General features: G+C 40.2%; 1 protein-coding gene and 1 pseudogene across 5 annotated transcripts; both read left to right on the top strand.

Annotated features, from left to right (window-relative positions):
• The first annotated feature begins 15,581 nt into the window (after positions 1-15,581).
• On the top strand, positions 15,582-113,194 carry ARMC3 (armadillo repeat containing 3). 5 transcript variants are annotated; one of them, XM_070408247.1, is made up of 19 exons: positions 15,582-15,660; positions 19,038-19,086; positions 34,741-34,858; positions 39,355-39,480; positions 49,424-49,492; positions 49,732-49,907; positions 52,512-52,706; positions 55,158-55,341; positions 77,411-77,563; positions 77,664-77,769; positions 90,336-90,585; positions 91,980-92,116; positions 92,912-93,080; positions 95,742-95,839; positions 96,507-96,608; positions 97,022-97,138; positions 103,937-104,137; positions 106,459-106,621; positions 112,449-113,194. In XM_070408247.1, exons 2-19 carry the CDS (start codon positions 19,039-19,041, stop codon positions 112,656-112,658), a joined length of 2,622 nt encoding a protein of 873 aa, XP_070264348.1. In that variant the 5' UTR covers positions 15,582-15,660; position 19,038; the 3' UTR covers positions 112,659-113,194. The 5 variants fall into 5 exon arrangements, with proteins under 5 accessions (XP_070264348.1, XP_070264354.1, XP_070264377.1 ...); XM_070408253.1 differs by having other exon boundaries at positions 97,043-97,138; XM_070408276.1 differs by lacking the exon at positions 52,512-52,706.
• Positions 113,195-118,074: 4,880 nt separating this feature from the next.
• Positions 118,075-118,319, top strand: LOC139005944 (V-type proton ATPase subunit e 1 pseudogene; annotated as a pseudogene).
• The last annotated feature ends 25,860 nt before the right edge of the window (positions 118,320-144,179 follow it).

Below are 144,179 nucleotides of genomic sequence, written 5' to 3' on the forward strand. Positions count from 1 at the left end.
ACAGAATATTTACCTCCCTCTTTTCCCTAAATAGGTAGAAATTCTTTCATGTCTCCTTTTTAGAATATGTGAAAGTTTTTTTTACTTCTAATATAATATCAACTTACCTATCAGGAATTTTGAGATGCAGAGAGTTATGCCCTCAACATTTGTTCCTTTATAATTTCTATATTTGAACTTTTTACAAATTTATACTCATCATACTAATGAGGCTTAGCTAGAATGATAATATTTTCCTTAGTCTTTTAAAAACTTGTTCCAGATATTTTATTTTAAAAAAAAAAACTAAAGGAATTGGGGTCACAATAGCAGATTGAACTCACACAGAAGCCTTATACCTCTCAAGCCCTAGAAAAAAAGAGAAAATGAATAAAATAAACTGCTCTAGAAAACAAGGGGAGAAGTTGAAGAGCAAAACTATGAGGAATGTGTCAACTGTGGACAGCAGACAGGTTCAAAATTTAAAAACCATAGTTGGAAATGTAAGAACTGAAATAAAAGATCTTTTCCGAATTAACTAGAGGCCCGGTGCACAAAATTCATGCATGGGGTGGGGGAGTCCCTCAGTACCCTCTTCAATCCAGGACCCCTCGGGGGATGTCTGACTCCCGGTTTAGGTCTGATCCCCGCAGGCACCCGGGACCGTGGGTGGCTTTACCTGGGCCAGCTTCGTCAGGAAGGACATCTGGAAGACGCCCGGTCTAATTAGCATATTACCCTTTTATTAGTATAGATCAGTGGTTCTCAACCTTCCTAATGCCTCGACCCTTTAATACAGTTCCTCATGTTGTGGTGACTCCCAATTTCATTGTTACAAATTGAACATAATTAAAGCATAGTGATTAATCACAAAAACAATATGTAATTATATATGTGTTTTCTGATGGTCTTAGGTGACCCCTGTGAAAGGGTCATTCGACCCCCAAAGGGGGTCACCACCACATGAGGAACTGTATTAAAGGGTCGCAGCATTAGGAAGGTTGAGAACCACTGCTCTAAAGAGTCTTGAATATTGTTATGACTAGTAGGGAAGTTATTTGTGGATCAGCTTGGTGCTTACTTATAAGCTTGGTTAAGGAGAGTGTACAGTAGCCTTTAGCCTATGCTACATAATGCTCCCCTTTTTTAGTATTACCTTTCCATTATAGCTAGTTAGAAAATCAAACACCTTTCAATCTCCTGTGAGCTCTGGGATTTTTCATTTTACAGCTCCTTCGCAGGGCCTCCGGAAGTTCTTTTGCACTGCACACGTGCAACTCAGCATTCAGCCAAACATTCAACAGTCTGTTGTGCAGATTTACAGATCTCTGGAGCTCTAGCTCTGCCCAGTTTTCTTTTCCTCAGTCTTATGCCTTGCAAATTTCCTTCACCTTGGCATTCCCACATTCATATTCTTATCTCTTAACTCAGCTAAACCACTGTGGTCTGCTTGGCTCCCCCTCTCTGTGTTGCAATCTGGGAAGTGCATCTAGGCAGAAGCCAGAGGTGATTGATTATTAGTTTCACATTATTTGTTTCATTTTTCTAAAGTATTACAGTCCCGACTATTTACAACATCTAAAAACTCTTGTTTCAGACATTTTTGTTCAACTTTTAGTTGTTTATGGCTAGTTCGATATCAGTTGTTATATCATGCTGAAAAAAGAGATCTTCTCCATTTTCTGTTGGTTATATCATTAAGCCTATGAGTCACATGAAAAATGACCTATACTGCTGGACTTTCAGATACATGAACCAATAAATTTCCTTTTTATTTTAAGACAGTATGAATTGGGTTTTTCTGCTGCCAGCTCCCAAAATTTGTATCCTATGTGAAACACTATATTCAGAGTTGTATTCACAGCCAAAAACTGAAATATTTACATAGTATTCTATATTTCCTCCTGCATTTTCCCAAGTTCATTTTTAGCAGAGCAAACATTTTTTTTTCTAATTCAGTTCAGTTACCCTCTATATACATTTATTAATTACCTGAATATAAGTCAGATGTTATGCTAAACTCTAAGAGTGTAATGATAAAGTTCCTGCTCTCAAGAAGCTAATAGTCTGCTAAGGGAAATTTACATAGAGGCAAATAAGGACAGTACAGTTTGCTGTGGATTTAAATTGTGTCCCCCCAAAATATATGTAACAATCCTAACTGTGAAGGTGGTTTTATTTGGAAATAGAGTCTTTGAAGAGGTAATTAAATTAAAATGATGTCATGCTGAATGAGAATGGGATCTAATCCAATGGCTGATGTCTTTATAAAAAGTAGGAAATTTGGACACAAATACACAAGGAAGAGAATGCTATGTGAAAACAGAAACACAGAGACATAGGGGAGAAGGCCACTAAAAGACTGAAAGTAAAAATAAATAAATAAATAAATAAATAAATAAATTCTATATAATAAAGAGCTAATATGTTAATTAGACTGAACAGCAAAACAACCATCTGGACGACCTTCCAGAGGAAGCTGGGGCTGCAAGGGCCGAGCCCCTTGCATGAATTTCGCGCATTGGGCCTCTAGTAGATAAATAAATAAATAAATAAATAAATGAATAAATAGTTGCGGTAAGATATACCATGCACTCATCAAAAAAGCCTAGATTAGATATTAATAAAAAAAGTAAATTTGAGGAGGGATATTTCATAATGATAAAAGGATTGATTTGATAGGAAAACATAAAAATCCTAATTTTGTATGCTGCTAATATCATAGTTTGAAAATATATAAAACAAAATTTGAAAATACAATAGAAAAAACTAACAAATCACCATTATAGTTAGAGATTCACAAACCTTTCTCAGTCACTAGGAGGGAAAGTAGGCAAAACATCAGTAAGGATAAAAGATGTGAATAGTGCAATTAACAAACAACTACAGAATACACATTCATTTTAAGTATACATGGACATTTATCAAAACAGAGTATAACCTAGTTCATAACAAAGCTAGTCTTATCAAATTTCAAAAGACAACAATTATAGTGTGTATTTTGATCAAGGTGAAAATAGACTAGAAATCAACAAAAAATACCTAAAAATGTTTGAAATGTTTGGAAATTAAGCATGATGCCTTTAAGTAAACCATAGTTTAAAGAAGAAAACACAGAAAATATTGGAAAATACTTTTAATTGAATGATGTGTCAAAAGTTTTAGGATACAGTTAAAGCAGTGTTTTTTTGTTTGTTTGTTTGTTTTTAAGATTAGAGAGAGAGAGGAGGAAGAGGAAGAGAGAGAGAGAAACATCAATGAAAGAGTGAGACATTGATTGGCTGCCTCCTGCACGCCACCTATCAGGGATTGAGCCTGCAATCTAGTCATGTGCCCTGACTGGGAATCCAACCGGCAACATTTTGATACAAGGGATGATGCCCAACCAACAGAGCCACACTGGTCAGGGCAAGCAGTGTGCTCTTAATGCATATATTAGAAATATTTATTTATAATGGTCTCATTCTAGAAACTACCAAAATATTTATCAACAATAGGAAGAATACATAAAATGGAATAATTATATCAATGAAACAAATTGAACTACTGCTATAAGCAACAACGTGGATGAATCTCACAGACATAACGCTTAGTGAAAAAAAGCTATACATAAAACAGTAGATGTCAAACAGATCCAGACACAGAGAAGCATCGATCAGATGCTCAAACCTCAGAGGGAAGGTAGGGGAAGTTGGGGATAAGGGGGAGAGATCAACCAAAGAACTTGTATGCACTCATATAAGCATAACCAATGGACACAGACACCAGGGGGATGAGGGCATGAATGGGAGTGGGGTGGGGGGGCAATGGGGGATAAGGACACATATGTAATACCTTAATCAATAAAGAAAAAAACAACAACATAAGATAAAGCATTGTCACACCTAAAAAAATTTAAAAAACAAACAAAACAGTAGATGTCATGTGATGCTGTTTATATGAAATTCAAAAATAGTCAAAATTGTTCATGATGTTACAGATCAAAATAAGGGTTTCCTTTGGAATGTATTGACTGGGAGGGCTACTAGGGAAACTTCTGCAGTGCTAAAAATGTTCTGGCTTGATGTGGGTGGTTGTTACATAGGCATATGTATGTTAAAATTTATCGAATTACATGTTGCTGTATTTTACTGTGTGTAATTTGTATTTCAATAAATAAGTAAAAAAAATCTCATAAAGTTAATCCAACTTCACTATTCTCTTTGAAATTCTCCTGGCCATTCTTGCTTTTTTATTTTGCCATCATTAAAATTTTAGAATCATGGCGGTGGCTGCGGCAATGTATTACTCAGATTTCCTTTCAAGAGAAGCTGCAGTGAAAAGGTAAGTAAGTGTTGCTTTCATGCTGTCCTGGGCCCCTCCTGGCCTTTGATGGGGACACCGTGGAGATAGTGAGCCAGGGCAGTGTTTGCTTTGGGGATCCCTATCAGTCTGCCGGGGACTTTCTCAGAGCTGCACTGCAGTCTCAGGCTCTCCCTACGCAATTCTTTCCACCCCCCTCTTCTTTCACAGGTTCAGTCCCGCCTGGTGGCCCACCTACTCCTGTTTCCTCTCTGCTTTATCACTCCCAAGTGTTTCCCCAGTAAATCTCTTGCACATCTAATTCTGTTCTGACAGCAACAAGATCGGAAAGGTGGGGCCTCTAGTTTTTTTCTCCTAAATAAACAATTCAGCCATTCCTCTCTGGTTCTAGCAGCTTCCCGTGGCACTGACAGGGAGCAGAGCTTGGGTCTTCGTTGTCTAAGATCCACAGACATCTCATCTTCCACCAGTCTGAAGGAGACCCCCTCTCATTTGAGAGAAGGCATATGTTGTCTCACCACATCTGTGATCACTCTTTTTCTTCAAGTGGGATGCACACTGATTTCTCTTAAACCTCACGACCTCTAGCAAACTGGTGAATATCTCAATAGTGCAGTTACAGAAGCCGAGTTCAGAGTCGAAGATGTAAAAACTAGACTAACAACTAAATGACAGCTACTTATGGACCCAGTCCACTAAGTTAAGCTGATTTTAAAGGCCCATGAGTCAAGTGCACAATGAGCATTGTTTACTTTGAAACTCTATCCTTCAGGCTAGTAATGATCTTTTCTGTAGTGTGGCTGCCTTTATGTGAGGGGATCCTACTTTTCACAGTGGGTGCTTAGTAGTATTACCCTTTTGAATAGTCTACAGGGCTCCCCACTGTTTCATGACCATTTGCAGAACAGTGTCCGTCTCTGGGGCCCTTCATTTTTTTCTCCTCGGTACAAGACAAATGCACTGAAATTGTGCCAACATTTTGCTTCAACTAGAGCATCAGATAAAGAGGATTTACAGGCAAAGAACTCCCTTGAACAACAGCCAAAAAAGCAGATAACTTTTAAATAACAGTGTGGTAGAAGAAACTGCCTGTGGCAATCCACTGTTGAGAAAAAGAGCAAGCATTTACAGCACATGTTGGCAAAGTATATATGCTTAAGCTCTAGAAAAGGTGAAAGTTTACCATGCTGTTTATGGGTTTTCTTACATTGCTGAGACTGTAATCAATGTTATAAACAAAAGTTTTACAATTTTATTATTTATCTTCAACCAATTTCAATTGATTTATGACACTCAACTACATGACTAATTCAAATGGAATAAAAAGAATGTATCATGATAAATTACCTAATATTACACATATGTACCCCCTCACTTTAAGCAATGTTAGATTTATAAAATAGATAACTAATAGATAATTGCTTTCTTTTACTGAAGGACTCTTCTTTCTCTATATAAAGTGATGCATCTTCAGATTTCTCTAAATGTTCTTTAAGCATAATAAGATTTCAAAAATTATTTTCAAAATCATATTTTCTGGAATATATCTGCTGAATCAAATGAAGTTCGTTATGCTAAAGACTCTCAAGTTGTTAACATGGGAGACATGATAGTATTATGAGGTTAATTGGCTTCCAAAACCACAGCGGTGGTTTTTTGTTTGTTTGTTTGTTTGTTTGTTTGTTTTACCGCTGTGGGTGGTGCATGAGGTGACAGTACCTAAGGACACCGATTTTAAAACATGCTTAATTTGAGGAGACAGAAGATCTCTTAGCCACAGAAATAACTACTTAGGTTGGAACAGAGTCCAGGGGAGAAATGCTGAGTCTGAAGGTCAATAATAATCCAGATGTCTGTGGTGGGGTAGAAACATCCATCAGATTTCTCATTCTCCTAGTTCATATTCACCAACAATATTCAGATAGCTAATTTGCTGCTCAAGTACCTTAATACCAGGAAAGAAAGTACACTGATTTAGGGGAAGTGGGAATAGCTCTCATAAATTGTTTAATAGGTGTTTGATGATCTCTCCGTGTATGGGTAATGACAAGTTACTGGATGGGACTGTTGGAGACAAAATCCTATAGACCCACAACAGAACTTCTAGTGGTCCACAAGACTTCAGATGAGTGGCTTTCAAACATTTTCACACATGGCAAATTCAGAAAATGATAACATTTATAAATCACACTGAGATAAAATGGAGATTTGTGGGAGTCAGAATGGGACTAGGTGAAAAAAGTATTACATTTTCTTTATAGTACACATGATAAAGGAAAATTAGTAGAGATGTTAAATATTGAGTTTGTAAAAATTTATAAATAAATTAGTCTTACATTTCTATTTTTTTAATTTTTATTTTAAAAATTATATTTATTGTTGAAAGTATTACAGATGTCTCTTTGTTTTTATTCCCCCCAGGAACCCCCTTCACCCTGCAACTGCCCCTCTGAGACCTTCACCACACTATTGTCTGTGTCTATGGGCTATGCATATATGCATGTAAGTTCCCCAGTTAATTTCTCTCCTTCCCATCCCCTGTATTCCCTCTGAATTTCATCAGTCTGTTCCATGCTTCTATGTCTCTGGGTTTATTTTGTTGATTGGTTTGTTTTGTTTATTAGATTCCACATATGAGTGAGATCATGTGATACTTTTTCTCTGACTGGCTTATTTTGCATAGCATATTACTCTCCAGGTCCATCCATGCTGTTACAAATGGTAAGAGTTCTTTCTTTTTTGCTGCTTCAGAGTATGCCATGGTGTAGATGTACCACAGCTTTTTTATCCACTCATCTGCTGATGGGCACTTGGGCTGTTTCCAAATAGTCTTACATTTTTAAATGAAAACGTTGAGTTTGCTTCTGTGAATATTTTACACACACACACACACACACACACACACACACACACACACACCTGATTTACAGCTCAAAATTGTTACTTGTAATTACTGGTCAAAACCTTTCATATTCTTCATAGTCACTTTGGTCAGAATTATATTTACATAGTAGAGGTGGCAAATAGCAGATTATCACTTTTTTTTTTCAATGAATGAAACCTGCTTTCTTGACTTTTATCAGATAATTTATCTTTAAAAATTTTACTTATTAGTAGCATGGCTGCCTTTCATGTTTATTTGCTTAACCCCAAAATAAATGTACTGCTATTTCAGAATTGTTAAACTTTGTAAATCCCTGTGAGGAACAACCTTACCAAGTAGAATACGCTATTTATATATAGTTCTTTTGTTTTCAGTCAAAACACAATTTTCCAAAGTTATTTAGGTCAGCTCTATTTTCCCTCACCCCTTTCATTGAGGTTATGCCATGCATTTTTAATACAGTTAAATTATTTTATCATAGTCTGCATTAAATACTAGTACCTTTCAACCTCCTGATTAATTTTGCTTAACTTGCATACAATCCATTAAAGTTCCCTCTTTGTACTATAAAGTTTTATGGGCCTTGACAAATACATGGTATCATGTATCTACCACTACAGTACCATATTAGTTCCATCACTCTAAAAATTCCCTATGCTTTCCCTAGTCAAATACTCTCCTCTCCAAAAAGCCCTGGCAACCACTAACCTGTTTTTATCCCCATAGTTTCGCCTTTTCCAGAATATATAATGAATGGGACATATTCTAGCCTTTTTGGGTCATCTTCTTTTACTGAGCAAGATAAATTTAAGATTCATCAATTTTGTTGTGAAAATTAATAGTTGATTCTTTTTATCCCTGAATAAAATTCCATTGTAAAATATTTTTTCTCACCTGAGGATATGTTTTTTTTGATTTAGAGAGAAAGAGGGAGAGAGAGAGAAACATGAATGTGAGAGAGTGGCATCAATCAACTGCCTCTCATACGTACCCTGACTGGGGATCTAACCTGCAACCTAGGTATGTGCCCTGACTGGGAACTGAATTCACAACCTTTTGGTGTATGGGACGATGCTCCAACCAACTGACCTACCCAGCAAGGGCCCATTGTAAGAATATTTGATATACTTTTTATTCAATCATCTATTGAAAGACTTCTTAGTTGCTTCCAAGATTACAAATAAAACTGCTATCAACTTTCATGTGCAGGTTTTTGTATGAATATATCATTTTAAATCAATTTCAAAGTAGCAACATCAATAATGAAAGAGGGAACATCACTATAGATACTAAAACATTAAAACAATAAGAAATATTATGAAAAATTTATATTAATAAATATGGCAAACTATTTATAGTGGACAAATTCCTTTAATTACAAATACTACCAAAAGCCACCCAAAAGTAATAGATAACCTAAATAGTTGTGCATCTGTTTTTTAAAAGAGCTCATAATTTAAAACCTTTCCACAGAAAATATTCCTGGCTTAGATAGCTTCAGTGATAAATTCTAAGGGAGTAATCTTACCAATTCTGCATAAACACGTCCAGAAAATTGAAAAAGAAGAAACACTCCCCAATTTATTTTATGAGGCCAGCATCATTCAGATACCAAGACCAGACAAAGACATTACAATAAAAGAAAACTACAGACTAATATTCCTCACAAACATAGATGCAAAATCCTTAAGGGAATGTTATCAAATCAATTCAGTTTTATGTACAATGATAATATATAATGACCAAATAGAGTGTATATCAGGAATTCAAGGTTAGTTCATAATTTGAAAAGAATTTCATGTAATGCCTTCATATTAATAGACAAAAAGAACCATATGACCATCTAAATAATCAGAGAAAAACATGAAAGAATTAAATTTTATTTATGAGAGAAAACCACCAGCAAACTAGGAGTAAAAGGAAGCTTTCTCAACATGACAAAGGGCATTTACAAAAAAACTTACAGTTCATGGTAAAGACTAAATGCTTTTCCCCTAAGATTTGGCATAAGGCAAAAATGTCTGCTTATACCACTTCTATTCAATATTGTACTGGAGATTTTACCTAGTGCAGTGGGCAAGAGCAAAGGAAAGACTTTCAGACTGGAAAGAATGAAGTAAAAATGTATTTATAGATTACATGAGTATCTATTTCAAAAGTGCTAAGGAATCTATCCAACTGGTGTGGCTCAGTGGTTGAGTGTCACCCTATGAACTAGGAGGCCACAGTTTGATTCTGGTCAGGGCACATGCCCAGGTTATAGGCTTAATCCCCCGATTGTGGTATTAGTATAAGGATATATGTATTAATCAGGGGAACAGAATAGAGTCCAGACATAGACATGGATATAAAGGGTAAATTTATTTTTGACAAAGATGCCAAAGTAATTCAAAATAGAAAGAGAAGTGTTTTTTTTTTTCAAATGGAATTGAAACATTTGGACATCCATATGTAAAATTGTTACCCTCAGCCTCCATCTTGTACCACTTACAAAATTTAACTTGAAATAGATCACAGATTTAAATGTAAGAGTCAAAATAATAAGACTCTTACATTTTGTTTTCTAAAACAAAACATAAGGAAAGCTTTTTTATTTTATATTTTTGACGGTGGTTAGGCAAAAATTTCTTAGGGCAAAAACAAAACAAAAAGTCCTAACCTTAAAAAAAATGAATAAATTGAACTTTATCAAAATTGAAAGCTTCTGGTCTATGAAGACAATTTTAAGAAATAAAATAAGGCATATACTTCAGAAAATATTTCCAAATTACATTAATATGATAAATGACCTATACCCAGAATATTTAGAGAACTCTTACAATTCAACAGTAGTAAGATAAATAACTCAATCAAAAGTAGAAAAGATACTTGAATAGAGACTTCATACAAAAAAAAGGATACAGAAATGGTTAACGAGTATAGAGAATGAGTACAGAGAATGAGTTTATCACTAGTCACAAAGAAAATGCAAATTAAAACCAGATGGAGATACCACCACACACCCACTAGGATGGCTAAAATTAAAAGGACTGACAATATCAAGTGCTGTAGAGCAAATGAAGCAATTGGATCTCTCACTTATTGCTGGTGGGAGTGCAAATACTAGTATAATATAATTCCTTTGGAAAACAGTTTGGCAAGTTCTCATACACATGGCATAAGACCCAGAATTTCCACTCTTGGGTATTTTCCTGAGAAGGGAGAAGCATATGTTTACACAAAAGCCGGCATATAAATGTTTAGAGCAGATTTATTTATAACAGTCCAAAATTGGAAAAAAACCAAATGCCCATCAACCAGTGAATGGATGTTGTGCATCCATGTAGTGTATTCCTACTCGCAATCAGGAGACAGGCAACACCATGGACAAATCTCACAAGCATTATGCTAAATTAAAGAAGCAGACACAAAGGCAGCATATTGTGTGGTTCCATGTATAAGACATTCTAGAAAAGGCAAAATTATAGTGTGTGTGTGTTGGGGGTGGGGGGGGCGACCCAGATCAGTTGTTCCCAGGGTAGTGGGGTGGAGGGAGAGGTTTGACTTCAAAGGGGCAGGAAGGAAATTTGGGACGATGGAAATGTTCTGTATCTTCACTGTGGTAGTGGTTACACAACCATAAACATTTGTCAAAAGTCATCCAACTGTGTACAGTAAAATAAACAGGACCAAAAAAAAATAGACATTTGTCGTAAAGACTAAACCTGTGGGAAAAAATTAAAACAGCAGTGTTAATGATTTCATGAAAACTCTTTACACTTTGTTATCACATTGTGTTGGTTCAGAACTTGGCTATAAGGGTCAAGCTGACCTTGGTTCAAGTCTTGCCTCTGCCAGTCGCCAGGAGAGAGAACTTGCGCCAATTATTTCATTCATCCCTCATTAGGTTATTGTGGGGATTTAATGATGCACTTTAACCACTTTATAATCGCCTCATAATGAGAATTCAATAAATATTAGTTATTTGAAGAACATTTAGAAACAGCTTAATTAGGGAGACATATAGAAGCAAATAAATTACAGTATCATGTGAAATCAGCAGTAATAGAGCAAGGGTAAAATACAGTGATGGCATAAAATGAGAAATGTTTTGTTATGTCTAGAGAAGTCAATGAAGACTTTCTGGAGAAAATCATGACTGAAAATTTGAAAGATCAATAGATGGTTTTCAGGCCAATTAGGAGAATGAAGGGCATAAAATGCCATGGTATACTTGGAGAATTACAAGCAATTTGCTTTTGTGTGTGTGTGTGTGTGTGTGTGTGTGTGTGTGTGTGATTAGAGAAGCTATTGCAATAGTGTGCAGTCAGCCAGAACAAGGCCTTGAATGCCAATTTAAGAATCTTGTTACACCATGGAATACTATGCAGCAGTAAAAAAAAGGGATCTCTTAGCCTTTGAGACAGCAGAGGGACCTGGAAAGTATTATGCTAAGTGAAATAAGCCAGTCAGAGAAAGACAAGTATCACATGATCTCACTCATATGTGGAAAAAAAGAACAAAATAAAGTGATGAACAAAATAGATTCAGAGACAGAGAAGCATGGAACAGACTAATGAATCTCAGAGGGAAGGCTCCAGGGATAGGTGGGTGGATGGGAAGAGATTAACCGAAGAACTTACATGCATAACCCATGGACACAGACAATAGTGTGGTGAAGGCCTGGAGTAGGAGTGCGGGTGCAGGCTAGAAAAGATGAATGGGGAAAAACAGGGACATCTGTAATACTTTCAGCAATAAAGATTTAGAAAAAAAGAATCTTGCTGCATTTCATCATATATGTGGTGGAGCAATTGGGAGCCAGAAAAGAGAGAGGCATATCTATACTAATAAAAGAGTAATATGCTAATTAGACCGGGAGACCTTCCGGAGACCTTCTGGACATCCTTCTGGACAAAGCTGGGGGCTTGGCTGGCCTGAAAACTACCCTTAAACAGCCCTCAACTCCTCACCCAGGCCGGCCACACCCCCCAGCGGAGACACCCCCCACCCTGATAGGGGCGTGGCCAGCCTGCAAACTGCCCCAGGCCCCTTGCCCAGGCCAGGCCCACCCCCCAAGGGGACCCCCATCCTGATCCAGGACTCCCTTCAGGGCAGACTAGCTGGTCCCCACCCATGCACCAGGCCTCTATCTATACTAATAAAAGGGTAATATGCTAATTAGACTGGACGTCCTTCTGGACAAAGCCATGGTGGCAGGGCCAAGGCAGAGGCAGTTAGGGTTGATCAGGCCAGCAGGGGAGAGCAGTTAGGGGGATCAGGCCGGCAGGCAGGTGAGTGGTTAGGAACCAGAGGTCCTGGATAGCAAGAGGGATGTCCAACTGCTGGCAGTCAGACATCCCCCGAGGGGTCCTGGATTAGAGAGGGTGCAGGCTGGGCTGAGGGACATCCCTCCTCCTGTGCACGAATTTCATGCACCAGGCCCTAGTTATAATATAAAGATAACTGATAATCCTGAGAAGATGGATTGAAATTCGGATGAAGCTAGAAGATGGAAGACCTGTCAGAAGGCTTGTTAGATGAATCCAGTAAGGGATGGTGACATTCTGTAGTTGGGCTATGGAAATGGAAAAGTCAGAATAAATTCAAGGGACTTTGGGGAAATCCAATAACTAACTGTTTATGAAGAATAATAATTCTAGGATAAGTGTTAGACTTCTTGTTGGGTATTTAGGTAGATGGTATTACCCTTGATAAATAGAAAAAAACTGTTTATATTGAGAAAATTATGAGTTTAGGTGGATTAATGTTGATATTGGAGGTGCCTGTGAACATGCAGATGGAGGCATCCAGTAAGAGGACTGGATAAGCCTAAAGCTCAGTATTGGAGTCTGATTTGGAGCTATATATCTGGCAGTAAAGTCACAAATATGTAAAAGATCACCCTGGAAATGCATATAGTATGAGAAGAGAGTCAGGAACAGATCCCTGGGAAATATCAACATTTTAGACCCTATAAAAAAGACCTTAAATAGTAGTCATGAAAATAAGAGGTCAAGAGCAAATAGTATCAAGGAAACCAAAGATGGTATTTCAAAAATGAGGTATCATCAAGAGGGTTATATGCAGCAGTGAGGTCAAGGAAGATGAAGACTAAGAAACAGCCAATAAATTTTGATAGTTTCTGTGGTGGGACCAAACCAGATGACTATAGTTTGAAAAGTGAATGAGAGGTTAAAAATATGGAAGTATCAAATGCAGGCTACTTTTTTGGAAAGTCATGGTCAAGAAGAGAAAGAGAAAAATATAATGATAGCTAGAAGGAGATACAGGACCAAAGGAGGTTTTTTAAATTTTTATTTATTACTATCATTATTATTATTTTGCATAAGGCATAGGAGAGACTTCACATATACTGAAGGGCAAAGGCCTGGAAGCAAAGGAGAAGCTGAAGTTCTAGGGGTGTAATATTCAAGGTCCAATCAGAAGACAGAAATTAAGTGTTATTTGACCACAGAAAATTTAATATAAAGAAGCATGTAACAGATTGAGGATCCTCAGAGGGAATGGGGGCAGGGTGGGAGGGAAGAGATCAACCAAAAACTTATATGCTTATATGAATAACCCATGGACACAGACAATAGTGGGTTGAAGGCCTGGGGAGAGGAAGAGAGTGGGCAGGAAAAAGGTCCATGGTGAGGGGGTGGGGGGATATGGGACATCTGTAATAATAAAGGCAGATTTTTAAAAAAGAATTGCTAAGAGAGAGGAGAAAAAAAGGGATGTGAAAGTTGCAACTGTAAAAAGCACTCAGGGTTGGGGGACCAACAGGAGCAGGTAGAAGATGGAGTGCACAAGGGGGACTCCAGGGAGGGGCAGATTTTTTGCCAAAATCAATCAAAGAGTATTTTATGAAGCTATCCCTTGAACAGCGCTTAAATAGGAAAGAAAGAATATTCCAAAAGTTGCATATAATCTGGCAAATAGTAATCGCTCAATAAATATTTATTGAATAGATGATGAAGTAACAGAGTGAGCAAAAATCTAGAGGAGAAATAGGGAAAAATTTGGGGGGACGAGTAAGCTTGGTTGGGGCTTGTATGATGGGAAAGTGGTGGGAAATAGACTGTCCCGAAAGATTAGGGATAAGGCCGTCAGCTCTGAACACCAGGTTGAAGAGTGTAGACTTTATTTTGGGAAGCCAGTGAGCTTTGAGTAGGGGAGTGACACAACTAGAGCAATGATTTCTGGAAGTTGATCTGTCTGCTGTATGTACAAAGAACTGGGAGGAGAGAGAAAGCACAGTCATCAGTTAGGAGGCCCTGGATTGGGTGACAGTATGTAGAGGGGGCAAAACAGGGGCCAAAATAGAGATGGCTAATTGGCTCAGCTGCTGATTGGAGCTGGCAGCGGAAGAGGATGAGGGGAGCGGGAGGTTCTAGAGCAGTGGTTCTCAACCTTCCTAATGCCGCGACCCTTTAATACAGTTCCTCATGTTGTGGTGACCCCCAACCATAACAGTATTTTCTTTTTTTAAAAAAAAATATATTTTATTGATTTTTTACAGAGAGGAAGGGAGAGGGATAGAGAGTTAGAAACATCGATGAGAGAGAAGCATCGATTAGCTGCCTCCTGCACACCCCTTACTGGGGATGTGCCTGCAACCAAGGTACATGCCCTTGACCAGAATCAAACCTGGGACCCTTCAGTCCACAGGCCCACGCTCTATCCACTGAGCCAAACCAGTTAGGGCCATAACATTATTTTTGTTGCTACTTCATAACTGTAATTTTGCTACTGTTATGAATCGTAATGTAAATATCTGATATGCAGGATGTATTTTAATGGTTACAAATTGAACATAATTAAAGCATAGTGATTAATCACAAAAACAATATGTAATTATATATGTGTTTTCCGATGGTTTTAGGCGACCGGGTGAGTCGTTCAACCCCCAAAGGAGTCGCGACGCACAGGTTGAGAACCGCTGTAGACCTTTGGGAGGAATGCAGAAAGAGGAAAGAAATGAGGGTTTCGAAGAGGCAGGTAAGTTCTGCGGGGAACTGGATGCTCCGTGCATGGGGAGCTGGCAGTGCGCGTCTGCAGCCCAGCGAAGCCCTGGCAGGACGTGGCGATTTGTAGGCTGTCCGCACGGATTCTGACGGAGGCCGGTCCTTGGGAGCACCTGGGCGCGGTGAACCCAGAGCCAGTCCGCTGGGCAGCATTTGCGGCTGCACCGCGTCCCGATGTAGTTTTCACCTGGACGGGCACTCAACAGCTAGACGAGGAGGATTCCAGGGTCTATCCTGTCCCCAAACCAGGGACTCTGGGAACTGAGAACGAACGTGGCCCCCTGGGTAGCGACCGCTATTCCCCCGGGACAAAGGGCGCGCAGGACCCCGGAGCGCGCTTCCAGGACAGGACGTGGGTTCCCGTGCGCAGGCGCGGCCCGGCGTCGCCTAGCAACCGGGGACAACCTTGGACTAGGAGTATAGCCTTGGCGTGTGTGGTTCTCTGGGTCTGGGGAGCAGCTGCTCGCGGGGATCTCCTGGCAGGTAACGGGAGGGGGCGGCTGCACGGCTACCACGCGGTTTGGAGAGGCCCAGGGCAGAAGTCCCAGCAAAACTTGGGGACTGGAGCAGCTGCCGCGCGGGAAGGGGGTGGGGGTGGGGGTGGGGACATCAGGGACAACCTTTGTGAGAGGTGGTGGGTCCCTAGCCTACACCCGCAGTGTTAGGCTGGGCTAGGAGTGGGTTTCATAAGCAGCCTGATCACCTCCCCTTTAACAGACAACAAAACTGAGACCCCGAGAAGAGATCTGAGAGTTTCAGATTCCCTTACTTGACTCAGGGAGTGGATCTCGAATTGCTCTAGACCTCCTCCTCCCCTTCAAGTCTTCTCAAAATAAATCTCCCCACTGGAAAATAATTAAGGTCGCCTAGACTTGAAAGTTCACGAAGGAGAAATGTGAATGATCAATAAACTAAAAAAAAATAAAAATAAAAAACAAAAAGCTGCAAAATTAAAGCCGACTTGTTTTCATACCCAATGCGTTGAGTATGAGGTTCATACCTTTTCATCTAGCTCTTCTGCAGCTAGGGATTTATTCTAAAGAAACAGTTGAGGATGTGGATGAAAATTTTATATCTATGGATTCATTCATTTATGTCTAAAGTTCATTGTTGCCTTGCCCATAGTTCCATAAAATTGGAAACAAATGCTCAATAGTAGGAGACTAGCTAGATATATAGTGGCTTTTTAAGTATTATTTTAAATGACACATGTTGATTCATTGGATATGATTGGAACAATAAATTGAGGCAGAGATTTCAAAACCTGCTCATTAATTTAAGAATTTAGTGGGAAATGGTCCCAGGAAAGGAAGTTGAGAATAAGGGATAGAAATCCAATTAGGATGGTAAAGTCACTATAGAAAACACACACACAAAAAGAACTATATTAAAATAGTGTTACCTCAAAGAGCTGATTTATGAGTGATTTTTATTTTATTCCATGTGGCCTTCTTGGTTTTACAGATTATTTTTTTTTAAATATATTTTATTGATTTTTTACAGAGAGGAAGGGAGACAGATAGAGAGTTAGAAACATCGATGAGAGAGAAACATCGACCAGCTGCCTCCTGCACATCTCCTACTGGGGATGTGCCCGCAACCCAGGCACATGCCCTTGACCGGAATCGAACCCGGGACCTTTCAGTCCCCAGGCCGACGCTCTATCCACTGAGCCAAACCGGTTTTGGCTTTACAGATTCTTTATAGTGAAATGTATTACCTTTATAAGTGGTATACTCAAAAATGGTTAAAATGGTAAATTTTATGTGTTTCAGTACAATAAAAGAAATCTATGGGCAGGTGGTAAAATAGTTAAGGGAAACAGGTTTAGTTTGCTTCAAAAAGTCAAAGGGATTTATTTTTGTAATTCAACATCTCTGTAGCTTTAAAGGAAAACAAATCTTCAAAGAATAAAATAATATAAGGTAATATAATTGTATCATGTTGATGTTAAGTGAAATAAGTTTACAAAGTTTTTTTTTTTTTAAATTTAGGATCATCTCTGAGGCTCCTTGTCTGTGACCTATGTCAGCTTTATACATTCTCCCCCATTAACCACTACACACAATATTATAACAAAAACACAAACTAAACACTTCCTACTTCACAATAGTGCCTAGACCAGCTTCATTTGTAATTCTGTATGTTTAGGCTCTCTCAGCCTCTGTACTCTTCAATATGCAGTTACTCAAAACCTGAAATAGGAAAAATAAGTTCCTGAGTGAAAATCAGATGACTTAAAGCAACTTTATGCTGGTGTAATTTAGTTACTTCTCAAATATTCATAATTTTGCGTAATTTTGTTAAATATAAGACTGCTATATTTCAGAATTGATTATAAAGAGCTATGAAATCTCATTTTGTAGAGGTTAATCATTGCATAGATTTTTATTTATCCAGAATAGTTTCATGAAACATTTTAAGCACAAAGTCTAGGGCCTGTGTGCTTTTTAAGTATCTATGAAAGGTGTTTGAGATTTGGGAAAAATGGCCCTAAAATGTGAAGACAAGGGAAAATTAATTTTAAATTAAATGTTTTGCATTAATATTAAATTTTTATTACATTTTAAAATAATTAATTTTGCAAGAATTTCCAAGTGCACAAACTGATTGCTGAGTGATTTCAACTGCAAAATTTTAAAACAGTTTATGATGAAAATTATATATATAATGGGTGATGTGGGTGTATTTTAACATTTTAATATATCGGCTATCGTGTGAGGAAGTGCATACAGAATAAGCTTGTCCAGGCCATCAAAGGTCTTGAAATTTATGTGAACTGAAGTTAGGGACTTGGAGTAGATGTCTTTCAAAAGTCCCTATGAGTTTCTAGGAACATGTGGTTTTTAACATATGTGATAAATTCTGGCCAGTCTCTCTCATGCTAGGAGCTGCTTTTCTCCCTTGACAAGCTATCTGAACTAACACTGACATCGTAGATTCTCTCCAAGGATTTTCTACTTCTCAGGATATCTTTGGAGACCGTAGTAATTTTCTTAAAACTAGAATATACCCTCTGAGTGAGATTGCCTAATGCTAAACATAATCCCACGAACTCTCATTGGAGAAAATTTGGAAGATTTCTAGAGTTATTCTAATAGTCACCAACATCTTGAACTTTTCTGTACCCAGGTGGAGTTAATCCTCTGTGGTATATCAACTATATCTACAATTCCTTTTACTTTTTCCACACAGGCATGGATACATGAGGGCAGGTAGAAAAGGGTTTTGCAAGGAGTAATCCTTATTTTTCCAAGAATACATTTCTTTATATTCTCAATTAGTTTTTATTGAGACTTGGATTACACCAGATACAATTTTGTTATTTGGGAAAATGACACAAATGTTCATCTGGGATTGATAGATCTTGGATATAATTCACAAAACCATTACTCCCAGGAAAACAGAGTTAATTATTTTTATAAATGCTGAATATCTACTCTGTGCCAGACACTGTTCTAGGTGCTTGGGATAGATCCATGCAAGAAAGCAGACGAAAATCCCTCTTTTTGTGGCAAAACGTTCTTGCAGATCTCAAAAGTAACTTGGACTTTATCTCTCAAGCCCTTCGTGGTAAACTAAAAAGTGAATATTGTCACTAATATATTCTCTTCCTTTCCAAATTGGAAACCAGGACTAATTCCCAACAATCTTATCATTCAGTTCCTTTAAAATCATGGTTTTAATAGGGATGTAGGTAACATATTTGTACGTCTGCAGTCATTTCTACACGTATCTCATTGTCACTTTTTAGGTAAAATGTAAAGGAAATAGACCTCATAAAGATATAGATAACTGAGAAATTTTTACATATATAATATGTAAACAACACTTAAACCATCTATTGCATCTTTTCCCAGAATGGGTAAAAAGATAAAGAAGGAAGCAGAACCTCCTCCGAAGGATGTGGTAAGTTTCTGATTTGAATACTAGTAGCACGTCAACAACCAGTTTTAAAAAGAAATTGTTCAAACGGTTTGGCATGTACCAGTATATACTTGCGTACATGGTGGCAGAAGTCCAAATTCTGACTAATGATAAGATTAGTCAGAGAAATCTAATATTATATAAACAAACATTTACAACATTGTCATTACCTAATTAGCACAATTAGAGAGTAATTATTAGCTTTTAGTATGTGGATGGCATCTTTATAAGCCAAGTTAATGAATAAATAGTTTTGGTTTGTTCTTTTAAATACTTTACCTTTGCCAGTCTCTCATTAATGTTAATTATCCAAGTGAATTTTCACAATTAACTGGGAATTATGCTACAGCTATTATATATGCATATAAGGTTGTCAGAGGATGACCTTTTGGACGTCAGAAGACTTGTATTTTCCAATTCTGTGGAGAGAGAAGTCTGGATTCATCATCAATTTCTATTCCGAATGCTTAAGTAATACATTCCTTATAACACAAAGCTCTGTTTCTGTTTTTAAAAGCATGTTTTTATCTTCTATCTTTACATTTTTTGAATTACTGAAAAATGGTGTTTAAAATAGAAAATGACCCTGGACAATTTTTAGTTTAGAAATTTATTTTGAAAGATACTTGGTATGATTTTCTTCAAATAAAACATGAATGGAAAAAAATAAGCATGTATAGTCAATTCACAGGATTTTATAGTTTGAAAGAAATGGAATTTAGTGCACTGGAGCATCAAGGTTACAAATGCAAGCTTGGTCCCTATTCTGCCTCTTACAAACAGGGTGTGTGTGTGTGTGTGTGTGTGTGTGTGTGTGTGTGTGTTTTATGAAGTTGCCAAATTTGAACAAGTTATTTCAGTTTTTCATCTCTTCAATGGGAATTGTAACGACTGACTCATTTCAGTTGTATGAATGAAAATGAAATAAAATGTATAAAGTTCTCATTACCTGGCACATAGTTAATACTAATAAAATTTAAATCATGGGCATCCTTTAGACTCTGACACACACACACACACACACACACACACACACACACACACACACTTCAATACAGTTGGGAACAGAGGCGATGGAAGCACCTATCTGCCCAGGTTTAAGAAAGCTTTGCATTGTGGTCTCCTGATGTATTTTCATCAATCTGACTGCTCTCTGTAGGACATACTTTTAAAACATAACAAATTCTCTTAGTTTTCATTACATTCTATGTTTTCATTACCTCTCCTTTTGTTGAAAAAGAGCATTATTGACATTTTATTGCTAGAAAGTGAACTCATGAACATAGTACTTGATGACAAACACTTTGGATTAAAATGAGAATTAAGGGACTATTGATGGAACTATTAGTCTGACTCATTCTGTAATTTTGTCATGTATTTCTAGTATTGTTCTCTCTATCCCAACACTTGGATGTCAAGACGTGAGAAACCAAGCCAACCCTAGCTTTAACAGAAGTCTAGCTCCTGCTTTCTAAGTTCATAACAGCCTCGGGGGCAGCCAGAGGCATGTGCCACAATTACCAGTGGTCTCTGACCACTGATTGCCCTAAGTCCTTCCATCTTTCCCCTTCTCTGACTTTATGCTAAAAAGTTGATAGATTAATATTAAAATATCTAACTACTTTTCTGGCTTGTAAATTCTAATACTTTAAACAGTATACTACAATTTAAGGCATCTGAACTTAGAATTTGTTGCAAGGCATTCTTCAAAGGCTAGGCAAGGTTTGATGTACAAGTTATAAATAAAAACCAGTTTTAAAAGAGGGATACATAACTGCCTGAGAAAATAAACTTTTCTGTGTCAACTAATAGTAGTTTTTCTTTTTATGTGTTTCCTAAAACCATTGTTTCCAAAGATATTCTTTTTTCCCCCAATTGTTAAAGTTTTTATTGAAGCATAATATACATACAGAAAAGTGCACAGAAAGATACAATTCAATTAATTTTTACACAATGAACACACCCATGTAACCAGCACCCAGATAAAAAACAAAACAAAACATGACCAGTCTCCCAGAAATCCCCCATGCCCGCCAAGGACTCTAACATCACCGAATAGTGTGACCTGTATTTGAAATATATAAATGGAGCCATAAAGTATATTCTCTTTTGTCTGACTTCTGTTTAATAGTGCATTTTTGAGATTTATCTATACTATTGCATATAATTGTGATTTTTTTCTTATTGCTATATGACATCTCATTGTATGACTATACCTCAATTTACCTATCGATTCTAGCATTGATAGGCGCTTTTAGTAGTTTCCCATTTGGGGTGTTATAAATTGTGTACGCATGAACATTCTAGTGCATGTCAATACATTTTATTTTCACTAGTCTTTCAACTACTAGTTAAAATGGGTAATAGGGACAGAGAGGCGAGGAGTGCTTAGTGATCTGGTTAAAACAAAAAACTCCTTTTGCTTTTCTTAATATTCTTCTTGACAAAACATACATTCATATGTGCATATATGGTTTATTGACCTCCATCCCTCCTCATAAAAGGGAACACTAGCTAAGAAGATGCCTAGAAGTTGGAAGATGTGGCTTGAACAAACAATACAACTACTAGTATATTCTGCTCCCCCAAATTATTTCCATGTTTGGTTGAAAGGTTGTTAGTGATGCTATAATAAAAGGCAAACTTACTGTGGAATGATTGCATAAAATAATTACTAATAGAAATGACCTTAGTGGGAAATATTTATTATAAGGCAAGATATTCAGCAGCTAAGAGTAAGGTTCTGGAGTTAAAATACCTGAACCATCACTCCATCACCCACCATCCATGATCTGGGGCAAATTTCCCAACCTCTATATGCCTCGGTGAGGATATAGTGATATCCACTTCACAGGACATCCACTTAATATCTACTCATAGAGGCAAGGTTAGATCAATGTAAGATGTTTAGAACAGTGCCTGGCACTAGTTAAGAGCTTAATAAATGCTGTTGTTATTAATGACATAGTTGAGGGTACTGTTCATTATTCTATAGCATTGTAGAAGTTTGAACTGTCCAAGGAGGCAGGTGATCAGCTGTGGAAGACCAGCTGGCCTCTAAAGTTCCAGGAGGCCTGGTGCATGGCCATCATGATTCATGGCCAGGTCTTCGAGTTTATGAGAATGGACATTTTATTCTCTTAATATTTCAGAGGCAATTGAGCTCCAGTGGACAAATCACAGTATCTAAACTCAAAAGAGAACATGACCTGGTTCTAGAGTATCAATGATTAAGTATCAACTGAACATTTATGTTAATGGGTCAGCACCTTCTCTCCATAGTTAATTGTTTATGGGGAAGATAAGCTTGGTGAGTATTTTTTTTTCTAGTGTAAAATTTTTTTTTTAAATTTTGTTTTATTGCTTAAAGTATTACAAAAACTATTATATATGTCTCCTTTTTTTTCCCCTTGACATTCCCCCGGCTTCTCCTGCCCCCCAGTGTCTTGTGTCCATTGTTTATGCTTATATGCATGCATACAAGTCTTTCGGTTGATCTCTTACCCGCCTCCCCCGCCACCCTCCCCGGGATTCCTGCTGTCGTTTGACAGTCTGTTCGATGCTGCTCTGCCTCTGTATCTATTTTTGTTCATCAGTTTATAATGGTCTTTATTATCCATAAATGAGTGAGATCATGTGGTATTTTTCTTTCATTGACTGGCTTATTTCACTTAGCATAATGCTCTCCAGTTCCATCCATGCTGTTGCAAATGGTAAGAATTCATTCTTTTTTACAGCAGCATAGTATTCCATTGTGTAGATGTACCACAGTTTTTTAATCCACTCATCTGCTGATGGGCACTTAGGCTGTTTCCAAATCTTAGCTATGGTGAATTGTGCTGCTATGAACATAGGGATGCATATATCCTTTCTGATTGGTGTTTCTGGTTTCTTGGGATATATTCCTAGAAATGGGATCACTGGGTCAAATGGGAGTTCCATTTTTAACTTTTTGAGGAAACTCCATACTGTCTTCCATAGTGGCTGCACCAGTCTGCATTCCCACCAGCAGTGCACGAGTGTTCCCTTTTCTCTGCATCCTCTCTAGCACTTGTCGTTTGTTGATTTGTTGATGATAGCCATTCTGACAGGTGTGAGATGGTACCCCATTGTTGTTTTGATTTGCAACTCTTGGATGATTAGTGACTTTGAGCATGTTTTCATATGTCTCTTGGCTTTCTGAATATCCTCTTTTGAAAAGTGTCTGTTTAGGTCCATTGCCCATTTTTAGATTGGATTGTTTATCTTCTTTTTGTTAAGTTGTATGAGTTCCCTATAAATTTTGGAGATTAGGCCCTTATCAGATATGACATTGGCAAATGTGTTTTCCCACGCAGTAGGTTTTCTTGTTGTTTTGTTGATGGTTTCTTTTGCTGTGCAGAAGCTTTTTATTTTGATGTAGTCCCATTTGTTCATTTTCTCTTTAGTTTCCAAGGCCCTAAAAGCTGTATTGGTGAAGAAATTGCTTCGGCATATGTCTGAGATTTTGTTGCCTTTGGATTCCTCTAGTATTTTTATGGTTTCCCTTCTTACATTTAAGTCCTTTATGCATTTTGAGTTTATTTTTGTGTATGGTGTAAGTTGGTGGTCTAGTTTCACTTTTTTGCATGTATCTGTTCAATTTTCCCAACACCATTTATTGAAGAGACTGTCTTGACTCCATTGTATGTTCTTGCCTCCTTTGTCAAATATTAATTGAGAATATTGATTCAGGTCAATTTCTGGGCTCTCTATTCTATTCCATTGATCTATATGTCTCTTCTTGTGCCAGTACCAGGCAGTTTTGAGAACAGTGGCTTTGTAATACAGCTTGATATCTGGTATTGAGATCCCACCTACTTTGTTCTTCTTTCTCAGGGTTGCTGCAGCTATTTCGGGGTCTTTTTTTATTCCAGATGAACTTTTGGAGAGTTCGTTCTAGGTCTGTGAAATATGCCCTTTGGTATTTTAATGGGAAGTGCGTTGAATTTATAGATTGTTTTGGGTAGTATGGACATTTTAATGATGTTGATTCGACCAATCCATGAACATGGTATGTTCTTCCATCTGTTTATGTCTTTCTCTATCTCTTTTTTCAATGTCCTGTAGTTTTCTGAGTAGAGGTCTTTTACCTCTTTAGTTAGGTTTATTCCTAGGTATCTTAATTTTTTTGGTGTGATGGTAAATGGGATTGCTTTTTTAGTCTCTCTTTCTGTAAGTTCACTATTGGTGTATAGAAATGCCATAGATTTCTTGGCATTAATTTTGTATCCTGCTACATTGCCGAATTCATTTATTAAGTCTGATAGTTTTCTGATGGAGTTTTTAGGGTTTTTATGTACAATATCATGTCATCTGCGAATAAGGACAGTTTTACTTCTTCTTTTCCAATTTATATGCTTTTTATTTCTTCTTCTTGTCTAATCACAATGGCTAATACTTCCAGTACTATGTTGAACAGGAGTGGTGAGAGTGGGAAGCCCTGTCTTATTCCTGTTCTTAGGAGAAATGGTTTTATTATGCTTGGTGAGTATGGAATCGAAGCAACATACAATAGTAGAACCTGCTCCCTCAACTGGGCAACCAAACTCAGTTCTTTGGAAGACTGCGATGTCTCCTGGGGCTTGTTTTTCCTCAACCTTCTTCACCAACCTTAGAACTCAACCTTTAACACTCTGTCAGAGACTGCCAAAACTGCCCAGACTTTTTTCCTAGAAATGAAGCATCATAGAGACTTGTTTTCCTATTTTTCTCCCTCATCACAGATAAACAAGCCATCATGAATAAGAAATATAGTATAAATTCACAAATATGCACATATATGATAATTATCAGCTTGCTCCCCTTGTTCTAAATGTTTGTTACCTTAAATCATGTTTTAAAGCAAACTAGAAGCCAAACAAATGAGCTATTTTCATTTTAACCTTTATGATTTTTAGCAATTTAAAATCTATGTAGTCTTACTGAAAGTTCATACTTCCTTCTGTATCTGTTTCTCTTTTCCTGTGTAATTGATTCCATGTGATCCGAGACCACTGATGTGGTTAACACCTTCAAACAAAAAAAAAGGCCTTTTATTTGCACTTAACCAGCACCATAAAAATCATTCGCTTGTCATGATTTATCTACTTTTCACTGAGTTCAACTTTGTAATTGTGTATTCTTTTAGACTTGTGCTATCCAGTAATCACTAGCCACATGTAATTATTTACATTTAAACTTATAGTAATAAAATTATGCTAATTAAAATGAACAATAATTAAAAATTCAGTTCCTCAGTCGCATTAGTTACACTTCAAGTGCTCAAGTGTCACATGAGGCTGTGACTACCGTATTAGAGACACAGATCAGCAATGCCATCGCCCAAGTTCTGTTGGACAACACTACCCTAGATAGTCTTATTTTCTTCACAGACATATAAAAGTATCCCTATAAATCGATGGCTTCTCTCATGGACTGAGCTTAAAATTCAAAGCTTAGCCAAAATGGTTCCCCTTTCTTTCATTCTTTTTGTAAATAATTGGGTTCATCATTTATTTTGTGCAGAGCGTGAAATTATAATTTCACAGCCAGCTTGTCGGTGACTGATTGTGAGTTTCTCACAGGAAAGCAGATGGGATGTGTAATTACAGCACAGTATTATTTATTTAGTTGTGTGCCATTCTGTCAGAGCTATCATTTTATTCTCAGCACCGTTTTTAATAAAAAATTACTATAATGCTGTAGGCTCTGTAGGAGAAACAAATGTCATGCCAAGTTTCTCCACTGTCTGCCAAACATCGACATTTCTCCTCCTCTGACAGCTCTGTAGTCTGTGTCTCTCACAGTCACAGTCTCCTTTTAAGCTTCTCAAGACGCCCTATCACCTTTTCCTTAGTGATGACCAGAAGATGTGGCAAAATACTGAAGTGTTTTCTAAACACTTGAAGAAGGATGAAAGATACTTACTATAGCTGTTGTTTAAATGTATTTTCATGTACTCTAGTCTTTTGAGCATTGTAGGCATTCTGCTGCGAAGATATGACATATCCATGTTCCAACATAGTATATTTATGCACAACCTTATAAAATCAGCTTTAAAAATATTAAATGTCAGAGGACTCTGAAGTGAGAGTTTTAAAATGGAAGGGAAATTTGTTCTGAATGGAGGTTGATGGAGAAGGTAACCTGCCAGAATGCTAGGGAAACTGTCTTAAGTGGTAAAGCTGATCCAAGGCTGTGATTCTCCAGGGTTTGGAGCGGGTGTAAAGGGGGGGCCTTATGTGGGTAGGATGGTAATTGTGGACTCTATCCCCACACCAAAATTTTTGCATGCAGTTTCAGTGGGCAAATGTATCCACTAGAGCAGCCCATGGATGGTTCCATGAATCTCTGATTTAGAAACTTCTCTCCTCACATCAGCAAACAATACACAGTTAAGGTACTTTAGGCCAGAATCATGAAAAAGAAGTTTCCAGAGGCACCTTACAGACATGTATTGAGTTTCCATACCCCAGACTTATTCTAGGTAATGAAGATAGAGAAATAATATAGTCCTTTGCCCGAAGAAATTAATTCATTTATTGGACAAATATTGTTCTATACCCTGGGCATATACCTGAGAACAAAATAAAGTTAAGGCCTCAAGGCAGCATCCATTCTAGTGGGGGAAATATTCAGTTAACAAATAATAATATAATGCAGGTAGTGATAAGCTCCATAAAGAAAAAGTAGGATACAGGGTGGAGAGTGATAGTATCTGCACCACTTTAAATAGGATCTATATTAGGGAAAGCCTTCCCAGCGGGGGTCACATTTGAGAAAGACTTAAATGGAATGAAGGAATCTGCTATGCAAATATGTGGGTGAGAGTACTCCAGCTGATCAACAATAACTAAGGCTTGACTTAGTATGTTTGAGGAATGCTAAAAAAGTTGGTGTGCTTGGAGATTGCTAAGCAAAGTAGTAGGAGGTGGGTCACAAAGGTGGTGGGGTGGTAGTGACAGGGCCTTTTAGACTATGTTAAGGAGGTTGGGTTTCTTCCCTCTACTGTGCAAAATAGGGGATTCATTAGGAGGTTACAAGTAGAGGAGTAGCAATAACTAAGTTACATTTAAAACAAAAAAGTAAGACCATTCTAGCTACAATGTGAAAGAAGAGGGAAAATGGGAAGACCAATTTGGAGGCTATTACTAGGGCAGCTACTGTCTGTCTACTCATACAGGCAAGGTTAGATCAATGTAAGATGTTTAGAACAGTGCCTGGCACTAGTTAAGAGCTTAATAAATGCTGTTGTTATTAATGACATCGTTGAGGGTAGTGTTCATTAGTACCCTCCGGATTAGGCTGTAACTGTGGAGAAGGTGAGAAGTGACCAGAATGAGGACATATGCTGATGGTAGATTTGACAGAATTTGCTGATGGATTGTAGGTGGGGTGTGAGAAAGAGAGGAGCTGAGATATTTCAAGGTTCTTGGACTAAGCAGCTGAGTAAATTATGGTAAAATATACTAAAGTATACATGTAAAACAAAGAAACAGTGCAGTGTGCTAAGTGCTATTATATAGAAATTCAGAGGAATATAGCTGTGGGAAAGAAAAGAAAGCCCCAGGGTTTTTCACACCCAAATGACTATGAATAAAAAACAATAGAAAATGTATCCAGAAAGATGGAGACCTTACTATTAAATGAGCCATAAACTTCTATAGTTTCAAGTATTATTTTGTTACTTTAATTTTTTAGAAATGAAATAAAACTATCAAAAAGTGGTAGGTGACATCATCTCACAGATGATGGCCTTAGTGAGAACCATTGGTGAGTCAATGAGGGTGAAAGTCAGATAGGAACTGTTTACCTGGAGGTAAGAGTGAGAAAATGAATAAAAGTAAATAGTTCATAAGATTTTTTTAAAAATATATTTTATTGATATTTTACAGAGAGGAAGGGAGAGAGATAGAGAGTTAGAAACATCGATCAGCTGCTTCCTGCACATCTCCCACTAGGGATGTGCCCCCAACCCAGGTACATGCCCTTGACCAGAATCGAACCTAGGACCTTTCAGTCCGCAAGCCGACGCTCTATCCACTGAGCCAAACTGGTTTCGGCTCATAAGATTTTTGACAGTGAAAGGGATGACTGGATGCAAATGCAAAGAAAGTAAAAACTAGTGTTCATTCATGGTTTGAGTTTTTGAAAATTAATTTGATGAAAAGATAGAGGGACAAGGAGATTTGAGGTTTGATTAGGAGTGTTATTAAAATAATAGATCATAAAATCTAAGCAGCATAAGAATTGAAGAAATGAGAAACCAGATGAAGTGAAAGTAGAGGTAGAAATGGGGGGGCGGTATCCCAATGAAACTGAAGGATAGCTGTAGTAGGAGTAGCCGAATATTGAAGCTGTATCTCTACCAAGAAATCCTTAAAATCTGAATATGGTGGGTACTAAGAAAGCAAAGTGAGTAGGTAAAGAGAAATTGGTGGGATATCATAATAGCAGAAAACAAAGTTGAATGATAGACAAATGCTATTGAGTCAGAATTAAGTAGAGGACATAGAAGAGAATTTTCAAAAGTAATGAGAACATTTCTGCTTCTGGATAGGATGTAGTAGTTAGTGGTGGGTAGCAGTAGGGCATTTCCTCCACTATAGCAACTCAAGCTCTAAAGCTTCTGCACAACAAAAGAAACCATCAACAAATGAAGGGAACCCACTGTATGGGAGGACATATTTGCCAACGATACATCCAATAAGGTGTTAATTTCTAAAATATATAAAGAATGTACACATCTCAACACCAGGAAAACAAACAATCCAATTAAAAAATGGGCAAAGGACCTGAATAGATGCTCCTCCGAAGAGGACATACAGAAGGCCAAAAGACATGAAAAAAATGCTTAAACTCACTAACAGAGAGATGCAAATGAAAACTACAATGAGATATCACCTCACACATGCCAGAATGGCTATGATCAATAAATCAACAAACAACAAGTGCTGGTGAGAATGTGTAGAAAAGAGAACCCAAGTACACTGCTGGTGGGAATGCAGACTGGTACAGCCACTGTGGAAAAAGTATGGAGTTTCCTCAAAAAATTAAAAATGCAACTGCCTTTTGACCCATCGATCCCACTTCTAGGAATATATCCTAAGATCCTGAAACACCAATCAGAAAGAATATACACACCTCTATGTTCATAGCAGTGTTATTTACAATAGCTAAGATCTGGAAACAGCCCAAGTGCCCATCAGTAGATGAGTGGATAAAAAAGCTGTGGTACATCTACACCATGCAATACTATGCAGCAGTAAAAAAGAAGGAAGCCTTACTGTTTGAGACAGCATAGAGGGACCTGGAGAGTATTATGCTAAGCGAAATAAGCCAGTCAGCCAATCAGAGAAAGACAAATATCATATTGCTTCACTAATATGTGGAATCTAATGAACAAAATAAACTCATGAACAAAATGGAACCAGAAGCATGAATACATGGAACAGACTGGCTGGTGCCCAAGGGGAGAGGGGTGGTGGGTGGCTGGATAAAGATGGTGAAGGAAATAGCTAAAGAACATATGTGTATACCCCATGGACATGGACAATAATTTGGTAAAGGCCAAGGACGGGGAAAGGGGGGAGGGGAGAGGAGGGCAAAGGTGGGAAGGGAGACTCCTGCAATAATGTCAGCATTAATAATTTTTTTAATTAAATAAAAAGCAGATGGATTTAAAAATATCAGAAGAGGTGTATGTGGAAAGGCAAATTAAAAAGACTGATAATACCAAGTGTTGGTAAGGATATGGAACTCTTATTAATAAATGTTGGGAATGTAAACTGATGAAACCACTTTAGAAATCTGTTCAATAGTACCTGTGAAAGGTAAATATATATCTACCTTGTGACTCATCAATTTTATTCCTCAGAATATACCTGGGGAAATGAAGGCACATATGCACAAAAATACATGAACAAGACTATTCATTGAGCTTTATTTATGATAGCCTCAATCTGAAATAAAAGAAGCCAAACTGGTATACCCATATAATGGAATACCAAATAGCCATAAAAATGTGACTCAATTATATGAAATGTGAATGAATCTGAGGGAAATTGTGCTGAGCTAAAGAAGGTAGATGTGAAATAATGCCATTTATATGAAGTTCAAGAACAGGAAAAACTAAGTTATGACTTTGAAAGTAGGAACAATGGTTATCTTTCTGGGAGGGTTTTGGGGAAGGAGCTTGAGGAAATATTCAGGGGTGATAGAAATGTTTTGTAACTTGGTCAGAGAGGTATTGTATTCTGAAAGATTAAGTGAAAGAAATATCTGTCAGTACACAAAAAACAGAGTACAGTTTGCTTTTTAACCCAATCTTACTATCTTAATAAGGTTTATTTGCCATAGAGATGATTATTTAGATCAGTGGTTCCCAAACTTATTTGGCCTACCGCCCCCTTTCCAGAAAAAATATTACTCAGCCCCTGGAAATTAATTTTTTTAAATTTTAATAGCAGTTACTCATCGCCCCCAAATGCACCTGTGGCCATCACCGCCCCCCTGGATCGCTGCAGCGCCTACCAGGGGGCGGTAGCGCCCACTTTGGGAATCACTGATTTAGATCATTGATTTATTTTATTTCTATCATTTTACATTACATTTTTGGTATTTCTTTGCTATTTTTTTTTATGCTGTATTTTTTTGTATCTTCTTTTTCTGAATTGAGCAACTTTCCTTTGTTAACCTTTCTTTTTGGGGAACTCCTACTACTCAGCTGTAGCATTTAAATACATATATCTAGCCTGGCCGGTGTGGCTCAGTGGTTGAGCCTTGACCTATGAATCAGAAGGTCACAGTTTTATTCCCAGTCATGGCAAATGCCCAGGTTGCTGGCTTGATTCTCATTAGGGAATGTGCAGGAGGCAGCCTATCAATGATTCTCTCTCATCATTGATGTTCCTCTCTCTCCCTGTCCTTTTCTCTCTGAAATCAATAAAAGTATATATTTTTAAAGATACACATATCTAAACCTGACACATATCTAAACCTGTATTTTTATCAATGTAAAGAATGAGCAATAACAGGCAACAGTCCTGTTCCCTTTACCCGAGTTTTGTTGAAAAAAAACCTAGAATCTAGCTTTTTTCCCCTTTCTTATAATGTCTCTTTATTACTTCAGGAATCCTTTCTTTAAAATTACATTGTGATTCACAACATCTTTATCATTGAGTTTAACTACTTATTTTATTGTCTCAATTCAACACTATTATTTTTATATTTTGTCCTCCCTAATTCTGGCTGGAGTTTTTGATATACTTGTTGAGTCTGTGAATGCCTGAACATGTCTTTTTCATGTATGAATGATCACTTAGCCAGGTATAAATTTCTAGTGTTATAATCCTTTTCCTTCTGAACATTGTTGATTATTTTCAATATAAAGTTGGTTGAAGGGAGGGTCTAGATCACTTGCTGATACATCATCTTTCTTTATTATTCAGTGTTATTTCTGCTTTCTATTATATATTTTCTATTTAGTCAAGTTCCTGTTTTATCACTACAAATACAACATTCATTCCTATTTTAAACCTTCCTAGTATTGTTTTTCCCTTTTAAATATCCTTCCTCCTTATCTCATCCTACTCCATTTTATTCATTCTTCAAATTATATCTAAATTCTACCACCTCCATGGATCTTTCTCCATTTACCCCAATTCATAATAATTTCCCCTTCCTCAGCACAACATTTATCTCTGCCACATGTTTTTGTACTTCCTAGAATCCTAGGATTTTATATCAGGATGAGATCTAAGAGATATAATCCAATTCCCTCATTTTTCAGATTAAAAAAGAGGTGGTCACTAAGCCACATTTGTAACCCAGAGACCCCAAGCCTCCTGGCATTTTGGGGCTACGCTTTAATACCTAAATAAAATAGTTCTCAAGCTTCAATCCCCAAATACTTATAGAAGTCCTCCCTTAAAAAACCTTGCGGGTTTGCAGGTCCTCATGATCTCCTGATCAGGGTTGCAGCCTGCAGCCACGCCATTGCTGTAGGCTCTGCTAGAGGCCATTTTCTCCTCACTGGTCATGTCACTGGATACCTGCAAGTGTTACAAGCCTGGAGTATATGGCCAGCTTTTACTGAAGATTTGTTTCTCCAAAAAGAGTCTAAAAGGCTTGAGAATGAACAACATGACTTTTATAACTCTTATAGCGTCTAGTACAGGGGTGGGCAACCTTTTTGTGAGTGCGTGCCAAAACCAGCAAAATCTCTGACTCAAAATTCTTCTGCGTGCCAACCCTACTTTTTTGAGAACATGTTACGCCTATTTGGTATATGTATGTGAAGAACCTTAAAGAAATAATAAAATTCATTTGAGTGACAAAAACACAGTATATGATGATGAAAAATACATTTATTTTTTAATGTATATATGTACACTGATAGTCCGACAGAAAACTTTATGACTCTGTTTGATATTATCAGTGGGACTTTTGCTGCTGCATCACTGATGACAGAGATTTTACATCAGGTTTATATTTCGTGACCTTCAGAGATATGCATGACCTACTACTTTCATCCGTCAGGCTACTCCTATTATGAGACATAACAAAATTCATCACTGAGAACAAAGATTCACAAGCATATGTGGATGAAAACATGGAGAGTAACGCTGTTGCAAAGTTTTTTTAAACAGAAAAAATTTTCTGGAATGGCATTCCAAGTCCTCAATAGTTCTTTTTCGACACTTCTCTCTGGTACTCCTGTCTCTAATCGCCTTTTTTCAATGTTTTCCAAGTCAACTCTAAGGTCAATAAATTTCTGCTTCCAAATTGAGCTACTCTGAAATTCAATCAACTGCATTTCAAAGTCAGCTATGTCTATCCATGAAAACATTTGTAAGTTTAGTTCCTCCAGTTTCATGTTGTCTGGAAACCTCATGAATTTTGCTATCTCTTCCAGTTCTCTGAATTTCGCAAATCTTGAGAAGAACTGCTCAATAGTTGACTCGATGATGTTTAAAAACAGCTTTTGAAGGCTTTGACAGTCTGTTCTGTCATCTTTCAGGAGGTCTTTGATGTGCCTCTTGAGGTTTGGGAAATATCTAAATCTCTCACCATCCACATCCCTCTTAAAGACTTCCAGTGTCTTTTCAAAAGCCTTTATGTAACTAAACATAACATCAAGTGTCTTGCCAGTTCCTTGTAATTTAACATTTAAGTCATTCAAATGTTCACAAAAATTGTAAATGGAAGATTATAAGAGAGGGTTTTGCGTGCCAGCAAAAGTTACTGGCATGCCATGTTTGGCACGCGTGCCAGGGGTTGCCCACCCCTGTTCTACTATAAAGTCAGACATACACAAACGAAAGCTTAATTTGGATGTTAGATAATGCTGCCCTAAAATCCAATAGCCATTCCCCCTCCAAGGAGAATTCTTATCCCAGCAATGTCCTTTCAGGTCTCCGCTCACTGCTATCTTCTCTGTCTTCTTCATTCTTCCAACCTCACACAATTGTTTCCTTATTCAGACTAATCTATCTCTCCATCCTCTACCTATAACTGAACATCGGTTTTTGTTATCCTAAAACACAATAAGGTATCCAGTAAGAACCAGCTAAAGCTTTGAAATTCATATTTTTCAAAAATATATTTTTATTGATTTCAGAGAGGAAAGGAGAGGGAGGGAGAGAGATAGAAACATCAATGATAAGAGAATCATTGATTGGCTGCCTCCTGCATGACCCCTACTGCGGATCGAAGCCCACAACCTGGGCTTGTGCCCTTGACTGGAATCAAACCTGGAACCTTTCAGTCCGCAGGCTGACACTCTATCCACTGAGCCAAACCAACTAGGGCTTTTTTTTCTTTAACATAAGCAGAACTCCCTCCTCCACCAGTCTCTGGAAATGAATAGAAATTGTGTAATAATTTATTTTCTCCTTGACAAAGGAAGTCCAGAGGTGTCATGAGTTTGTTATTGTTCATTTCAGCTGCACATGAATTCTCATGACTCTCAAGATCACAGAAGGATATAGGTCTTCTTACAGTCCTATACTTTTTCTTTATTCTATATTACCATTTCCTCTGTCCCAGACTTTTTCCAATTTTACATTTTTAATATGTTGTTTTCTACTGCTTTTCCATTATAATAGCTGCTTTCCCAGAAAGAGTGCAGTACGGAAAGCAGGTACAGATTATTGAGACCGTCAGGGCATCTAATATATACAGGTACTCAAGGATTCTTGTGTATTGATTAAGAATTATACTATCATATGCTATTTAATGAGCATCTATTATGTGCTAATGTGCTCAGTGCAGTATATAGATGGTCTAATTCTCTCCTTAATTATTTTGCCCATTACATAGAAAGGGAAACTGAAATTTTAGTGGCTTAAGTAACTTTTTTGATTCCACATAGCTAAATTGAGAGACTAAGTCTTCCAGATTCCAAAATGCTTTGCTTTTTCCACCATACACCAGGTATTCCAAAGCTGTCAGTGTGGGTAGCTGTCTCTGTATTAGTGACGCTTTTTAAGTAAAAACGTTACAATGCATTTCCTGAGCAGTGACCACATCCTTTTTGTAAGATTGTGTTCTATTTAAGTCTCAAGACACCATTCATTTTTTATGTGCTCTTCAAAGCTCAAATGTGAACCTGATATTTCTTTCTCTGCATTTCAGTTTGATCCATTAACAATTGAAAGCAAAAAAGTAGCAACTGTGGTGCTAATGCTTAATTCTCCAGAAGAAGAAATTTTGGCCAAAGCATGTGAAGCCATTTATAAATTTGCTTTAAAAGGTTTGAATTTTTTTTTTTTTACTTTGTCTTTCTATGTCATTAGTTGCTTAAAATATTTACTACATAAGGGGCACTTTTCTCCCCAGTCTTTAACTTACTTCCTGTCAGATGAATTCTTTCAGACAACCAGATACCATTTATCGCATTACCTGAAAATAATGTATCTCCCTAAGTGCCTAACTTAATCTTAAGGAGTAATGTTTTTCACTGGGTAGAAGAGTCATTTTGAAGACTTTATTGTTTAAAAAATTGTAAATGACACAGGAGCTGAAAGAGCTCCCAGTGGTCAAAGCCAAACAATTTGAGCAACAAAATAAAGTAGTATTGGATTATAACCCAAAGTAGAACATAAATATCCATGAGTATACTGCAATGCATAAATGATTGAGTAAGTTTATAAATGGAAGAGAAAAAATAAACCTCCCAAGTGGAAGAATTCTGAATAACTTATGTAGATACTATGCCCTCAAGGAGGCAAAATATAACTTCTTTAGGTGTGGGCTGTGCCTAGTGAGTTCTTTCCAAAGAGTACAGTAAGGAAATAGGGAACAAATAATAAGTTTATAGTTAGAAACCTGACAAAACTACTTCAGTCAGGTGATCAAAATCAACATCAACAGTGATAAGTCATGTTGATAATCTTGTCAATAAGTCAAGTGCCCTTGACACAATGTAATGAAAATGGCACTTTACTTCTGTGTTATTTTTCTCCAAAACCTATAACCCCAGTCTAATTATTATTTAAAAAGAATAAAGTTCCCACTTAGGCACATTCTACAAATATGTAGCCAGAAATCCTGGGTAACTCTCATAGCCAAGGGTATGTGATAAGAAATCTCATGGGGGAATCCTAGATAAGATCCTGGAACAGAGAAAGAATATTAGGCTAAAACTAAGGAAATCTGAACAAACTATTGCTTTTAGTTAATCATAATAACATCAATAATGGCTAAAATTGTATCAAATGTACCAAAATTAGTGTAAAATATTAATAACAGAGGAAACTTGGTGTGGGATATGTGGGAACTCCCTGTATTATCTTTGCAATTTTTCTGTGAAAGTAAAACTGTTGTAAAAAATAAAGTTCATTAAAACATTGTAAATATTTCAAATATAATTCTATTGAGATATTTATTCATTGAGGATTTATAAACATAAAAGATGATTATACTTTAACTCATTCCAATGGTGATGAAATTAGATTTTTATTATACTGTATAACATTTTAATTGTGACTATTTGAAGAGTTTAGTGTATATCTAACAAGATCTGTTAAACTAAGGAGCAATCTGATTTTAAAGAAATGATTAAACATTGGTTGAGGACTTGTATGATAGAACAAAAAAATATTCATTTAGCAAATGGTAAAATACTCATCTCGTTATGTCACTCTTGTCATCATTGGGAATCCAGACAAAATCCAGAGTGGTTCTGGAAGGTATAGTTTATGTACAAATTATATAGAATACTGAGTCAATTTCATGGAGACATTGGATTATGCATCTATGGTAGCATAAGTCCCATTTCAGCCTTATAGAGTCATCATAAGTCACCTGGCTGTCCTATGTACCTAATTATATATCATCTTTTATATGACATAAGATAAATAAATAGGTAGGCATGTATTTTATGTTTAATCAATATGGAAGTTATTGTAACTCTGGTGTTTTATACTAGCAGTATTTTCTGAAATAGTTTTTAAGATAAATGATGGGACTTTGCCTTCTGACCAAGATGGAGTAAGGGGCCAGATTTACCCTCTAACCAAAACAACCAGTAAAATAGACAAAATATATAAAGTAGCAGTTGGCAAAACATTGACTATTAGGCAACGAAGGACAGTGACCATTGAGAGACAGAAAACAAAGGAAAGAAGTTCTATGACTGCCTGAGCTTACTGATTTCAGAGTTTCCAAAGTACAGCACAAGGGGTAGCCTGTGCAGAGCCTATTGGACTCTCTGAATTGAGAAGACAGACCTGAGAGTCCAGAGGACAAAGGCAGCAAGAGTTTTCAGGATAGAGTTAACTGAGAGAGAACTCTGGAGATCTGTAAAGCAGCCCAGTCAGGTATTGAGCTGAGTACTGATCAGCATGTACATATGAGAGAACTACTTGAAGTCAGGCAAAGAATTCCTCAGATTAGTGGCAACAGTGCCTGGTGCTCACACAGGGCCAGAAATAGTGCTTGTCCTCATAGCCAGACCAAAAACCTCAGGATGCATGGACCATTGTGCAGAATACAGAGTCTTGGTAGTTAGAAATAATTAACCCTAGATGGAGCACTGTTCTGAAAGATCTAAAGGGTTCAAATTGTTCCCAGAACAAATTTCTAGAATACAAAAATATCCATTTCCCAAGTAGGTAAAATGCACAATGTCTGGCATCCAATAAAAAATTACCAGGCATGAAAAAGAAGGAGGAAAATATAACTCATAACGAGGATATAAATTAATATGTGAATCGAAAGTAAACCAATATATGTGTGACTAGAATCTCTAAAAGAGGTAAAGGACAGAAAAAAAAACTGAAGAAATAATAGTCAGAAATACCCCCAATTTGATGAAAACTCCAAACCCACAGATCCAAGAAGCTCACCAAAACTCAATCACTGGGGTGTACACCTGAAAATAATATAATAAGGTATGTCAACTGTGATTAGAAATAAAAAAAAAATCACAATGACTATGAAGAAAACGACACCAACTTACATTCTAATCAAATTGCTTGAAATCAGTGATAAAGAGAAAATCTTAAAAGCAGTTCATTGAGGGCAGACCCACACTGCTAACTATGGTTCAGTAGGTAGGTAGTTTAGACAAAAGCAAAATGATGCCACATAAAAATATTGATCTACACAAAGAATAAAAGAAGAGTATTAGAAATAGTAACATTTAAGATATTTTTCTTATTATTGAAATCACTTAAAAAGCAAGTTGGTTATTTTAAATGAAAATAATAGTCTTATATTGTGGTCTGAAACATATGAATAAGATATATGACAACAACAGCACCAAGGTAGAAATGGGAAATGGAAGTATACTATGATAAGGTTCTTGGATTATCACTTGAGAGTAGACTGTCATAGGATGTGTACTACAAATGCTAATACAAACAGTAAAATAACAGAACAAAAATATATCAAATAAGCTAATGAAGGAAATGAAATGGAATCATAAGAAATATTCAGCTTATACAAAGAAGGGAAAAAGAAAACAAAGAATAATGGCGCATATAAAAACAAATGACAAGATGGCAGATTTAAACCTAACTCTATCAAAAATGAAATTAAATGTAAAATGGTCTAAGTACTTCAGTGAATAGGGAGAGAGTGTTATCTTGGATAAAAAGCAAGACCAAACTACATGCCACCATCAAGTACTGCACTTAGAATATAATAACACAAATTATTTGAAAGTAAAAGGATGAAAAAAATCCTATGATAACACCAAACAAAAGAAAGATGGAGTAGCTTTATTAATATCATAAAAGTAGACAGAAAAGATAGTATAGAGGTAAAGAAAGTCATTTCATAATGATAAAGGAATCAATTAATCAAGAGGCTATGAAAAATCCTAAACAGTCATTACTTAATGTCACATCTTTAAAATACATGGAACTAGAAATTCAAGGAGAAATAGATAGTCACAATTGTAGCTGGGATTTTGATGCCCACCCCCCAGTTAATGAAAAACAAACAAACAAGTAAATAGTAAATCATGAAAAGACTAAAAGATTGAACCAGCAATATTAATGAATTTAACCTAATTGATAGTTATAGAGCACTCCAAAAATAGCAGGATATACATTCTTCTCAAGTGCATAGAGAACATTTTTCAAATAGACCATATTCTGGGCCATAAACAAGCCTTAATCGATTAAAAAGAATTCTAATGATAAAAAATATGCCATGCCACAATAGAATTAAATTGAAAATCAATAGCACAAAGAACTCGAGACCATCATGCAATAGAAAATAAATAACATATTCCTGTGAACGTTAATTAATTTTATAACTAACTAAGCAATTATTCAATTAGTTATGTCATCACATGACTGGCACTGTGCTAGGCACTGCGTGAGAATATGAAGGAATAGAACAGAAAGGGTATCTGTCCTTGTGGAAAGTTGTTACAGTGGAGTAGGCAAACAATGCAGAGAGGCCAGCAAGTGGTATGAAGAAAATAAAGCAGGAGAAAGAGAGAGAAGGAAGACTTGGAGGTGGGAACATCAGACAGAGAGTGGAAGGAGACCTCTCAGGAGGCGCAGGGTGAGCTGAGAACGGAATGGCAAGAGGAAGCCAGCTTCGTAAACATGGGGGGGAGGGAGAGCAGCCGACGCCCAGGATACCTGTGCTCTAAAGCTGAGTTGGCAGAAAGACATCTGGAGGCAGAGGAACGGGGAAGGCAGATGGCAAATAAGGAATTGGATTAACACAAAGCAGTTTTGGTGACATTGATGGTAGCCATGCATTATTTTATTTTACCTGTAATGTCAGGTGAGGAAAACAAAACAACCCTCCTTGAACTGGGAGCAGTGGAACCTTTAACTAAACTGCTCACGCATGAAGACAAAATTGTAAGAAGAAATGCCACTATGATATTTGGAATCATGGCTTCTAATAGTAAGTAGAGACTTTTTTAAAATAAGTAATCTCATAAATGCCTTGTAAATTTAATGTTAAGGGATTTATTTTAATTTTATTTAAACTAACTTTAATGTTAACCAAAAAAGTTAAGTATGATGTATCAAATGTATGATTTCATATTTTAAGGAACATTTTTAAAATATAAAAATATGTGCAAATGCTCTCCAAGTTGGTGATGTTCCAGACTTACTAGTTAGGAGAGCAATCATTGTCTTTTAAAATTGACAATTTAAATCATTGTCTTTAAAAATTTTTTAATTTAGTTTTTTTTTCTTGAGTTCGTATAATGTAATTTGTTTGCCTATATGTAAGTTACTCTTCATATGTATTTCATAGTGAAGGAGATTCGGGGTAAAGAGTTTTGATACATTTATTCTTGGAAGCCACAAACTATATTTTGCCAAAAATAAATTCAGACATGCATTTACATCAGATCTATTATTTGTTTGAATATTTTCATATATGTAATAAGATGGAGCAATAATATTAGTTAAAATATGCTGTTATGTTTATTAGAATATCAGTTTGACCAAAATCATGCAAATAAAGGCAGTCCCTGACTAATGAACAGGATAGGTTCTCATTTGTAAGTCATTTTCATGCTATAATGGTAGGTTTCTGAGTTAGCCAACAAAAGAGTTGTAATTTGTAATAAAAAATTATATTCTTGGTGGAGACTGAATTCTAACATGAACCTCAGGCTGCTAGGAATGAACATGTCTGTATCATAGTACTTGGCTAAAACTATCAGACTTTCTCACTGTACCATACTTGCCCCCCTCTCCCTCACTTTCCCTGGACCCTGTGGGAGGCAGTGGGGTCTCCTTATTGTGTGGTGTCCAGCAGGACCATGGCCTTAGTGTCTTCAGAGACAGTTGTGAGCGGAGGCTGGGGAGGGACAGGGGAAGAAAGCTTTTTCCGGCATCCGTGCCTTTACCACCTCAGCTGCGGAGACTACACCAGCAGCACCTGTGTCGGGGGAAGAAGCCGGGTTCCATTGGGAATTTTAGTGGAGGGGGTTCTGGCAGCAACTGGAGGAGTTCCAAATGGTGGCTATGCTGGGGCTCTGGGAGTATTACTGGGGATGACAGCAGGATGAGGACAGTCGTGAGGGAGTAGGTGTTCCACCAACTTGGATTATGATAACATTAGTCAACACTTAACGTAGTACTTACCAGGCATTATTGTATGTGCTGTTTATGTTATTAAATCACTAACGAGGTTGGTGCTATTATTTTTTCCTTTACAGCTGAGGCAGCTGAGGCACAGAGACGTTAAATAAAGTAGTAATCATTTATATTGGGGGGACTTCACACATTTATCTCAAGGGTTGCTATATTGAATGTGCTGTGTTGAATGTATTTATAGCAAAAAAAAAAAAAGGAAAACTAAAATTTTTCTTATGTTTTTATTCTGTTTACACACCACAGAATTTGAGAGCCAAAGGTGCTTTGTAACACCTCGTGTACAGCCCCTCATTTTAAAAATAAGAATTATCCCTAAAGGATTAGGTTCCTGGCTCAAAGTCATGCAGGTGGCTATTAACAGAACTAAGATTAGTTCTAGAATTGGAACTTTACCCTCTGACTCATAGTTTAGCAGACGTTCTATTCACCCCATCTTTTATGACCCTTAACATTAGCGTGAATGCTAAGTCAGGTTCTCCTTCTAAATGATATTGGGGGAGAATGCATCTCATTTGGAAAGGAGAATTATCATTTCTTGTTTATACTTATATTTTCTAGTTTAAAGTCTAGTTCTCTATGACTTTTTCCTGCTTACTTAGTTCTTAATTTCTATTCACTTTATTTTGTATCCTCATGTTCCAATATATGAGAAGTTTATAATCTGGGAAGCTCTCCAAATTGGTTGCAAACTTTTTCTGAGCAGATTTATAAAAGGAATGTCATGAGTTTCTAAAGGAATCTGTGACCTGAAAATATTAAGGATTATTGTTACATTCGGGTACTAAATGAATTAACCCTCTTAGACCTGCCAAGCCATATTCTGTACTAAGCTTGTTGCTGGACAGGGACCAGTGCTAGGGCCAGTGCAGTCGGCAACTGCCAGGCTTAACATTGGAAAGAACTTTACTGCCTTCAAGATCTCCATTGAGTGCTTGAGTCTCAGGTATGCTGAATGAACTTCTAAGAGCTTTCCCTAGATTCTATGAATTGGGTGAAAAACAACACACACAAACCATTTGGGGGGTTAACTGAACTGATTTTCTGTTTGATCTATCTGTGGACATGGATAAAACACATGGCATCCTCAAATGCGTGTGAATTTCCTTTTTTGTTAAGAGAGCAAAACCATTAACAGCAATTGTTTCATTTTTCACACATGCCCATCGAACAAAAAATAAGCAGTCATTTGATCTCAATGAAAAGTCATGTTTCCAGAATAATCTCTAAATACACAGTTAATTTATCATCCTTGGGAAGTCTTAAAAAATGGCTGCTTCTTCAGAAATTTTTCTCTTTATATGTTTTTCATGCACTCAATAATATAACTATGTTCACAGTGGATGAACCAACAGAAGTTCCAACAGAATTCCAGGTGCTTAAAGGATTGCTATGCGAGCCATCTTTCCCTTTGGCAGTTGAAACAAATTCTTGTTTTTTTTTTTCTCTTTAGAGTGGTTGAGCTATGTGCCTATACTAAGCCTGAGTCATTTGAGACAGGCACTTAAATTACTTTGTTAAACATTTTTTTTTAATCAAAATGGAGCTTTTGTCTTCTTTTAATTGAAAGTTTGTATTTAGTTTGATGAGGTCTTATAACAGAGACTCATTTAATGAAGTCAGTTAAAGGGAGATTTCATCAGGATCCCTGTGAGAAGTAGCTTTCGAAGTCTAGACTTTGTATCACTTAAGGCAATCTGAAGAGCTTGCCATCTTAGAAAAAGGTTGATGTAAGAGTATACAAGGTCAAGGATAAATCAGATGGCCAATATTATGCAACCAACAAATTGTAGGGAAATCCAAGATGGCAGCAGAGTAGGTGGAAGCTATACTCACCCCCTCCCAGGACCAAAATGGAGTTACAACTGAATTATAGAACAGTCACCCTGAATAACCAACTGAAGACTAGCCTGACAACCAAGAATTTACAGAAGAAGCCACACTGGACCTGGTAGTGCTGCTGGTGCCAATAGATCTCTTCCACGGGGTCATGCCAAAAGCATTTCGGTGGTCTGTGCCTGAGAATGAGATGTACTGCGGTCTTTTATTGGAGTAGAAATAAAAGACTGTCCCCAGTTTCCCGGTATCTCATCTCCATCCATTCCGCAGTGGGAGAAGGGCCAGGGTCCAGAAATTCTGTGCCTCAGTTCAGTCCATGCCAAAGCTTAGTCCCACTCAGTCTCTGTCCCAATTCTGCTAGCTTAGGCTCTGTGCCCAGCTGCATTCGGGCTGGCACTGTGCTGCTGTACCCAAGCCCACACACATGCCCAGGTTGCAGGATCGATCCCCAGAGAGGGGCATGCAGGAGGCAGCCGATCAATGATCGATGTTTCTCTCTCATCAATGTTTCTATCTATCCTTCTCCCTTCCTCTCTCTCCAAAATCAATTTAAAAAGTCCTTAACAGCCGAAACCGGTTTGGCTCAGTGGATAGAGCGTCGGCCTGCAGACTGAAAGGTCCCGGGTTCGATTCCGGTCAAGGGCATGTATGTTGGTGGCAGGCACACCCCCAGTAGGAGATGTGCAGGAGGCAGCTGGTCGATGTTTCTCTCTCATCAATGTTTCTAACTCTTTATCCCTCTCTCTTCCTCTCTGTAAAAAATCAATAAAATATTTTTTTAAAAAGTCCTTAACAAAATATTAGCAAACCAAATCCAGCAATATATTAAAAAGATCATATACCATGACCAAGTGGGATTTATTGTATAATATTCAAAAATCAATAAACGTGATACTACAGAAGTGAAATGAAGGATAAAAAGTACATGATCATATCAATAGAAGCAGAAAAGCATTTGATAACATTCAGCACCCATTTATGATAAAAACTCTCAGCAGGGAATAGAGGAAACATACCTCAATGTAACAAGGGCCATACATATATCACAAACCCACAGCCAACATCATACAATAAAACCTCAATATAACAGACTAATTCGGGCGAGAGGGTGCCCGTTAAAGCCCAAAGTCCATTATATAATAAAGTAGGTTTTTCTGAATGTGCATGTTAAAAATTTGACAAATTAGTTTACCTGTTTTTACTTATGTACACACATTTTTGTAATTAAAATTAAGTATGTATGAAAAGCTCAATTTCACAGAAAAGTTTTCTATATGTATTACAATACTTTAAAATTAATACTGAGTCTAGTAATTGTGTGTATTTATCAGTCACTGGAGTAAACAAACGCACATGGTTGGGGCACATCTCAGCATACGTAGGAACACCGGCCAGCAGGCATTAAAATTGCTGCAGAAGATCATGCCACAGAACATCAGAACCCAATTACCATGTGTGATGCTGTGTGACCACGTGCTGATCATTCCCTAAACATTGGTTATGAGCGGTGACTCTTGCATTTAAATATATAGCCTGTAGTTGTAGATATGTACTAGTAATATTTATTTATGTTGGCAAAATTACTACAGTGTTTTTTCCAACATATGGCCTATTCGCTATAATTTGTTAAAAATAAGAGTGAATTAATAACAAAGAAATAACCTGTTAATTATGAGCAAATTTTGGTTAAAAGCATTTTAAGATTAACATAACAGGGTGTTATTTTTCACATTTGACATATGGACTGGAAAGTTAATCCATTAAACTCAAAATCCAGTACATTGAGGTTTGCAAATTTGAGGGTTTACTGTACTCAATGGGCAAAAACTAGAAATGTTTCCCCAAAGATCGGAACAAGACAGAGATGTCCACATTCAGCACTCTTATTAAACATCAGAGGCCTGGTGCATGAAATTCGTGCATGGGGGGTGGATGTCCCTCAGCCCATCCTGCACCCTCTCCAATCCGGGACCTCTCAGGGGATGTCTGACTACCAGTCTGACCGCAGGTACTCGGGGCCACGGGTGGCTTCTCCCAGGCCCAGCTTTGTCAGGAAGGATGTCCAGAAGGTCGTCTGGAAGACATGGGTCTAATTAGCATATTACCCTTTTATTAGTATAGTGATGGAAGTCCTAGCCACAGCACTCAGACAACAAGAAGAAATGAAAGCCATCCAAAATGGAAAGGAAGAAGTAAAGCTGTCATTATTTGCAGATGACATAATACTATATATAGAGAACCCTAAAGATTCTACCAAAAAACCTACTAGAACTGATAAATAAATTCGGTAAAGTAGCAAGATACAAAATAAATATCCAGAAATCAGTTGCATTTTTATATACCAATAATGAACTATCAGAAAGGGAAACTAAGAAAACTACCCCATTCACAATTTCTTCAAAAGGAATAAAATACCTAGAAATACATTTAATCAAGGATGTAAAAGACCTGTACTCAGAAAATTTTAAGACACTAAAGAAAGAAATTGAAGAAGATACAAATAAGTGGGAGCACACCATGTTCATGGATTAAAATGCCCATACCACCCAAAACATATAGATGCAACACAATTTCTATCAAGATACTGATGGCATATGTCACAGAATTAGAAAAAATATTCCAAAAATTTATATGAGCCACAAAAGACCCCGAATAGCCACAGCAATCTTGAGAAAGAATAAAGTTCGGGAATCGCACTACTTGACATCAAACTATACTACAAGGCTATAGTAATCAAAACAGCATGGTACTGGCATACAAATAGATATATAAATCAATGGAACAGAATGCGAGAGCCCAGTAATAAACCTACACCTTTATAGTCAATTAATCTTTGACAAAGGTGGCAAAAACAGAAAATGGAATAATGATAATCTATTCAATAAATGGTTTTAGAAAATTGGACAGACACATGCAAAAAGTTAAACTAGACCACCTTTTACACCATACACAAGAATAAACTTAAAATGGATTAAAGACTTAAGTGTTAGACTCTAAAACATAAAAATCCTAAAAGAAAACATAGTCAGTAAAATCTCTGACATTTCTCATAGCAATATTTTTTCTAATATATCTCCTAAGCCTAAGGCAAGGGAAACAAAACAAAAAATAAACAAATGGTACTGCATCAGACTGAAATGTTTTTTGCACAGCAAAGAAAACCATCAACAAAATGAAAAGATTATTCACTGAATGGGAGAACATATTTTCTGATATAAAGAACTTATAAAACTCAACACCAGAAAACCAAACAATACAATTAAAAAATGGGCGAAGGACCCAAATAGACACTTCTCCAAAGAGGACATACAGATGGCCAATAGATATATGCAAAGATGCTCAGTGCCACTGATCATTAGAGAAATGCAAATTAAAACCATAATGAGATATCACCTCACACCTGTCATCAATGGCTACCATCAATAAATTAACAAACAAGTGTTGGTGAGGATGTGGAGAAAAGGGAACCCTCAGGCACTGTTGGTGGAAATACAGATTGATGCAGCCACTGTGGAAAAGCAGTATGGAGTTATCTCAAAAAATTAAAAATGGAACTGCCTTATGACCCAGCGATTCTGCTTCTGAGAATTTATCCAAAGAAATCCAAAACACTAATTTGAAAGTATATATGGTTCATTGGAGCATTATTTACAATAGCCAAGATTTGGAAGCAGCCCAAGTGTCCATCAGTAAATGAGCAGATAAAAAAGCTGTGGTATATGTATACAATGGAATACTATTCAGCTGTAAAAAAGAAGGAAATCTTACCCTCTGGGACAACATGGATGGACTATGAGACTAGTATGCCAAGTAAAGCCAGTCAGAGAAAGATAAGTACCATAAGATTCCACTCATGTGAAATCTAATGAACAAAATGAACTAACAAGCAAAATAGAGACAGACTCATAGATAGAGAGCAGGCTGACAGCTGTCGGGAAATGGAGGGTATTGGGAGCCTGGATGGGGAGGGGAGGCATTGAGAAAAAAAAAGAAAGACAAACTAATGGACACGGACAACAATGTGATTGCCAGGGGTAAGGAGGGTGGGAGAGATGGAGGAGGGTATAGCGGAGATAAATGGCAGGGGAGGAGATGTTCAGGTGATGTGTTGTAGAATTGTGCACCTGAAACCTGTATAATTTTTAAAATATATTTTATTGATTTTTTTACAGAGAGGAAGGGAGAGAGATAGTTAGAAACATCAATGAGAGAGAAACATTGATCAGCTGCCTCCTGCACACCCCCTACTGGAGATGTGCCCGCAACCAAGGTACATGCCCTTGACCGGAATCGAACCTGGGACCCTTCAGTCCACAGGCTGACGCTCTATCCACTGAGCCAAACCAGTTAGGGCAGAAACCTGTATAATTTTGTTAACTATTGTCACCCAGTGAATTAAATAAAAAGGAAAAAGTGTAAATAAAAATGCAAGTAAAACAGATTGGATGAATGTACTTCAGGAAATAAGGTGCTGGCAGTTCTGAAACAATTAAATTTGAAGGTGTCACACTGTTTAGCTAGAACATGTTCATGAGCCAAACCACAAGTTGGAAATTCTATTCAGTTGCCATATCTGAGAGTTTCCCCTGTTGAGAAAGAAGGGGACAGAGATCAATACTGTGTTTAGAGTGATGGAAGTAGAAGCTTATCTATACTTTTTTTGCAGATTTGACCTCAAGAAAAGATTCTTTGAATAAGCTGCTGCCAAAAGGCAGAATAATAAGTTGATCAATGATGCCACCAATTTACAAAAGCTGCCGGTGAATTTGAATTGTCCATTGAACCATAAGGAACTGGTTTAGTGGATGGACTTAAGAGATCTGTTGTTGAACAGACTTGGGCTACATTCAAGGTAGAAAGGGATTTTATGGCACAGAGAATCCTCTGACAGGACAAGACCTGGTGTCACATACAGATGCAGCAAGATGGCCTCTCCCCGGGTGGGGGAGCAGATCCTTCCTGCAGAGAAGTCAGAAGTGCAGAGAGTACACCGAACATGAATCTTCTGGACCTCATGGTCAGTGTTGCAGCAGAAACTTTGAAGCTTACTTGGTGGAAAGCTATTTTGTATACCAAATGGGGAATGTACCTGGAGATCTAGAAGCCCAGTAAAAGAGGAGACTTTGTTATAGCCTTCCCAAAAACCATTCCTAGCAATACACACCAGACTCGTAAGAGAAGAGAATACCAATAGATTCTTCCAGAGGGTGCACATATCCACAGTTCACTGGAACACTTAGAATGATCTATTATTTCTTAGCCTGTGGAGATAATGTATTTTTTAAATGAATTTCAACTATAAAATGATTTCTTCCACCTTGGGACACAACACTTCTCAGAAGCTCAATTATTTTTCTGTACTTCAGGCATATTCACATACATGTAGCTGGCTATCATTTTGCTGGCCCTCATTTAGCCATTTTGAACAGAAACAGATAAGTTGAAGAATAGCCACATCCCTGAATTTCACAGGAAAAGGTGTCAAAAGTAAAAAAAGAAAGGCAAAAACATCCAGCAATTAATGTGGAAGAATTCATCCAGTAACCATCTGCTTTGGCTGCTGCAAAGTGAACTTTTCCAAAATTTTGGTATTGCTAATTCTTGCTTACAGACAAAGATAACTGACCAAGAAGAAAAATTGCAAAACTAAAGTAGCAGCCATGCTCTATTTCTCAAAAAAGGGGGGTTACGGATGGCAAAAAAGAAGCATGGCCATACCTGTCTAGCTTTACTTAGGCTCATCTTATCTAATAAAGAGGGAATATGCTAATTGACCCTCACACCATCGCAAAGATGTCAGTGCCCACAGCCAATAAGGAGGGAATATGCCAATTGCCTGCTCCGCCCTCAAAGATGGCAGTGCCCACAGCCACAAGATGGTGGTGCCCAGTTCCCTCAGCCCCACTGGGGCAGCAGGCATGCGGTAAGGTGGGCCCAGCTGCTTGGCATGCCTGCCTCCAGAGTCACCCAGTTCCCTTAGCCCCCCAGCCGCCCAGGGCTGGCCCGAGGTGCAGGCAAGCCTCAGCTGTCAGCTGCCCAGCCACCCAGGGCAGGCCCGAGATGCAAGCAAGCCTTGGATGGCAGCTGCCCAGCTGCCAAGGGGAGGCCTGAGATGCAGGCAAGCCTCAGATGTTGGCTGCCCAGCCGCCCAGGGCTGCCTGAGGCTCAGGTAACCAGGGCTGGCTGAGGCTTGCACTGCCGGCAGTGGCAGCAGCAGAAATGTGATGGGGTGTCACCTTCCCCTGATTGCCAGGTCGCCTCCCGCCCTGAGGGCTCCCAGACTGTGAGAGGGGGCAGGCCGGGCTGAGGGTCCCCACTTCCAGTGCATGAATTTTCATGCACCGGGCCTCTAGAATAAATAGCACAAAAGTGAACTCTAAAAAAAAATCAGTGTACTTATCATTAAGCATTTTTGGCATTTTGATAATGAAATGAAATGAAATGTAAACAAGATGTGTTAATCCAAAAAAGGCTGAAGATAATTCTTATGTGTATTCTGTATAAATTTTACTAAAATCAACATTTAAAAACACTGTTCAGACAATACAAAAAAAGAATTACTATTATCTACTAAACAAGTGTAGGGCACCATAACTCAAATTGTGGGCATATGTTCTAATCACATTTTGCAGCTGTATGGTTATTTTTTCTAGTGCTTTGGAAGGTAGCATAATAGCTCAGTGATCAAGGAGCACAGGCGAGAGTGTGACCGGGGTCAGGCAGACCTGGGTGTGAGACCTGACCCCACCACTGATTTACAGTGTGGTTTTGAGCCTCGTTTCCTTCTCTGTAAAAAATAATAATGGAACCTATCTTATTAACACAATTCAACAGCATGGCCATTATTATTATTATTAATAATAATAATAAACATTAATATTTTGCTTCTGTTGTAGATGATGTTAAAAAACTGTTAAGAGAGTTAGATGTCATGAACTCTGTTATTGCGCAGCTTGCTCCGGAAGGTAAATTGGCATCCTATATGTGTTTTTAAAAATGGGACTGGTGTACTTTTCACACTTGATTACACTACTTATTAAAACTGCTTATGAAATATCAATTGTGAATTGTCATTAAAATCTCTCAAGCCAAGATGGGCTCCAGCCAAGGTAAGATTTGTGGAGCTTTGGTTTTCAGAACATGCTTTAAAGTAATGGCCGAATAGGTATTTAACATACTCATGTCATTTATTTTTCGTATGCAGAAGAGGTAGTTATCCACGAGTTTGCTAGTCTTTGCCTAGCAAACATGTCTGCGGAGTACACCAGCAAAGTGCAAATATTTGAACACGGTGGCCTAGAGCCTCTCATCAGACTGCTGAGCAGCCCAGACCCCGATGTGAAGAAGAATTCCATTGAGTGCATTTACAACCTGGTGCAGGTAAGTTTCGTTCCTAAAATGTATTTTGACCAAAAGTTGATTGTAGGATTTGCTTTCCTATTAAAAAGAAAAAGCCTGAAACTCACCAGTTTTAATTACTATTTCTTAGTACTATTTAATAGTGATCATTCAGATATAAAGGACGCTGAGTGTAGATTCCTTTCAGTTTTTGCGTTTTACAAGTATTTGTCTCCCATGAAAGGGCATTTTATAAATGTATTTAAATTTTAAAAGAATAGCATTGTTTACAAATTAAGGTGGGATTATACTAGATAAGATGTATCTCTTTGAAACAGGAAATCTAATATTCCTGTTTAACTAGGTTTGAGCTGGGCAGTTACCTATTGACCTAACCTTGGTGATCTAAGCACAGTGGGTATCATATACGCCCTCCTCAGTGTCCCAGGATTTTGGGACAGGTGTATTGGTGAAAGCCTAGTGAGCTGAGGACACTGAACAGAACTCATCAGTCACAGTTGCAAGATGTGACCTCACTGTGCTGCTCTCTCTTGTAATGGAAACTGACTACCTTCTCCCCGCCAATCTGGCTTGTCCTCTGTCCCTCACCTCTGCCCCTACCTCCCAATGCAACATTCGCACTCTTACACCCACAGCAGGTCAGCTCCCTGACACTATGGACATCCTTCTCTGCTTCTTTCCTCACTCAGGTTCCTGAACAATTCCCATGCACGTTTGATCAGCTTAGATCAACTGAAAATACAAAAATACCACTCTAAGTAGCCATCAGTAGAGTGTGAAAGGAAGAGATGGCAAAGCAGAGGTGAGGGAGGGTTCTGGGTAAACTGTCTCAACGAATCATACAGAAAAAGAGAGACTCAGAGGCTTATGCTAAAGGCAGCAAAAGCATTCATTTGTGGCCTTAGCAGTCCTTGCACTTGGCTGGGCAGTGACTGGTTTTACCACTGCTTCTCCCTAAAAGGGCATCCTGAAAACAGCTCAGCTTTGTTTCCCTTTTCTGGTTACTTAAGATTTTACTTTATTCAAAAGGCCAAAATAATCCTCCAAGAGTGTGTGTGTGTTTTACATCCCAAGTCTCTTTCCAGCTCTTTTTGCCCATATTTTTTTTAAAAAATAGGTTTTTACTGATATTAGAGAGAGAGGAGGGAGAGAGATAAAGAGAGAGAACCATTGATGAGAGAGAAACATCAATTGGCTGCCTCCTGCACGCCTCCTACTGGGGATCGAGCCCAAAACCCAGCATGTGGCCCGACCAGGAACCAAGTGGTGACCTCTGGTGCAGGGGACCATGCTCAATCAGCCGAGCCACACTGGCTGGGTTCCCCATATATTTTTTTAAATCAAACAGGAATGAAAAGACCTCCACTATTCACAGCAGAAGCACTAGTTAATAATCATGTTATTAATTTCTTAGGACTGTTGTAACAAAGTACCACAACTGGGTGGCTTCAAACAATAGAGATTTATTCTCTAACAGTGCTGGATGCTGGAATTCTGAAATCAAGGTGTCAGGGGGGCCGTGCTCCCTCTGAGATTCTGGTAGAACCCTTCCTTGACTCTCTGCCTCTGATGATGGCATCAATCCTTGGTGTCTCTTGGGTTGCAGCTGTAGCACTGCAATCTCTCCCTCTGCCATTTCCTCTCTTTTTATAAAGACACCAATTTTATAAGGACACCATTAAGTACCTACCCTAAGCCACTATGGCCTTACCTTAGTTATACCTGCAATGACCTTGTTCAAATAAGGTCACATTTTTTAGGAACTGAGGGTTAGGACTTCAACTTATATTTTGGGGGGATACAATTCAAACAAAAACAAAAACAAAACAAAAAAACCCACAGAAACCTCCAATTTTTATGTCTGAAGGAAGCTGAATATTAACAGTTGAAGGATGGATAGAGGAAAGCTAAGCTGTAAGTGAGGCCTTTTCCACTTTCAATACTTTTTTACATTTACACATTTTGATTTAAAATGTCAGAGTTTGGGAGCTTTTCATGGCATTTTGTCTTGTTTTCTCCATTGTTCACTCTAACCAACCACTTCCTACCCAACTCACACGCACGAAATTACAGACAATGCAGAGCAATTTGCCTAGACTCTAATGACCCCTTGATATTATAAATGTCTTAAATAAAGGTCATGTGTCTGAACTAAACCTGATGTGAATTTGCATGCACAGGGTCTGCAAATAGCACTGCATTTCATAAACGATCCTTGTGAATAAAGATAATAAAGAACTGATGCCATAATTTCATTTTATCAAATACTATTTGACACAGGACAGAGAATGTGAAAAGAATTTCATTATGCATAGCTTTCATTGTAATACTATTCATGGTAATAAGAACTTGCTATAAAATAAAGAAACAATAGCTACTGCATAAGTCATAGATATGTCTATTTCCTGTTACTGACAAGGTCTGCATAGTTATAAGGAATATTTTGGTGTTGTCGATTGAGGGTTTGCTTACCTTGGTTTATGAATTATTTTAGAAGGAATCTGGAATGGAAGATTTCAAAACTATAAATTAGAATATTCTTTGTTAGAAAATAGAAATTCTCGATTATTGAGGCTATATTTTGCTTTAAAATTTACTTATTTGATCATTTGTATTTCATGGCAGGATTTTAAGTGTCGAGCTACACTTCCAGAACTAAATGCAATCCCTCCTATATTAGAGCTTTTTAAGTCAGAATATCCAATTATTCAGTTGTTGGCTCTCAAAACCTTAGGTGTTATTACAAACGATAAGGAGTCACGAGCAATGCTAAGAGACAATCAAGGGATGGATCACCTTATTAAGATCCTGGAAGCTAAGGTATTTAAAACATTTGTTCAACTGTCTCTGAGGAAATGTATCTCTCCTAAATGTTGTATAAAATGTAATGTACAGCATTGTAATTGTAGTTAATAATACCGTATTGCACATTTGAAAGTGACTAAGAGAATAGATCTTAAAAGTTATCATCACAAGAAAAAAATTTTGTAACTATGTAAGGTGACAAATGTTAACTAAACTTGTGGTGATATTTGTAATATATTGAATCATTCTGCTGTGTACCTTCAATTAATATAATGCTATATGTCAATTATACCTTAATTAAAATCTTCTGGTTAAGAAAATTTAAGGTTTTAAAGTACTGTTTATGATCTTCATGATTTCCTGAAATGGCTAGAATTCGTTTTTTAACCCTTGTCTGCCATAACTTTCTCTAGGGTAAAGCAAGATGAGTAATTTACCCCCACATTATGGAGGGTACTTTGCTTTACTCAGTCTATTGATTTGAATATTAATTATATCTAAATAATTAATATTTTTAGATTGAGAATAATGTTTGATCAAATATCTAAATACTGAGGCCTGGACAAATTAAAACATAAAAATTAACCATCACAAATTCACTCTTGCCAATTTGGCACCTGTACACTCTTAAATCACACTTAATTTCCAAATAAAGACAATAACATTGTCTTACTTCTGCCTAACATGGTACCGATATCCTGTGTACCACTGACGATGCATTGACACTTTTCCCAAAAAAGGATGCACAGTCCTTGGATGATGTTTACTCTTCTCCTTGATATCCCATAACTTAAATACTGTGAAGTAAAATGAACAATACTTAAATACTACTAGTAGTTCTAAAGTCAGATATCTTATGTAAGGGAATAAAAGAGGGAAGAAATTAAAGATGCTGCATATACACACATAGTCGTAACAAAGCAAGGAAGAAATATTCATAACAATGATAGCCTCTTTTCTATAACTGGCCATGCGGTCATAGCTGGTATTTATAACTACTTTTTTCAATACCCATCCCATATTCCCTTTGCCCTCAGCAAGGGCCTTGGCTCATCGTAGTTCTTTTCCTGGTGGAGTGACCTGAACATTCTTCCTAAAGTGTCTGGGCCAGTTAGTAGTCTGCCTGGATTGGGTTATTGTAGCTTTCCATCTACTTTAATCACCAGGCATAATAATAATAGGAGACACCCCAAGGGACCTCCTGTATTCCAGATACAATCTTTCTTACCTCTATTGTGGAGTAGCAATCCAATTTCTTCTTGGTGGTAAGGACCAATCACCTCAGCCAGCACAGTAACTCCTTTCTTTGCCTGGTGATTTAGAGGCATAAGGAGCCCAAACTGGCCAGGCAGCAATCTTTTCTTTACGTGTCTTCTGATAGAAGCATTTCTCTCTTTGGAGCTAAGACCTCTTGATCAGCAGAACATAAGGTCACATAGACAGCCAAAATTTTTGCATGTGGGACACTAGAGATAATAATGAGTGATATCCCTCCCATTTCCTGATTCCTGGGCCCATGAACCCTGACTATGGGAGAAACAGCACCATATACTAGTACTAGATACCAATTCAGAACTTATACAGCCTCCTGGAGGACCTCACCCGAGACCTACAAGGTATTGCCACCAGGCTGTCCTGTAACTGAATCTCAAATAGGCCATTCTATCAAGCCAGCTGCTCTAGGATGATGAGGACCAGGGTGAGGCCCTTGAATTCCAGGAGTATGGGCCCAATGCCACACTTCTTTTGCTGTGAAGTAAGCTCCTTGATCAGAAGCAATGCTGTGTGGAATACCATGAAGGCGACGCATCTTTCTGTGTTTCTTTCACTTTAAGGATTTCCATCTTAAATTTCTAGCTCAGGTAAGGCTGCAGTTTTCCACTGCTATGGGGATTTGGGAGATTCCTCAGGCAAGAAAGCCACATGCTCACATGCTTCTCTCTACCAGTTGGAGATTTTAAGGAATATACTTTCCTTCAGCTTCTGTCTGCTTTTTTAAAACAATTTTTCTCCAGATTTGAACATTATTTTTGGTGAAACGTATGAGCACCTTCACTTGAATACCATTACCGGAAGTTTCCAGTAATTATTTTTATCTATAAAACCCTTTGGAGTAGGGGAGATGAGAAAAGATGGGGCAAACGGTTAGGGCAGTGGTCGGCAAACTGCAGCCCCTTGAGTGTGGCTCTTCCACAAAATACCACGTGCGGGCACGCATGTACAGTGTGATTAAAACTTCACTCAAGGGGCCAAAGAGCCGCATGTGGCTCGAGAGCCGGTTTGCTGACCACTGGGTTAGGGTAAGTGATGTTATGTTAATAAGCAGAACTGTTTCCTTGGGTCTTTGTCCCAACAAAATTAATTACATTATGTTCTGACTGACCGTAGTTCCTCTTGTGTAAAATTTGGAAAGTATAAATTTATTTTAGTACAACTTTCTAAAATTGTTTTTGCTTTTATTATTAGGAACTGAATGACCTTCATATAGAAGCCCTTTCAGTGATAGCCAATTGCCTTGAAGATATGGATACCATGGTGCAGATTCAACAGACAGGGGGTCTTAAGAAACTCTTAGTATTTGCAGAAAACTCTACAATTCCTGATATTCAGAAGAATGCAGCAAAAGCAATTACTAAAGCAGCTTATGAACGTATGTCTCAATTTATGTAATCTAAGCACACATATTCCGTCTGTATTCTTGATTTTGATTAGTACTAGCAAACACTAGAGTATTTGTCTGCTTTTAAATGACCATTTGAGAATAGTGCTATACTTACTATTTAAGACCAAAATTCATCTCAATGCCAGTGAGTTAAAATAGATATTGCTTTGTCAAGGATATACTAAACTGAATATGATTTAATTATAACCCTGTCTATTTTAAATGAGTAAGTCCTAAATTAAGTTGTAAGTCTTTATTTCTCTTGATTTTGGAGTTATGCAGAATATGCACATTGCTTGTGATCCTGAAAACATTATTTCAATAAATCCACATTTAGAATGATATCTATGTAGTAATTTCAGATTTCAGCTGAGTCAGTGCCATGTTATAGAGCTGTGAAAAATAATATGCTCATACTATACATAATACAATTTCATTTCAGTGGCAAGCTATGTTGACATAAATCTGTAAAATATGAGAGATTAATTATATCACAAGCACCAAAGATGAAATTATAGTTTTAATTTATGTATATTTGGAGTATATGATTTAGTAAAAGATGTGACTTTATTTTTCCCCTTCCACGTCACTCCTCATATGAATGATAACAACTTTGACTAGTTTAAGTGAGTTATATTCTAAACAAACATACTCATATCTATATATATGTCTCTGTGTATATTATGGGAAACATTTCCTTTTCAACCCATACTGGATTTCTTCAGGCGAGGTTTTAATACAGTAAGCCAAATTTCACTGTCCAGTATATAGTTGATATAGAGTGGCTTTTGAGTTATGTTATTAGTATATGTGCCATATCTAAAGACAGGCTATAAAAAACAAGGTTTTTAATATTGGCAAAAGTTGGTTGATTCTGTATTCTATCTGATGGAACTAGACCTTATCATATCTGGTCTGTTCTTTTTGCTATCTATTGCAGACCTTAGCTGTTTGAGACCCAAAGAGAGGGTAGTAGGAAGACAGGAACAATGACACACTTAAAATTTGTGGATATCTCAACTTCTCTTTGGATTAATATGGCTGGGCTGTTTAAAGATTGTGTCAGCCTCTTTTGGGGTAGTGAGTTTCATGAGTTTATCACCTTCATGTGACACAGTAAGGGAAAGAACACTGCATGGAGTTCCTGGTGTTTCAGTTCTACTACTAGTTCCACTGCTGGCACTGCACTGACCTCGGTGTGTGACTATGAGTGAACGACAGCTTCTCTGGACCTATTTATTAATTCATTTATTAATGATTTACTGAGCTTAGCCCCTTGGTGTCCATAAAGGCAGAACAGGCAAGTAAATAGGCAATCACAATGTAAATGGGTTTGATGATGGAAGGATGAGGTCACCCAGGAGGACCACCTAAGGCAGACTTGGATCAGATAAGTCTTCCTGAAATAGAAAGGACCTATTCAGGCTAGAACCTAGAGTAAATAATAGAAATTGGCTGGGCGAAGGAGCTGCTGGTGGAAGAGGATAGGATCAGCAGCACTTGAAGCTGATGGAACAGTGTGTGTAAAGGCCAGAGGGGGACAGAGGCTGGTAAGTTCCAGAACTGAAAGTTTTCAGAATGGTTAGTGAATAGAATGCAGCAGAAAACTGAGTGTTAAGGTTGTTGAGTAATGAGAAACCAAATGCTAATGGATGTTATAAGTCAAGTTAAGGACTTTGAACTTTATATTGATAGCAACAAAGAGCCTTGAATTGACATAGAAAGAGGAGGGAACATTGCAGATTTTCACTTTTCAAAGAAAGAGCGCTCTTGTTGCAAAGTGAAGAGACTGGAATTGTGCAGGAGCAGCCAAAAAGATCAGGAAGGGGGTTGCTGGGGGAATTTTGGAGAGAGGTGAAGGTGTCCTGAAACAGAGACATGGTGCTTGGAATGGACTCAGAGGCAAGGAGAATTACCAGGACAGTTTTCTGAATGACCACATGCACTGGGGGAAGAGGTAGGTGATGTCTAGGATAAGGCCAGCTTTCTGGCCTCCACAGCTAGTAGTAGAATGGTGCAACTCATAGAAATAGGAACTCAAGAAGAGAAGCAGGTTTTGATGGAAGAAAAGAAAAGTCCTATTCTTTTTTTAATTGTCATAAAATACACATAATATAACTTTTTTCATCTTAATCATTTAAGTAACCAATAAATAAATTCACTTAAGCATTAAGTAAATTCATGTTGTTGTGCTGTCATCACCACCATTCATCCACAGAACTCCCTTCATCTTGCAAAACTGACACTCTACCCATCAAACACTTCCCCCTCCCTGCAGTCCCTGGCAACTACCATTCTTCCTGTCTCTATGATTTTGACTGTTCTAACTACTTATGTAAGTGGAATCTACACTAATAAAAGAGAAACATGGTAATTAGCGTACGACCGCTACCCTTTTCATTTGCTAATCAGTGAGTATATGCAAATTAACTGACAACCAAGATGGTGGCTAATTTGCATATGTCTGCTCCAAGCCACAGACTGAGGCTTTAGGCCTGGGTAAGGGAGGAGCCAGCCAGTGATCCTTGAGCCAGTGATGGTTGATGGCGGTGATGGCAGGGGGAACCCGGGTCGAGCCAGCCAGTGATCATAGATGGTGGCGGTGGCGGAGGGGAACTGGGGGTGCCCTGGCCCAGGCCTAAAGCCTTGGCCAGAGGCTTTAGGCTTAGGTGAGGGAGGAGCCAGCCAGCGATTGTTGATGGCGGCGGAGGTGGGGAACCAGGGCAGAGCCAGCCAGCGATCAGCTGAAGCGGGAGCTAGGGGTCCCTAGTCCAGGCCTAACGCCTTGGCCAGAGGCTTTAGGCTTGGGCCTGGGAGGAGCCAGCCAAGTGATCTTCCCCGGTGGCGGCGGCAGCGGTGGCAGTGAGCTGGGGGTGCCCTGGCCCAGGCCTAAAACCTCGGCCTGAGGCTTTAGGCCTGGGTCAGGGAGGAGCCAGCCAGCGATCAGCTGGGGCAGGAGCTGGGGGTGCCCAGGCCCAGGCCTAAAGCCTCGGCCTGAGGCTTTAGGCCTGGGCCGGGGAGGAGCCAGCCAGCGATCTTATGCGGCTGCGGCAGGCGGCAGTGGCAGCGAGCTGGGGGTGCCCCGGCCCAGGCCTAAAATCTGGAGCAGAGGCTTTAGGCCTGGGCTGGGGAGGAGCCAGCCAGCGATCAGCTGCGGCGGGAGCTGGGGGTGCCCTGGCCCAGGCCTAAAACCTCGGCCTGAGGCTTTAGGCTTAGGCCGGGGAGGAGCCAGCCAGCAATCAGCTGCAGCGGGAGCTGGGGTTGCCCGGCCCAGGCCTAAAGCCTCGGGCAGAGGCTTTAGGCTTGGGCTGGGGAGGAGCCAGCCGACGATTGTTGATGGTGGTGGAGGCGGGGAACCAGGGCGGAGCCAGCCAGCGATCGTTGATGGCAGTTGCGGGGAGCTGGGGGTGCCCCGGCCCAGGCCTAATGCCTTGGTCAGAGGCTTTAGGCTTGGGCCGGGGAGGAGCCAGCCAATGATACTTGATGGTGGTGGCGGCCCGAACCGGGGCGCAGCCAGCCAGCGATCCTTGATGGCCCCGGTGGCTTGGAGCTGAGGGTGCCCTGGCCCAGGGCTAATGACTCGCCAGAGGCGTTAGGCCTGGGCAGGGGCCAAACCAGCAATTGGTGTGAACTACAGAGGAAACACCTTTTCTGACTGCTGATTGGTTAAGCTCCCTGTATGCCACTGGTTATATTCTTAGTAACTTGGGTAATAAGAGTCCAAAAAGTGATCTAGGGTTTTTTTTACCACACTCCTGGAGAAAAAAATGAAGGTCTGCTGCTGGAGGGTTAAGAAATGTCATATCCTGTCCTAGCCAGTTTGGCGCAGTGGATAATGCCTCGGTCTGCCCAACGCAGATTCTGGGTTCAATTCTGACCAAGGGCATGTACCTAGGTTGCAGGTTCCTCCCTGGCTCCGGCCCAGGTCAGGGCTCATGCAGGAGGCAACCAATCAAAGTGTTCCTCTCACTTTAATGTTTCTCTCTGTCTTTCCCTTTCTCTTCCACATTTTCTAAAAATCAATGGAAACATATCCCAAGGTGAGGATAAAGAAAGAAAGAAATGTCATATCCCATGAAAGACACTTCTTGAAAATGCCTAAAGAAAATTGTCATTTTTTCATGGTAAAGGGACTGGAGTCCGTGTTGATGAAAACACCTTGGTGGCTGCGGTGACTGGCAGTGGCTGCAACAGTGTGGTGATGGGGCTGGTGCCTTCCCCTGATCAGCCCAGTCGACTCCCACAAAGGGAGGCCAGACTGTGGCTTAGGCCCACTCCCCAAGGGGAGCAGGGAGCAGGTAGTAGGACATCCCCTAGGGCTCCCAGTATGTGATAGGGGGCAAGCTGGGCTGAGGAACCCCCTCCCCAGTGCACAAATTTTTGTGCACCGGGCCCCTACTTATACAATAATTGCCCTTTTGTGATTGGCTTATTTTACTTAGCATGATATCCTCAAGGTCTATTATAGCATGTGTCAGAATTTCCTTCCTTTTTAAGGTTGAATAATATTCCATTGTATGTATAGACCACATTTCGTTGATCCACTCATCCATTGATGGACATCTGGGTTGTTTCTACCCCCTGGCTATTGTGAATAATGTTGTTATTAACATGGATGTAAAAATATCTGCTTTTAATTCTTTGGGGTATATACGAAGAAGTAGAATTATTAGATCATATGATAATTCTATGCTTCATATTTTGAGGATTTGCCATACTGTTTTCCATATTTTATATTTCCATCAGCAGTGCACATGGGTTCCAATTTGTCCACTTAACACCAACACTTATTTTTTATTTTTTAAATTGAATATATTGGCGTGACATCTATAATAATAAAAGCATAATATGCGAATTAGACCAGATAGCTGAACAACCTTCCGGATGACCTTCCGACGAAGCTGCCATGGCAGGGGCTGAGGCAGAGGTGGTTAGGGTGTGATCAGGCAGGCAGGCGAGTGGTTAGGGCAGTGATGGCGAACCTTTTGAGCTCAGCGTGTCAGCATTTTGAAAAACTCTAACTTAACTCTGGTGCCATGTCACATATAGAAATTTTTTGATATTTGCAACCATAGTAAAACAAAGACTTATATTTTTGATACTTATTTTATATATTTAAATGCCATTTAACAAAGAAAAATCAACCAAAAAAATGAGTTCGTGTGTCACCTCTGACACGTGTGTCATAGGTTCGCCATCACTGGGTTAGGGGCTATCAGGCAGGCAGGAGATCAGTTAGGGGCGATCAGGCAGGCAGGCAAGTAGTTAGGGGCAATCAGGCAGGCAGGCGAGTGGTTAGGGGTGACCAGGCAGGCAGGCAGGTGAGCAGTTAGGGGCAATCAGTCAGGCAGACGAGTGATTAGGGGCGATCAGGCAGGCAGGCAGAGTGGTTAGGGATGATCAGGCAGGCAGGTGAGTGGTTAGGGGTGATCAGGCAGGCAGGCAGGCAGAGTGGTTAGAGGTGATCAGGCAGGCAGGCAAGTGGTTATGGGCAATGAGGCAGGCAGGCAGAGTGGTTAGGGAGAGGCAGGCAAGCGGTTAGGAGCCATGTGCTGATGACAGCACAACATCCCTCTCCTGGATTGTGAGAGGGATGTCCGACTGCCAGGCTGAGAGACACCCCCCGCCCCATGCATGAATTTCATGCACCAGGCCTCTAGTTGGTTAATAAAATTATAAAGGTTTCAGATGTACAATTCTAAAATAGATCATCTGTATAATATATTGTGTGTTCACCACCCCAAGTCAAGTCTCCTTCCACTACCATTTATACCCCCCTCTACCCTCTTCAACCTCACCTCACCCTTTTTTTATTTATTTTTTATTAAATCTTTATTTTTCAGGTTATTACATTGGTTCCTCTTTTTCCCCACCATAACTCCCCTCCACCCAGTTCCCACCCCACCCTCCGCCCTCACTCCCCACCCAGTGTCATCATCCATAGGTGCACGATTATTGTCCAATCTCTTCCTGCACCCCCCACACCCCTTTCCCCCCTGAGAATAGTCAGTCCATTCCCTTTTGTGTCCCTGATTCTATTATAATCACCAGATCATACTGTTCATCAGATTATTTATTCACTTGATTTTTAGATTCACTTGTTGATAGATGTGTATTTGTTGTTCATAATTTGTATCTTTACCTTTTTCTTCTTCTTCCTCTTCTTAAAGGATACCTTTCAGCATTTCATATAATCCTAGTTTGGTGGTGATGAACTCCTTTAGCTTTTTCTTATCTGTGAAGCTCTTTATCTGACCTTCACTTCTGAATGATGGCTTTGCTGGATAAAGTAATCTTGGTTGTAGGTTCTTGGTATTCATCACTTTGAATATTTCTTGCCACTCCCTTCTGGCCTGCATAGTTTCTGTTGAGAAATCAGCTGACAGTCATATGGGTACTCCCTTGTAGGTAACTGACTTTCTTTCTCTTGCTGCTTTTAGGATACTCTCTTTGTCTTTTGCTCTTGGCATTTTAATTATGATGTGTCTTGGTGTGGTCCTCTTTGGATTCTTTTTGTTTGGGGTTCTCTGTGCTTCCTGGACTTGGAAGTCTATTTCTTTCACCAGGTAGGGGAAGTTTTCTGTCATTATTTCTTCAAATAGGTTTTCAATATCTTGCTCTCTCTCTTCTTCTGGCACCCCCATAATTCTGATGTTGGTACGCTTGAAGCTGTCCCAGAGGCTCCTTACACTATCTTCGTATTTTCGGATTCTTTTTTCATTTTGCTTTTCCGGTTGGGTGTTTTTTGCTTTTTCGTATTTCAAATCTTTGACTTGATTCTTTCGATCCTCTGGTCTGCTGTTTGGAGTCTGTATAATATTCTTTATTTCAGTCAGTGTATGCTTAATTTCTAGTTGGTCCTTTATCACAACCTCGAGGGTCTCACTAGATTTCTTGAGGATCTCACTACATTTATCGGCAGTCTCACCAGTCTTTTCGAGAGCCTTACTAAATTTATTGGCGGCTTCTAGACAGTTCTTGAGAGACCTTAAAAGTGTGGTTTTGAACTCTATATCCAGCAGTTTGCTTTCCTCCATTTCTGTCATTTGTGTCCTGTTTCTTTGTCTCGGCATTTTTTGTGCTTCGCTGTGTCTATAGAGTGGTTTTCTGTGCTAAGTGTCCCAATTACCTGAGGTAGACACTCTTGGTGCACCCCCTTGTGGGCTTTGTGCACAGTCTTGTTGTAGTTAAGCCTTGATTGTTGTATGTAAAGCTGGGAGGATTTGACCTCCAGGCCAATTGGCTGTGAGAATCAGCTGTGTCTACGGTGGGAGAACTTCTGTGCTGAAGACACCCTTATGGGGCAAGACTTGCTTCAGTGGGGCTATGGTGCTCACTGAGTCTGCCCCCTGAGTGTACCCCTTATAGATCTGAGTAGTTGTAATTGGATGGTCCCACTCTGACCACTGGGTACACTGGCTCTTGGATCTAAGGAGGTGCTAATCTAGCCTTTGCCTAAGGCTACCCAGCAGAAGCTAGCTGTAAAGCAATGCAAGTTGCCCTTGGGCCTTGGGGCAGCTGCAGTTTGTTAAGTTATTTTCAGATTACAAAGGGCCGGGCCTTTCATATGCAAAAGCCTCCATGCAGGGCTTGGGCGGGGCTGGGTCCCAGGGGATCAACAGGGCAGGCCTAGTGAGCTAGCAGTATGGCTGCTCTCAGTCCTGCCTTCAGAGGTCCTGGCAATCGCTGAGAGTGCCTCCGAGAGAAAGCTGACCTCAAGTTCCGACCGATGCCAGACAGTCCCGTTTCTCCCGTATGAGTCTGGGTCCCCAAACACTCGCCCGGAACTGGAGCTCAGAGCCTGGGACTCCCTCCCGATTGAAGAAGATAATCGTGTCCTCAGCCTCCAGCCCTCTCCACATGCACCACCGCACCTTTGTATTTACTTCAGCACCGCACCTCCTCTGAGTCTCGGTATGCTTTTCTCTTTCCTTCTAGTTGTAGAAATTCCACTCAGCCAGCCTTCCTGTGGTTCTGGATGAACCGTTATGTCTTTTAGTTGTATTTTTGAAGTGGTTGTGCGAGGCAGCAATCTCAGGTGTTTACCTATGCCTCCATGTTGGTTTCTCCACCTCACCTTTTTTTTTTAATAGAAGCCATTCTAAAGGGTGTGAAATGGTATTTCATTGTGTTTTGATTTGTATTTCCCTAATGACTAAGATTTTGTTCATCTTCTCCCTATGATTATTGACCATTTATATATCTTTTTGGAGAAATGTTTATTCAAATTCTCTGCCCATTTTTTAACTAGCTGGTTTATTTTGTTGTTGTTGAGTTGCAGTAATTCTTTATATATTCTGGATATTAACTTGTTATAAGATACATGATTTGCAAATATTTTCTCTCATTCTGTGGGTTACCTTTTCACTCTGTTGATTGTATCCTTTGATGGAGGGAAGTTGTTTTTTTTTTTTTTTTTTTTAAATGTGGTCCAATTTATTTATTTATTTTATTTTTCACCTGTGCTTTGGTCAAATCCAAGACATCATTAATGACATTAAATCCAATGTCATGAAGCTTTCTCCTTATGTTTTCATCCAATAGTTTTAGCTCTTATATTTAGGTCTTTGAGTTGTTTTTGTATATGGTGTGAGGTAAGTATCCACCTTCATTCTTTTAAAAAGTATTTAAAAATTAATATATATATGTATACACATATGTATATATATGTAGATATATATATATATATCTACATATATATTATTGATTTCAGAGAGGAAAGGAAAGGAAGAGAGAGAGAGAGAAACATCAATGAGGAGAGAGAACCATTGATCAGCTGCTTCCTGCATGCCCCCTGCTGGGGACTGAGACTCCAATCCAGGCAGATGACCTGACCAGAATTGAACTGTCTTCTCCTGGTTCAAAGGTCGACTCTCAACCACTGAGCCTCACCAGATGGGCCAACTTCAGTCTTTTGTACATGAATACCCAATGTACCAAGCACCATTTGTTGAAATCCATTCTTTATTTGTAGTACAAAAAAAAAATTTTTTGACCAGATACATTTTAACTTCCATCTGGCACTTAATATTTTGTGAATCTACTACATTACAGTTCCAAATTGTGTCTTCTGACTATTTTAGAATCTAATACCTAAATCTGTATTCAGTTCATTTATGCCATTTATAATTTTTTTGCACTCTGAAGAATCCTTGTCTTGTTTAGTCTCTCCCAATAATCACGTTCTCAGGTTATCCTGTAATCATTTTCATTCCTTTTCTGGACTTTCTTGTGTTCATGACACCCTTTTTGAGGTACAGTGACAAGTATTATGGCCAACATTTAAAAAAACATGTACAGGAACCAAGATGGCGGCGTAGGGAGCGGACCTGTGTGTGCTGCTCTCTCACAGCATCATTGAAACTATCAACTATGAAGTAAACAACCACCACTCAGAACCATGGGGAAGTTGGCCCAGTGGGAGATCTACAACTGGAGGAAAAGAAAGAAGCGCAGTGAGACTGAGTGGGAGCTACGGAGGCACCAAAACCAGAGGTACGCAGTCACACGCCACGCGGGCTGCAAATGGATTCTCGGTTTTTTACGAACCCTCAAATCCTCTGGGCTTGCTCGGGGCGGGTCTCTGAGGCCCCAGATCCCACAGGGAGAGGCGGCCAGGGCCTTGCAGTGGTCGGAGAGCGAGGGAAGCTCTGACACGCGGCTGCTCGCCGGCACTGAGGGACAAGAAGTCCTGGTGTCCCGGGGAGGCGAGGGGCACGGAGACGCCGCCATCGCTATTTCCTCCACGCTGGCGACTCCCTGTGACCCCGCCCTACCCTCAGGGCTGTGCCAGAGGCACAAGAGGGAATGACTGTGCTTTTACAAACTCTCAAATCCACTGAGCTGGTTCGGGCGGGTCTCTGAGGCCCCAGGCCCCAAGGCGAGAGACGGCATGGCCTTCCAGCGGTCAGGAAGCGAGGGAGGCTCTGGCGCTCGGCTGCTCGCCGGCACTGGGGGACACAAAGTCCTGGAGTCCTGGATAGGCAAGGGGCCGCTGAGTCTCCGCCCCGGTGACTCCCTGTGACCCCGCCCTACGCAATTTACAATCCCATCTGGGCTGTGCCAGACTCACAAGTAGAAACGCCTTTGCTTCTGCAAACTTTCAAATCCACTGAGCTGGTTCAGGTGGGATCATGAGGCACCAGACCCTACGGGGAGAGGCAGCACGGCCTTGCAGCCATCAGAAAGCGAGGGAGACTCTGTTGCACAGCTGCTCGCCGGCACTGGGGGACACAAAGCCCTGGCAGAGATTCAAGGGGCCGCGGAGACTCAGCCAGTGCTATTTGCTCCGCCATGGCGACTCCCTGAGTCTCAGCCCTAATCAATTTACATCCCCATCCAAGCTGTGCCAGGTGCACAAAAAGACCTACCTGCGCTTTTGCAGCCTATCCCAACAAATTGCAGACTTCAACTGCTCGCAGCCATGGGAGACACACTCAAGAAGCAGACCCAGGAGAACCAGGATGGTCGCATAAGGAAGAGACCTGTGCGTGCTACCTCACACAACAACATCGAAACTACCAAATATCAGACAAACACCTATCATACAGAACCATGGGAAAGTTGGCCCAGTGGAAGCTCTACAACTGGAAGGAGAGAAAGAACATTGAGACTGAGTAGGATGTGACACCAAGTACAGAGCCCAACCCAACAAACTGCAGATTTCAACTCCTCGCATAGAAAGCAGCACATTGAGACTGAGTAGGATGTGCAGAGGCACCAAGTACAGAGCCCATCCCAGCAGGCTGCAGATTTCAGCTCCTTGCATCTGGGAGGGACGCAATCGGGGGGCAGAGTCGGGTCCGGGGCTGGCCAGGGCTGGGCCTGACTCGGCCGGCACTGTGGAACTGCTGTACCAGCAAGCGCACAAACATGCCCACTGGTCCCAGTCTCTTGTGGGGCGCTGGGGGACAGCAGACAGGCAGTCTGTGCACTTGGTGGAGGGCAGGAGTGCTGGATGTTCAACCACCAGGAACGCCTGGAGATTTTGTCAGGTGGGGAGCCGCCGGCAGGGGACAGAGGGCCAAACTTCCTGTTTCCCGGTAAGGCTGGGATGGCCCCGGTGAGGTCGGGATGGCCCCGGTGAGGTTGAAACGGTCCTGGTGTGGTAGGGACGACCCTGGTCGGGTCGAAATGGCCCCGGTGTGGTAGGGACAACCCCGGTCAGGTTGAAACAGCCCCCGTGAGGTAAGGACGACCCCGGTCAGGTCGAAACGGCCTCGGTGTGGTAGGGACAATCCCGGTCAGGTTGAAACAGCCCCGGTGTGGTAGGGACAACCCCGGTGAGGTTGAAACAGCCCCCGTGAGGTAGGGACGACCCCAGTCAGGTCGAAACGGCCCCGGTGTGGTAGAGACGACCCCGGTCAGGTCGAAACGACCCCGGTGTGGTAGGGACAACCCCGGTGAGGTTGAAACGGCCCCCGTGAGGTAGGGACGACCCTGGTCAGGTCGAAACGGCCCGGGTGTGGTAGGGACAACCCCAGTCAGGTTGAAACAGCCCCGGTGTGGTAGGGAAAACCTCGGTGAGGTTGAAACGGCCCCTGTGAGGTAGGGACGACCCCGGTGAGGTAGGGACGACCCTGGTCAGGTCGAAACGGCCCCGGTGTGGTAGGGACGACCCCGGTGAGGTTGAAACAGGCCCCGTGAGGTAGGGACGACCCCAGTAGGTCGAAACGGCCCCGTGAGGTAGGGACGACCCCAGTCAGGTAGAAACAGCCCCGGTGTGGTAGGGACAACCCCGGTGAGGTCGAAACGGCCCCCGTGAGGTAGGGACGACCCCGGTGAGGTTGAAACAGCCCCCGTGAGGTAGGGACGACCCCCGTCAGGTCGAAACGGCCCCGGTGTGGTAGGGACGACCCCGGTGAGGTTGAAACAGGCCCCGTGAGGTAGGGACGACCCCAGTAGGTCGAAACGGCCCCGGTGTGGTAGGGACAACCCCAGTCAGGTAGAAACAGCCCCGGTGTGGTAGGGACAACCCCGGTGAGGTCGAAACGGCCCCCGTGAGGTAGGGACGACCCCGGTGAGGTTGAAACAGCCCCCGTGAGGTAGGGACGACCCCAGTCAGGTCGAAACGGCCCCGGTGTGGTAGGGACGACCCCGGTGAGGTTGAAACAGCCCCCGTGAGGTAGGGACGACCCTGGTCAGGTCGAAACGGCCCCGGTGTGGTAGGGACAACCCCAGTCAGGTTGAAACAGCCCCGGTGTGGTAGGGAAAACCTCGGTGAGGTTGAAACGGCCCCCGTGAGGTAGGGACGACCCTGGTCAGGTCAAAACGGCCCCGGTGTGGTAGGGACAACCCCAGTCAGGTCGAAACGGCCCCGGTGTGGTAGGGACGACCCCGGTGAGGTTGAAACAGCCCCCGTGAGGTAGGGACGACCCCAGTCAGGTCGAAACGGCCCCGGTGTGGTAGGGACAACCCCGGTCAGGTTGAAACAGCCCCGGTGTGGTAGGGACAACCCCGGTGAGGTTGAAACGGCCCCTGTGAGGTAGGGACGACCCCGGTCAGGTCGAAACAGCCCCGGTGTGGTAGGGACAACCCCGGTCAGGTTGAAACAGCCCCGGTGTGGTAGGGACAACCCCGGTGAGGTTGAAACGGCCCCCGTGAGGTAGGGACGACCCCAGTCAGGTCGAAACAGCCCCGGTGTGGTAGGGACAACCCCGGTCAGGTTGAAACAGCCCCGGTGTGGTAGGGACAACCCTGGTGAGGTTGAAACGGCCCTGGTGTGGTAGGGACGACCCCGGTGAGGTTGAAACGGCCCCCGTGAGGTAGGGACAACCCTGGTCAGGTCGAAACGGCCCCGGTGTGGTAGGGACAACCCCGGTGAGTTTGAAACGGCCCCCGTGAGGTAGGGACGACCCTGGTCAGGTCGAAACGGCCCCAGTGTGGTAGGGACAACCCCGGTGAGGTTGAAACGGCCCCCGTGAGGTAGGGACGACCCCGGTCAGGTCGAAACGGCCCCCGTGAGGTAGGGACGACCCTGGTCAGGTCGAAAGGACCCCGGTGTGGTAGGGACAACCCCGGTGAGTTTGAAACGGCCCCCGTGAGGTAGGGACGACCCCGGTGAGGTTGAAACGGCCCCCGTGAGGTAGGGACGACCCTGGTCAGGTCGAAACGACCCCGGTGTGGTAGGGACAACCCCGGTGAGTTTGAAACGGCCCCCGTGAGGTAGGGACGACCCCGGTCAGGTCGAAACAGCCCCGGTGTGGTAGGGACAACCCCGGTCAGGTTGAAACAGCCCCAGTGTGGTAGGGACAACCCCGGTGAGGTTGAAACGGCCCCCGTGAGGTAGGGACGACCCCAGTCAAGTCGAACCAGCCCCGGTGTGGTAGGGACAACCCCGGTCAGGTTGAAACAGCCCCGGTGTGGTAGGGACAACCCTGGTGAGGTTGAAACGGCCCTGGTGTGGTAGGGACGACCCCGGTGAGGTTGAAACGGCCCCCGTGAGGTAGGGACGACCCTGGTCAGGTCGAAACGGCCCCGGTGTGGTAGGGACAACCCCGGTGAGTTTGAAACGGCCCCCGTGAGGTAGGGACGACCCTGGTCAGGTCGAAACGGCCCCGGTGTGGTAGGGACAACCCCGGTGAGGTTGAAACGGCCCCCGTGAGGTAGGGACGACCCCGGTCAGGTCGAAACGGCCCCGGTGTGTTAGGGGCAACCCCAGTCAGGTTGAAACGGCCCCGGTGTGGTAGGGACAACCTCGGTGAGGTTGAAACGGCCCTGGTGAAGTCGGGACGGCCCCGGTGAGGTTGAAACGGCCCCCGTGAGGTAGGAACGACCCCGGTGAGGTTGAAACAGCCCCCGTGAGGTAGGGACGACCCCGGTCTGGTAGGGACAACCCCGGTCAGGTCGAAACGGCCCCGGTGTGGTAGGGACAACCCCGGTCAGGTTGAAACGGCCCTGGTGAGGCTCAGACGGCCCTGGTGAGGTTGAGACTACTCCAGTGAGGTTGGGACAAATAAAGGGGACCAGTATGGACTGATGAACAGGGGTAGATTCAGAAGCAGAGCAACATTGAACAGAATGTTAAACTACAGTGGGAAGCCTGGGGAGGGTTGGGGGGGGGGGATTAAGAGACCAACTGAAGGACTTATATGCATGGGTATAAGATTAACCAATGGACACAAGACACGGGGCGGGGGGGGCGGGGGGTAGGGGCTGGGGGAATGTGAAGGGGGGGAAAAAGGAGACATATGTAATACTCTTTGTAATACTTTAAGAAATAAAAATTATTAAAAAAAAACATGTACCATAATTTATATAATATAAAGATTAATATAATATAATATAAAAATTTATTATTTATTTTCAATTTTAGTCTTATGGAACAGGTATTTTAGTCAGGCTTTTTACTATATCCATATATTGAGCCAATCCTTTGAAGAAGAGACCTACACTGAATCCCAAATTCCATTTTTTATTCAGGATGCAGAACTCAAAGTTTTTCATCTTAAATCCTAAAATTTTTTATTTTGAAAAAATTCAAGTTTTGCTTTGCATTTTCATTGAGGCCTAGTATATTATCAATGTGTCCAAGCATTCTATACAATCTTGGAAAAGTATACTCTTTGCCTACTTAACAGATATATATTGTATGCATGCTATGTGCAAAGCACTATTCTAAAAGATAAGGTTAACAATGAATGAGATAAGTGAATAAATATTTGTTGAATAGACTAACAGGTGTATTTCTTGTAGAATGTAGAGCTTGCTATTTATCTTTTAGCTCCACTTTATAAATTGTATTGTACAGCCCTTTTTGTCTTTATATTTTATTTTCTTTGATCTATCACTGATGAAAAGTGGTATGTTAGAGGCTTCCCATTATGTTGTTTCTGTTGATTTTCTTCCTTATAACTTTAACTTTGCTCAATTTAATATTATTTTATATCCACTACTCATTTTTTTAAAACCTCACTTACTGCTTTTAGCTTTAAATTCTAATATATATTAAGAATGCCATGGCCCTAGCCGGTTTGGCACAGTGGATAGAGCATCAACCTGGGTTCGATTCCGGTCAAGGGCATTTGCCCGGGTTGTGGGCTTCATCCCCAGTAGGGGGCATGCAGGAGGCAGCCAATCAATGGTTCTCTCTCATCATTGATGTTTCTATCTCTCCCTCTCCTTCCCTCTCTGAAAGCAATAAAAATGAAAAAGAATCACTTAAAAAAAAAAGATTGCCATATTATTATCAAAAATGGTCTTGGCAGAACACAGCTTTGCAAACTCCAGATGGTTTAAATAAAGAGAAAATAAAGAGACTATTTTACAAGTAGTTAAGGGAATAAACAAGAGATGGTAAGGTCCCCAGAACTTAGCAATATTGAGATATCCTCACTACCACTAGATCCAAAGGCAAGGGATAAAACATTGTTAGACTTATTTTTACAACTATTGTATTTGGCCTTATTTCTGACATCACATTTTATGATTTTTTGCTTTTATTTTTCTATGCTTTCTCCTTGATTTCCTTTTAATTCTTTTTGTAACACAGATTTTTAAAATCATGGCTATTTTAAAGATAAATTTTCTATCTTAAGATATTTAGCATTTTTGCTTTGAAAACTTTTTTTCTTCCTGATATTTGTACATTTCATAGGGGTTATAGCTTCTCCTGTCTAAAATCTATGTAGCATGGCTCAGTGGTTGAGCATTGACCTATGAACCAAGAGGTCATGGTTCAATTCCTGGTCGGGGCATATGCCCGGGTTGTGGGCTCAATCCCCACTGTGCAGGAGGCAACCAATCAATGATTCTCTCTCGTCAATGATGCTTCTTTCCCTCTCTCCCTCTCCCTTCCTCTCTGAAATCAAGAAAAATATATTTAAAAAGTAAAATCAAATCTATTTAAACCTTACTTCTTTTAAGAATCACTTTGCCATTACATTCAATTTTATTCACATTTACAATTTTAGAGTTTTGTACATATTATATCTCTTTCAGTATACATTGTGAATTTCTCAAGATTTTGTTTATTTATTGTTAATCCTTACCTGAGGATATTTTTTTCATTGATTTTTATTTTATTTTATTTTAATTTTATTTTACAGAGAGTGGGAGGGAGGGAGAAAGGAAGAGAAGGAGAGAGAAAAAGATAGAGAGAAACATCTATGTGAGAGAGACATTGATCGGTTGCCTTCTGCACGCACCCCGACAGGGGCCGGGGATTGAACCTGCAACCCAGGTACATGTCCTTGACCAGGAATTGAACCTATAACCCTCAAGTGAGACGTCCAATGCTCTAACTACCAAACACATCAATCAGGGCTAGATTTCAAGATTTTATTTTTCATTTGTTTCTCAATTAACCAGAGTATATTTTTTTCAGTTCAGTATTTTTTTTTCAGGAATAGTCAAGAGTGGCATATGTTTTTAGTCCTTACCTGTGAATGTCTGTTGCCTTTATACATACAAGGTGAGGCAAAAGTAGGTTTACAGCTGTTCATATGGAAAAGAATACAATAATCTTACCTAATAATAGACAAACATGTAAATTGACCATCCCTCCAATATGCTCACCAGCCAATCAAGAGAGCATGCAAATTAACCCAACAAAGATGGCGGTTAATTTGCATACATAGGCTCGAAGCGGCGGAGCGAAGACTGAAGGCTCTGGCCGGAGCAGCAAAGACGGAAGGCTCCGGCTGGAGTAGCGAAGGCCTGGGTCCCGGGTGCCAGAGGAAAACTGGTGCCAGCAGCCAGGGGAAGGGAAAGCCTATTGCACAAATCTCTTCATGCAATGGGCCTCTAGTTAACAAATAATAATACAAGAATAAACCCTGTTACTTGTACTCACAACTGTAAACCTACTTTTGCCCGACCCTGTTTATGACAGTGTAGCTGAGTTTGGAATTCTTCTGCCATAACATTTTCTCCTCAAAGTTCTATGAACCTTGCTTTTGTAGAGTCTGAGTGTAAGGCCAGCCTGTTTGCTATATAGGATGCTTTCTTTTTGTATTTGAGTAGAATCCTTTATCCTATGAGTCAAAATTTTTTTGCCAAAATATGTTTGAGATTCTATCTCTTTGCCTATTACATAGTAAAGCTTTTTGATCTCCAGAATCATGTTTTGTTTGTTTTGCTATTATACTTTTGATTATTGTTTTTGTTTTATTTAATATTTTCCCCAGGAATACTTATTAACTTTGGAACACCTCTGTCCTCTTTCTTCTATACCTATTCCACACTCCAAAATGAGAAGTGCTCTGCCTACATCTGATTTTAATAAATGGACAGGGGTGTCCCTTGTCTTTCCCTCATCAGTCAGATGATAATAGAATACTTTTGGCCAGATTTGGATGATGATGAAGCTCCTCTCTAATGCGGCATTGCAACACTAATGTGCTCTTTTCCTCCTGGTCCCATTGGTTGTATAGGAGGAAGCCGATGTAAATTTGGAACATTCTGTGGGGCCCATAATTGTTCATTGACCAGGAGTATTTATGGAAATTTGTTTCTTCCTCTCTTGCCCCTGCTTTAGGGCCCTCTTTTCTTCTCAATCAACCTCTCAACCAAAAGACTAGTCAATTTAGCCCTAGCCGGCTTGGCTCAGTGGATAGAGAGCGTCGGCCTACAGACCAACGGGTCCTGGGTTTGATTCCAGTTAAGGGCACGTACCTGGGTTGCAGGTTCCTCCCTGGCCCAGCCCTGGTCAGGGCTTGTGCAGAAGGCAACCAATTGATGTGTTTCTCTCATATCAATATTTCTCTCTGTCTTTCCCTCTCTCTTCCACTCTTTCTAAAAATCAATGGAAAAATATCCTTGGGTGAGGATTAAAAAAAAAAAGACTAGTCAATTTAAATAATTTCACCTCTTCATCTTATCTCCATCCCTTAACCTCCTGCTTCCACCATCCTGCAAAAACGGTCCTTGTAGAATTTTCCATTAACCTCCCAACTCCCAGATCCTACAGATCCATTTTCAGTTTTTTCTTTATTGATCTCTGTGGCATCCCACACTGTTGATTGCCCCCTCCACCGGAAACCTCTTATATCCCTTGGCTTCCATAGCACTCCTCTTCCCCGGTGTGATTCTAATCATCAGACCAACCCTTTGCCTTTATCAGCTTTCTCTCATCTGCCTATCATTTCAATATTAAACTTGCCTTCCCAACTTCTGTCTTGTCTTTCAAATCTCCCCGAGTAATCATACTTGTAACTCATGTTTCAGCTGACTCCTTATTTGCTTATTAATCCCAAATCTGTGTCTAATTATGACCTGTCTTCTGAATTCCAGCCTATATTTCTGATGACTTCCAAGCACATTCAACTACATTACCCAAATTCAATTTTTGAGGGGTCATTAAATCCTTTGAAAAATCTAATGAAAGAGACTCACCTCCCAAGTGCACAAATACTCAACATTTTGCCTATAACTTCAGGGAGTTCATAGGCTGCCAGAAGCTCATCTATGCCTTCTGGATTCAGGACTCCATGTTAGTAACTCTTGAACTAGAATAAATAGGATCAAGTCCAGATGCCCTAGCTTGGAATCAGAGATTTTTCCATCTTGTACTATGATATGGCCACTGGTTATCATTTTTTTCTTGCTCAGATACTCTCCATTGTGCTATATTCAGGTAGTTTGACCTGATACTTTGGAATATCAACCCAAGCACAAGACAAAAGATAACTTCCATTGCTTAGTAGAACCCCCATCTTCCAGGTGGAACAAGATTTACAGCTACCCTGACATCACTTGACCCACTGCCCATGTGTATTGCAGTAGAGATCCTTTAACTTTGTCTTACAGGTTTCATCTGTTACTGAAAAGCTTACAGTTGGAAACCTTTTCTATAATTTCTGGCATGGTCTCCTTCCTTCCTGAATTGTTTCCACCTTTGGTGATTGTGCAAACACTGGAAAAGTGAGTCAAATGAATCTGCAAATCTAATGGATGCACAGGTGGCTTAATTTTCTTATAGTCGGGTTTGGCAACTTGATTCTTGGAGCCTCTAGAAAGAGATGATTCCACAAAGTTTCAAGCTTCCTTTCTGTACACACATCCCAAAGAGTGAGGCCTCTCCTAATTGGCAGGACAGGGCTTTGAGAACATCTCTCTATTCCAAACTTCTGCAGAAGCAGAATTCCCCTCAGGACTCTGAACTGCCTTAGCCATAGCATTTGTGGGTGGAGCTGCCCACTGTGTTCAAAACCAATCCTCTCCCCTAGGGCCCGGCAGGAGGATAGACTGGCGTCTTCCTCATTTGCCTATTTTCTTCTATTTTTATTGATGTACTTAACTTGTAATGCTGTTCACCTGGCCAGCTCCATGATCCCCACCTCTTCCTTTCTGCCTTCGTGCTAGAGCTAGACCGTACCTTGTTTCCAGGTGCTACCTGTGTTTCTTGTCGACCCCCTTTTATATCAGCCACTGCCTGCCTTGCCCGCTCCCGCAGACCCAGCCAGGTTGGCATGCCTTGCTTTATTTTAGACACGCCTTCTTTGATATTAGTAACAAAGATAAACTCTAAAAGCTTATAAGGATTAACAAAGTTATCTTCTAATATTTCTGTATTGAAAGTAAATAATCAAGAAGGAGTTTTAAAATAATTTTCCACCTATAGAAAATTCCATTCTTAACTAAGTTTTAACAAATATTATTCATTATACTTTTGTTAAGAACAATGTACCCATCAGTGCTTATTTATAACATTTTTTTTTTACTTTTCATCATCATCAAAAAATTTGTAGGCTCAATAATACAAAACACATAGCACACATTCTTTAAGTTTTGCTTGTTGAATAAAGTTTTAACATGCATTTTAACCATGGAAAGCCCAAATCTGTATGCCTGTGACTTGGCATCAGGAGGAGGAAGGTGTTAATTACCACGTTGCCAGGAGGTTTATGAACTGGCATTAACATCTCAGCAGGAGCAGAGGTGGCACAATAGCGACTTAGGAGAAGAGGTGAAGAAAAGCATCATTACATACAGATTTATTTTCAGTTACAAAACCTCATGCTTTTTGTTTAGTGATATTGAACTAATGTAATTTTTAAAGGACGTTCCTCTTTAATAGCATAATTACCTTGCCATCTTTATTATCTGCATAATTAAAACATACATACTTCACTTCTCCGTGTAGCAATTCAATAAAGGTGCGTGGTTACTATGTTAATTCATCTTTTAAATTTATTATAGCCACGCCGCAGTCAGCACTTTTGAGGTTTGGTGAACACAGCTGGATTTTGAGAACACTATCAGCAGGGTTGAGAAACTAATTGCCCATTTAAATTATTTAAATTATTTTTTTAAATCTCTCCAATAATCACATATATACTGTTTTTCTTTTAATGCAACAATCACATTCTTCAAACTTAGTCTTTTCAAATTAATTCTTTTAGCCAATTTTCCTGTTTTGTTTAGTAAAGTTGACTTAGAGCTGTCAGAGAAGTTGTAATTTTAACTCTAAGCATTTTAGGTTAGAGACTGGAAAATTTTCAGATCTTGATTATTCAGAAAAACAAATAAGGATCATATATATATTTAAACATTTTATAAGCCACATAACTTGCGATGTAACTATTAATTGCAGCTTTTTACTGAAACCATTATGGACTGCCTGAATTCTAATTTTAAATGAAAGGAACAAGGGATTTAAGTGATAGGATTACAGGATATGGTTCATGAATGGTTTAAGACGAATGAACAGAAGTGTTAGTAATTTAGCTTGTGCCATTTATTATGGCCAGATACTCAGATGAAAGGCCAAAGTATTTGCAAATATGGTGGCATCTAAATGTGACTGCTTCTGTGAAAGGAGTGATTTAAAAGTTATGGTTGAAAAAGACAAATCATATATTAACTTTTAAATGAAAACCTAGTTGCAGTCATTTCTGAAAGTATTTCTGAAAAACACAATTAAAATATGTATAAGTAATGAATTAATTCCACATGTACTAGTAGCTATTATTTCAATTAGTATAAGCATCAGCATTTTTTTGCAGAGATTTTTATTTTAACAGAATATTCTCTTATTTATCAGCATCCTAATAACATATATTCACATTCCTCCATTTTAATCATGTAAATTGACTTTATAAAGGTTAACTAGAGAATCAAACCTACAATAAAGTTTAATGAAGGAGCTAAATAAATTAGCAAAAAATTATTTGTAAGCTGTTTCTTTTCAGAGTAGTCTCTGGTATTTCTTGTGGCATTAAAACTGAATTTGGTTTAATATATATTTTATAGTACACGCTTTTTAATAGATAGCAACTTATTTAGAATGAACTATAAACACAAAGCAAAAAATTAGGTTTTAATGTTCTAATTTAGTTGAATAAAATATTTTCTTTAGTATAGTAATGAGGTTGTAATTTATTTTAAAAAATAAAATGGAAAAAAAGAAAAAAAAACATTAAAGAATGAAAAGAACATCAATACTTTGGTTTTTAATTTACTATTTTAAAATGGGGTGAATTATCATGGTATGTACTTAGATTTGTAACTTTATTTGTTTTCAGATAAAGAAAACTATGCTGATATATGCTTAGATTATGTGTATAGTAATTTAGCAATTTAATTATTTTAATTTTTGCGATGTCACTATGTATTGTAACTTAAGTAAAAGATGATTACAATTTTTAATATAAGCTTATAGATTCCTAAGACTTGAAATCATAGTTTACTATTCATTTTTACTTTCTCTAGCTCACCAGTTTGTACATCTTAGCTATTCTTCAAATATTGGGATTTTATTTAAAATAGACATCAAATAAACAGGTATTTGTTGTTAGTGAGACGATAGTGTATGTGAACACAGCACCATTCCAGGCACATAATTGGTGTTAAGTTCTTGCTAAATCTAAAACTCGCCTCTCTCTTATTATAGAATCTTCTTTCCCGAAGTGACATCATATAAGGAGATAGAAAAAAGAGCAATCAATGTTCCCGACACATTTTGTGTAACTGCTATGTTCTAAAGGTTAAATAGGTATATTTTTGTGTAGTTTAGGTTCTCTATGACTAAAGCTAGCAAATAATTTGAATTCCTATTCTATTTTGGACATTTTTTTTGCAGCAAAATTCTGATTTATTTATTTATTTTTTATAAAAGCTGAAAACAGAAAATTTTTTCATGAGCAAGAGGTTGAAAAGTGCCTTGTAACCCTTTTGGGCTCTGAAAGCGATGGAACTAAAATTGCTGCTTCCCAAGCTATTTCGGTAATGTGTGAGAATTCAGCCAGCAAAGAATTTTTCAATCATCAGGGTAAGCAAACTAGAAAAAACCATTTTGTACATTTTTAGATTACCATATTCTAGGTAACTTTGTTGGCAAAGTTACATTTTACCTTTCTTTTTTTCTGTAGGGATCCCACAGTTAGTTCAGTTGCTGAAAAGTGACAATGAAGAGGTAAGGGAAGCTGCAGCCCTGGCCCTGGCTAATCTGACCACTTGCAATCCCATTAATGCAAAGTAAGTACAAAAAGACTCACTCAACACTGCCTTGTATGGGAAATCTAACAGTGCAAGAAGTGCACATTTTAATATTTTGGCTTTCAAGGAAGTTTACATTCTTTCAGATGATCTACCTTGGGATAAACTCTTAGGAAACCTTCAAAACCCATGTGGAAATAAGTCATCAGATAAGCCTGTTTTGCAAAGACACAGTCATGTGCCAATAAGGACTTTTCAGTCAATGACCAACCACATACATATATAATGGCGGTCTCCAAAAATTATAATAGAACTCCTATTACACAAATCCCATTGCCTAGTTGGACATCCCCAGAGAGGTCCTGGATTGGAGAGGGTGCAGGCTGAGCTGAGGGGACCCCACCCCGTGCACAAATTTCATGCACTGGACCTCTAGTTTCCTTACAAAACAGGAAGAATTTCTTAAAGGAAACTTTTATAAGTTAACTAGTAATAATTCTTTATCTTCCCTAAATCTTAATTGATATGTGTATTAGTCAGGGTTCTCTAGAGAAACAGAACCAAGAGGAAGGTAATTAGATAGTTAGATAGATAGGTAGATAGATAATTTTATATATTGGAATTGGCTCATTTGATTATGGAGGCTGAGAAGTCCCACGATCTGATCTCTGTAATCTGGAGACCCAGGAAAGATGGTGGGGTAATTCACTCCAAGTCTGAAGGCCTTGGGAGTCTTCTATTCATACTTTTCATTCTTTATTATCTGCAGAATTCTTTATTATCACTTAAAATGGGTAAAAATGTGAAAAGGAAATAGGAAATAGGAAAACAGGGTAAGAGCAACCAGATTCACTTATTTAAAATGATAGAAAGAGAGAGAAAAGTAAAATTATTTTTAAGTTAGTAAATAAAAAGTGAGGAGGCTAAAACAACTCTCTATAAAAAAATAGATGAAAATAAAAATAGAATCCCAGAGCAATAATGAATTTTATGTAAAAATATAATCCACATAGTTAGTATGGATTCTTTACCTATCCTTTATCCTTTATCCTTTCTTGACTCACTGCTAACCTTTTTGACAATTCTCAATTTGTAATGCTTTTTGGAAAGGAAAAAGATAATGCTTTTTAAAAGAGAAAATGCTATTGTCAGCTAAATTTCATATTATATTTATCTATACTCTTCTATCCAATTCATCATATCAAAGTTTTACACTATTTATGCAATAAGAGAATTATTCTTGATTGACATTCATCTAAAGGACAGATCCTACATATTATAAGAAAATTTTAAACTATTAATTTATAACATCACCGCCATCTGTTGGATTTGATCAGAATTAGAGTTTCTAAGTTATCCCAAGAATGAAAAGTGGTCAGTGTTTTTCATTTCCCTTTGCCAACACTAACTAAATTTTGGCTATTGATAAACTATGAAAAAATTACAAAATATTATGATTATTAACTAGATGTTTTTCAAGAGAGACAAATATTTTAGGAAATAAAACAATGAATAAAATAAAACATACAAAAAGTAATACCTATAATTATTTTAATGCCTGTAGCTAAATCAAAACTGCAGTTTTGCTATAGAAAATACTAGTAATCAAGTCTAGTATTTACACATAGATCATACTAGCTCAGATTCTTCATCCTTATTCTACATTACCTCCATGAAAAACTGGATGATTTCCCAAAATCTTGAGACTCCTTTTATCTCAATGTCCTTGTTTCTTTATTGTTTATTTTTTATACCCCTTCTTGACTTCCCATAACAGTATTGACTCAATATAGTTCTGAGGGCAGCATATATATTGATTACTGGGAAAAAATTGATTGATTGCTGGGCCAATGCTGGCCGCCACAATAGCAAAGACAAAGAGCTTCTCTCTGGGGACTGTCCCGCTACTGTGATATGAGGTCAGTACCACAACAAAGAAAGTGAAGAGTCAGAAAGGAGTATATCCCAAAAGGACCCCAGAAAGAGGCAGAATGCCCCCCAAATACATGGATGTGTATTTGAGAGCTTTTGGAACTTTTGAATATCCTCATTATAAAAATAAAGCATTAAATAAATTTTAATACCTACTAGAATTATTCATGGAGTACCATGCCTAAGAAAGCCATGGAATTTGTAGAAAAAAAATATTTAAAAGGTATGCCGAATACAGCACTTCACACAGTAAACACTTTAAGACAGGGCAGTACTTTATTTATTCACAGCAACCCAAACTCTCTAGGACATTTCAGTATCATCAGAGAAGGGCCTGACCTTAATGAACTTCTTGAAATGTTAAATCTCTCAAATGTGTACAGAAGGCGCTTTTCAAGGCTTTTGTGTTTGTTTGTTTGTTTTTCATCCCCAACCCATTAAATAGAATTGGGAAGAGATAATATATATTTATTTTTACTGTTTCTTTTCATTTCTTTCATTCTGTAGATTTAAGTATAGACTAATGTTATTCCTTAGAGTTTCCTACATTTTATTGTGCACTTAAGACTGTATGTAGTTCAGTGAACTGATCGTCCTTTTGAAGGAAAAAAACCCTACCTCTCTTAAAGTTGGCAAAACACCACAATTTTACTCTCCTACTCTTCATTCCTTGAGGAAGAGATGGGATATCTACCTTTGAGATGGCTAGAGATGTGTACTATCATCCTTTGAAAATAAATTTTAATGTCTGTTCCAGATCATAGGCCTTGGCCAATAGGCAAAGATTCACTTAGCTAAGTAATCTTGTCATTTAGAATGCTCTCTAAATTATTATTAAAAAAACATTGACCATAGAAATAATCCAAGGTGATTTGCAAAATTAAAATGCAGTCTTACGGTAAGTGTAAACTCATGTTATAGACTTGATGTATCAATTGGACTTAGTAATGCTACAGTTGTGTATTGTCTTTGTTGCCTAGGACTTTTCACAGGGGAATGTTTTTCCATATCCTTCTCCCGAACAGTGAGGGGAACTATGTCTTTATACTGACCCCTAGTGGCAGTTTGGGAGGAAGTTGGGGGAGGGGCAAAAAAGGTAATGGAAGATTGCTTGCTCTGCATTTTAGTGAACCGCACAATAATTTAATTGGAAGCACTCTCCGATGTGCCTAAAATAATATTTTTAAACATTATTAAGAGATAATGATCTGGAAAGCATTAATTGTGATGCCTTAAAAGAGATAATATCCTACTGCTAAATGTGTATTAATAGATGTTTGGGTTTGTCTTTGTCCTTTTTTTTAAGGTGTTAACACTTCCAAATGTGTTGACACATTCATTGTTCTGGTGGCTGAATATTTGTTGTGGATTAATCTTATTGTTACTGTAGTTATTCTAGGGTTGATTTTTTTTGCTCTTGACTTTGTATAGAAAAGATTATTTTGTTTTAAAATTTCTATGTATATTGCTTTGTTGAAAGATGCTTTGTTCTTTGAATTAGAATGCTCACAATATAAGTGCCCTACAAGATAATTTGAGCTAGTTCCAAAATATCTCAGGAAGTTCAGGTTCACATTAAGGATGTTTCAAAATTTTGTATTAAGGATGATTCCTTAAAGAACTATACAAAGTGTTATTCATTACTTTAAAAGGCTTCTGAAATGAACAGATTAAATGGATGGGCACAGTCATCATGGTAAATTTAAGAATTATTTCTGCATTATTTCTAGCCAAATTTACTGAATGGATACTATTCCTTTTCTGCCTGATGGAATGTTGTCATAACATAAACTATTCTGGATTGAGAAAATTATTCTGGATTTGAAGAACTATATCAAATGAAAAGCTGGATTTGCAATTAAAGCAAGTTGACTCCACATCCCCATTTTGTGTCAGTTGATGCCCACTTGACCTTCTCAATTGGAACTTTATTAGCTACCCGTTTTGTGAGGCTAGGTGAATCCCTTGAAATGTTCAATTAGAAAATTATCCATGTGCTCTTATTAGAGCTCAGAGGCTGACATTTGCATAATACTATTTTTAAATTGCTGGTACCTCTTTTAGGTTTAATTTCCAGTGTTACTGATTTTTAGAGGAAATGATCAGTTTGCCTATCTTTACATTTTGTGAATTTTCTCTCACTCAATTTGAAGCAGTACTTTAAAAACCTAGATAGACCCCATTTTTACTCATCCTTGACCTTTTATATTCGCCTTTTCCCAAGATTTGTTTTCCCTCCAGAAATGGCCTTTGTTGCTCAATGATTGCACCTAAATAGAAAAACTTGGGTGGAATTCCTGAGGAAATGCCCCAGCTCTAGCCCTGCAGATGTTGGAGATTTGGCTGTCTAGCTGAGTTGTCTGAAAATGAAAATTGCACACACACACATGCAAATTTTGAATTATGATCATATTTTCCCATGATCCAAGAAATTGTGATAGGATATAGGGAAATCTCTGCGCTTGTGGCTCACAGAGTATGAGCAGATGATGATGATGATCATGGCTGGCATGTGTGTGCCAGGCATTGAGTTAAGTAATTGAAATGGAATATATCATTAAATCCTCAAAACAGTCCTATGGGGTATGGAATATTATTGTCACCTCCATTTTGCAGAGGAGACAGAGGCACAGTCTTTGCTCAAGGTCACAGAGGTGGGATGGACTCTCACACCCAGGCAGTCAGCCCTGCACATCCCTGGGAGCTTGCGGAGGTTGAAGCTCTTAGTTTCACCTTTGAAACTTCTCTCTCTGCCTTCTGCTCACTGCCTCCTTGACTCTGCACTTCTCCAAATCCTTCCCACCGGAATGTTTCCCTTTGGTTTCCTAATCTCTCTGAATTTCTCCAGATTGGAAGGGCCTGGCTCCTTGAACTCCAATGAGCAGCTTTGGAGGAGTGAGTTTTCTTCTCCTCCTCTCCTTCCTACCCTCCTTCTGCTCTGCTCCACGTTCCTCTCCCTGTTTTCCCTCCTCTCTCCCTCTATTTCCTCTTCCCCCTCTTACAGAGAGTAAGACAAGGCAAAAAATATATCCAATGAGTAGTAAAAATGTCCCATTATACTGTAAATCAAAATGGTCTGCCTCGTTTCTCATTCCCCAAGGAATGATGAAGTGAACCAAGTAGATTCTGACCTTTTTGTTTCTTCTAGAAAATACTCTACTTTTTAAAGCTTAAGAGATTGATAATTGTAAAAAAAAGTAATGTACTAATAGAACACCATAGTTTTGATCCTGTGTCTGTTGATTGAATTGCTTGGTGAACAAGTTTTTAGCCTCTCTGAATTTTACCTTTCTTAACTATAAAACAAACAATAAAAAGTGAATCTAGATTATCTATTATATTCTGTGCCTCTTAATGATTGCCCTCTACTCAGTATCACAAGGAGTCTAGAGCACAACTACCAGGAACTTTACCACTGTCATCATTTTATTCCTAAAGCCAAGAAACCTATTACCTCTGAACATAGGCTTCTTTTGTAATCCTTTTCACCATTACTTGGGTGTTCTTAATGTGCTAGGCACCATTCTAGGCTGTAGGGTTATAGTAGGGGACACGACAAAGGTTCCATGAAACTGTTTTCATGAAACTTACTTTTTTAGTCAGGGAGAGAATCAATACTTGAGAAATTTTAGAAAGGTAATTTCAGAAGTGATAACATTATCTATAATAATAAAAGGGTAATATGCTAATTAGACTGGACATCTTCTGGATGTCATTCCTGACAAAGCCAGCACCGGAGGGAAGCCAGCCCAGGTCCCCGGTCCTGGGTGCTTGTGGGCAGCCTGAGGGAAGCCAGGCCTGGTCCTGGGTGCCTGCAGGCGGCCAGAGGAGGGAAGCCCAGGTCCCGGGTGCTGGAAGGAAGCCAGTGCCGGCAGCCGGGGGAAGGAAGGCCTACTCTTGCATGAATTTTCATGCATCGGGCCTCGAGTAGATTAAATAAAGCAGCACAGTGTCACAGGGAGGGCATGCATGACACTGAGGCTATGAAAGGAGTCGTAGAGAATGGCATGGAGCTCATCAAAGAAGGCCTTTCTGAAGAAGTGACATTACAGCTGATGAGGCTAAGCCAGTCCTGGCAAGGGCCCAGGGGGGTTTTATTTGCTGCCTCAGTGAAGCATTTGGTGTCCTTATTATTTAGTTAAGAATATCAGCAACAGGATATCTCTAATTACTTTGGGATTGTGTCCCTTATCATCCAGATATGTAAATAGACTGATTTCCAGGCTGAACAGAAACATTTGGTTACTGCACAAGCCATTTATTATGACTATAACACCTTAACCATTATATCTATTCTATCAGGAGACAAATCAGCCATGTAAAATGAAGACAGTTGTTCTTTCCTGATGGCAGCTGGTTAATTATTGGCAGGCATTCCAGCTCTAGAGACAGAAGGTGGTGTGTATAGATGTAAAGTATTGTGATTGAACAGATAGGTCAATAAGGATTCCATGTCACTTGTAAGAAAATTACATTTGATTTCTCTAGATAAAAACCGGATGCTGTGTGTGGAGGTTAGCATGTACTGGCCTCTTTGCAACTAGCATTTCTCTGTTGAGAAGCCATGATGTCACAGCAACTACAGCAGGAAAGCACATTCTGAAAGTCTCAAAGTCGTGCCCACTACGGAGAATCAATATGCTAGAAACAGTATGGTTTCACATACTTTTAAATAATTTTACATTTTTCTTATTTTGCTGTGGGATGGAAAACTTCATGCATTTCTTTCTTTTGTTAGGCTTTACTTTATTAATTATGTTACTTAAACACTCTTCAAGCATTTGCCTGCAACTAATTGTGATTCTCCCCCGTATTACCGATAAGCTTCTTTAAATAATATTTCTTAAAAAGGAGAAAGTTTCCTGGCTACTTTTGTCAGTCCTGGAGTTCAGCCAGAGTTCAGGGGCACATATCCCAGTCTCTGCAGCTGTGGGGCTGCAGTGGGGTCAGAGCTGTTTTGGACTCTGAAATTGATCAGTTTAAGGAACACACTAGACATCTTGGATCATTACCTTTGTTGAAAAACTGGCTGGGATGAGAGTCAGGAATCCTGTTTACAGCATTCCAAATCTGGCTGTGATAAGCAGGAGACCTGTTTCTCATGACGACTGTGTCCCACGCCCGCACACCTGTATAGACACACTGGGAGTCCGCAGGCTTAAATACACCAACCCCCAGTGGCTGCTGCACATGCACCTCTCCGGACCACTTGCAGTGTGTCTGCTGCCAATGTGTCTTCCTTGGTGTGACAAAACTCACGGAGACATATGAAAATCCATGCTGGTGGGAATGGTTGCAATCACTGTTAGCAAACAATGTTCTGATTGCCAATATTACCATCTGTTCCACCAGGTTCCACATATTACCCTGTATGTGGGCTCTGTTAAACAGATTTCTACACTGCCCAAGGTCACCCTTGATTCATGTAACCAGTCTTCGCAGATGTGGTAAATGGGAACCTCAAAACTGCAGCAAGGGTCAAATTCTGGGAGGTACCAAATAGTGTCATCTGATGACACAACCAACATAAACGGAGTCAACAATGTCTGCAAAGACAAAATATAGACATCCCTTGGTATATGAAATAGGCGGATTCCTAAAAAGTTGTCCAAAGTGAAAATGTTTCATTTATTAAACTTCATATAAAAGTTACTTCATGATATAACTGCAGAGCATTGGAAGTGGAGAGGAAATAGTCTGATTTCAACAGCAGTTGTAAAGGGTAAAAGTGGGGATCACAATTTGTTGGGTCCTCTCCCTTCTTGCAAACTTAAATTTGAGCTGAGTACTTTTTCCTGACCACTTCTCAACACCCACAGAGGTTTTCTTCGTCACTTTCTTTGAGTTGATCCAAGTCAATTAAAATATATTGACTTGTCAGCACTTGGGATATAAATAAGACTCAAACTCTGCCTCTAAGAAGTAAGTAAGAGGTGCAGACAGAGCACAGAGGAGGGAGTGATTAACAAGGAGAGGCGGTGATGCCACAGATGGCTTCTGGGCGGAAAGGGTGGTTGAGCAGGTTTTGAAGGGTGAACTAGGCTTCCGCAGGCAGAAGTGAGGGAGGAGTAGGGAAGGGTGTTTGGGCCAAAGGAAACGTGAATGCAAAGGCTCACAGACAGGAAATCACACAGTATTTTCAGGGAGCCATAAATGGACACTATTTTTGTAATTGAGTTTTTCCTTAATGATGTTCTTAGTGCCCAGGGTGTAAGGGCACTTACATAAAAACTTTGTGCTGAATTCCTTTCTATAACAAGTGCTGTAAAATAATATTTCAAGGTTGCTGCTATTCTCTGATTGTGAATATTAATGCCAAACATCATTTTTAAAAAAATATATATTTTTTATGTCAAAGAGGAAGGGAGAAGGAGAGAGAAATAAATGATGAGAGAGAATCTTTGATCAGCTGCCTCCTGCATGCCCCACACTGGGGATCGAGCCTGCAACCTGGGCATGTGCCCTGACCGGGAATTGAACTGTGTGACCTCTTGGTTCATAGGTCGATGCTCAACCACTGGGCCACAGTGACTGGGCCAAACATCATTTTTTTTAAACAAAAATAATTGTATATATGTTTAGCAAGTAAATACTCTGAGCTCATGTTAAAAAAAGATACCTCACCGAGTTTTGAGATCAGGAAATTCTTCCTGAGTCATGTGTGCAAACCTTGAAAGATGAATGGGAATATCCAGCGGGAAGAGTGTCAGGAGGTGGAGACAGCAGATGGGAATACCCTGAGGTGAGACAGAGCCTGGCCCGTTGGCGAGGCCCTGGCACAGGGCAACCTGAAGGCAGGTGGGGATCGTGGGCAGATGGGGCAGGCGGGCTTGGCTCAGGCAGGACCTGGAGGCCTTGTGAGAAATCTGGAGCTTCATCTGAGCAATGGAAAGCCAAGAAAGTTCTAAGCAGGGAAACAATATGATTATGTTTATAATTTTAAAAGATCACTTTAGCTGTAAGATGGAGAAAGAATTGCAGACGAATAAGAGAAACCTGTCAGGACAGTATCTATACTAATTCACCAGAGAGCATAGCGGATTGGAGTCAGTGAGAGAGATGGAAATGGAGAAAGGGGGGAGGTTTGAGAAATATGGAGGTGGGAAACAGTCAGGACTTGGTAATAGATTGGATACACATGACATGTCAAACTTGACTTCTTTTTACATATATCAAATGGTACAAACAGATGTTTTTGTGCATTCCCTTTTTTATTTTAGCTTGGTTCTTCTTCCAGTTTACATTTTAAACTCTGACTTGATTAAACTCCAACTGGATGGAGACTAATGACAGTAAATATCAGAAAACATTTTCAGATTATTGTGATGACATATGGCCCTGTAATTCTGGATTTTGTAACAAAGCAGTTTGACTTCTGTCCCATTCATTTGGATAACGCTGTGCTATCTGGGAAACGGAAATGTGTTTTAGAATATGACAGACTTCAGCTTGTGTGCATATAAGATGGAAAAATAAAACAATGTCTTTTATAACTAAAATTAGTTTTTTTAGGTAAGAATAAGAGCTTGAATTTTTACCATAATAATTTAATCTCAGTGATGGTTTTTACATGTAAAGAGAACTGCACACGAATTATGGGCAGACATGTACGTACCACGCAAGTGGTTCCCCCAGCTGTGCGCCTGTGATTTGTCTCTCTGTGCCGGCAGTTATGTTTGATTTAGTAAAAGTTATATTCCACTGTGTTACTAGAAGCGTTGGTTTTTTAAACAGCTAGGTTTTATGTACTTCCCTTTACTGCCTCCATAAAGAGCAAAGAAAAGAGCCGAAGGTGGAGTATAAATGAAGCAAAGCCAAACATGGCTTTGTGAAGGAGAAAGGCAGAGACAAAACCCAAGCAGAAAGGCTATGAGCACAGGCACACCTGACGAAAAACCCCTGATCTCCATGACCCTGTTTATTTATAAATAGGAGAAATTAAAACGATGCAGCATGACCCAATGCACTCCCTTAAATTTCCCCAAAGCTCCCTGATCCACACAAGAGACAGCCTTTGAGAACTCATTGGTATGCGTTTACCTGGCACACTTCTGTTGTGGATGCATGTGTACTCTTTTTTTACTCCCGAGGATGGTTTAAAAAGTGAACATTGTCAAAGGGAAAACTATTACGTGACAAAGGACTCGTGCATTTTAGCCAAAGTATGTTTATAAAGATTAACAGTTAAAAAATATTTGGTCCTTTGGTTGATTTCCCACCCCTTCCCCCCAGTCTGTTCGATGCTTCTACCGTTATGTCTCTGGATCTACTTTTGTTCATCATGATAATCCACAAATGGGTGAGATCATGTGATATTTACCTTTTTCTGACTGGCTTATTTCTCTTAGCATAATGCTCTCCAGGTCCATCCATGCTGTTGATAAGTATAACCAATGGACACAGACAGTAGGGGGTGAGGGCATGTGCTGGGGGGCGGGGGGGGGGGAGTGACCCAGTAGAGGTCGATGGGGGAAAAGGAAGGCGTTCATAGGGTTACGCTGCATCATTTTAATTTCTCTTGTTTATAAACCATCTTGGAAAGTAAAGAAAGACACATATATAATACTTTTAACAATAAAGAATTTAAGTATATATATATGTGTGTATATATATATATATATAGAGAGAGAGAGAGAGAGAGAGAAGAACACAAAAAATAAAAATCTAATGTAAGTGTTCTCCAAGTGATTTTGTTAGGAATGTAAGGGAGCAGATGATTAGTTCATTGATATTAAAATTCCATAGTTGAAGATTTTTAGTTGATTGCTTACAACTTCACTCAATAATAAATAATTAATAAAACCTAAGAAAGTATTTGGTCTAAGGAATTGATTGCATTAAGTACCTGAAAAATAAGTCCAAGGAAAAATGATCTTTTGGAAAGGCTTAAGTATATATTAATCAATCAGAAAACATTAATCGTTTGAAATTCTTGCTGGAAGTTTTTTTCAGTGTTTCAACTATAAGTTGAATATAAGTTTCTGATAAATAAATATATTAGAGCCCCCAAATTTTCCCTTATTTATAAAATCAAAAGACTGCCAAGTCAATTAATAATAGGAGAGAGAATTAAAAGTGGAATTATCTTAAATGTTTTTATTTTATCCCCTAAGAAAGGAAATTAAATGCTAGCCCTCAGGTCATCATAGTGAGATGCTGGGCCTTCCTCCCAATGTCTTTATATCAATAAATTGGGGTTAAACGTCATCTAACCAAACTTTAGTTTTCAGGGATGCCTTGTCTGAGATGCCACAAGAAAAGTTAAATATACATTAAATGTGGGAGAAATGGAACTAGGCGCTGGCTTAGCCTTGGTATCAGTGTTTTCTGGGTGGATTTATATAAACCAGGGTGGGAGGTGCCTTCAAGGTTAACATCATCCCAGACTTACTCTCCAGAGCTGCCATCTCCTGTCACTTCTCTCCCCCGTCTCTGCTGTTCAGGCTCCTGCAGAGCTGGCTTGGGCCACCATCTTAGCTTCTTTCCCCGAGAACTACCAGTCCCCTTAGCGAGAATTTGTTTTCTGGACAATTGTGATAACTTCTATTCTTGAAGTTGTCAGTTCTTCTTTACAATCAGCAAATTTAAGTGACAGTGCCAACCTAAAATCAGTTAGTCAGCATACAGGTGATGGGCTAAATCATAGAGCCTCACATTTTTTTCAATGTTGGTTATTAACATGATCTTAAATGAAAAAATGTCAAATATAAACTTAAAAGAGATGTTGATATTATTGAAGTCTCAAGTATGCTTTTATTGCCCTGATTACTTCTATTCCCATGATGATTTACTTGGATTTTAGCTCACAATTTTGGGAATTCCTTTAAAACCAGGATGCTCTATATATTTTATTGCTTGGAACATCTCTTATTTGAAGCCATTTCAAACATTATAACACATAATTAAATCGTCTTCCACTCATTAAAATTATCTTTTTTATTTTTACTATTTTATGAGCTCTTTAACTATTTATGAAGCAAGGATTATAGAAAACATGGTGTTCTTCAAAGGAGATTTAGTCTTTCTGTGAGAAAATGTTAATATGTTAATGGATAATGTAGTCTTTTTATACTAGAAATCAGAAATTTAGCAACTGAATATGCCTATATAATTGAAATTATATATTTATTTATGTCAATGTCATGACTTTGATTTTTGCTGTTTAACTTATAAAAGCAAAATGGCTGCTGCCTTCAAATGTGTTAACTTCTGCTTATAATTAGCAACCTAATCTGAAAAGGGGAAAGATGGGCTGAAGTATTTTAACTGAATCAGAGTTCCCATGCTCACTGATTCATCCTATTTAAAGCTTTATTTTCCTGTTAGTTAGGAATATTTCAAGAGACTTTATTTGAATAGAATTGCCTGATCTTATATGTATCACTGATTTAAAAAATTGACAGTAGTAGATTTTCTAAGAAGTAGTCATACATTTTTCTATAACCAATGCTGTAGACATAGGAAAAGAATTATTTTAATTCATTCATATCTGACATTTCCCCAGACTTCATTTAAATGACTAGAGCCTCAATTCTGGGCTCATCGCATTGTACATTAATTTCTTTCCAAAACTGCACTTATGTACTCATTTGTTTCATAAGCTCAGTTGTACACTCCAAAAATAATTTCTTGAACTTGGATGAATGACACTCATTTCGCCTTTGTTTACCCAGTGCTGCTGCCGAAGCTGATGGTATTGATCCATTAGTAAACATCTTGTCCAGTAAACGAGATGGAGCCGTGGCCAACGCCGCCACTGTACTGACAAACATGGCAATGCAGGAGGCTCTGCGTGGGAGCATCCAGAGCCATGACATCATGCACGCCCTCATCGGCCCACTGCATTCTGCGAACATGGTCGTGCAGAGCAAAGCCGCTCTCACCATTGCTGCGACTGCGTGTGATGCTGAGGCCCGGACAGAGGTGAGTATTTTCATAACATTTGCTCTCATTTTTCTGGTCATTACTTATGGATGGATTAATGTGAAACATTTTCAAATGTTTGAACTGATCCATCATTTAAGTCTTTCAAAATTGGTACAACACTTTGGAAAACAAATGGGCATTATCTAGCAAACAATGTGAGCAGACCTTGTGGACCGGCAATTCTGTTTCTAAGTATATATTCCTAAGACAGTCCCTTGCCTCTATGCTCCAGGAAGCATTGTTTATAATATCTAAATAACTGGAAACAAACCAGTTGTCCAATTGTTAAGAGAGTGGGTAAATAAATTATGGCATATTCATAAAATGGGATCTCACATCTGTAAAAATGAATGAACTGTTGCTACAGACACAGCAGAGATGAATCTCAACAAGCTTAATGCTAAGCAAAAGCTAGTTGTGAAGAATGTATCTTATGATTCTATTTATATACCATTCAGAAATGTGCTAAAAAGTGTGCTAATGAAGCTAAGAAGTTGTTTAGGCATACACACACACACACACACACATACACACATACATACATACCAGCTAGAACTATAAAGAAAAGCGACAGAATGATTAACCCCAAGTTCAAAAATGTGGTTTCCCCTTGGGGGAGTAAGGGTGTGGATGTGATTCAGAGGAACACCCAGGGGTTCACGGATATTGAAATGTGCCATTTCTTAAGCTGGTGGTAGATGAACAGGTATGCCTTTCACTGTGATTCTTGGAATTACACATATGAGTTATACATACGCTCTAGTTTCTCATATTGCAAAATTTTAAAACATAGAATTGAATTTCCTACGAGTCCATCACATAAAAGTATGTTTAGTCCTTGTGGTTGACCCTATTAAATCTTGTGGCCATCTGTGGTGGCCATCTTGTAAAGATGTGGGGGCAGCCATCTTGTGATGACATGCAATGCCACCTAGGCTTTTATTATATAGGATTGGGCCTACCTACTAATACAGGACATCGTTGTTAACTTAATCACACTTGCAAAACCCCTTCCAGAAACAAGGACTTCTAGGTCTACCTCAGGGCCAAATGAGCATTCAGTATTGAGGAGCCCACAGGGCATCCCACTATGGGCAGAGAGAAGATGGCTCTTTCCCCAGCCTCCACGCTGTGCAAATCACCGTGACCTCCCTCGATTACTTTACTGTGGCCTCTTCTTGACTTTGAACAGAAAATTGGGATTTTGTTTGTAAGGGTTTGTGATTGATTTTGCCCCCTGAATTTAATAAATTTAATATGGACACATCTTTAAATGTTTTTACATAGTTACAGCCTTTACAATCAAATAATGAGTTGTGTGTTTTTTTAAAAAAGTCATAATGCTTATATTCTGGACTCCTAATGCATACAATGTTGGTGTCTATTTCTAGTTAAGAAATTCAGGTGGATTGGAGCCCCTCATAGAGCTCCTGCGCTCCAAGAACGATGAAGTCAGAAGGCACGCCAGCTGGGCCGTGATGGTCTGTGCCGGCGATGAGCTGATGGCCGCTGAATTGTGCAGGCTCGGGTGAGTGGAGCTGTCTCAAGTTTCCGGCTCAGATGAAGAGCACACTTTTCAGGCCAAAGGAAGGTCAGGCAGAGTCTACACTCCCCCTCTCAGGTCTACAGAGCGCTCAGGGTGCTGCAGGGCACAGCAAGGGCCTCACCTCCGGAGGGACTGCCTGGTGGAAGGAAGGTCCTTCCCTCCTCCCCACCTTTATAAAATCATGTCCAACATTTCCTTTTCCACTTTTTCCTCTTGAGAAATGCTTCCTTCATTTTCCTCAACTATTGTAATACAACCCTGTCTGTCCCTCAACTTTCTAAAATAAAATGGGTGAGCCCTGATGACCACTCCATTTTGCTCCTTCTCCGACCCGAATCTTTTCATCAGAACCCAACATTTAGCCAGCCTCCCCAGATCCGTTCCCTTACCAAAGATAGGTGGGGTTTTAGCACATCAGCAAATAGGGTTGTTAGGTTTCACAGACCGGATTACCCTATTTCTAAACATTTTTATTCCCTGTATATATTGCCTGCTTAGTTGCAAAAGTTGGAGTTGAATACTAATTTTGCTTTAAATGAAGAACCTTTTTTTTTCTGAAAGTGTCCTTTTCAACTCTTTGAACATGAGTCACTACAAGGTATATATGTTCTCAGAAAGACTGATTTGTCTTCATAACTGACAGTATTACTTTATCTAAAAGGGTGGGATGGCTATACCCTTTCCATTGCATTCAGGATCTTGGCTAGGTAGACAAGTGAGAACTTAACGTTGGGTGGCTTATATAAAGCAAATAATGCCTTTTGCTTTTATTGACAGGGCTTTAGAGATCCTTGAAGAAATCAACCTATCAGTAACTCGAAAAAATAAATTCAGTGAGGTAGCTTATAACAAATTGCTCAACAACCACCTGTCTCTGAAATACAGCCAGACTGGCTACTTGTCATCAAGTAACATCATCAGTGACGGCTTCTATGATTATGGCCGGGTAAGTGGGAGCACTGACTTGTATTTTAGTATGTATGTATGATAAGGGTCTCTTCCTTAATCATGATGCCATTACATTGCAATTTCGTAACCACCTAACATGTTTTATTTTTACAGACTGACACTTGGGAATCAGAACTTCATCCTTGACCTTGTCTGGCTATAAGATTTTGCATTTGTATATACTTTTAACTAGAACATGATTACTTTTACTTAAATCAGCTTGCTATGCTAGTTCAGGTTTCAGAGAAGATATGAAAGAACGAGCATTTTCAGTTTGGGGTTCTGTTATTTCTAGGGCTCAATGTTAGTGATAAGGACATAAGTATAAGTTTTTAATTTTAGCATCATATAATTGAAATTAATCAAATTGTAGTACTGGATTTTAAAATGTGATGTAGAAGAATAATGTTTTACTTAACTGCATTTCTGATTATGATTTTTAAAACAACTTACAGTGCAATTCAGTGTTAATGTTGAGAGAAATGGGAAGCTAAAAATTAGAATCTTGAGGACTTTTTGTCATTGCTGCTTAAGCCAGTGTTTTCTGCTTCTTCTGGAAACCAAAAGCAAAAGCAATAAGAAAAATTGAGAACATTTTAAAATCCACAGATTCCATTTTAGGCAAAACTAGGAAACATTTATGCTCCTCAGACTTCAAACAAATTTAAAAGTTACTAAAAATCCCTGAAATCAGGCAGAAGCTGTTCAAAAGGAAGCATGAAAGGGGAAAAGGAAGCACAAGAGTGCTAGTGGTAGCAGATCTCAGAAAATACTATCAGAAATATCTACTTCCTGCCCAGCTGTGTGGCTCAGTGGTTGAGTGTCAACCTAGGAACCAGCCGGTCATGGTTCGATTCTTGGTCAGGGCACATGCCTGGGTTATGGGCTCAATTCCCAGTGTGGGGTGTGCAGATGATTCTCTCTCATCATTGATGTTTCTCTGTCTTCCTCTCCCTTCCTCTCTGAAATCAATATATATATATATTTAAATCTACTTCCTGAGGTGATGGGAGAACGCAGAAGTACAAATGGAAAACTCTGTTCCAGGTGGGTGCAGGACCAGGAGCTGGGGTGGGCAAGGCTGGCAGCAGAAGCCCTCTTGGGCCGAATTGGTCCAAAGAAGCAGAGGAGACAGGGCCATAACAAGAACCCCGTAGCTAAGTCACATTTGCAGGAAACACTCTATCATGATAACAGAATTAGAGGTATTTTGAATAATGAAAAATAGCTAGCCTAAAATTTTACTCTAGCTCTTGCCTCTGCTTCCCCTGGCCACCATCACCACCGTAACATGGCACAAACCCCTACAATGCACGTACAAACCACTGAGAAGTCACTGCTCTGAGAAAGGTCATCTCATTGATGATTCATTTTTTAAAAATTGGCACAACAGTAGAATAAAGATGCTTTGAGGGAGAAGAGCAGAAAAATCAACAAAGAACATATTAGAAAAACATTGCCATGGATCAGAAAATGTTGATAAAATGTTATCCTGTTCATGAGTTTTTTTAAAAAGTTAAGGAAACAATATCCTTTATAAAGAAGAATTCTCTGATTCATTCATTCAGTAAATATTACATTTCTAGTATTGTAGGGTTTGAATATGTCAGTGAACAAAAGAGTCAAGGATCTCTACTCCCATGGCACCAGTGGGAAGAGGTAGACAATAAAAAATAAACATCACAACTAAATAAATTACATCACATAATTAAAATAAGAGCTACGAGGGAGAGGTAGGTAGAGCAGAGGCAGGATAAGGGGCTCTGTAGTGCTGGGGAGGACTGGGGTTGATGGTTGTAATTTTCAAAATTGTGGTCAGGGGGGCCTCACTAAGAGGTAATACCTGAGCAAAAAGAAGGTGCAGGTGTTAGCCATGGGGATATCCGAGGGAAGAGCTTTCTAGGCAGAGGAAACTGGAGCAGAAGCCATCGGGTGTAAACACACTTGGCGTACTTAAGAAATAGCAAAGTCAGTGCAGCTGGAGCTGAGGGAACCAAGGGGCAGAAGAGTGGAGAGTAGGTCAGAGAGATGAAGAGAGGCCAGGTCATGTCAGTCTTGTAGCCCACCAGAAGGATTTTGGCCTTTACTCTGAATGAACCGGGAAACCTTGGCAGAAGAATGAGATGATCTGTCTTATTTTAAAAGGACCATGAAAAGCATCTTGGATGAGAGAGGAATCTAACTATTATATAGTTGGAAATGACCTTAGAAGGTGATCTAAGGTCTGGTCTAATCTTCACCAGGCTCATAAAATAGCTAGTGTAGAGCTTTGTGTAGCCTCTTTTCAGATAGCCTCACAAATTTGTTTTGTAATCTGTTTAGTAACTAGTTATTCTTTCAGACAATAAGTTCTCCCTTATGTATATAGATGGATTTTTAAACTCAGATACTTTCAGGGGCCAAATTGATAATTATGGTGTGAAATAGCTGAGAATAAAGCAACAGAGATTGTGGGGAACTGGAGAGATATATCCTGCTCAAAGGCAAGATGTCCACAACTCCAGGTTCCTATTTCTGTGTGTGTGTGTGTGTGTGTGTGTGTGTGTGTGTGTGTGTAAAATCAGACACCTCAAACTGTTGAGAACATATTGTAACAGCAATCATATTAAAAAATATAACCCATGCCAATATTACTTTACAATCTTTAAATTATCCGCAGATAAATCCTGGTACCAAATTTTGGCCTTTGAAGGATCTCTGCTTACAAGAACCAAATGACCTACGTACTATACTCTTGGTTAACAGTAAATCTGATGTGTGAGTCTTTGGGGGAAAGAGGGATGCAGGGAAGCACATACACTTTTGCTTGTCCATGATCATGTGACTATGTAAAGATCCCCAGTATGCTATCTTTCCTTTCCCCTGTATATCAAGCACCGTGAAAATAAACACTGATGCGTATATTCATAGCCTGACATAGTAAAGTCAGGAATATCACCATAGCTTTCCCTCTCACTCCGTGTTACCAGTCAAACCCCATGTGTATTTCAGCAGTCAGGGCTTCTTACTTTTCTGGTGACATGAAGTGATTGAAGAATGTATAACTAGATAGGAGCAAACTAAGAAGAGTGATGTTTACAACTCTCCAGAACTGTATGCAGGTGTCCAACTACTGCACAATTTGTGTGTATGTATATATATTAAGAGGCAAATAGGAGAGCTAAAAATTGAAGCATCAACATCCTTCTTTAAATGGTCACATATATCTCTATAATACATTTTATGGGACATATTTTATAAAAATATGTCTTATTCTAGTTCATGGAAAGCTTTAGACTATTTCTTGTCTTATTTTAACCTCTCCTTGTTAAGAGTCAACTCCAAATATGATTTTCAGGGAAGAAATCTGTTTTGTAGGACAAAGCCAATATTGACGAATAAATTGTTTTAATTCATCCATACTTTCAAATATGTACAATTGTAGTTCTCCACCTCCATCTACGGAAGATAAATCCTCAGAGGTTGGTTATGGGCGAAGTATTTCTTCTTCCTCTTCTTTAAGAAGAGCTAGTAAAGAAAAGGCCAGGTAAGAAAATGATCTTTTATCTATACTCAAATAATTATCCTCTTAATTTGGGAGTAAAAAAAATTAGATTTTGGCAACCATTCTTTGATTCTTCTTAGAGTAATATAACTTCATAGTTGTTTTTGTAAATAGCTATGGGAAAGACCTCTGGGAAAGGAGGCGGGAAACCTGGCTTGACATTCTCTCTGCTGTGAACCCACAGTGAGATCTTGAGCACATGAGTTAAGAGTCTGAGAGCAAGCTTAGTTTCTTCGTCTGTAAATGAACTAAGGCCTGGTGTCCCGCTTTGTAATTGTGAAAGAAATCAAAGCATATAAAAGAAGTGAAAATGCCTTATAAATTATTAATTGCCTTGAAATGCAATGTATTTTCCATATAATTGAAAATGGTTGTGGTTTTTTACATATGACAAGAAAACCTAGTTATTATTTTAGTGCTGGATTTGGATCTCCCACAGAAGAGAAATCGGAACCTGCTTCTGGACGAAATACTGCTGTTAGCAAAAGTGCCACTAAAGAAAAAGGATCCAGGTAAGAAATGTGGTACTTATTCTTCTCCTAATTGTAATCAGGTCAAGTTTTCATTACCCAAAAAAGTTGGTGAAAGGGAGGGGTGGCTTTTAAATGGGAAGCTCTTCTTGTGGCATCAGTATGTTGAACTAAGCAGGACTCATGTTATACAATTAAAATTAACCTTATTTTTGTCTCTCGCCGTCTCTCAAATTTACCCAGAAGGATTTCTTCTCCTGCCTCCGGGTGAGAACTCAGGTCACTTTGATCATTATTAAGTCCTACGGTCACTTTAATTCAAAAATGACAATGGAAGCAGTCTCTAGTCAGTCATTTAAAAGTCCAACCCAGGATAGTAATCAACTGAAAAGGAACATTTCTGTCCTCTTCCAGCGGCTGCCTTTGCAGGTGGCAGTACACAGGCTGGAGCATCCCGCTCTCCCTGCTGTGTGCATCCCACCCACCCCGCTGCTCACTGAGGTCTCTGACCCCGCAGGGAGCTCCGAGAGGGAGACAAGGCAAACAAGACCAACTTCTTCTTTGGTTGAAACATGTACCAGTGGTTCTCAACCTTCCTAACGCCCTTTAATACAGTCCCTCATGTTGTGGTGACCCCCAATTTCATTGTTATAAATTGAACATAATTAAAACATAGTGATTAACCACAAAAACAACATGTAATTATATATGTGTTTTCTGATGGTCTTGGGTGACCCCTGTGAAAGGGTCACGACCCACAGGTTGAGAACCACTGATTGTAGACTGTGCTTGTGTGTTTTGCAGGCCTGCCATACTTTAAACATGCTTCCTACTTGTTTAAATATTTTAAAATACATTATTTCTCTCGTGAGCACTCTCCTGGACTCTTCAAAATCCACCTGGACCTCCTGCCACACTCCATGGCCCTTTACTTTTGAGGACGTAAGCCCTCAGAACCACTGTGGAATTGGAGTGTATTTGGCACTCCTCTGAACCAGCTACTTTCTAAACTGAGACTGTCCCCTAAGATCCCTAAGGTTTAGGTTCCCCAGAGCTCAGAGCTATTTATTTCCATTTCTGACCTTGTTTTGTATTGTCAGTCTCTGTTGCTCAGTATTCTGATCTCTGTTTCTAACCTGCCACTATCGCTCCAGCCCTGACAATTTTGCCCTTCACCTCCCTTCTCCTCCTCATTGGGCCTCTCTGCTTCTCCTCTACTGGACTGAGAGCTCTTTGAGGACAAGAACATGTTCTGATTGAATAATTTCTCTCTTCATCCCCACTATTTAGCACAGTGCTTAGTTGGTGTCCTTGCCTGAGTTCCCTCATCAGTAAAATGGAAAAAGTAAATTAATTGACCATACACTAGGTTCCAGGAATTGTTCCAGTGTGGGGAAAATAGCAGTGAAAATTCTGTCCTCATAGAACTTAAATCCTAGTGGGGAGACAGACAACAAACAAAACAAACCATATATATATAGAGAGAGAGAGAGACAGAGAGAGAGAGAGAAAGAGAGAGAGAGAGAGAGAGAGAGAGAGAGATGTAAATTGACCATCACTTTGCAATGACCCACAGCCAATCAGGCGTGAGTATGCAAATTAACTTGAAAAAGATGCCCGTGGCCCCACCCCAGCTGCTCAGGGCCTCTGGGCAGCACACCTCCTCAGGGCCTCCCTGCCACGCTCCATACCTGTCAACCGTCCTTGCAGCCTCCCTGTGGCCCAGCCCCTGGCCTCAGAGGCAACCCTCTGGTGCCTGAGGTCATAGCTCCTGGTGTCTGGCGTCTCCCTCTACCCCACCCCTGCCCCACTGCTCTGGTAAACAAAACTCTAGCATTGGAGCAGCCCCACAGGTGCGGACACGTGCAGGAGCTCACTCGGTGCACAGTTAGTGCGCCCTGGGAGCCCCGGGCCAGCCAAGAGGCAATGGTGGCAGCTGTGGCAGCAGTGGCAGGAGGCTCAGCTTTGTTTTGAATAGATAAAAGAGGCCACCTACACAGTAACCCAAATTATCAGATCTCCCTCCTCCCTATCTTGCCAAATCAAGAGGGGAGGAGCGATGGGCATGGAGGGAGGGCGGGTGGGCAGGAGGCGGAGGGCGGAGGAGGAAGAGGATGAGGATGAGGAAGAGGGCCAGTTGCATCCCACTTTCACAAAGGGAAAGTGAAACACACTGTGCACCCAACCTCTCCAGTCCTCCGCTGCCGCTGCACAGGCTGCTGGAGCGAGCCCACAGCATGCTGGAATTCAGGGCAAGGAAGGCCTATTCTTGCACAAATCTTCATGCATCAGGCTTCTAATATATATATCTCCCCTCCTAATCTAAATAAACCATATCTTCACTTGGCACAATACTCCCTTCTCATCCTGTTGGAATAGACTGGGTGGAAATAGGACACCCAATGGACATTGAACTCCTTGAATTTCTTATTTTTTCACTCAAATACAATTCATTGATTGCTACTTGGTATTGCAATTATTTTTCACCTACCAAAAAATCTTCCTACCTCAATTAAAACCCCAAGTGGGTTGGATTCATGACTTATTTCTTCCTCCAGCCTTGTCCTATAGTTTATATATTCATCTAGTTGATGATATCAAAAAAGAGCAAGTGATTAAACTTTGAAAATATCAGTATACAATTTGGGGCCAGACAAATCTCTCTATCTACTTAACTACCTACCTACTCATCTCTTATGAAAATAGATAATATCCTAATTGTTTTAGATCCACACAGTAAGTCTCTGCTTTCTGAGGTTGTTTTGGTAAAGTCTCTGCAAGAAAGGTAAAAGTTCTGCTACCTTTAATCATAAATTGATGTTCTTTCTGGAGGTTAATTTTAGAGGAATTAATTTTGTAATTTCCAAGTGCTTTTTTTCTATATTTATTTAGAAATGAAATTCATGTAGGTATTGAATCCCTTATAACACAACTTGGCAGCCTTCATGGGAAAGAAGTCCAAATGAAATACTTCTATTTATATCTGCAGGGAAGTAGTGTTCCGGAGTTCCAGTGAATTATCTATTTGTAATCACTCAATGAGACAGCCCTCCCTGATGTGCTTAGCCCCTGTGCTGGATAAAATCTTCTTCATGCCAAATGACTCTAACTTCAGGCAGCACACTCAGTGAGAAGCACACCTCTCTGTTTATAGGTTGCTCTGTGTAATCACAGGGTGGAGCTCTTCAGTCTTATAAACTTAGCCTGTAATTTTAGAAAGCAATGAAACCTATCTATGCTCTCTACCATTCTAATTGACTTTCCCAGTGTTGGTTCCTAGTTTTGGTTCCTAATTTGCTATGTATGTGAATATGTTCAGTTTATCTATTTTACATAAAAGGAAAGGGTAAAGATGATACAGCTGAGAAATATTAAATTTTGCTTAGAGATTTTAGATTACATTATATCTTAGGTTGATATATCCAATGATTTTTTATTCAGATAGCCCCAGTTTTACTGCCAGTGTGTGTGTGTGGTTCTGTACAATTTTAATACATCTGTAAGTTCATGTGTCTATGAAGAGAATGAACATTTCTGTCACCACAAGGATCGTACATGTTTAATTGCTTCAGCACTATTTGCTGAAAAGGCCATACTAGTACTTCTTACATTGGATTGCCTTTGTATCTTTGTCAAAAAAATCAGTTGAGCATATTGGTGGGTCTATTTCTGGGTCTTCTGTTCTGTTGCATTAATCTGTGTGCTTGTCTCTCCACCAATATTGTTCTGTCTGGATTACTGTAACTGTATAGTGAGCTTTGATATCAAGTAGAGTTTCTTTATTCTTCTTTGTCAAGATTGATTTGGCTATTCTGTGCCTTCTAGTATAAATGTTAGAATAAGATATTTTTATGTCTACAAAGAAACTCTGCTTGGATTTTGATAGGAGTTACATGAAACCTAGAAATCATTTTGGGGAGAATTGACATCTTTAATATGTTGCATCTTTAAATCTATGAACACAGTATGTTTCATCCTTTATTGAGATCTTATATGATTGCTTTCAATGGCATTTTTAATTTTCAGTACTCAGATTCTTTACATATTTTGTCAAGTTTATACCTAAGGGTTTAACTTTCTTGGAGCAATTGTTAAGTGCTCCAAAACTTTTTCACTTTTTACATGTTTGTTGCTTTTATATAGAAACACAATTTTTGGATGTTGAGCATGTATCTTGAAACCTTGATAAACTTGCTTGCTAGTTCTAGGAGTTTTTGGGGGGTTTTGTTTTTTTAGTAGATTCCTTGGGGTTTTCTACATAGACAATTATGCCATCTGCTTTGTATTTAGTTTTTGATAGTTTTATTTTGGTGTGTCTGGGAGTGAAATTCTTTGGGTTTATCTTTACATTTACTAAAATTCTTGACTCTGTAGATTTATGTCTTTAACCAAATTTAGGAAGTTATCTCAGTCCTAATTATTTTTTTTCTGTACTTCATCTTTCTCCTACTCTTCTGGGTATTTGATGACACCAATATTAGGTCTTTTTTATCTTACAACAAGTCCCTGAGACTGTCAGTTGTTTTTTTCAATCTTTTGTTCTTTGTATTGCTTAGATTGGTTACTTTTTATTAATCTGTCTTCAAGTTTATAGATTCATTCTTCTGTTATCTCTATTTTATTAAACACATTCAGAAAGTTGTATTTAAAGTTTCTGTATTATATTTTCAGCTCCAAAATTCTATTTTTATATGCCCTATTTCTTTCTAAAACTTTCTATCTCTCTATTCATTTCAAGAGTATTTGTTACTAATTGCAGCATTTATATCTGTGCCATCTTGGCATTTATGTCTGTTGATTGTCTTTTCTCATCTGAGTTGAGGTTTTCCTGGTTCTTTGTATGCTGAGTAATTAGATTGTAATGTCATGTGATGAGTGCTGCAGTTTTTATTTATGCGTCTTTTATGCATTCTAAGGAGGATATTCTTTTGTGTGTGTGTGTGTGTGTGTGTGTGTTATTAGGTAATTGACCCAGTTGCTTTCAGTCTTCAAATTCCAACCAGTGATCTGTGAGTTGTCATCCACAGTCAGTCTCAGGTTCAAAGATTTTGCAGTGTTGTTTGGATCTTCCCTGCTTGTGTGCCAACTAGTGTCCAGTTTGGGACTTGGGCAGTGGTCTATCCCATAGTTCCATCTTCAAAACCTACGTTGGTGTTTTTTGGGTCAGAACCATAAACACACAGCTTGGGAGTAAGCCTAGGAATTCACAAACAAATGTATATGGTGGCTTTCCTGAGCTCCTTCCTCTACATAATCTCCTTTGTCTTTGCTGGTTCATTGGGGCTTCCCTTTATATACTCTGTCCTGATACAGCTTTGCCATGACTGCATCCATATATACAGCCAAACAGCAGGAGGACTGAGTCTACAGCAGTCTTAGGCTCTTAGGGACCTGGATAACACCACTGTCACCACTGTCACAGGATGGGATTCCTTAGGGGTTGAAGCACAAAAGAATGAGAAAAATAAGGAAAAAATAGGGCTTTTCCCCACTCTACTCTGTCTCTTCCCTGTTTCTCAAACAGGCTTCTCCTTGAGCTTTCACTGCCTGTGCTGATGCCCACTTCCAGATTTGGGGCTATGTTTAGTTCAGCTTGTAGAATAGTGGACAAAAATAAAGAGTTAGATTCACCAACAGTTCAGTAGTGATTCAGTATCTTCTCTGATCTTTCTGCTACTAATTACTTTTCAGAATCTTCAAATAGTGATCGCATACATTCTGTCCAGGTTTTAGGACTATATTCAGTGGGAGCGACAGGGTAAAGTGTGCTTACTCCATGTTACCTGGAAAAAGAACCCATGCCATTGTTTTTGTTCAACTCATTAATTAGAATCAGTAAGATGTTAATATTGGTTCAAAGAACATTTGAGAAGCTAGGTATTTAATTAAGAAATGTTAGAAAAAGACTGACAAATTACATAACAAAACATACTGTAGGATATTAACCACTAGAACAATAAACTGTAACCTTTGAGAGTATCTTTTCCACTTGACAAAATAATTTGCATCTTTAGTAAACAAAAACCTATATGATAACTAGTAATTTCTCTAAATCTGGACATTTTAATTAATATTATCTTTTAATTAAGTAGTATCTTCACTGTTTGCTAGGTATCTGCCATTTTTCCTAAGTACAGAACTAAGTACATTTCAAGGGGTGTTGGGGGAGGTGGAAGTGAGCAAAGGAGGGATAAATGGGGACAGAAAGAGACTTGGCTTTGGGCAATGGGTGCATGATGCAGTGTGCAGAGGATGTTTTATTGAGTTGTACACTTGAAACCTGTATGTTTTGTTAACCAATGTCACCCCAATAAATTTAATTTAAATAGATAACTAAGTACATTTCCCCAGATAAACTTTTGGTGAGCCTTTGTTCCTGCATGACAAGAATTCTATACCATCCTTGTTTTGCTTTGCTTTTTTCTATGCTTTCAATAATTTTTCTTAAAAATTGTGATCTGCATTCTTCCTTCAGAAGGTGTCAACTGAAGCAAGAGATGATATGAAATTGGCAAAGACTCCATGAGAAGGCAACCTATTTTTTCAATTCAATAAATATTTATATCATACTTATGATGGGCCAGGCATCTTGCTACACAATTGTTCAGAAGACCAATAGATAATTTTCATAATATGTGTGTGTGTATGTTCTCTTGAAATTAATATCTCCTGCAAAGCATAGAAACTCTATAAAAATCTACCATTGTCATTGAAAATTTGACAACAATATGGTATCATCATTGAGGTATAAACACTGTATTTCTGGGATGTTCTTCAGATGAACTCAGAGCAGTTTGTGCTTATTCATTTTATGATTTTGATTGTTGTTTACTCTTAAAGGAAAAGCAAAGGTAAAAAAGAAGAGGAAAAACAGAAGGAGGAGGAAGAGGTTACAGTGGTACTAAAATGGGCTGGAGAAGGAAACCAAGATAAAGAATGGTCCCCTCCCGCTGATCCTGACTTCTGTGCTTATGTGTATGAAGTGACCAAATCAATACTTCCCATAACCGATATAAGGGAACAGATTGAGGCTCTTGCAAAGTAAGTTGTCTATATACACATATACAATTTGTGGAAAATATGTTTAATTTAGTGGTTTGCATTTTTTAGCCAATTTTTAGACAACTATACCATAATAAAATTGAACTTTATAGTTCCTTACCTCTGACTCTGAAACAGAAATACAATGAATTGGGGGCGGGGGGGGGGGGGGGGATTTCTCAATTTCTATTTTAGATCAGATTTCTGCCAAGAATCAGAACTAGTAGCTGGAAATTGCCTAAAGAAAAATACCTATGTATATGCCAACTATGTTTTACTAAAATAAATAAATAAGTATAGGCAAAAAATTCCTGTCATTTTTTTCAGGTAAACCATGAAAAGTATCTTTTCAATCTTGACCTTGAAGAAGTTAAAATAAATCAAAAGTTTGAAAATGAAACAATTCCCTGGATATATGGGGTTCTCACAATTTAAAGAAATTCTATTGTGAATTATTTGTAAACCCACAATATTATTTTCTAATACAAATAACCAACCCTTATTTTTATGTTATATGTTTCATATCGCTCTAAAGTGGGAGAGTAAGTAATCTACAGTGGGGCCTTGACTTACGAGTGTCCCGACTAACGAGTTTTTTGAGATACCAGCTGTCTCTCGGCTGATTTTTTGCATTGAGTTGATAGAGTAATTTGAGTTAATGAGCTCCTTAATGAGCTCCTTAACGAGCTTGGTCTCGGAATGAATTAAACTCGTAAGTCAAGGCCCCACTGTAAAATGTTTGGGCAGGCTCAGGGCTCTGCATAAATAGTGAAGTTACCTTCTTAATTGGAGCATTTAATCTGGTTCCACTAAGACAGTGGTTCTCAACCTTGGCTGCACATTAGAATCACCTGGGAATCTTTTTAAAATCCTGATTTCTGGGCCTCATCCTCCAGAAATTCTGTTTCTTAGTTATGGGGTGGGGTCACAACATTAGTAACAAAGAAACAGAATATCTGGAGGATGAGGCCCAGAAATCAGGATTTTAAAAAGATTCACAGGTGATTCTAATGTGCAGCCAAGGTTGAGAACCACTGCACTAAGGGAAGCTGAGAACTTAACGTGGTAGCTGTAAGGGATTAGGAATCACTAGAAGTGGAGAGCCTCCTTGACTGACACCAACCAGCAGCTGAGCTACTGGACTGGCAACAGCTGCGGTCTCCATGGGAGCTCGTATCTACTCCAAATAGAAGTGAGCTGCAGTCATCAAACCTGGATGCAACAACTGCAAGAAACACAGCCGCCAGATCATTGACTGCGTATCAGCCAGCCCTGGAATAGAACATTTTTGGCTGCTAAAGTTTTCCTAATGTTGAGAAGTGATGACTCAAGCAGAACTCTGATTTAGCGCATCTCAACATTTGTCAAATTTCCTCATGCTTTGTTCCTATCAGAAATTCTTCTCATCATTTCCCAAATAATTGCCTTGTTACCCTGAGCCCACATGAAGATAGAGACACAGAGATTTGTTCCCATGCTTTTGGTTGCTAGCCTTCATTACAGTACACCTGGCCAGGGGGGCTGCAGGTCAGGTAATGAACTTTCTCTCAACTCTTTCTCTTGTCTGTCACTGTTGTTCTTTGCTCAGTTCAACATATACAACAAGGGAAATTCTTTCTTTAAAACATGCAATTCTACCTTTACTCCAAGATGTAGTAACCTAAATCTACAAAGAATTTTTGCAGTGCATTTACTGACTTCAGTGAGAGCCTAATATTAAGAGAAGCCCACAGGCAAAGTATACATCCATCCCACCTACTCACCTGTTTACTTATTTTTCCTTTTTGCCTCTTCCTCTCTCCTCTAATGTCAGTGTTACATAAATACCATGTCCTTCTCTAAATTTAAAAAATAATTACATTAAAAGAAAAGAATTATAAAACTTAAAAATATTTGGGGATCTAATGGAAAAATGTCTATGTGCTCATCTTATCTCTGAATTTAAATTTCTTTAAAAAAGGACTATATGTTATTACAATGCCTTGGATTTTAGATTGAATCATTTGCAAATATTTTTCAAGAGTGGGATAAAATTTTAAAACTGCATTGAGACAGATTATCTGATACTGATTTGTATCTTGTTGTAAGTATTGGGAAAATTAGCAATGATTTATTGCCATGTATTGAACAAAATTGTTAGACTATCTGTTTATAAGTGATACTTTGGATCAGTAAGCAGAACGTTAACCTTGTTATAGTAAGTATATTTTTAAAGTAAACAATAAAATCAGAGAAAAAATATAATCTTACATATAGTTATACTCAAATTGTCTAAAGTGAGATTAAACTTGATTGATTTGGTCTCAATGCAATTAACACAGGTATGTGGCAGAAAAAATGGGTGGAAAAATTCCAAAAGATAAACTACAGGATTTCAGCTGGGAACTTCACATAAGTGAACTAAAATTTCAACTTAAATCCAATGTTGTTCCAATTGGACAGATCAAAAAAGGAATCTTCTACCATCGAGCTTTACTTTTCAAGGTATTTAAGACGTTTGCCTCATTTGCCATGAGGTAAAAATGTTTTCTCTTTATCATAATGGAGTGAGCCAGCTGCTAGTATTTAATTGGATAATATTAATCCTATCATTTAGATTTACTTATATTTGAGATATATATGTATGTGTATATACATATACACTGGTACATATATAGTCACAGACTCCTGACAGCATGTTCATGCAACATTTATCATATACCAACTGAGGGCCAAGGCCTCTTCTATGGTTTGGGAATATAGAGATTCTAACGTGCCAGTTCCTGTATACAAGGTATACCAAAGCCAGACTTGTGGATTCTAAGATGATGTCAGGGAAAATTTCGGGAGAGAAAATGATATAGTGGAGGTGTCATAGGATTTTAGCAGGTAAAGAAGGAAGACAAGAGTATTTTAAACAAAGCAAACATTTTAAACAAAATAACAGGTATGAGTCAATGGGCCATTTGGGAGATGTAGAATAGTTTGTCTGGATGAAGAAAGAGGAAGGGTTGGATGAGGCTAAAGGACCAATCATAAAGCACCATGTGATTAGCCACTGAAAATTATTAAGGGGGATTGAATGGGTAACATGATTTTCAAAGACCATTCAGGTAACAGAATGGAAAATGGATTCGAGCAGGAGCAAGACTGGAGACAGGAAAACCAGTTGGAAGGTTACTGGAGCAGAAGTATGGGTGACCTATTCTGAAGCCATAGTCGAGGATGTGAGAGAGGATGATGTAAGAGGTAAATCTGAAAGGAGTTGGAGACTGCCTAGATGTGGTGTGAGAGATTATAGGAGAAGAACACAGTGATTTCTAGGTTCTAGGCAAAGCATCTGCTAATGAAGGCATTATTGGCTGAAGTGAGGGACACTAAAAAAAAGGATCAGCGTTAAGAAAAGGAATGATCTTTGTTTTTCTCCATTGTATCCAGTGTCTGTAATATAATAGGAGCTAAGAAAATGGTTTCTAAACTACAGACTGAATGTATAAAAGTCTTACCCTCCCCCAAATACTTCTAAACCTCATTGCATCTATGTGTACAGTATCTTGCCTCCAGCTCCTAGCTAATTCTATTTACAATCCAGATGTCAGTCTTTCCTAATTCCTTGGATGTCTTGCTCTCTTAATTCTTCTCTCCTGTCTTTAATCTCTTTCTCTTTTAGCTATTTCTCCTTTAAAGTCTAAAATTAAATCTACAATATTTAAAGAGTAAGTATCTTTTCTTTTCTCATAACATCCACAACCACTACAGTGGCTCCTGTTCTCAAGACCATCACCATTTTGAGCTATGTGCCAGGCACTTGATAAATATAATTGTGAAGAGTCTCAAAAATGCCAAAGTGAAATGACTCCTGTTTTAGAGATAAGAAGACAGATATTTAGAGGAGAAATTGGCCTAAGGTCAACCAGAGGTACAACTGGAATTTGAGCCCATGCCTATCTGAATCAAAACCTATCAGAATACTTCTATCCATACAGTTCTCATTCCTGCTCAAAATTCTGAGTCATCTCAACTCCGTGTTCTTCCAATGGGACACCTCTCATTTTTCTTCTCAACTCATTGCAGTCTGGCTTTTGCTCCCTCTCAATAAGGATTAGAGTGATCTATTGTCTATCTTACTTGATATGTTGAGGAATTGGTCATCGATCATTCTTTTTCTTTGACATCAGTCTCTTTAGTAATGTGCCCTCTTTCACTCCTTCGTCTCAATCCCCTTTGGAGACCTCTTTTCCTTCGTCCCTTCTCTTAAATGTTGGGGTCCTGCAAGGTCCTCATCAGGCTCTTTCCTTTTCTCCCCTTATGTACTTCACAGGGTGAGGACATCCCCTCATGTGGCCTTAAACACACCTAAAGTGTCCAGACCCCTTCCTCTGTCCCACAGATCTCTCCTGATTCCAGACCTATGTATGTCTTTACCCTTGAGCTGGATACACTTAAGTATCTCATAGGCACTGTATCAGTCTGCCTGGGCTTCTGTAACAAAACACCATGGATTGGCTGCCTTAAACAACAAACATTCATTTCTCATAGTTCTGTAGGCAGAACTCCACGATCAAGGTGCCAGGAGATTTAGTGTCTGGTGAGGGCCTACTTCCTGGTTTGCATCCACTGTTTTCTTAACATATAATCATCTGGCAGAGAGAGCGAGTGCCAGAGCTCTGGTCTCTTCCTCCTCTTATAAGGGCACTCATCCCGTCATGGAAACTGCACCCTCATGACCTCATCGAAACCTAATTACCCCCTAAAGGCTCCACCTCCAAATACCTTCACACTGGGGGTTATGGCTTCAATATATAAATTTGGGGGGGGGGTAGATTCAGTTATAACATTATGCCAAACTGAATTCTTTATCTTCACACCTCAACTGAGTTTTGCAATTAATTACCCAGGCCTTGGCCACTGCTGAAATTCTGAACACTCATTGAACTCGCTGATGAAATCTCTTATCCTTCCACCCCTCCTAAATCTTTCACTCCTCTTATGTATATTTGTTGTCTCTTCCATTTCCTTCCAGTTGTTTGGCTCTTTTTTGTTTTGTCTTTTTGCCCCTTTGGAAGCCTAGATGAATTGTCCACAGACTTATAATTTGCTCACTAATTTCCCTCATTTTTTTGCTACCCATCCTTCCACCCCTCTGCCTGGCCAGACCACCAATCTGATTGCCTGTCCTTTCCATTAGTGACACTCAGGCTGTGGAACATAACCGTGGGGAGTGCCACAGCTGATCCAGGTGTCCACCGTGTGTGACATGGGTAGCCTGGCCACCCTTTTCCAGCTCCTCGTCCCAGGCTTCTAGTTTCCTCCGCAACTGTGCACTACATCTGACCTTATCTCTAAGCCATGGGTGGGGAACCTTTTTTCTGCCAAGGGCCATTTGAAGATTTATAACGTCATTCCTGGGCCATACAAAATTATCAACTTAGAAATTAGCCTGCTGTGTTTTTCAAACATTCAATTAACTCACCCCTAATGCCTTGGCAGAGCCTGACCAAATGGTTTGTTGGGCCTTATATGGCCTGCGGGCCTGACATTCCTCAGTCCTGCTAAACCTTCTCTTCTCCATTTCTTCTTGTAAGCAGATGACCTTGTCTCTCACTTCACAAAGGACACTCAGATTCATCTCAGCTGGAAGCAATATTATTCTGAGGTTAAGAACTCAGACCCTAAGACAGATTCCCTGGCTCTCACATTAGGCCCACCTGCTGTGACCTTGGGAAAATTATCTGACCTCAATATTTTTGTTGTTGTTGTTTTTGTTTTTATTGTTTAAGGTGTTACAAATAGTAGTACAGTGGGGCTTTGACTTACGAGTGTCCCGACTAGAGTGTTTTGAGATACCAGCTGTCTCTTGGCCGATTTTTTTGCATGGAGTTGATAGAGTAATTTGAGTTAATGAGCTCCTAAACGAGCTCGGTCTCGGAACGAATTAAACCCAAGGCCCCACTGTACATATGTCTCCTTTTCCCCCCATTGATCTCCCCCCTGCCTCCCTCACTCCCTGACACATGCCCTCACCCCCCTAGTGTCTGTGTCCATTGGTTATGCTTATATACATGCATACAAGTTCTATGGTTGATCTCTTACCTCCCCTGCAACCCTCCCCTGCCTTCCCACTGAAGTTTGACTGTCTGTTCAATGTTTCTTTGTTCATCTGTATCTATTTTTGTTCATCAGTTTAAGTATGACCTCAGTTTTATTGTCTATAAAACAGAAAATACAAAGTACTTCACAGATTTTTTGGTTTTTGATTATTTAAAGTGCTTTGACATGGAGTAAGAGATCAGTAAAAGTCATTTTGGAACAGATAATTAATTATATGTTTATTTTTATCTCTCTACGCACAAGACTATGAGTGCAAAATGATTCTAGTACTAATTCCAACATGGGAGGGATGGTGTTCCACACATCGAAGCAATTCTCTGACAACAGCGAGGTGTCCTACACTTCAGATCAATTCTGACACTCTCTACCTGGAGACAGCGTCAGACCCCACAGGATAAAGGTTCAGTCCTACAAGACTGCTTCCTCCCCCCCTCCCGATGCCAGGCACAAGCCCAGGTTATCACCTGTGCTTCTGACTAAACAGCTATAGACGAAGCTTCCAACAACCCCATCCTTGGGTTTGATTAATTCGCAAGAGCTGCTCACAGAACTCAGGGAAACATTTTACTTACTAGATTGCCATCTTATCATAAAAGGATGTCGCTTAGGAACAGCCAGATGGAGAGAAGAGTGTAGGTTAAGGCATGGGAGAAGGGTGCGGAGCTTTCACCCCAAATCTCTACCTGTTCCCCAACCCAGAAGCTCTCTGAACCCTTTCTTTTCGGGATTTTGTGGAGGCTTCATTACATAGGCATGGTCGATTAAATCATTGCCATTGATTGATTCCACTTCCAGCCCCTCTTCTCTCCTCAGAGGTAGGGGGAGGGAGTAGGACCAAAAATTCCAAACATCTAATCAAGTGGTTGATTCTCCAGGCAACCAGCCCCCAACTGCAGGTGCAGCAAATCATCTCATTATCATAACAAAAGGCACCTTTTTAGTTCTTATCACATAGGAAATTCCCAGGGTTTTAGAAACTCTGTGCCACAAACCCTGATGAAGACCAAAATATATTTCTTATTAGAAATCTCAGTATCACAGAGTGCTATACCCTCAGATAAATTACATTAATAAATGAATATAGAGATTATTGTAACAACACAATTCCCACCCTCTAGTACTAGGAACACCTCCTGAGTACTCACTGTGTGCCAGCATTCACGGCTCTAAGCACTTGACATGTATTGATTCACTTCATCTGTGTAACCACCCGATGAGGAGAGTGTTCCAGTGATGGCGAACCTTTTGAGCTCGGCGTGTCAGCATTTTGAAAAACCCTAACTTAACTCTGGTGCCGTGTCACATATAGAAATTTTTTTGATATTTGCAACCATAGTAAAACAAAGACTTATATTTTTGATATTTATTTTATATATTTAAATGCCATTTAACAAAGAAAAATCAACCAAAAAAATGAGTTCGCATGTCACCTCTGACACGCGTGTCATAGGTTCGCCATCACTGGTTTAGACTGTTGTTATCCTCATTTTACAGACGAGGAAATGGAAGCACACAGAGGCCGAGCCATTTGCTTGAGGTGACAGCTAGAAAGTGGCTGAGCTGAAATTCAAACCCAGGCAATCTGAGCCTATACTGTAGCTAAGAAGTTTCTGGATTATTTCAAGGGTACTTTTAAAAAAACAACTCAACGTCAAGGCAAATTGAAGAAACAACTCCCCCAAAACATAAGCAGACCCTGAGGAGGTGGCAGCAGGCAGCCCAAGAAGGACCAACCACTCATACGTTTCGTCCTGCTCCACAGCATCTGTCTACGTGCATCACACAGAAGAAATTGGCTAGAAACCGGTCCCCACCCATTTGGTCCCTCCTTCAGTCCCACTGTGATTCACACCCAGAGAGCAGCCTAGGAGCTTGGAAAGATTGATAGATGCACTAGTGCTGAGAGCCCGTGGAATCGCTTTTCCCCAATGGCATTATCAATCTTGTCCTGATACAATGCAGTGTAACTGCCTGAAAAATGTCACTGCCCAGCAGGACCTACACAGAGATTTTAAATCTACAGGATCTTGAGGAACAAGGGAACACATCACATTTTCTTGGCTCCTATCACATTATTCCACATTTTCCAGCCTCCTTTCTAAGCACTTCTTTGCAAGAGTTGTATATTTCACCTTCAACCAAGGAGGGTCTTACAACTGAGAATTTTTTTCCACCTCGTCTCCCTCCTCACTCTTGGTTGATCTTGTGTTTTCTCCCACAGGCTCTGGCTGATAGAATTGGCATCGGCTGCTCTCTGGTCCGAGGGGAGTACGGCAGAGCTTGGAATGAAGTTAAGCTGATGAACGAATCTCAGAAGGGAGTGATTGGGGGTCTGCCTCCTCCTGAAGAATACATTGTTGACCTCATGTTCCACCCAGGAGCACTGATGAAGCTAAAAAGTAAAGAAGCAGATCGTTACAGATTTCTCTAGAGTAGCAAGTACAAAAGTGGCTCAAACAAGACATTTAATCTATACATTTTCTATGAAATTCCCCCGTTAATTTTATTTCTTTAAATAAAGGTATTAGAAAGCTCCTCTCCGTGTGAGAATGAGGTACCTGGATTGACATGGTTGTGCTTCTGACTTCAGGCTTTTGGCAAAAGTGTAGTCTGTTTAGATCATCTTATGCTTGTGAAAAGTCCCTCATGAAAAGCTTATTATTGTCAAAATTATCCCAGCCCACTGTTTGCCCAGGAGCCTCCCTGCCCTTTGGGATTCTTGTGTAAAACACTCAGCTGCTGATCCCAGGGCAATTCTGTGGCCTCATCACTGTCATTCTTCATGCCCAGGAGGCCTCAGGAACACTGGGTTAAGCAAATGCAATGTTTTTTAATGTCTTCAGTCACCTTTCTCACTTGCTTCAAGTAAGATTATTTAGAGTTTGACTATTTATAGATCTATTCTCGTATTACAGATTACTTTCTAAAATGACTTTGTTCACATTTTTTGAGACTTATTAAGAACACTGTTTAATATACTTCACTGAAATATAAATATTTCTAAAAACTATTTCCATAAATTGTATTTGTCCTATCTATGTTGATTTGGAAATATACCTTCAGTTAAAAAAACTTCTTTTCTGTGAAAGTTTGAAATATAATAAATCTTTGCTGAGTTGTGTTTTCAGTATTAAGCACAAAATGAAGCAAACACATGTTTTAAATGGTAAGAGAGATAAAGATAAGTAATATGATGAGTCTCATGAAGTGCTTATTTCTTGGTCAGGCTTTAAGACTAAAGTTTTCCTGTGTAATCATTTTACTAGAAGGTTTTTAAAAGTGAATTTTATTTTAGAAATTAAGGCCAAGATTATTCTATGTGAACCAATGGGCTGTATAATTCTTCATTTTAAAATAAAGTTCTGTATGTCAAATGGTGTGGTCATTATATTTATTATGCAATTTCATGAACTAGAGCATGGGTCCAAGGATACATACTCGTCTAAGCATTTTCAAGTCTGTTTGGACCCAGAAAATATTTAAAGTGGATTACAAAGATATAAAAGATGTAACAAAATAAAAATAAATGAAAAAAAAAGGCGTAAGAGTAGTAAAGAAAGCTCAACAAGGCCAGGAATAAGCTTAGAATTCAAATGCATCCATGAAAAGCTTCTGCATTTGTTGGAGCTGAGTGAAAATTTGACTCCATGCTCTCCAGCAGCCAATGCAGAAGGAAATGCTATAAGTTACATGATTTATAATCAGGGCCACTAGATAAAAGCACAAAGTAGTTTCTCAGGAGGAGCAAAGACCGGGGAATTCCTCTTTGGAGCTTCATACAGATAACAAATGCAATACAGAAAATACCATCTTTGAAAAACAACCTCCTAGTAAGTTGTGGGAACAGTTTTCACAGGGCAATGGCCTAAGATCACAATGGGATGAGGGAGGCTCCAGGCAGAGCCACTGTGACACAGCCCAGGTGGACACCACATTTCTCAGTCTGGCACAGGCCAGAGGCATTTCTTTTCCATTTTGAGACATTATGTATGCTGCCTGTCTTAACTAGGTTCTAGGTGATTATTGAACAGGAATGAGTTTAAATTCTCAAGTCTTTAAAGTTTATCTATTCTGTTTTACTAGTTAAGTATACAGCCATAAAATTTTTTATTAATTTATTATTAATAATAATACAATCTACTATAAAAAGAAAACATTCATAATAGCAACAAAAATTATAAAATCCCTAAAAATAGATTTAACAAAAAACACAAGAAAAAACATAAAATTTTAAAGAGACCTGACTAAATGAAGATACGCACCATTTTCTTGATAGAAGATTCAGCAACATATACAGTTAGTATAATTTCTTTTTTTTAACTACTATAATTTCATATAGAATCCCAACACATTTTCTTTTCTAGAACTTAACAAATTCTAAATTTTATCTGGAAGAGTGAATGCATATGAATGCCAATAATATTTTGAAATAGAACAATATAGAGGAATTAGCCCCATAATATATCAGAATATATATTTAAAACACAGTAATAAATAAATTAGTATAAAACAGACATAAAAATAGAAAATATTAAGTCCAGACATAGCTTTTCTGCTCGGGGAAATGACAATCAGAAAATTATGATCTGGGCAAGTGAAGATCTTTTCTATATTAGTTTAAAAAAAAAAAAAGAAGAAGCCATAGAACATAGTTGACAAGTTTGGTTATGTAAATCTGTTAAATTCTTGTTCAGAAAAATACAAAATAAACAAAATTATTTCTGTTCAGCAAAATAAATTGTAAGCAAAATTATAGGGAGAAAAATTGCAGAACAAATAAAATGTTCATATCTTTAACAAAGAGCTTCTATAAACCAATGAGATGGTCCAATGGAGAAGATGATCCACTTGGAGAAGAAGCTAAGAAAATTGTATTTGGATAGAAGATCTATTACAATGGTAATAAACAATCCTTGGATATCAGTCGCTTAACATAGAAGTCATTTATCACATCACACAGGCCCATAGAGGAGGTTCTGCTCCACACAGTCACTCAAGGACCCAGGCTGAGCACAGCCCCTCCATTTGTAGCTGGAACTCCTGACCTTGGTCACTACAGTGGGATGACGAAGTGCTAGGGATCTCCTTCAGGAATTACAAGCTTCGGGCTGGAATAACAAGTGAATTTAGTCAGCACTGGATCTAGGAAATATGCGGCAATGTCTAGAACTACAGAGAGCTGAATTAGAATCCTGTCACTTAAAAACTGTGGAAACTGTGGCAATTATTGTAGTTTGAGATTTCAAAACAATTGATATAAAGCTTCTTGTTAGACTCAGAAGCTACAGTTTCTCTTCTGGAAATCAAACTATTTCATTAAAGTTAATATCTAACTTTCAAAAAATAGCTATTAATTAAATGGAGAAATGAACATTTAGATAGAATCCTTTTCACAGGCTTTCAGCCTTTGAGCAGGTATCATAAATGAGGATTCCAGTTTTGCACTGCACTTTTAGTGAGTACATAGCAGATTTCAAAAGTATTATTCCCTGGTCAAAGAAACAGCATTGTCATCCGTGAAAAATACTTTTCTTGAAGTTCAAAAGACAAATGGATACTGGCCTTTTTTTCTTTATTGACATACAATTCTTTAAATAGTAACCTTTTCTTTCCAGCAAGATATGTCAATAGCAGTCCTCTGTCGAAGGCAGTAATTGGGAGATAAGGTGCGGGTGCGTCAGGGGGTGGCCCCTTTTCCCTTAGAGCCATGCACAGGAAGGCTGTAGTCCACACACGGATGGTGCTTGTTTGTTTTAACTCAGCTAAATACTAAGAGTAGGATAAACAGACTCTATGAGAACTATATGGAAGACATCACTTTGGTATATTCTTAGAGGAAGACAGTGGTATCAAATCACTTATCTAGAACTCAGTATTTAAAAGTACTATTCTGTATTTAAAATTACTTGAATATTGTTATATAGGTTACTAACAAAAGCTTTGCTTTTAAAATTATGAATATAAAAATTTTAATATAAAACTGGTCAATACCCATCTGAGTGTTCGGTGTGAATGTATTAATCTAGTGAATTTAAATAAGGCTCTTCCAGAACTCACCCGGTACCAGAGACCTGTAGGATCTGCCAATAAATAAACCCCAAATCATAATTTAAAAATAAAAATAATTGTTGGAAAAGGTAAAAAGATTGTATTGTGGTGATTTGATTTATTAAGTCTCTAAGCCTTTAGAATTGAGAAGCAGTATCATAACAGAGGTAAAAAGCCCAGGTTTGGAGTTAGCCCTGAGATTAATTTCTGCATCTATCTTTTTCTACCTGTGTGATCTTGACAAAATTACTCAACCTCTCTGACACTCAGTTTACTCTTCTGGAAAGCGGGGGTAAATAATAAGGACTATTTACGGATTGCTTACTATGTGTCAGAGGCTAGTGATGCCTTCGCTTAATCCTTCTGGTGACCCTATGATGTATAAGTAGCATTACTCATGTTTAGCAGGTGAGGCACAGAGAAGTTAAGTAACTTACCAAAAATCACTCAGCTAGTAGTGGCAAAGCTTTAAATTTGAACCAATCTATATGCTTAATAAAGGTACTGTGAGGCCCTGACTGGTTTGGCTCAGTGGATAGAACATTGGTCTGCGGACTGAAGGGTCCCAGGTTCGATTCCAGTCAAGGGGGTGTGCAGGAGGCAGTTGATCGATGTTTCTAACTCTCTATCCCTCTCCCTTCCTCTTTATAAAAAATCAATAAAGTATATATATTTTTTTAAAAAGGTACTGTGAGGAAAAAATAAGACCATGCAAATCAATGATAGATGCAAGTGTGCATGTGGGTGTGCATGTATATATATCCGCATGTGTGTGTGTGTGTGTGTGTGTGTGTGTGTGTGTGTTTATAGCTTTCCATTTGATGCTCATATAATGTTCTGTTCATGCCTCTGCTGTTAGCATGTTTTGAGGGAATACTTTATTCTACATGTATCTGTCTCTTCTTTTAGATCCGAAGTCAGCAAATGTTTTCCTTAAAGGTCCAGATAGTCAATATTTTAAGCTTTGCCAGCCATACAGTCTCTATTGCAACCACTCCACTCTGCTACTGCAGCACAAAAGCAGCCACAGATAATACCTAGATAATAAACTTTATGTGTTGAAACAAAGGTCAACCCGATTTGGCTCAGGGGCCCCTTTGTCAGCGCTTCTTGGGATGTTGAGCACTTTGAGGGTGTGGACACGGAAGGGCTGTACTTTCCTGAAACTCCTCCCTGGGCACCTTGTCTAAGCATGCAGGGCAGACTCTCACACGGGCATTTTATCTTCCCTGGTTTCTCCAGGCTCCAAGGTGGATCTACTTGACATCCATCTAATGAATACCAGAGCAGGTGCCTTATTTTTCATGAGGACAGACTTGGCCTATCGAAAAAAGAAAATAAATTTTCCTGTTTTCTAAAGTGTGAAGTGTCCTGAGGCTTTACCCTACTTGTGAGTTAACTGCCTCAGTTTCAAGGTTGCTGCCAGAAGCCATAAGATTTCTGGGTCAGAGGCAAAGAGCTTTATCACTCATGGCACAGCAAGTGGCATGAGACAGCTTATGTGTCAGTTCTCCGGGCTCTCAAGTCTCCGGAGGCAATGTGAGTGGACCCAGATAGATGCCTACAAGCACAGTGGGTTGTGTTAGAGGATAGGAACCCTGCGCTTAGAGAACCCAATCTTTTATATTGGAGAGTAAGCATGCCTGCCCTTTTCACCAGAGAGGAGACATTATATCCTCTGAGGCCGTTTGCTAACAACCTTGAAAAGGCAGTCCTGAACAAGGGGCTGTCAGGAAGCCCATGTTTCTAAGACATGCAAAGGCGGCGGTGGGGCAGGGGCTGGCAGCTCCGCGGCCACCATGGCGTACAGCGGCCTCCCGGTGCCTCTGATGGTGATGAGCGTGTTCTGGACATCATCGGCCTCCTGCTGCCCTGGTTCATTTCCAAGGGTCCCAACCGGGGAGTTATCATCACCATGTTGGTGACCTGTTCAGTTTGCTGCTATCTCTTTTGGCTGATTGCAATTCTGGCCCAACTCAGCCCTCTCGTTGGACCACAGTTGAAAAACGGAACCACCCGGTATTTCAAGTATCACTGGCCTTGAAGAGGAAGACCCGTTGCCCAGCCATCGAGGTCATGACGAGAATCCCTCTAGATGTGCAGTCACCTCCACACGGGGCCGCCTCCCTTGGCTCGCCTGCTCTGGCCATCCTGCCTTACACATGCCCGGCACAGGTGACTACCTGATTCTCCAGTGCAGTGTTTCGCTCTTTAGCCTTTTTACACTTTGATGAGTTATGTGCCTCCTCAATCTAAATGCTGCCGACACCACCAAATGTAATGTGCTCCTCTGAGACAGAAGGTGCTCTGGGAAACACGGCACTCTCCTCGGGACTGTGGACCTGAAGGTGGCTCCTGCCTGCTCATGACAGGGGGCCAGTGATGTGTTCAAAAGCTGTCAGGAGACAATAAGACTCCAGCGCGGCAGCCGTAGGAGAGCATATTCGAGGGGAGATCTGTCCCGACAGGATTACACCAAGTCTATTTTCAGGATGAATTTCTTACTTCTGCCATCTTTTGGAATAAATTATTTTCCTGCTTTCTATAAAAAAAAAAGACCTGGAGAATTGCCTCCCAATACCTTATGCAATTCATACAGTACACAAGACTTTATGCAATTTCTCATCTATAAAAGAGATGATTGACACCTGGTCATGTGAACTTGCCTTCACCAGTACTTCTATAATTTTATATATACTTTACAGCATATAAAATTATATGTATACATATAATTATACAAGAAAGGTCACAGTACATCAGTTTAATGATTCATGAGGCCAATTTTTTTTTCTCTGATAGCACCAAACGAATATTTGTGAGAAGATATGGTAGTTGCCCTCAATATTATCCTAGTAATATTCTGTCTACAAGTTCGAATCCAAATTCAGATTAAGCCTCACCTTCTCCCTAAGCTTCTCCAGATGCCTTTTGCTCTTCTGATGACCTTCTGTGACACTTTTTGTCAGCCAGTTTGGCATTTTCCCATCGCTGACTGCCTGGCATTGCCATTTTCCTAAAGCACACATATAGCATGTGGGGTAAAGAGCATGGGTGTTCTTTGGCATCAGAGAAACTTGGGATGTTGAGAAAACATCTTGGTTTTCTTGCCTCTAAAATGGGGTGATAATAATAGTAGCCACCTCATAAGGTTGGTCTGAGGAATAAAAGAGATAGTGCATATAACGTGCTCAGCACAGTGCTAACCAATCATAGTAAGCAGTTGACAACCGTTAGCAATTATGCTTTGATCCCCCAATAAGACGGAGAGCTATTTCTGTTCTGGTGTATACCCTACTGGTACAGTCCCTAGCACAGAGTAGCTTGAGCAGCTTTTGCTGACTGTCTTTACGCCTGAAATTAACTGACCTTAAAAACGACAGTGAGATTGTTCTTAGTGTTTATTTTCATTTGGATACCTTTGAAAGTACTTTTGTGGTAAAGAAAATCACTCTCATCTATTGGCAGCTGCTTTGGAACATGTGCAACGGGAAGTGAAAATGCAGACCTGCCACTATCTTGAAGCTTAAGTTTGAAACCATCCCCCGTGTGCGTGTGTTCATTTTCCCACCGCCAGCACCTTGCTACCCAGAGGTGTAACCTGTGGCAGCTGCTTCCCTATGAAAGGACATAGCATCACTTCCATGGTTTGATGATTTTCGTATTGCTGCTTGGCCTAACTTGTCTGTGACTTGAATGACTCATCTTGCAATTTTACCTTTAAAAGTACTATTAGTGCGTGTAGTTAAGACTACTTAGGTTCTTGTTAACTTGCTAACAAAGGCTCAACATTGGCTAAGATCTTTCCACCAACCAAACCTGCAAAGAAGCAGGATCTTGTGTTCACAAGTCCCAGTAATCAGCAGCTACTTTAGATATATAGTTGACCCTTGAACAACACAGGGCTGAGGGGCACTGACCTCTTGTGTAGTTAGAAATCCGCGTACAACCTCTGACTCCCCCCAAACTTAATACTGATAGCCTACTGTTGACTGGGAGCTTTGCCAATACTATAAACATCAACACATATTTTGTATGTTATATGTATTCTATACTGTATTCTTACAATAATGTTAGCTAGAGAATAGAAAAATGGTAAGAAAATCATAAAGAAGAGAAAATACATTTACAGTATTTATTTAAAAATATCTGTATAAAAATGAACCCACACAGTTCAAATCCATGTTGTTCAAGGTCAACTGTATTTCATCACGAGTGTGGTCTGATCTCAGAGCAATGAGCTAAGAGCCATCGGTAACCTTTTCCAGCTCCTAGGTATCAGCCCCAAATCCTGCCCACAGTCCGACTCTGATTGTCTTGAGAAAGTCCCCATTCGTTCTACACAAAAACAGCTGGCATACAAATGGAATCAAGCACTTTTAAGTAGTCATCAATCATCCTGATGAGAACAGCTGAAGCAAACAGTGTTCCCTCTAAGTACTTACATATCTGACATACAAATCAAGTGATAGTCCAATTAGTTTATTTATAGGTTCCTTTCTTTGAAAAATCTGAGTTAGTGTCTACATTTTCTCTTGATTCCATGGTCTTTGCTTTAGGAAAACTCTGAAAAAAAGATGAATGCATTCATGTCTGTATTATCAAATCATTTATCTTGTGAAATCATTGATAGTCATTATCCTGTATGCACAGCTTTCTAGCCGTGTGATTTCATTTATTCAGCTTTCCGGAAAAACATTTTGATCTCGTTTTATTAATACAAATAAGAGAGGGGGAGAGAAAGAGAGAGAAATATGCTGACTCCTTAACCTCTTACAGAATAGAAAGCTTGACTTTCATCTTTTCTATGCAATTATTTACTCCTTTGAGAATTAGGATGAGAGGGGAAAGTTCATTATTGAGTGATATGAGATTTCCCTTATGCAGTTGTTATTTTCCTTTGCTAACAAGACAATAATAAATTAAAAAGACAGCTTAGAATGGTCAGAAATGGACTTCAGAGCCCCATTCAGAAGCGATAGTATGGAACCCATCTGGGCTAGCTTTAGGAGTAGCACCACATTTAGCAACGGGAAAGCCCTCTCCATGCCCAGAGCCATGTTCCCTAGCTGCATAAACATTATTCGCGAGTTAAAAACATTTACAGGATACCTTAATGCTTTCTCTTGCACATGCTCTTTATAAAATGAGTGCCGTGAGAATCAGGATGGCCGTGTCTAACACGGCTACACCATCACAATCAGAGACTATGCCCATGAAAGTGAAATCCCACAGAAAGGAAATGAAAAAATGAGGAAGGCCTTGGTAAATCTCTTAATACTGACTGTCTGATTCCTTTTAGCCTTAGTTTTAGGGCTACCTAAAACCGTGTTATTGGCACGGTTTAGAAGGCCTGGGCTAGGCAGGGGGAGGGGGGTGGCATCAGGCTGGGAACCTGGCCCAGAGCCTTAATGTAAATCATTCCAGGACAGGAGCCAGGTCTGCGTTCAGCCTGGCGCCCCTGGCCAAGCTTCAGAGCCCTTGCTGTCAGAGGTCTGGGAGGGGACGCCCGAGAGTGGCTCCCCCAAGGACACATTCTGTTATCATTTTTCATGTACAGTTGTCATCTCTGTCAAAGATACTATGTAGAAAGAATGCAAAACCCCACAGAGTACAGCGATGAATTAGAAATTTCCAGAGAGAAGGCCAGAATGGATCCGAAGTGTTCCCTCAGCTCAGGTTTCCATGTCCAAGGTTAAGGCCACATATTAAGGCATTAATCCATATAGAGGCTTGCAAGTTATTGTTCTTTAAAGTTTAAAAAAAATTTGGAACCAAATATTTTTTAGTGAGTATATTCATTTCTATAACAAGACAATTATATTAAATACTAGAGGCCTGGTGCACAGGTTTGTGCACCAATGGGGTCCCTCTGCCTGGCCTGTGGGGATCGGGCAGAAACTAGCTCTCCGAAATCCCCCTAGGGGTCCTAGATTGTGAGAGGGCGGTTCTCAGGTGATGCACCTCAGAATCAGGCTCCCTCCTCTCTTCTCCCAATATTATGTCATTTTCTCTCTGTATCTGTCTCTCTTCTTTCATCTCACTTCACCCTAAGTTTGGCAGTAACTGTTGACTTGTGGGCATTTAGCTGCAAAATGCAATTATTTAGCAAACAGGAATTACGTAGCCTGGAATCTAGTTGGCCTAGGGCAGGACCCTGCTCAATGTCAGGCTCCAGCCCAGGCCCTTCCGTCCAGGCAGAGTCCTGTGGTGGCAGGAGCCTCCTTCTTTCCACCTGAGCTGCTCCTTTGCCTCCTTCCCTCCCCGGAGGTTGCCCACTGGTGCTACTGTCTGCAGGGAAGGAGGGAAGCCACTGCTGGTTTCCCAGCCAAGAGCGGTAGCGGGAAAATTCGCTGCCTCCACTGGAAATTGATATTAAGCGGATGGGCCAGCACGGGCGCCAGATGTCGGGGCCGCAGCCAGTAGGTCCTGTACATTTCATCATGTAGCTAATCAAGTTGAAAAGTTTCTGTAAGGGCCAGACCCATGACCTCTGCAATGGGCTAGAGGCCTGGTGGAGAGCCAGACCTGAAGTAGGGAGCCAATGGGCACAGATTCATGCACCAGTGGGGTCCCTTCGCTTGGCCTGTGGGGATCAGGCCGAAACTGGCTCTCCGACATCCCCCGAGGAGTCCCGGAATGCGAGAGGGCGGTTCTCGGATGATGCACCCCAGAATCGGGCTCCCTCCTCTCTGGTTCTTGGTGCATCACCCGAGAAATGCAGCTGCCAAGTCACTGCAGCTCGGTAGCTCCTGAGTTGAGCGTCTGCCCCCTGGTGGTCAGTGTGAGTGATAGCTACCGGTTGGATGGTCTGCAGTTGGATGGTAGCTTAGGCTTTTATATATATAGATATTGTCTCAGAAATTTGAGACCTGTGTTGTACTGAATAGCTTGATTGTAAGATGCGAGTAGCTTAAACATTTCATCGTTTGCTAATGACAGGGTTTAGAACACGCTACTTCAAATACGGCTACTTGCCATATTGACTATGTTTAGCTGAAGGAATTTGAGGAATGGCATATGCAGAAAGGTCTCCCTTACCTTCCCCATCTCCCCTGAAGCAGATCCTGGGGTTCTCACATGAGAGGTGCCCTCCCTACACCCAGAAAAAAGGACCATCCTTATCTCTGAAGACAGAGGCACCAGGAGAGGAATTCGAATGAACAGGCCTTGCTAGATCTCCCCAGCTCACTACCACGAGCTCATGGCCTTTTGTCCATCATGATCTTCTACAGCTTTCCACACTTCATCGAGCCTCGTATAAAAACCCTCAGCTTTCACCTTTCTTGGGGTCTGCATTTCCTTACGATGACTTCTGAGTCATGTAAAACTTATATTAAACAAATCTGTATGCTTTTCTTTTGCTAATCTGAATGTTGTCAGTCCAATTTACAGGGCCCCAGCCAGAGAACGTAGGAGGGATAGTACGAAATATTTCTTTCTCTCTTTCACTGAAGTGGGGCAGACTTGAGTTGTTTGGCCCACCTTCATGTCTTTATAGACTCATGCCATGGGGATATTTAATCACTGCAATCCTTGGGTCTTGAGAATATTTAGATGATGGGCTCCCACTGGGCAGCAGTACCTGTTGGCATGCTATTTCTGTTCTTGGACCGTGAGTATGTGTTGCCACAAGGAGAGATATTAGTGCCCTCCCTTTTCAAGCAACAGAAACACGCAGTCCCCAGGCTCCTAATTACAGATGTGAATTGTTAGCACATTATAATTAGCATAATGCCTGGAAAGGTATTTCACTATAATTATTGTTTAAAACCTCTATGCACAGATGTAGGCAAATTTGAAATAAGCACCTGCAAATAGATAACTTGGGTCATGGTTTTCAGGTGAAGGCGTGCTCATACCCTGGCTCTGCTCCTCACTGAGTGAGTGGTCTCAGGAGAGTGACTCTCTGGCCCTCCGTTTCTTTGCCCAGAAAATGGCAATGAGAATAGCTCCCTTCTCCTAGGATTGTAAGATTTAAACGGATGGAGAAAGTAGTCAAAATATTGCCTGGCACAGAGAAAGCACCCAATGAATGTGAGCTCTCCTCACCTCATTCATGCCACACCTGTGTCCTGGGACCCAGATTTTAGACAAAATCAGCAGAAGGAGGAATCTGCGGACAGATACCATGCACAGCCCCTTCCACAAATGAGGGTGGAGCTGGAAGGAACAGAACCAGAAATCTCTCTCTCTCTCTCTCTCTCTCTCTCTCTCTCTCTCTCTCTCTCTCCTCTCTCTCTCTGTGTGTGGTGAGTCAGGGTGAGGACAGGTATGTTCTCCCACCTTTGCATGTGAAAACAAGACCAGGAAAATCTACCCAAATAGTTTCTGACGGGCCCGAGGAGTATGACAAAAGGCTTTGTGGTTTTATTTTCTTAAAAGAAAAACCACTTTGAATCACTCAGCTTCAGCAGCTGGGACTTTCAGTTGTGAAACACACAGCTACTCGGGCTTCCTTTTCTCCCCCACAGAGCCAGGCCTCTGGACTGAGCCCTGGAAGCTGGAGGGCGAGGGAAGGGCCTGGAGAGTTCTTAATACTGACCATCTGATCCCTCATCTCTGGGGCTCCTGGTGGCTTTCCAGGAACTCAGCACTCAAAGTGGGGAGGAGCCTCACTTCTGCACTGAGACCCCAGTGTGCCAGGTCACCAGGAGCACCCCAGGCAAAGCTGGTGTCCCAGCCCACTTCGGCCTGTCTTTCAGCCCCTCCCCTCGCCCCACTCACCGACAGATCCTCATAGCCTGATCTCTGGGGGCCAATTCCAAAGCCTCTTTTCTAGACTGATGTTCTTCTCAGCTGGAGGCTAAAAACACCTACGTAAAGATTCTGCATTTTAAAAGCACGAAAAACTTGAAGCTGGATAAACGACTCTTTAATTGTGGAATATCAAGAGCCAGCAAACATAGGCAAAATGCATTCTTCCCTTTTAAGAGATATGCGCTCATTAGAGACAATATGGGAAATATAGCAAAGAAGAAAGAAGTTTTCTATCAGCCACAGAGTATTCATGTTTTGATATATTTCTTTCCAGTCTATTAACTTGGAATTTTTAAAAACATAATCACCTACTGCATAAACAGATTTTTGTTGCTATTCCCAACATAGAGCACATTTATTTAGGAAGGATACTGGGGAGAAGGGCTGGGGAGAGAAGGTGCCTCCCTGTCTTCCAGGAGTCCTGCTGAGGCTCCTGCCCTGAGACAGGCCTGGCCCTCCCCTTGCTCATGGGAAGGCCCAGCAGGAAGAAGCAAACGACAAGAGCTTGGACACCTTGCATTTCTTATATTCTTTTTCTGTCTTGAGTCACTGGCTCTTTCTCAAAAGCCTTGGCTTTGTGGAATAGCAGCCACAATCCGTGACAAGCTGGGTGATAAATAGGATATTGATGGGCAATTACTTGACACCAAATAGCTCCATAAATCAATGTGCTAGAAGCTGGTGCCACAGTCAAGGGCAGCGCTAATGGAACGCGGGCCCGACGTCCTGTCCTCCGAGGTGGGGATGGGGAGCAGAGGTGGCCTTCTGAGCACCTCGCAGAGGATGGGAGATTTCCTTCTTGGGGAGCAGACACCCCGCCCTGGTCATATGGCAGCTGGAGCACCCCAGCAGAAGTCAGGCTGCTTGCCAGTGTCAGGGTTTGGGGAGCCTTGGGTGGGGTTTCAGCCCAAATGGGGCTGTGTTCTGCCTCAGTGCCTTCCTGTGGTTCCCAGCTCCATGATACCCCCTAACCTCCTTCAGGATGGGGAGCTTTTGAACTAACTGGATTCTACAAGTAACAGTCTCATTGTAGACGGTTTTAAACATGTGGACAAATATGTAAAGAAGCAGATGTCACACACAGCCCCATGACAGAGATAACTAGCACTGTAACCATTTTGTCCCCTTATAGACTAAAAGCTAAGGTACCCGTAATCCTGGATGCTAAGAAGTTTCCTGTTTTCATCCTCTGCCCCCATCACCACCCATTCAAGGACAAGCTCCTCTCTCCTCCCCTCACCACGGGGCCAATTCAGCTCCAAAGGCAGGGAGCTCACATTTCAGGAAATGGGTGTCTGGCCAAAAATGACCCCAGAAGCTTCCAACTGCCTTGGTGCCCAAAATGCTCAATTCTCCCTGCTCAGTTTATTCAGGTGCTATAAGATGTGTCATCCCAGGGGGAAATGGGCGACATCTGGAATACTATATATGTCATCCCAGCCACGAAATACCAACAGACTGAAATCCCAGGAAACCCAGTCTTAAAAATGCACATTTTACTAGTAGGTGCTCCAAGCAGCACTGTTTACAAGAGAGAAGGAAGCCGCCCTTCTGAGTACCACCAGAGAAAAGCCTGCCCAGGCCTCATTCCAGCGAGCCTCCTTCCTGGGAGGGAGAAAAGACTGAACAAAGGCCCTCGGGAGTCATACTTAGAAATAATAAATGAACTGAGATGGTGTGACTTAATACAGTGCTCTGCTAGTTATTCTGCAAATGATTACTGAAGCTTTTTAAACAATTCCTTTACGACGGTATTTTAAGTACATAAAAAGCCGGAATCGCTCACAATGGACACTCCTCGAGCCGCTCTCATCTACCTGCCAGTGCATGCCGATCGCACAGGGCACAGATTGGCTGCCTTGCTGTGGGGATGGATCTCATTTCTCACAAGGCTCCTTATCAATTACTGCCTAGATGGAATTTAGCCTCTGTGCGCAGTCACACAAGCATGTCTCCAGAAAAACACACCTTCCTGAGCCCTCTAACAAAATCAACGCTTCAGCAGGGGAGTGGAGCTCGCCTGTGTGTGTGTGTGTGTGTGTGTGTGTGTGTGTGTGTGCGCGCGCGCCCCCCCACTGAAACGCACATTTGCTTCCTAATTACCCAGAAACTTCTCCCAGCCCAGGAAATGTGACAGAAACACAAGGCACGAATCCTGGGAGCCTGGTGCTTTGCTGCCCAAGTGGAAGAATGGGAACTGAGATGGTTTTGCAGTGGTTCTCAACCTTCCTAATGCCGCGACCCTTTAATAGAGTTCCTCATGTTGTGGTGACCCCCAATTTCATTGTTACAAATTGAACATAATTAAAGCATAGTGATTAATCACAAAAACAATATGTAATTATATATGTGTTTTCCAATGGTCTTAGGCGACCCCTGTGAAAGGGTCGTTCGACCCCCAAAGGGGTCGCGACCCACAGGTTGAGAACCGCTGCTCTACATCCTCCTCCCCAACTCCATCGTTCCTTTGGAAAACAATTATCAAGAACTAATTATCCTGCCAAAACCGGTTTGGCTCAGTGGATAGAGCGTCGGCCTGCAGACTGAGGGGTTCCAGGTTTGATTCAGGTCAAGGGCATGTACCTGGGTTGCGGGCACATCCCCAGTGGGAGATGTGCAGGAGGCAGCTGATCGATGTTTCTAACTCTCTATCTCTCTCACTTCCTTTCTGTAAAAAATCAGTAAAATACATTTTTTAAAAAAAAAGAATCCTTGATTTGTAAAATAATTTTTAAAAAAAGAACTAATTATCCAATAATTACTTAAAATTCACCCACAAATTTATTACATCATCTTAGAAAATAGATGAGTTCCCCTCACTAACAAGAATTCTTTCCTTGACCAAGCGTTAGACAGTCCTCTTTTCAGCCAGGACTCATCCTTGGGCCTCGCCCAGTTGTAGGAAGTCAGTTCACTGAGACCCCTTCCACCATTATCTGATCCCCCCAAATCAGATCAAATTCCTATCCCTGTCCCTGTTCACTCTGGCCTCCTTCAGCAAGAATCCTGTTAAATGGGTTTAGCAAGAATCCCCCTACCCTGGATGTCTCCTCTCAGTGATTTTTCCATCCAGTGACCCCGCATTCTGCTCCTCTGCTACAAATCCCCAGCTGCCTTTTCTGTAGTTGGAGTTACGCCTAATCTCTCTTCCCTATTGCAAGAGTCCTGAATGAAGTCTTCCTTCCCATTTTTACAAATGTCAGAATAATTTTCTCCTAGCACCTCCCAAGTAAGGTCCTACTTAAAGCTTATTTAGAGCCTACCTGTATGAATTATCCATTGGCATTTTGTTTTTACTTTTTCAGAAAAAAAAACAAACATCAACTTATTACACATATAAGATCATTAGAGATGGAAATAACAAGTCATAGTATGTTTAAAGCAACCAAATGATCCCAGAGCAAATGAGTGTTTCAAATCTACAGTTAATAAAACAAAAATTGATGCCCAATTAGATTGAATAGTATCATAATAGTACAGTTTTAGAGGTTAAAGACTTCCTAGAGACATCTTGTGTAAACTTCTTAATTTTACGGCAGGGAACAATTGAGGCCCAGGGAAACAGAGTGAGTGATATGCCCAAAGTTTCTGGCAATGCTGATTCTGGGTACAGGTCTCTGAACTCTCAGGGAAGTAGCCTTTTCACTCCTTAGGGAGGCGTGAAACCCGACCCACTAGTTCCTCAAAAGCAAAGAAAGTATCTTCTATTTTATGTCCTCCACCAGAGCTTGTGCCTCCCACCCGACCCCTCCCCCAGAACCAGCTCAGTCAGGTGCTATGAAAGTGTCTAATTCATCCTGGGTGAGCAGGTGAGTGCTGGGACCAAGTGGAAGGGGAAGGCTCTCATCTGAGCACTGCAGGGGCCTTGCTGCCTCACTTATGAAATGGAAGGGCTGGGTCAGAGAGCACACACTCCAGCAAGCGCTTTCTGGTTTACTAAGCACGGTCCCATCGGGTTCCACGGGATGGTTACGAAGACCCAGGAGACAGAGCAGGTACCTCTCATCTCTACCCACAGCTAAGAGAAGCGAGGCTCAGAGAGGTTGTCACCTGCCCCGTTTTCACATCATTACTGGGTGCCAGGAGCATGGCAGGAATCTAGAGGCAGCCCCTGACTCCAGGCCTTTTGCTCTTTCCTCACTCCCAAGCTGCTGCCACTCCAGGTGATTCCGAAGGTCTTCTACAGAGAGAGATAGAAGATAGAGAAGGATGAGGAACAGGGGAAGGAGGAGGAGACAAAAAAAAAAAAAAAGGAATTCAAATCTATGGCTTTGTGTGTGTACACACCTTTCTACCTCTTCTTACCAAGATGATTCATGATACCCTCTCGCTTATTTCATCACTGGCACAGTTGGAAAAAATAATTTATAGTAATTATAGTTAGGCTCACAGTACTGTGTGCACATGTAGATCCCGGAAGAGTTTAGATAATCCTGAAACCTCTGGCCTTGAGGTTATCCCTTCGCCTGGGCAGAATCGCCTGGGGAGTGTCCTGTCCTGGGGGCTCGCTCCTCCTCCTTTGTATCCTCATGGGAATTGTCCTGCAGTCCCGCCTAATCAGAAACTGGCTGATGTGAGGGAACTCTCTTAACTCAGAGAGAGAGCAATTTCTCTGCCTGGGGTGAGTGTGTACAACATGAACCATTTAGCATAGAGCAGCTCTTAAATCACTTATATTTTCCCTCCTAATGTTGCCATTGCAAATTAGCTATTTTGCATTTGTGAATAGGGGCTAGAACAGATGGGGGTTCGTAGTTCAGGGAGATAAATCTGCAGGCATGCCGTGGCTGCTCCCTCTCCCTGCTGTAAGCCTAGGCCTCCTCCAACCCCATTAACTTCTTTCCCATTTGGGGAGACTCCTGCTTCCCAATCAGAACTCCTTCCGATTACTGAGGGGAAACCTCACAAGTAGAAACTACTTTTCTCGCAACTCCCTTCAGCCCTCAACTTTATTTGGAACAAATCGCAAGAACTCTGTCCATCACACTTATGCCCTGGACACGTGTGGGAAAGCCACAGGCATTTTCAGCAAGAAGCACTGCACAGAAAAGCAAGGGTTGCTCATCATCCACATTTCATTTTGCCTGGTAAACAAACTCCAAGTAAATATGGCAAATGGGTCCTGAGTACCGAGCAGGGTGCCTACCTTAATAAACGCTCGGGAAAGAATGCTTGGCTGGGAAGAGGACATGCAGAGAAGCTGCAAGGTAATTTTGTTTGAGGAGGCTCTTCCTGGAGAATCCAGTCAGCCCACGATTCTTCCATCTCTGGGCTTCGAGAGCTACCCCCAGAACGGGGAGCCAGGCAGAGCCACACTGACCCAGGAAGCTCCCTCTCCCACTGCCCCCAGCTGGGCTGGACAACGGGGCATCTCTTTGCTTTCCCAGGGTATCTCCTCTTCTCTGAAAGCATGTCCAGCTGCAACCAAGAAATTGGAAGGCCTCAGAAAATGAAAGGTAAACTTTCCGAAGGCTCAGCTCCTTTCCCAACCCTGCAGGAAGCGGTTTTCGCTTGGGGTATTGGATAGCAGTTTAGGCCCAGTTAACACGTCTCTCCCACCACAAATCACCCTGTTGCATTCTCAGATGACGTTGGCCAAATAAACTCTTAGATTGTAGGCGCTGCCTTTTGTTGAAATGTAAAACGAGGATGAGGAAACCAGATATGGGACTTCGGCCTGAGAATCAGGAACTGATCCGAAATCCACTTGGAGCCCTGCTTCTGTTCTCTCTGCCATGAAAATACAATTTTGGTTACATAGCATATGGGTAATACCACATGGCCCTCCCTTACAGTCCTTCCTGTACAACTGAAACCAGCCTGCGTAGAGCTGCTGACAGCCAACAGCTGAAGAAAGACGCTCTCACTGTTAGTGGTGAGCAGATGTGTGCTGAAGTCTTAGATGGGTTATGGAATGTTAGTCTCTCTTTGCAAACCAGAACCGGATATTTGTTACCACTTGGAGAAAACGGAGAAACAATGTTACACAAAAGGCGGTTCTAAGAAAGAACAAACCAGACCCAGGAGCTGGTTTAAACTTCTCAAGAGCATGCACCATGATATCCAGAGTAGGTAGCAAGGACAAAACTTGCATGTGCCACTTGTCATTTGATATTTCTTTTGGAATGACACAGCTTCTTTCTGGTAATGTTGGATGTGGCAGATTTCTTCCTCAAATTGCCTCTCACCCCACATCTCCCCAAGATGGCATCTGGGTGGTCACTGATCTGCAGAGACCCATGGCCCTGTGAGAAGACCACTGATGGAGAACCTCGGGTATCTGGCCTTTTTTTTTTTTTTTTTTTAAGGAGAGAGGAAATATTATGCTGGCACCATAGCCCCAGCCATTTGTCTCTGTCCACAAATTCCATGTGTTCTCTGTTCTAACCCCAGTTAGTCAGTCCACTGACCCCTGTATCAGAAACTCTTTGTATGGAAACACAACTACAAATGATAATACTCAGAATAGGCATCATGGTCTTCTGGGAGAGAACACTGTATCAGGCAGGGTGTTATCTCTGTTTCCAGAATTTCCTGGTTATTTAAGATTGAACATACTGACTTCCAGTGAAGATGGAAGCAAAGGTAAATGCAATACTCACCTCCTGCCACTATCACATCAAAATTATAACTAAACCAAGAACAACCATGATTTGGAACCATCTGAAATCTGTCTGAATGGAAGTCCTACGACTAGGGAATTAAGAAGAAGCCACACCAAGACTGGTAGGAAAGGCAGAGACATGGCACAGGTTGGTCCCACACCCCTGTGTGACATAAAAATTGGGACGCATACCTCGGCTGCAGAGGTCCTCCTTGAATAATGAGGGGTTCCAGCCCATCACCAGGCCCCCCAACATAGAGTTTCAATGCCAGGAAGAGAAGACCCCATAAATTATGGCTGTGAAAACCAGCAGGAATTGAGGCTGAATGAAACAAAGGGCTGCTGGAGTCCCAGGAAGTTCCTCTTAAAAGGCCTGTACATGGATTTATGCAGACTCACTCACTCTGAGCTCCAGTCATAGGGTAGCAGCTCAAAAGGCAACAAAGACATATGGAAGGAACTGAATTGTCCAGCATCAGGACAAGAGCTGTGGGGGAAGCTTTCTCCCAGACAGAAGTGCTGGAAGAGGCCATTATTCCTTTCATATGTCCTCCCCAACACAGAGCCAGAAGGCAGGCACCATATCTGAATCTTGATCAACCTGGCTCATACTGTTCACACACCCTGGTGATTCCCTGAGACCTTGCCCCACCCAACTTGCAGGCCTACACAAAGCTGTGGCTTTTCTATATGAATTGCCTATCTAGGCTCATGTTTCATATTTTTCTAAAATCTCTCAAACAAGCAGCATCTGGCTTCAGCCTGCCCTGTATGTCTGACTAAGTGGCCTCAGACCTGGCACTAGCAGCAGCCAGCCTTGGTTCGTAACTTGGCCTCATCAGGGCACCTCCAAGACTAGCAAAAGTTGCAGACATCTCCAGATCACTTTGTAGCTCATGCCAGGTAACCCCAGGCAGAAGATAGGTGGCAGCTGACCTTGGACTGCACCTCCTGTGAGGCCTCAGAGCCAGCACACCCGGTGGACAGCTTCAGACCATGTTGGTGCACCACCCAACCACCTCCACAAGTGACACACTCAAGGGGCCTCACTGGAGGTCCCTTGACCCAACGGACACCATAGGCCAGCCAAAGTAAGGCCTGCTCTGTGGGGTAGGTCCCTGCACAGATGATCCTCCACTGTGCTCAAAGGTCAGTGGTCAGTAGTTGCAGCCAGTCTTTGCAGCTGATTGGCCTTGGGGGTAAATACCATTGATGTGCCAACAGCAATCAAGGCTCAAGTATAAGAAGAGAGTTTACACAGCCCACATGGGAGGCTCACCTTGATTGCCCAGCTTGGGTAATTGTGGAGGCTGTGCCATTGGACCCTACACCTAATACATTAGGCCACTCTACCAAGACAGGAAGGTGTAGCAGCTGAACCTAATACATAGAAACAAACACAGGGAGACTGCCAGAAACATGTCCCAGATGAAAGAATAGAGCAAAACTCCAGAAAAAAAACTAAACAAGTGGAAACAAGCAGTCTACTAGATGCAGAGTTCAAAACACTGGTTTTAAGGATGCTCAGTTAACTTAGTGAGAACTTTGACAACATAAAAAAGACCCAGTCAGAAATGAAGGCTATACTAACTGAAATGAAGAATAATTTACAGGGGGTCAACAGTAGAGTAGATGAAGCCAAGAATCAAATCAATGATTTGCAATATAAGGAAGCAAAAACCATCCAATCAGAAGAACAACAACAAAAGAATCCAAAAGAATGAAGATAGTGTAAGGAGCCTCTGGGACAACTTCAAGTGTACCAACATTCACATTATGGGGGTACCAGAGGAGAAGAGAGAGCGCAAAAAATTGAAAACCTATTTGACACAATGACAGAAAACTTCCCCTACTTAGTGAAGAAAGTCGACATATAAGTCCAGGAAGTACAGAGAGCCCAAAACAAGAGGAACCTAAAGAAGCCAGCACCAGGACACATCATAATTAGAATGCAAAAGGTTAAAGACAAAGAGAGAATCTTAAAAGTAGCTAGAGAAAAGCAGTTAGTTACCTATAAGGGAGATCCCAAAAGACTGTTAGCTGATTTCTCAACAGAAACTTTGCAGGACAGAAGGAATTGGCAAGAAATATTCTAAGTGATGAAAAGCAAGGACCAATAACCAAGATTACTCTACCCAGCAAAGCTACAATTTAGAATCAAAAGAAATATAAAGAGCTTCCCAGATAAGAAAAGATTAAAGGAGTTCATTATCACCAAACCAGTATTATATGAAATGTTTAAGTTTTTGAAAATGTTTTTTCTTCTTTAAGAAGTAGAAAAAGTCAAACATATGAACAATAAAATGGCAATAAATACATATCTATTAACAATTGAACCTAAAAAACAAAATAAATGAACAAGCAGAACAGAAATAGATTCATAGTTAGGGAAAATGTTGATGGTTTCCAGAAGGGAGAGGGGTTGGGTGGATAGGTGAAAAAGGTGAAGGGTTAAAGAAGTACAAATTGGTTGTTACAGAATAGTCATGGGGATGTAAAGTACAATGCAGAAAATATAGTCAATAATATTCTAATAATTATGTGAGGTGTCAGATGGGTATGAGATTTCTCAGTATGATCACTTACTAAGTTATGCAATGTCTAACCACTTAGGTGTACAGCTGAAACGAATAAAATAATGTGTGTCAACCATAATTGAAAAATAAAAAATGATTTAAAAAGATTAAACATACCAACATACTATAGATATTAAAGCCAAAGGGAGCATTTGATTTATAGTGAATATAAAGGATGCCAAGAATCATTTTAAATGGCAATAATACTAACATTTTAAAAAATACGTTTTTATTGATTTCAGAGAGGGGAAGGGAGAGGGAGAGAGAGATAGAAACATCAAGGATGAGAGATAATCATTGATTGGCTGCCTCCTGCACACCCCCTACTGGGGATCGAGTCTGCAACCTGGACATATGCCCTGACCAGGAATCGAACTGTGACCTCCTGGTTCATGGGTCGATGCTCAACCACTGAGCAACACCAACTGGGCAATATACTAACATTTTGAATACTTACTTTCCAGGTAATGTTCTAAGCATTAACATACATTATTCACTTAATTATCTCTATAATCCTTTGAGGGTACTATTATTATCTCCCCTTTAGAGATGAAACCTGTGGCTGGAAAGTTAGATAACTTGCCAAGCCCAGGGTCATAGAACAATTAATGGTAGGGCCTTGATTCCAACTCATAGAAAATATGTGGTGAAGAGTCACTCACTTTCCCTTCCGGGGAAGAGATAAATTATGGAGGTTGGAGGTTGACAAGGGTGCCTGGGAGGATTCTGGGAAGAACCAGGCCCACAGGATGGCTAAGACCTTCTAGACCAGCCGTGGGCAAACTATGGCCCGCGGGCCAGATTGGGCCCGTTTGAAATGAATAAAACTAAAAAAAAAAAAAAAAAAAAGACCGTACCCTTTTATGTAATGATGTTTACTTTGAATTTATATTAGTTCACACAAACACTCCATCCATGCTTTTGTTCCGGCCCTCCGGTCCAGTTTAAGAACCCATTGTGGCCCTCGAGTCAAAAAGTTTGCCCACCCCTGTTCTAGACCTAAGAGACATCCTTGTCTCCTAATTAAGTGCAAACCTGGCTCCTTCCATGTCCCCCTGCCAGGCCATATGGTCCACAAAAATACCATATCCCCATATTTCTGTAGCCCCCTCCCCTCTATAAAAAGCAACTTCCCTTTCCTTCCCTTTAATCTTCTTTCCCCCTCCTCCAGTCCTCCTCTCCTCCTTTCCTCCCTCCTTTCACCAGTTTACTCAGTCCCTTACCTCTTCCTTGATCCCGCTTCTCACCCTCCCATCTGGGGGCTGGAAGGGCTCTTCTCTGTCAAACCAATTAATAGGCAGATGAAGGCTTTCCAGGAACAGTTCCAGACCCTCCCCCAGTTAGAGGCCTCCCAACACCAGAGCTGGCAGCCTGCCTCGCTCTGCTCAGCGGTGAACTATTCTGAGGTGCCTCGCGCCCCCTAGTGGTGATTTATGCCAAATCCCACAGACACAATAATCATATCCACACGGGAAGATAGATGACTTTAGTTAGGAGCAAAAAGGTTGACAAAATAATGGTCCTGTTCTAATAATACAAAAAACCATAGAGACTTTTTCTGTTCCTTCACTTCCAAAAATATTTTTCCAAGAAATTAGAGAATAAAGGAATTTGTTAAGCAAAGAGCCTCTGCACATTGCCTGTGAGCTTGCTAGTTAATACTAGAATGTAAGTCCAAGTACATGTAAGTTTGAAAGCAGTGAGTGCAAGTTCAAGAGCATTAAGAATGCTCATCGGCGGAATATGCAAGCAAAAACAGTCAGTATTTGCTTTATACACTGCTTCCCTACACTCCCCCTCCCCAGGAAGTAGAGCTACAAACCATAAACTTGGAAAGAAAATTTCTCTATTTTGAGCATGACACCTTCTTTCTGAAGATCTTCAGAGTATCAGGCTACACCACTGCTTTCAGAGACTCTGAAGGAGTCCCAGCCACAGATTCTGGCTCCCTCCACTGGTGAAGATCCCATTCTCTTTAAATAGCAGATTGTTCCAAATGAAAACCTCTCCTGCACCGTCCCGTGGGATGAAAGCAGATAGCTTCAACTTGTAACATTGAAAGTCAGATAGTCATAACCTAGAACTCTGGGAAACATCATCGTGAAATCTTAAACGCTTGTATGTGGCCAAAGTGATATGTTCCTGTATCAATCAGGCATGCAATCCTGTACAGATGCTATTCTAACAGATGTTAGTGCATACAAGAGCTGGTGGGGCATCTCCATTAATAACTGTCTGCTTGTTCTGGGAGACTGGGAGGCCTTGCTTCAGCTACAGGCTCAAGTTCAGGGTGGGTTGGGGGTAGTATTTCCATTTAGACATTTTAAGGTAACATTAGTAGAGGCTTACAAATTCCTGACCAATGGCAGGACATAATAATGTGACCAGTGTGACTTTTTTTTAATGGATTTACACAGGCAGTAATTATTCTTGGGTCTGATTTGATGCATGCTAATTTCTACCGTGTTCAAATTGATTTGATTTGAGGTCCCTGGGTCTCATAGTGACAACAGAGAAATTAAGAAGAATGGTGCCCTAGCTGGTTTGGCTTAGTGGATAAGGCGTCAGCCTGCAGACTGAAGGGTCCAGGGTTCGATTCCAGTCAAGGGTACATGCCTGGGTTGTGGGCATGATCCCCATTAGGGGGTGTGCAGGAAGCAGCCGATCAATGATTCTCTCTCATCATTGATGTTTCTCTCTCTCCCTTCCTCTCTGAAATCAATAATTTTTTTTTTTTTAAAAAGGAATGGTGACATTTCCCACAAAAGAGCAGCAGTTCCCACACATGTCCCAGAGGAAGAACAGGCCATCGTTGGGGCAGGGTGGTGGCAGCTGCTCCAGGCACCTGGGGAAACTGAGGACAGGGCAGAAGGGCTGCAATCCTGGCACCAACTTTTTTTTTTTTTTTTTTTTTTTGCAGTTGCACATCTCGTTAGTAGAAGGAAGCTCAAGAAGGGGAAAGCTCTTCTTGGCAGGTTGGGTATACTCACTATTGTGGCTATTCCTGGGGGATAAGTGTTGATGCCAGCACTTACATAAAGTTCTTGTCACAATTTCATAGGAACCACTGTAAAATTCAGACACAGACATATTTAAAACGAGGGCCGTGAAGGCTGTGTTTAAAACACATGACAAACAGAGAGGAGACAGGGATTGGCTGCGTTGAGTTTACTGCCATTTAAGAAGGAAAGTGCCCTCCAGGATCTGGTTGTTTGCCTGCGATGTGCCCCTGGGTATGGCAGGGTAATCAGCTGTGGGCTGTGCCATGTTCAGGCAACTCTGCAGAAGACTGGCTACTAACCACTCAATTTGTTGACATCATTGCCTAATTATGAACAGTTAAGTAATTACTGACACCATTAACTAAGGCCAAGGAGTTATGCTCACAAAACCACAAGCCACTTAAAAAAAAAAGTAACTCCTAATGTTCTATCCATTACCTACTACCTTGCATTAGCTAAGCCTGGATACATTCTGGTATAAGAAGCTGAAGTGCGTTTATGCTCTCATGGCGTGGTTTAATGAAGACACTTGTCCTCACACTAGACAGATAGAGCAGTTGTTCTCCGACCTCAGCAGGCATCAGAAGCACCAGTAATCTGGTGATCCTGAACATCGCTCTCAGCATTTCTGCTTCAGCACATCTGGGTGAGACCTGAGCATCTGCATTTGCAATGAGTTCCCGGGTTGTACTGACTCTGCTTGCCTGGGGCCACTGTTTGAGAACCACCAACCTAGAATCTGAAGAAATTGCCCACCTAGTCTAGCTGGACTCTTTCTTTCCCATCATTTGTGTAGCAAGACACGCAGAAGATACCAGTCACTCCTGAAAAGTTAGCTACCTTCTTGACTTACAAATGAGGAAAACATGCATTTTTGAGAATTTCTAAATTAAAGTCCCTTCATTAATAACCTATGGAATATCCATTTTAGTTTCCTTCATGCCCAGGAAGGATTATTACTAGAACCAGGAAAACACTAAATTCAGAAATAGGTCATCTTCCAATGGCAGTTCCCACCACACTGAGGGCATTTGAACCAAAGAAAGGTATGATCAACTATTTTTTCTTATTCTGTGCACGAAATTGTATGCCAAGTCAGCAGAATCTCTGAGATATCTGGGACAAAGAATGAAAGTAAAGAGTTATGATCTAAATGCAACAATTCAAATGCAAGTACAGAGATTCAGAAGCATGTGGTAGCTTTATTATACTAAATTGTCCATTTTAGCACAGGATATTTAAGTTGAAAAAGAGAGAGAAAATTCTACCTATATCTGTATCAAAATGACTCTCCATTCACTCATGGGACCCCAGATTTGTAGACTGACGATACAGATGGGCTAATACGTAATCATATGCATAATTAATGTGTGATTACTATGTAATTACTAGAGGCCCGGTGCATGAAATTCATGCTCCGGTACAGTCCCCAGGCCTGGCCTGTGATCAGGGCCATCTTCCCCAGCTGCCCACAGCCAGCCTCACGCCCCACCGCCACCCATCCCCGGTTCCCTCTCGCTAGTCCTGCCCCCACCCGCTGGTTGACCTCTGAGTGTGGGGTAACCAGTGGGGCGGGGTCCTTGGCCTGGTGCCGCCTGCATCCCCCTCCACCCACCCCCAGTTCCCCTTTCGCCATCAGGTGATTGGAGCCTGCCGGACGAGGAAAGGGACTGAGAGGTGGTCAGTGCACCTCATAGTGAATGGTTGAGCAGTCGTTCTGGTTATTCCACTGTTAGAGTCAATTTGCATATTACCCTTTTATTATATAGGATAGAGGCCTGGTGCATGGGTGGGGGCTGGCTGGCCTGCCCTAATGGGAGCCTCGGATTGGGGTGGGGGTCCTTGCTGGGGGGCGGGGCCGGCCAGGTTGAGGGGCCATGGTTGTTCTGGTCTCTGGTCGTTCCACTGTTTTGCTCGCTGGGCTTTTATTATATAGGATACGCTCAGGGTGCAGCTTTAGCTGAGTCTTTTGTCTCAGGAAGATGCCTTCAACCATGAGTTCTGCAGCCAGGGTCTTGAAGATTTGACACCCTAAGCAAAGAATTTAGATCAAATCCATATTCATTCAATGATTACTTTTCGTGGTCATAGTTAATGATGGCAACAATATACCAAGGACCACCTCTATAACAGCCTAGGTGGGACTCAGTGACTGGATTATTTGGTTGTTTTTTTAAATGACAGAATGAATATATCCAAATTCAATTGTGGGCATAAGTTCTGGTATGTGTTAAAAATTCTGCCATATTATTTCACAGTTAAATTTTATGTTGTTCAACATATTTAACATATATCATGTGCTGTGCTTTATATGTTATGGTGAGATTGGATGGTCTAATGAGATTATGAAGCATGGGGTCCAAGTACTTCAGGACTGAGAGGACGGGAAAAGAAGAAATCTCAGGATTCAAGAAGGAATGAATGGAGCTCTGAGCTGGGCAGGAGCTGGGGGCAGAAGTATGGGGGAGAGGGGCATAAGAATCTACAGATGAAATGACTCTGTTCAATGAGTGTCCCTTTCCCCCATGGGGTGATTATTTGGAAAGTCCAGACTTATACCTCTTCCCAGTGGAGATTTCCTCAGCCTGAACCCGAAGAACGTGAGCCCATCTTCAGCTGCAGCAGCACTGTGCTCACCGCACTCGATAAAAAGCAGTTGTTATAATGAAATGTTTGTCAGGCACCGACGCTTGAATGGCTCACAATATCACTAGATATAGCTGGTTATTCATCCAAGTGCAGGTAGAAGATGGAGAGTTAGATGTTGTTTGTAGGAATCGGAATCACAGCTCTGTCTCCAGAAACCTAAAGCTGTCAAATGTCACATATTTCCCTTTTCTGTTTATATATTTATATTCTACCACGTTCCACAAATAATTTTAAGAGGCTTATAACACGCAGGCCACTTTAAAATAAGAAAAATGTGAATTAAAAGTCAAGGTGAGTGATAATATAGGTGGAATGAGATGATATGACCAGAAGATCTTATGCAATTTCCAAAATTGGAGACTAAGCCAGGAATTGGGCCCTGGGCTTTTCAGCAATCAAAGAAAAACAGGAGAAATGCAAAATTTATCTTGTTCTCAAGAACAAAACATACAATTCATCTGCTAATCCTTGGTTTAAAGAACTTTCCTGCATGCACATTCCTGTGGGAGATGCCCTGGCCATGTTGGGCTAACCTCATCCTTGCAGCCTATCAAGGAAAGAATGCTGGAGTTGGAGCCAGAAGGCCTGGGTTTGGCTGGTGGTTCTGGTTAGATGACCTTGAGTCAGTCACTTGCCTCCTTTAAAGTAGGAAGATAGACCCCACAGCTGGCATGAGAATGACTATGAGTAAATGAAGCTCACAAAGTGCTGTCTGAAGGTAAGGCAATTTAAAATTGTTTTCTTGTTTTTGACCTTATTTTAACCTTCCTTGCATAAAGGTCATGCCTGGCTTAGTCTCCAATTTGGGAAATTGCATAAGAAGGTCCTTCTCAAGTTCATTCTCGATCAGCAAGTCAGAGATTAATCTGGGGAACCCATGATGTGTTCATTTGTCACAATTTCTACTTTTTTTGCCCAGCTCACTCCATCTGTCCTTTCTCACCATCTATTCTTCATGGTGCAGCCTGAAACACATCTCAAAAGGCTCTGCACACATGGCAAAGTCCAAAGCAGAGCAGTGACAATGAATACAATTTTAGTTTGTGAACTCATTTTAAAATAAAATAAATTGTATTTATTTATACACAAAATAGAATTGTATTCATTTGTCCCTAAAGCCACATAAAGATGATGTCCATTGCTTACTTTAAAAGGTTCAATATAAGGAAAGATTGTTTTTAATTTTAAATCCCCAAATACCAAAGACATGCAGCTATAATAAAGAAGTATCTCTTACCCTTTGAGACAGCATGGAGGGTATTATGCTAAATGAAATAAGTCAATCAGAGAAAGGCAAGAATCACATGATCTTACCTATATGTGGAATCTAATGAACAAAATAAACTGACAAACAAAATAAATTCAGAGACAGACTGAGGGTCCTCAGAGGGAAGAGAGGGTGAGGGGGAGAGATCAACGGAAGAACTTGTATGCATATATGCATAACCCATGGACACAGACAATGGTGGAATGAAGGCCTGGGGAGAGGACAGAAATTGGGAGGAGGGGGCTCAATGGGGGGAGGAAGGAGGGACATCTGTACTATTTTCAACAATAAAGACAAATTTTTAAAAATGCAATTTATGAAAAAAAAGTTACAAAACCAAGGTGAAAATGTTATCAAACGACCATCAAAAATAGACTCAGACTTGTAACTAATATACTAATATCATTGGATGTTGGTCTTGGTGGTGGTGACTTAAGATGATTAAATTTCTTTACTAAAACAAAAGAGTTCATGCAAGAAAAAAGAATTGGGTTATCCATTTCTTGTTCTGTAATTTTCCATTAGTTCTACTTCCTCTTCTCATGACATATTGGGGACAGGTTCTGCAGATGAATTTGTAAGATACATGAGTTCATTTTATCCATGAGGTCAGCATCTAGAACAGCATGCTATTCCAAGGCACTGAACATAGGTGAATAGGAGTGGCACTTTCTTCATGCTTAAAGAGACAAGATGTCTTCTATGTAAGAAATTTCTTTTATGTATGACAATATCCATCCCAGATTCCAGTAATTTCCGTCTATTTTTGAAGACAAGAGATTAAATAAAAAGTATGGCCTGACCAGTGTGGCTCAGTGGTTGAGTGTCGACCTATGAACGAGGAAGTCACAGTTCGATTCCTGGTCAGGGCATATGCCCAGGTTGCAGGCTTAATCCCCAGTGGAGGGTGTGCAGCCCATCAATGATTCTCTCTCATCATTGACATTTCTCTCTCTCTTCTCTCTCTCTCTCTCTCTCTCTCTCTCTCTCTCTCTCTCTCTCCCTTCATCTCTGGATTCAATAAAATATATATTTTTAAAAAAGAAAGTATGGCAATACTTCATATGTCTGAAAAAATGTTGATATCTCATAAATTAATTTTCTAGATAGAATAACCTTGCTTCTTTGAAATCCCAAACTTAGAAAGAAATACACCACCTTGGATGGCAATCTTTCTAAAATGAATTATATATGTAAATTATTTACCAAAATGTCAATTATTTGAGGATATAAAGATATTATTTTCCCCTCAACCACAACTTTCAGAGGTGTTGTGTCACATGATTTTTTCCCTTTTCCTAATGATATCTGAGGCAGAAACCATAATTTCTGGTTACTTTAGTTATAAGAACATAGTTGGATAAATTTAAAGCTCCTTCTGTCCCCATTTCAGGCTAGGTTTGGGGGCCAAAGGCTTGGGGGCTGGAGGCTGGTTTTCTTGTTCATTCTTTCTCCCACCGTAGCATGTCGGATGTGGCTGGGGGGTGGAAGGGCTGCTGGCCCCACTCCTGGGTCTGGCTGCTGTCGGTGGGCAGGTGGAGGGAGGATAGGGAAGTACCACTGCAACACTGTGCTCACAGCACTTGATAAGAAACAGTTACGATAATGAAATGTTTTTTCAGGAGCTGATGTTTGAAGACTTTGCAATAACGCTATAAATAGCTGGATCTTCAAGTGCAAGTGACCAGATGACTTTGGCATGTGGTATAGAACTCAGAATGACAGCTCTCTGACCAGCCTTTGTTTGGTCTAAAACTGGTCACCTAGACCAGCGATTTTCAACTGGTGTGGCACAGAATGTTTAAAACATGCAATGCCCGACTATTAGTCAGGGATATCGACCTCTTTTTCCTTAGACTTTCAAGTGACAAAAATCACAGCAGCCTACACAATAGCTGTTGGTGTGAGAGAATCAAAATTATACCTTTTTTTTGTCAGATCAGCAAAAGATATATTTTGGTATGTGGAATCAGTCCGTGATTATAGTTTATGTGTTCCATGAGCTGAAAGGTTGAAAATCGCTGGCTTAGACTGATGGTGTAGATGCCACATGGGTGGTTTACGCCCTTTCGGTCCTCTTGATCAGTGAAGGCCCCTCAGAACAATAGGCTAACCTCCCTTTAGCTTCTGCAGCAGCCCACAGTTCTGACACTTTCTCGGGATGGAGCACCCCATCATTTGGCTCGGTGGCCTCTTAGGAAGCCCCCCGGCTCCTACCCTTCCTCTAGGTTCCATACTCCTTCAAGTGGAGCATGGGAATAGCAAGGACACTTTTTCCGTCTCTTATGAAGCATAGAGAAGTTGGTTGGGGAGGGGCTGTACTCCACTTCTTCCTAGGCAGCACCCATGGTTCAAGACTTACTGGTGCAGAGTGCTTCACCAGACCTTCCTCCCTCAGAATGCTCTAGATCAGCCGTGGGCAAACTACGGCCCGTTTGAAATGAATAAAACTAAAAAAAAAAAAGACCGTACCCTTTTATGTAATGATGTTTACTTTGAATTTATATTAGTTCACACAAACACTCCATCCATGCTTTTGTTCCGGCCCTCCGGTCCAGTTTAAGAACCCATTGTGGCTCTCGAGTCAAAAAGTTTGCCCACCCCTGCTCTAGACCAACAGTTCTCAACCTTCCTAATGCCGAGACCCTTTAATACAGTTCCTCATGTTGTGGTGACCCTCAATTTCATTGTTACAAATTGAACATAGTTAAAGCATAGTGATTAATCACAAAAACAATATGTAATTATATATGTGTTTTCCAATGGTCTTAGGCGACCCCTGTGAAAGGGTCATTCGACCCCCAAAGGGGTCGCGACCGACAGGATGAGAACCGCTACTCTAGACCAAGCATGTCAAACTTTCAGCCCACTGGCGGCATGCAGCCCACAACAAATATTTTTGTGGCCCAGCCAATATAACGATATGTAAGAAACATTTTCATAAAAATTTCATAACTTAATGTTTACAATATCCTGTTATATATAATTATTAATAACGAACTATAACGTTCGCTAACGACTGATTACTTAATCTTGTTGCATCTATTTC

This window comes from Myotis yumanensis, unplaced genomic scaffold (genome assembly GCF_028538775.1).
Source record: "Myotis yumanensis isolate MYYU_CA2020_CCGP unplaced genomic scaffold, mMyoYum1.0.hap1 SCAF_1, whole genome shotgun sequence".
NCBI classification, from domain to species: domain Eukaryota; kingdom Metazoa; phylum Chordata; class Mammalia; order Chiroptera; family Vespertilionidae; genus Myotis; species Myotis yumanensis.

What these genes read in the sequence shown, in the direction of transcription:
- ARMC3 (XM_070408247.1), top strand. Translation starts at nt 19,039, where the DNA reads ATGGGTAAAAAGATAAAGAAGGAAGCAGAACCTCCTCCGAAGGATGTG. An exon ending in ATGCTGAGGCCCGGACAGAG is followed by an intron (nt 90,586 to 91,979) that starts GTGAGTATTTTC and finishes GTCTATTTCTAG; the next exon opens with TTAAGAAATTCAGGTGGATT. An exon ending in CAGATTGAGGCTCTTGCAAA is followed by an intron (nt 104,138 to 106,458) that starts GTAAGTTGTCTA and finishes CAATTAACACAG; the next exon opens with GTATGTGGCAGAAAAAATGG.